The sequence below is a fragment of the Girardinichthys multiradiatus genome, chromosome 5, assembly GCF_021462225.1.
Source record: "Girardinichthys multiradiatus isolate DD_20200921_A chromosome 5, DD_fGirMul_XY1, whole genome shotgun sequence".
NCBI lineage: Eukaryota > Metazoa > Chordata > Actinopteri > Cyprinodontiformes > Goodeidae > Girardinichthys > Girardinichthys multiradiatus.
Window position 1 is genome coordinate 1,037,597 of NC_061798.1, and position 131,502 is coordinate 1,169,098.

A 131,502-nucleotide genomic window follows, 5' to 3' on the forward strand; every position below is an offset into this window, starting at 1 on the left:
TTTGAGAGTAATTGGTTTTGTTAAACACATTTTCCTTGGTAAAACAAACCTTTAAAATGAAAATGGGAAAAATTTGGTTATTTTTGAAGGTAAGAAAGATTCTGATTGGACAGTGGTACCACACAAAAATTAAACTAATCTTATGTTCCATAAAAGACTCTGCATAGAAAAGGCCTTCAGAACCGTGGAGTTATTTCCCACCACAGTACCAAGTCTTTTAAAGCATGCTTTTTCTTTATTTTAAAACAGATCTGTTTTTTTGTTTTGTTTTTGGCTTTTTAGCATAATGTTTGTCTGAAGCTGCTTATGAACTGGGTTAGGAGCAAATATGATCTGAGGTAAATTAGGAGCTGTGAACTAATAATTTTAAATCTGATTATTGTCCAAGCAGAAATAATACACTAACAGGTCTGGGATATTTAGCCAATCCTCTCTTCAATCTGCAGAGAGCCAACATCATTGTTCAATGCAGGAGTACTCAACCTGTGGTTTCTGGACTCCTGAAGCCCATGAGCCATAGATTTGGGGTCCATAAAATTATAATACTTAATTAAAGGTAGACTGATTACCTATTAAAATAGATCTAAGCCAATGATGAGTTCCAGTCATTTGGTGGCTTTGAAATGCAATAATACTCAAAATTTCTACTCTGGGTGACACAGATTGGGGTTGAAGAGTTTTGTTTTGGAACCAAGGTTAGGATTTTTATAACGAAATAAAAATAAAGAAAATCCTTCATTTTAGGAAAAGAAAGGAAATAAAGGTTCCTTGTTTGATTTCTTAGGGTTTAAAGATTAAAACAATACATAGGAGTAGAAAGGTACACAAGGTAATTTCAGATTATTAAAATAAAATATTGGAACATTTATCAGCATTTGGATTATTAAAGAGGGGTTCTAGTAATGATTTTCTCCCCAACTCTCAAAATTTAAATAGCTAAATTAAGGAAAATTATGTATGTCTTCCCTTTGAAACACTATGTGGAAAAAGTCCAGTTTGGAGTCAAGTTTCTTATCTTAATTTCTGATTAAGTCAAACACTGCAGTTTTTGTTTTGTTTGGGTATACCATAAAAATGTCAACGCCAGCTTAAAATACTTCTTTGCATTTAACCTGAGCAGAGAAATTCTTGAATACAGCTGCGATCAAAATTGAGCAAAACAAAAAGAGAATTATAACAATAACTCTCAGGATTGTAGTTATTATTACAGAGTTACAGTACAAAGAATTGGCAGGTTTCGGCATCAGTGAATTTGGATTAATTTAAGAGAAAACTGTTGCTGTGCTTCTAAATAGTTTGTGCACTCATCTTAAAAAAGGATCCTGAAGATTGTCATAACAAAATTGATCAATTACAGCATTAAAAGATATGGCTGAGAAAACATATTCTGAAAAAATTGTTAAAAATTTCTTTGAATTCTTGAAGCTTCAAATTTGGCCATTTGTTTGTTTTTGATGTTTTGTCTTTGTTTTGATGGACTGAATGTTTGTTTATATGTTGCATGAAACAATAATCCATGTTTAGAATAATGTTTCTAAATCCCAGATTGATTAAAACTTTGAGTTTTCAGGAGAGTTAAGAAGCAGCTGGTTTCTGAGGTAGGTGCATGTTGACAGTTTTGCAGTTTAAGGTTCACTAATATGGGTTTGAATGAAGAAACTGTGTGTCCGCCCATAGGCTGTCCATCAGAGGTTAGTTCTGCCTGACTCCGCCCACCTATCAGGTTGGTTCATGCCTTTGTTGTCATGGTGACGCTCAGCACCTCCCTTCCTGAGTTTTAACACTGTTTAAGAGACAATAGAATCAAAATGCTTGTAGTGATTGTTGCCTTAAAAATATGTTTTTTTGTATAATAATTAAGGATGTAGCATGACATTTGGATTTATGTGTTTTACTATAAAAAGGTTAATGAAATAGTTTACACTAGTTTGAAGAATTAGTTTTGCATGCAGAATCATTGGTGATTTATTAGATTGAAAGTTTTCCCTGGTGCCATTATGCTAACTGACAGTTCAAGATATGCCAAAAGTAAGGAATATATTTTTGATAAAGAATCAGAGTTATGATTTTATATTTGACAGGCATTATTTATTAGATTAAATTTGTAGAGTGTATGTGTCAAAATTACATTGGATTTACATTAATCTAAAACTTATCTTCATGCTAGACAAATCAGGATGATATGTGACTTATTTCTAAGTGAAATATTGATGAACTGTACAACGACTGAAGTTTGTGTATTGTTGTTAATGGAACTGAGTTATAGTTAAAAACATCTGGATTTTATTTATGTTGTTTTCATTAAATTCATAGAGACACAGTTATGTCAGAATTCATTTATTTGGTTCTAAACATTCCTGAATGTTTAAAGTTTTTGCTGGATTGTCGCAGGGGTTGGACCCTGCGCCAAAAGGGGGGGAGTGTCAGAATAAAGTAACATGGAGTTATTGCCAAAATCATTTTCTTCCACATCTTTGTGGGAAGATAGGATGTTGTTTTACTGTCAAAACCTGTCCACTGTGTTTTCTCAAGTTTCACAGACGGTGAAGGCTGCATTACCAGAAACAGCTACTTCCACCCTCCAGTCCTTTATTCCTGGCGACTGGATTCTGATCAGAGAATCTAGGAGAAAACACTGGAAGCCACAGGCGCTGGAAAGGCCCATATCAGATCCTACTAGACACCCAGGAAAGCTGCAGGAAAGCTCCCCAGCTTCATCTGGCTTCCACGACACAAGTCATCTTCCAACTGGATCATCCACGGCCTGAAAGGTGTGAGGACAGCGGACCACCACAAGACAAAGAACTGTAAGCTGATCACTGGCGAGTGATTGAAGAGGTGGTTGAAGAACACTGTTCTTACAAGGGCACAATAATCCCTTGGGCAGTGCAACGTTATTTCAGAATTTATGAAAGGGCAAAATGGAGAAAAACACAAAAATGCCTGAACATGCTCTTGAACAACATCTAATACCTCGGAAACTATAAGGGCTATCAATTTGATTCATGCACTGTATTAATCAGCTGGCCCTGGAGAAGAATCACGGAGCTTCTCAATTTCCTACAAAAATCTGTCTGGGAGGTGTGACCCTGTGAATAAGTGGATAATTTTGACCATTTTTAACCTGAGTGAAGGTGAATTTTTCACTGTCAAACAAACCTACTTCACGAGGAAATGATAAAAAGTATCCAAATAATGTTTGGACCGTAGGTATCAGCAGGGATCGGTGAACAGTCCTGGAGATTTTGGTGTGTCTACATAAATCCGTGTAGGAGACGTGACAGTGTAGAAAAGTGGATAATTTTGAAATTTGTTAATTTCAAGCGATTTTGGGAAGGACGGATTTGGTACTCCTAAACAAACCTTTTTTATGACAAAACGATAAAAGGTATCAAACAAATTCCTTCACTGTGAGCGCCAGCAAGGTCTGAAAATTAATTGGTGCAAAGCTCATGTCTCTAACTTGAATGGTTTACAAGAGGTGGCGATTCGAAAACAAGTGAGTTTAAGGATTTTTTGATCTGATTTTTTCTGAAATTCCCATAGGTTTTCCATTGAGGGTGTGTTGACTTTGCATTGCTCCCGGGCGTGTTTCGTGAAGTCCGTTAGTCCCACATCAATGAGGGTGACATTTTCTGAATTGCGAAAGAGCATGCTACGTTTTGATACATACATTGTGCCAGTAGAGTGAAAATTGAGCGAGTGAGGAGAGTTTGTTCGTTCTTTCTCAGGTTATTCAAAAACCTAGAGCATACACTCTACCAACTGACGAATTCCGCCATAGGATTACATTATAAAATGAAAAACGTCAAAAATCTTGCCTAAAATTTGAATCGCAATTGTAGAAGAACCGTAATAGATATCAAAAAGCTGAATCATTTGAAGATAGCTTAATGTCTTGTGAACATTTTAAAAGTTGAATGGTGTTTCTAGCTGAAAGTATGCAGAAGTAGTAAGCTGTGAAAGAGCACAAAGTTTTTGCGGAATTTTGCGGAATTTTTATGATTTTTCATTCATTTCAATGGGCCAAAAATCGGCACAAAAAGCTGAATATTTTAAAAAATATAAAAAGTATTAATACCAAAAGTCATAGCCGTAATGTCCTAAATGAGCTGAACATTTTAAAAGTTGAATGGCTGAAATAGCACAAAGTATGAAGGAGGAGATAGGTGCCAAAAAACGTGTTAGATATAGATAATAATAAAGAGAAAGAGGATCTCTATACTGTGAATGCCTTCAGCATTCACACAATAAAAATAAAGAAAAACAGAAAAACATTAAGTGAGAATGCATTCACACAATAAAAATTTTAAATACTCATACACTTTGCCTCAATAATACAAAATACATGGCTGTAAATGACTACTTAACACACAAATACCTCCAAGACTAGTTATAAATATAACAGGGTTTGTGGCAATACTGTATGCATTCAACAAAAAAACAGGACAAATTTTGTAGCTCTACCATTATGGTCCCCCAGCTTTAATTTATTTTTTTATATGTGATGAAGAAAAATTATAAGTTGATTCCACATCTCCCTGTTGGTTCTGACCTGAAAGAAAATTCCAAAATCAGTAAAAATGTGTGTAGGAATTGTTGTAGTTCTATAACAAGTGTCATTTCAACCTTAAATCTTGGTTTTGTTTATTTTGTTGGGTGTTTATCTTGAGGAATAAGGTTTTTCCTCAGAAATAAATAGGTCATGTTTAAAATAACAATACCATTAATAACAGTAACTGACCATGTTACTATAACCAGTCTAATTAAACAATATGCCCATTAGGTATGTTTCCATATTCTGAAGGCTCATCAACTTGGTTCTGAGAAGGTCCACAGTCTGACCGGATTAGATCGTCATGCTCCTTCTCTGACTGGTGGGCAGCAATCATATCTAGATGCGCCTTTTCCCTGATAAGGCTTCTTCGGTGATAGCAGAGATAACATGGCAACAGGAATCCAGCCAGGGAGAAGATCAGAAGACCTATGTTGATCTGCAGTAAGAAAGTTAATGTGAGTTCACCCTACAAGCCCATTCTACAGCATGGAATGTTTTTGACAAAAACTGATATATCATTGGTTGCCATCTACTTCAGACCATTATTTGATCAGGATTCAAAGGTATAATCATAAAACAGTTGTTTCTCATATTATAAAAGAGTTTGAAATGGAGTTGCTTAGAAATCATCCTCACATGTAAAGCATGAGTTTATGTTTGCTTTTACACATTACTGCAAAGTTGCAGGCTATTTGAATTTTATAAGTACAGACAATCCTTTTCCATCTACATTCCTGAATTTAGCCACAATCAGAAATATTCTGACATCATCTCCATTGTCTGACGCAGATATTTGAATTTGAAGTATTTTTTTATTCTGGTGACATTCTGAGGAGTTTATGCACCACTAGCATACAACTTCTCATCTATGTGGCAGGTGTGCTTATGTAAGAGCTCCCTACCCAGTAAGGGTCTCCCCTGAGGTACCCCACCATCAGTATGAAGAGTGGCTGTTGGAGTAAGGCAAAAGTAGCACTTATTGTTGATTGGAAACCCGTCAAAGTCCCAAAGTGGTTAGCTGGATACCTAGGGTAATCAGATTTAAGTTAATTGGTGGTGGTAAAGAAGAATAAGGTTTACAATTTAATATGATTTGAGCAAACAATTCTAGACCAGAGAAAAACACAACTCTTTATTTGCATTAAATTTATTGGATGTGTGTAGTTATAGTACTGTAAAGCAGGTTTACTCCTGTTGATAAGAGTAGGAAAGGAATCCTTTAGGAATAATTAACTGCAACAAGCTAATATGCTCTGTGGTGTTGATAACTGCTGAGTCCCTTTACAGCTGCATTTGGGATTGTGTCAGGGAGTTGTATCTTTCTCTCATCACCTCACCATTTTGATTTAATGTGAGATAGGTCTAAAGGATTTGAAAATCTTAGCTCATGGTGTCACTCACACTGCAGCATAGAGGCCTCCACAGCAGGAGTGGATAAATCCTCTCACAACGGTGTGAAGGACAAAGGACACCACCTGTTAAAGAACAAGTGAGAGAGCAGAGAGCAGGACCAATTTTATAGGACTGTCAGTATTTGTGTTTTCTTTGTAGCAACAAATATATTGTGGATTATATATTGTGGCGATGTAACAAAAAAGTTATATGAAAACATGACATCTGAAACCAGAGATCTCAAACTCCAGTCATCAAGGACCAATGTCCTTGTTGGTAGGACTCCATAGGACACAACTGCATGATGCGGAGGCAGTTCAGCTATTTGATTAATCTAATAGTTGCAGGACACCGGCCTTCAAGTATAGGTCTTTGAGAGCGCTTTGTCATTATTTATGAAATTAAGCTTAGACCAAATGACCAAAACTGTGTGAGAAACTGAAAAGGCATTTTTTTTTGTCTTAGAATGTCAAATAAGAGAACTGAACAATGATTGAAGGACTTACACTTTATAAAAACTCTTATCTTTGTATTCTTGTGCAAAATATTTCCTAACCTGTATAGGCAAGTTGTCAATCAAGGAAATAACTCCAAACATGACCAAAAGGAGATTGGTGAAGATGAAGGCTCTGATGGCATTGCTCAGTTTCTGGATCTTTCTGTCTCGCTTTGGGGGCTCTGAGTGGCTGAGGGAACAATTATCACAAGTATAATGAATTTGTGCTGATGTTACATGGTTCCCATGAGGTGTAATATGGTCTTCATGAAGACAGAACACAGAAGTCCATGTAGAAGCCTGTAGACTATAGAGTAATTACCCCACTTGCTGTTTTGAATCACATCAGTACACATCCACACTAATGGCTAAAACATTTCCCTACCTCTTGCTTGTTGATATGTTTAGATCTTCCTCCTCACACTCTTTCATCCTCCAGTCCATTATGTAGCCAATTAAAGGACACGTTATCAGACACAGAAGTTGTGTTGTACCAAAGATAGATGAGAAGAAAGCAACTGGAGAAGATATGCAGAGTGAAATTAATTTAAAAATGTGAAAACAATCAGTGGGGTCAGGACACATTCTTGACTGAGTCAAGTCTCAGTTGATGCTACACGTTAACAGAGCCTACACTAAGAATCCTGACAGTTACCTTGCTCCTCTGCCTCCCTCTGTAGCTCCTCTGAGGCTGAAAGACACAAAAGCAGCATCTGTACAAGTTAAGCTTTATCAATAAGTGAAAAAATTTATTACACATCATTTGGCAATATTTCTCAGGATTTGTAATAAATGATTTTGTGTATGTTGTACACTAACGGTTTGGGTCACCATGAGTGACCAGGAACTCCAGTATCTTATTCATGGCTCCCATGAAGAAAATCAGCCTCAGTTGGGTGATTGCCATGGCGAGGACACTCCAAAGAAAGATGGGAGAGCACACAGAACGGCAAATTGGCACTGCAGCTGGGTGACAGCAGGAAAAAAAAACAAATCAGTTCAGATCTGAATCAGTCCATTTACAGGAACTTAAGATATCTGTTTTTCACCCTTACTGCAATCTTTCTTTTAAAAATGTCACTTGAGATTCCTCTTCATCCACTTCTCCATTCCAATGCCCCATTCTTCACCTATCTTGTTTTCTATTTGCTGATTTGGATGATTGACCCTAGGTATCTAAACTCATCCACCTTAACTTCTACTTGCACTTTTATTTTTCCAGTTGTCTTCCTCTAATTTGTTCTTTCTTGCTTCTTCTGGCTTTATTTATCCTCTCTTGAGCGCAGCCCTCCACATCTCCAGGCTCTTTTCCACCTACTTCATAGTCTCATTACAGATCCTGCTGTCTGTGAACATTATGGTCCACGAAGAGTCCTGCCTGACCTTGTCTGTCAACCAGTGCTTCACCACTTAAAACAAGTGGCCTTCAGAGCCGATCCCTAATATAACATCTCCACCACCTGGAACCCAACTTCCATTCCAAGCACACACCTCTCCAATGTTTCATTGCCAGTGGTGAGGTATGTTGTTTATTTAGTCATTTAGAGGACCATCTATATCCTCTTGTACTTCTCTGTGAGACCAGATTTCTTTATATTGTTCTATAGCTTCACTCAAGGCACTTTCTCACAAGTTTTATTTTGATTTTAAGGGATTATGATTATTGGCTATAAATATTTATCAAAAATTATAATTAAAAATCATAACTTTGAAAAAATAAACAAACGATAAGGAGGCCATGGTTCTCGACCGGAAATGGGTGGTTTGTCCTCTTCAGGTTGGTAAGGGAGTTCCTGCCTCAAGTGGGGGAGTTTGAGTGTCTCGGGGTCTTGTTCACGAGTGAGGAAAGAATGGAGCAGGAGCTCGACAGACGGATCGGTTCGGCTGCCGCAGTAATGGGGGCACTGTGCAGGTCCGTTGTGGTGAAGAGAGAGCTGAGCCGAAAAGTGAAGCTCTCGATTTACCAGTCGGTCTACATTCCTACCCCCACCTATGGCCATGAAAGAACGAGATCCCAGATACAAGCGGCTGAAATGAGCTTCCTCTGTAGGGTTGCCGGGCACTCCCTTAGAGATAGGGTGAGGAGCTCGGCCATCTGGGAGGGGCACGGAGTAGAGCTGCTGCTCCTTCACATCGAGAGGAGCCAGTTGAGGTGGCTCAGGCATCTATATCAGATGCCTCCTGGACGCCTTCCTCGGGAGGTGTTCTAGGCATGTCCCACTGGGAGGAGGCCCAGGGGATGGCCCAAGACATGCTGGAGGGACTACGTCTCTCGGCTGGCTTGGGAACGCCTTGGGCTCCCCCCGGAGGAGCTGGAGGAAGTGTCTGGGGAGAGGGACGTCTGGGCATCTCTGCTGAGTCTGCTGCCCCTGCGACCTGGTCCTGGATAAAGCGGAAGACGACGACGAGTACGAGTAGGAGTACAAGTACGAAATAAACGAAAGTCATTTCTTACTAATAAAGATCATAGATACACTCTGGTGGTGTGATTATTGGGCTTACAGCGCTTATTAACTACAATTACTTAATTATCATTATTAATAGATAATTATTAACCAAAACCATGCCAAATGTCACTGTGTTATCAACCTTTTCACCGCATGGTGTGGAACAGGAACCTTTTTTTGACAGATAATCACTCTTACACAAAATAAACATAAACTCTGTCTCCCTACCTATGTGAAAATGTTTTATACCAATTGTCCCTCTTACAAAAGACTATTTTGGTCAACAACTTCCTCCTTGAGCATGAGCATACACTATTATACAAAAGGGGTACACTACTAACTAAAAATAATAATAAAAAAAACAATATATGCGTGTGTCTATCAAGATCAAACCAGTACTTTATGGACAAATGAGAATAACCCAACAATTTGGATTAATTTGGAAAGTGGAACAGAACCACTACACTGTCCTCCGTGGGTGCGTCTCAGTGCGGCTATCAGCCGATAGAACGGTAGGGCCCAGACGCAGAGCATCAGGCAGCCGGCCTGTTAGCCACTAACAACTGATAGCCCTAAATCTTGAACAAAGGGTTGTAAAACTCTGAGATGGGAGTTCAGTGGTAAAACCAGTCTAGTCCATGGGCTGCAGTCTGCTTCGAATGGAGAACTTCAAAAAGTTTATCTTTAACTCCTGGCTGACTGGCAATCAGCAGGACAAACAACGCACCCAAACTTTTTGGAGCGCGACCGCTCTTCGCAGTTCAACAGTATTCAGACAGCAAATCAAAACAGTTCAGCATAAAATACTTCAACCAATATTTCATGCAACAAGTTAATTGGATTAACTAATGGTGATCCTAATTAGAGACTAAATGGACATCCTTCAATCAAACGAGGTGTGAAAATGTTGACAGGTGGGGGTGGGACTTCCTAGGGCGGGATTTCCGGTAGCGTAACTGTATGTCGTCAATAACCGGATGTTGTCATCACAAGGCAACAAATCCTAAAATGGATTTTACAGTTAAAAGTCTTTGTTTGGAATCATGAGAGACTCCATTTGGTAAAATGGATAATAATTTTAGTTACCTTAAGCTTTTCTTTTTTCATCTTAGAGCAATAGTTATTGAGGATTTAGAGAAAACAGTCTAATTGTATTATTTTACTGTATTTTGTAATTGTATGTTTTTTGATGTTTTTACATCTAAAAAAAACATGCAGTTTCTCCACTTTAAAGGTACGCTCACTTAATGCAGGCATGTCACACAAAATTCTGATAAGGAGAGAGGTGTCTCGGGAGCTGTGTGTATAGTCTTTAATGCAAAAAACAAAAACCAGAGAGCAAAGTGTACCAGAGTCAAATTCCTTGTTTGTATGTACAATAAAACTGATTCTGATTCTGATTAAGGGAATAGGAGAGAGGATTTGTCAGCTTAACTGTCAAATAAAAATTATTTGAAACAAATGCATTTTCTTCCTGCCTTTGTCTGAGCGTCTTACGAAGGTGTGGGAGGATTTAAACTGACTTACAGTAAATGAAGAACATCATCACCATCTGACCCTTATAAAAGTGCAGAAAAAACAACGATTAACACTGACATGCACATGGAAATTTTAAACAATCAATGGTCAAATTTACATATCCGAAAAAATACTGTCACAAAAAAATAAAATAAAAGAAAGTAAGTCATATGCACTTTTATAAGGGTCAGATGGTGATGATGTTCTTCATTCACTGTAAATCAGTTTAAATGCTCCCACACCTTCGTATACCCGCATAGCAGCAGTTTGAAGCCTCTAGAATCCTTCAGTGTTACTTCTTTTTTTTCTAATTTCAAGAATGAACTCTGACAGCAAATCAAGCACGTTTAAATCTTTGTAAACAGATAACAATACCGTTGTGAAAATGAGAGGAATAGGCATGTAAATGCCAAGTGTTACGAAGTATTAGAACCTAAATACTCATATATAATTGTACCTGGAGTTGTAACAGTTGTAAAGCTGTGTACTTTTGTTTGTTTTGTTTTTTTCTAGTTTTGCCTTCTATTTTTGGTCATTAGATGTAATAAGCAAAAGAAGAGTGTGGAACTCTCTTATACAACTTTAAAACCTAAATGCATGAAGCAAAACCAAAGATAATGAATAATACATACAAACCAGAACTTGAGGACCTCCCACAATCATTAGTCTGCTGTTTGAGAACATGATTGTTTTTCAGTCATACACAACATTGTAGAAAGAAAGGTGGTTGAATTAAAGTTGAGACCGTCAATGTTGAACAAAGATAAGGTGTGTAGCTGGCTCTATGTTGAACTTAATTTCCCCCTTGAACTGGTATAACTCGACTAAATGTAACTGGTATAAAAAAACAAAAAAAAACTTAAGTACAAATTCAGCTGCTTGTGGCGTTCAAGTTCTTTGCTAACAATTCAGACCATACCATACCAAACCAAACCATACCAAAGCCATAACAAATGCTTTAGGAATCTTTATAGCTGTAGATGTGGAACGTAACATTGTCAAAGCATCACATTAGCACATATAGAAAGGTATTAGAATTACATTGTGTTTTTTTTTCATGCTGCTCCTCAATAGATATATTTTGCAGATTATTGAAAAAGCTGTGTTTCAGCAGCTAATCAACTTCCTAACAATGACCAGCCTCTTTGATGTCTTCCAGTCAGGCTTCCTTGCTCACCACAGTACGAAGACTGCCCTTGTCAAGGTTTTCAATGACATCCGTATAAATGCAGACTGTGGAAGAACCACAGTGCTGGTATTATTGGACCTTAGTGCAGCGTTCGACACAGTTGATCACTCCATTTTATAAGAGTTCCTGGAAAACTGGGTCGACCTTTCTGGAACAGCGCTCAATTGGTTTAAATTCTACTTGAAGGACAGGGACTTTTTTGTGTCAGTAGGTAACTTTAAATCAGAGACTACAAAAATCACAAGTGGGACCTCCCAAGGGTCCATCTTAGGGTCCCTCCTATTTAATATCTGGAAACCACCAAGCAGGCTCGAAATCTGGGTGTAGTTATGGACTAGTTAAGAACATCTCCAGGAATAAAGGACTGGTGTCTTAGCAGGACCTTGAAAAACGAATTCATGCGTTCATCTTTAGTAGAATTGATTACTCTACTTCACAGGTCTGCTGAAAAAGTCAATCAGACAGATGCAGATGATCCAGAATGCTGCTGCCCGCGTCCTCACTAGAGGCTGACATTTGTTCGGGTACCCCACCCCCACGTGTCACGGGATTCCCAAAGCGGGATGAGAGACAGCATTAGTAAAGATCACGTGATTGGGACGGTACAGGATAAAAAATGAACGGGAGCAGACAGCAGCGGGAGCTAACCAATAGGAGAGAAAAAAAAAGTAACACTGAAGGATACTAGAGGCTTCAAACTGCTGCTATGTGGGCCTACGAAGGTGTGGGAGCATTTAAACTGATTTACAGTGAATGAAGAACATCATCACCATCTGACCCTTATAAAAGTGCATATGACTTACTTTCTTTTATTTTATTTTATATATATGATATGTAAATTTGACCATTGATTGTTTAAAATTTCCATGTTCCCTTAATCAGAATCAGCTTTATTGCCAAGTTCGTACATACAAACAAGGAATTTGACTCTGATACACTTTGCTTTCTGGTTTTTGTCTTTTGAATTAAAGACTATACACACTGTTTTCTCTAAATCCGCAATAACTATTGCTCTAAGATGAAAAAAGAAAAGCTTAAGGTAACGGGCATTGAAACTTGAGTGCGTCTGGCAAGGAAGAGTTCCTTGGGCATTTTGCATCCCTGGTGTTGTAGTCTGTGATGCACACTTCTTGGTTTGAGCAAAGCCCTAACCTCAGCATTCAACCAGGGTTTCTGGTTTGGATAGCAGGTTACTGTCCTGCTGGAGGTGACATCATCAGCACCACTGGAGATGAAGGCTAGGATGGAGGAGGTTTATTCCTCCAGGTCCACCTCTGTAAGGTGTGTCCCTTTGAGACCCGATGCTGAGATGTATCTGCATTTTGAACTGAGAGACTGGATTTTTAGAGAACCTAGCCTATTTGAGACCCTTTTTATTGCAGCCAACAGCCTCTGGGAATAAAGCCTCCAAAAGACTTTTGAATGATACACATGCGATACAATGTTCTTTTACACACACAATGCCAACACATTATTATTTATGATGAAATGTGCATTAAAAAGGCTACATAAATAAAGTTTTACCTTCGGCAGTGTTTCCGGAGTCTCTATGCTCAGATTCTGGTGGTCTGGCTCCCACTGTGTCCTCCATGATGGTCACATTGGTGATGTACCTGTCCCCAGTCATCCTGTCCTCTGTTACAACTCCATTCATTTTAATCTTTTTACTGCCGAGAGAAGATAAAAAAAGATTTCAACTATTATCTTATACACTATATGGTGGCAAAATAAGGAGGGACTCAACTACTATACATATTCTAATCACAAAAAGTTAGGGATATTGCGCTTTCAGGTGAAATTTCAGGATGAACCTGAAATGCACTATAACCTTTACAGGTGAACTTATGCCTCTTTTCCATTGGCTTGATTTAGCCTGGCTCCACTCCACACAGCCCGCTTTGCAAGCATTACTGTTTTTTCCGTACCGGTACCATGTTTATTTGGACCCTGCTCCTGAGCAGGTATGACATGCAGTCATACCTGCTCAGGAGCAGGGTAGGGACTACATGTGATGTAGCTGAGTAGGGACTACATGTGATGTGAACAGTCTGCTGTTCACTGATTGGTCATGGGAGGAGGAGAAATGAAAAGGTTATCCAAGAAGTAGTGCAGGGAAAAGTAAAAAAAAGCTCAAGTGCGACTTCAATAATATTAAAGATCACAATGGCTGGAGAGGGTCAAACCGAAATATAAATTTAGTGTTTACAAATTATAAACCATGCCCAAAGGCTGAAAGAAATGACACATCATCTTTCTGAATTACACACTAGTAGGGGGCGCTGTATTTAATAACCTCTGAAATCAGCTGATCACACATAAAATCAGCAGTTCAGATGCACAAACATTTCCCCCAAAATACACAAAACAATACCATTATGAAACAGCCTGTTTGGTTATGACATTTATTGACAGTCATTAAGTGAACCATCGTGTGCAGGAGGAGGGAGCAGGCAGAGAGCAGCTGTCCGTAATCAGACTGCTTGTATCAGCTCAAACGGGAGGAAGACCCGCTGAATCCACAGAGCACGAATACCAAATACTTGTACTCGTCGTCTTCTGCTTATCCGGGACCGGGTCGCGGGGGCAGCAGACTCAGCAGAGACGCCCAGACGTCCCTCTCTCCAGACACCTCCTCCAGGGGGAGCCCAAAGCGTTCCCAGGCCAGCCGAGAGACATAGTCCCTCCAGCGTGTCCTGGGCCGTCCCCTGAGCCTCCTCCCGGTGGGACGTGCCTGGAACACCTCCCGAGGAAGGCGTCCAGGAGGCATCCGGTATAGATGCCCGAGCCACCTCAACTGGCTCCTCTCGATGTGGAGGAGCAGCGGCTCTACTCCGAGCCCCTCCCGGATGGCCGAGCTCCTCACCCTATCTCTAAGGGAGTGCCCGGCCACCCTACGGAGGAAGCTCATTTCAGCCGCTTGTATCCGGGATCTTGTTCTTTTGGTCATGACCCAAACTTCATGACCATAGGTGAGGGTAGGAACGTAGACCGACCGGTAAATTGAGAGCTTTGCTTTTCGGCTCAGCTCTTTCTTCACCACAACGGACCGGCACAGTGCCCCCATTACTGCAGCAGCCGCACCGATCCGTCTGTCGATCTCCCACTCCATTTTTCCCCCACTCGTGAACAAGACTCCGAGATACTTAAACTCCTCCACTTGAGGCAGGAACTCCCCTCCAACCTGAAGAGGACAAGCCACCATTTTCCGGTCGAGAACCATGGCCTCGGACTTGGAGGAGCTGATCTTCATCCCCGCCGCTTCACAATTGGCTGCGAACCGCTAGGTCTTGGCTAGAGGGGGCCAGCAGTACCGCGTCATCTGCAAAAAAGAAGAGACGAAATCCACTGGTCCCCAAACCAGACCCCCTCCGGCCCTTGGCTGCGTCTAGAAATCCTGTCCATAAAAGTTATGAACAGGACCAAATATTCACCTAAAAATAGCTTAACCACGGTCTGCAGTTTTAACACGTGTTTTTTTTAAGTGACTGTCCTCGTCCACGTTATTGCCTTGGCTGAGACAAATACATCCTTATAAAGCCCAAAATTGTAGCTTCTTCAGGCAAACTTTGGAGACAGCTGCGTCTCTCCCTGTTTCTCCTGGTAACCCCACATTCAATTCAATTCAGTTTTATTTATATTGCACCAATTCACAACACATGTCGTCTCAAGGCACTTCATAAAGTGAACATACATTCCAATTAATCCTAACCAACAGTGCAGTCAGATTCAGTTATTTATTCAAATTGGATAAAAAGTTTTTCTATCTAAGGAAACCCAGCAGATTGCATCGTCAGTGACTTGCAGCAGTCACTCCTCCTGGATGAGCATGTAGCTACAGTGGACAGTCACTGGCATTGACTTTGCAGCAGTCCCTCATACTGAGCATGCATGTAGCAATAGTGGAGAGGAAGAACTCCCTTTTAACAGGAAGAAACCTCCAGCAGAACCAGGCTCAGTATGAGTGGCCATCCACGACCGACTGGGGGTTTGAGAGAACAGAGCAGAGACACAAAAAGAACACAGAAGCACTGATCCAGGAGTACTTTCTATAGGAAAGAAAAGTGAAACATTAATGGTTATAGCTCCTTTAGGCATTTCATCTAGAAAGAAAGAACAGATAAACTCTGAGCCGGTTTTCAAGGTTAGCCTATGAAAGAGAGCACATATAATTAGTCACAGTAAAAGCTCAGTCAATAGCTATGTCTAGGAGAAAAAAAGGGTTAAACACTGAAAGACAGGGCCAAGTATATCATCGGTAGAGAGTGAGCATTAAGTTGTTGCCAGCAGAAGCTTGGATGATGTCCCCCTCCAGGAAGGTGTTACAGGTAGACACAGAGTCAGGCCAGGTGTAGCTTCTAGGAAGAGAAAAGAGAGAGAACATAAAGTTAAAAGCTGAAATAACACAAATAATACAAAATTGGAGAGTAGTATGAGAATGTAGCGAAGAGAGTGAAAGTGGTCATTATGTCCTCCAGTAGCCTAAGCCTATAGCAGCATAACTACACAGATAGCTCAGGATAACCTAAGCCACTCTAACTATAAGCTTTATCAAAAAGGAAAGTTTTGTGACTAGCCTTAAAAGTAGACATGGTGTCTGCCTCACGGACCAAAACTAGGAGCTGGTTCCACAGGAGGGGAGCCTGATAACTAAACGATCTGCCTCCCATTCTGCTTCTGGAGAATCTAGAAATCACCAGTAAACCTGCAGTCTGAAAACGAAGTGCTCTGTTAGGAATATATGGAACAATCAGATCTCTGATGTATGATGGAGCTAGATCATTAAGGGCTTTATATGTGAGAAGGAGAATTTTAAATTTTGCTGTTCACTTTTGAGTTTAATTTAACCGAGTACTCCACACCTGAAATAAAATTTCATTATAGTAGATCATTATCAGACAATGTTGTAACAACCTTTAAAGAATCTATTCCACTTTTGATTTCCTCATTATCACAGAAAAGCACAGTGGAGGGCAATAATTTAGTTACTTCCCCTTCACAAATTGATTCTCTTGTTCATAGTGTTACTTCATCATTGCATGGTGCATTAGACAATGCAGCCCCCTCGAAAAAGAATGTAATTATTCATATGAGGCTAGCTCCCTGGTTTAATTTAGATCTGCGTACTTTAAAGCACAATGTTAGAAAATTGGAGAGAAAATGGAGCTCTACACACCTAGAGGATTCCTACTTAATCTGGAAAAATAGCATACTGTTGTATAAAAAGACACTTCACCAAGCTAGAACAGCTTATTTCTCATCATTAATAGAAGAGAACAAGAATAATCCTAGGTTTCTCTTACACAGAGTCATAGCTCTGTTGAGTCATCCATTCCATTAGCTCTCAGCAGTCATGACACTATGGTATTCTTCTTAAATAAAATTGATACTATTAAAAATAAAATCATTGACATACTCCCGAAGATGATTACTTCATCCTCAGCAAGTGAGACAACATTGGAAGTAGCTGTAGAACCTGATCTGTGTTTGGACTGTTTTGATCCTGTGGAGCTTCCTGAGTTATCAGAAATATTAGCTTCATCTAAACCTTCAACTTGTATGTTAGACCCAATCCCAACCAAATTATTTAAGGAAGTGTTCCCTCTGATTACCAGCCCCATTTTAGATATGATTAATGTATCCTTAGTAAATGGATATGTACCACAAGCTTTTAAAGTAGCTGTAATTTAACCTTTGCTTAAGAAACCTTCGCTTGATCGAGATGACTTAATAAATTACAGACCTATATCCAATCTTCCATTCTTGTCTAAAATTTTTGAGAAAATAGTTGTTAATCAAATGTGTGAGCATTTACACAGCAATGACCTGTTTGAAGAGTTTCAGTCAGGCTTCTGAGCTCATCATAGCACTGAAACAGCTCTGCTGAAAGTCACTAATAATATTCTTATGGCCTCAGATAATGGACTTGTGTCTGTACTTGTCCTGTCAGTGCTGCATTTGATACAGTCGATCACAATATTCTCTTAGAAAGGCTGGAAAATGCTGTAGGGATCAGGGGAACAGCGATAGGCTGTTTTAAATCTTATTTGTCTGACAGACTCCAGTTTGTTCATGTAAATGATAAATCATCTTTAAACTCCAGGGTTAATTGTGGAGTACAACAGGGTTCAGTACTTGGGCCAATTCTCTTTATATATGCTTTCAATAGGTAAAATTATCAGGCAGCATAGGATACATTTTCACAGTTACGCTGATGATATACAGCTTTTCTTATCCATAAATCCTGATGGGCCCAACCAGTTAGATAGACTACCAGTGTGTCTTGAAGACATAAAAACTTGGATGACTTTAAATTTTCTGCTTCTAAATTCAGACAAGACAGAAGTTGTTGTCTTTGGACCGGAGTCTTTAAAAAAGAAACTGTTTAGTCAATCACTTAAACTGGATGGCATTAAATTGACCTCTGATAATAAAGTACAAAACCTTGGTGTTATTTTTGACCAGGACATGTCATTTAAATCCCATATTAAACAGGTTTATAGGATTTCCTTCTTTCATCTCCGGAACATTGCCAAAATTAGAAATATCCTGTCCAGGAGTGACGCTGAAAAACTAGTCCATGCATTTGTTACTTCAAGGCTGGATTATTGTAATTTGTTACTATCAGGATGTCCACAAAATGCAGTTAAAAGCCTTCAGCTGATTCAAAATGCTGCAGCAAGAGTTCTGATGAAAATTAAAAAGAGCGATCATATTTCTCCTACTTTAGCTTCCCTTAATAGGCCCCCTGTTAAATCCAGAATAGAATTTAAAATTCTCCTCCTCACATACAAAGCCCTTAATGATCTAGCTCCATCATACATCAGAGATCTGATTGTTCCATACGTTCTTAACAGAGCACTTCGTTCTGAGACTGCAGGTTTACTGGTGGTTCCTAGAGTCTCTAGAAGTAGAATGGGAGGCAGATCCTTTAGTTATCAGGCTCCTCTCTTGTGGAACCAGCTCCCAGTTTTAGTCCGTGAGGCAGACACTTCTATCTTGAGCTATCTTCCTTATTTTTACCTCCGTCTTCTTCCCTCCCTGTTGGATGGAGTAAGGGGGAGTCAGGTTTAGCCTAAACCGGCTCAGTTATGTTTGAGGTGCAAGCACACCCTCCATTTCTGCTACCTGTATGACCCCTTCTCTTTTCCAATGGTTATGGTCAATCTGAGAGAGAGAGGTATCCCAATTGTTGTGGTTTTTAGTATAAAAAACCTGATGGCTATCAGTGGGCTCTAGATGGACAAACTGTCTACTTTTAAGGCTAAGCTCAAAACTTTCCTTTTTGATAAAGCTTTTAGTTAGAATGGCTTAGGTTATCCTGAGCTATCTCTGTAGTTATTCTGCTATAGGCTTAGGCTGCTGGAGGACATAATGACCACTTTCACTCTCTTCCCTACATTCTTACACTACTCTCCAATTTTGCATTATTTGCTGTTATTTCAGCTTCTAACTTTGTTCTTTCTCTTTTCTCTTTCTAGAAGCTACACCTGGTCTGACTCTGTGTCTACTTGTGACACCTTTCTGGAGAGGGGCATCGTCCAAGCTTCTGCTGGCAACAACTTAATGCTCACTCTCTACCGATGATCCACATGGCAATGTCTTTCAGTGTTTAACCCTTTTTCTCTCCTAGACATGGCGATTGACTGAGCTTTTACTGTTTACTGCTACATGCATGCTCAGTATGAGGGATTGCTGCAAAGTCAATGCCAGATACTGAACTGTACCACCTAAATAGAGCCAGTGGGAAAAGGGCATTAATTTGACCTTCTCTAAATGATTGAATGCAGATGTCCAACTGTCGAAGTTTCAGTACTTTTTGCAAAACTAGCTGTTCACTAACAAGGAGCTTAACGGCAAAATTTACAACAGGTGTCTAATCTGTGAATTGACCAATACATGTCCTGGTTCAATCAGAATTGGTATTTAGATAGCCTCCTCATCATGCTGTTGACATATTGACATCATGAGACCAAGATGACATTTAACAATTGATCAACAGTACCTTGCTGTTGCAAAGCTTAAAACTGGATGCTCTCAGATGGAAGTGGCCACTGAGCTTAGAGGGTCAGAGATTTGCAGCAGAGAGACTGGAAGAGTCACAGAAAGGCAAACAAGTGGACGTCCTTTGGCCAAATCTTACACTGATAAGCGCTTTATTGTGAACAGTACCCTGCAGACCCAGATGATTAATGGCACTTAACTCCAGGCACGTTTAAGGGAGGTCAGAGGCCCCCAAATGTCACGTCAACAAGTCTATACTACCTTAATAATGTTATTAATCCAATCATTGTGCCCTGCATAAACAACATAGGCCTAAGGCCTACTTTCATCTTCATGGAAACAATGCTCCAGCTCATCAAGGTTGCATCATAAGGGAATGGCTGCTGGAGCCCGGGGTACCTTGAATGGAATGGCCTGCTCTTTATCCAGACCTGAACCCCATAGAAAAGCTACGGAATCATCTGAGTAGCCATCTAGAGGCTCATAACTCTTGTACCCCAGAACCTCAATGACCTGAGGGCCGCCCTTCACAAAGAGTGGGACGCCATACCTCTGCAGGCAATAAGTTGACTTGTGAACATCATAAGACATTGTTGTCAAGCTGTAATTGATACTCAAGGGCACTTGGCGTTATTGAGACATTGACATATGCTGTGGTATACTCCCACGGTTACACATATATGTATGTATATATATACATATATATATATATATATATATATATATATATATATATATATATATATATATATATATATATATATATATATATATATATATACATATATATATGTGAATATATACAGTACTGTGCAACAGTTTTAGGCAGTTGTGAAAGAATGCTGTAAACAAAGAATGCTTTCAGAAATAGAAATGCTGATTATTTATTTTTTGTCAATTTACAAAATGCTAAGTGAGCAAACCCAAACAATACAGCCAAAGTCATTTAGAACTATCTTCAGCATAAAGAAAAACAAGAGATACTGGAAGTGATGGTATGGCACCCACAGAGCCATGATCTCAACATTATCAAGTGTGTGAGAGACAGAAGGATGGGAGAAAGCCTACAACCATAGAAGATCTGTGGTTAGTTCTCCAAAATCTTTGGAACAACCAACCAGCAAAGTTTCTTCAAAAACTGAGTGCAAGTGTACCTAGAAGAATTGATGCTGTTTTGATGGCAAAAGGTGGTCCCACCAAATATTGATTTGATTTAGATTTCTCTTTTGTTCATTCACTGCATTTTGTTGATTGATGAAAATAAATGATTAACACTTCCATTTTTTAAAGCATTCTTTGTTTACAGCATTTTTTCAAACCTGCCTAAAAAAGGTTTTAGGCATATATATATGTCATCCTACTAAATGCCCATACCAAGTGCACATGTTAAAAGTTAAAACACTTTCAATAAGATTTTTAAAAACTGTATCCAAAATGTATACGCTTACATACTCAATTTCCTAATTAAATACATAAGCTGCATAGCTTTTTTTAAACTGTAATTCACAATTGCTGAGAAGCATAAAGTGGACCTTCTTGGAGAGGGATTATCAGCTGAGCTACTGTTTAACTTAATGTACTCCTTCCATAGATGATACAGTTTTAGTTTTTAACCATGCCTCTCCCCAAACATAGCAATTGGGTAAACTTTTTTTCTGTGAATAATGTGCTCTCTTTCATCCTACAGAATTAAAAATTGGCTCAGAGCTTATCTATTTACCTGTGTTTCTGTCCACTTTTGCTAGAAGTGTCAGACTTTTCTGCAACCTTTTTAATGTGTGTTAATTGCAAGAAACGGCATCATGGTTAGTTTATGTGCACCTCGGTCCTATGTCTGCCAACCAACTGGTTGCACAGACTGTATGTCATTTCTACGTCGCACCCTCCAGCCATGAAAGCAGCTAATCATTACATAATTTGTCCATTACCTGACTGTAACTACCTCACTTGGTGGGTCAGAGAGGTAAGACCAGCCGGTTGACTCCCCTCATAAATTCCCTCATTTAATGAGCGCCGGACAGCTCCCATTCTTGTACTCGTACTCGTCGTCTTCCGCTTATCCGGGACCGGGTCGCGGGGGCAGCAGACTCAGCAGAGACGCCCAGACGTCCCTCTCTCCAGACACCTCCTCCAGTTCCTCCAGGGGGAGCCCAAAGCGTTCCCAGGCCAGCCGAGAGACATAGTCCCTCCAGCGTGTCCTGGGCCGTCCCCTGGGCCTCCTCCCGGTGGGACGTGCCTGGAACACCTCCCGAGGAAGGCGTACAGGAGGCATCCGGTATAGATGCCCGAGCCACCTCAACTGGCTCCTCTCGATGTGGAGGAGCAGCGGCTCTACTCGGCTCAGCTCTCTCTTCACCACAACGGACCGGCACAGCGCCCCCATTACTGTGGCAGCCGCACCGATCCGTTTGTCGATCTCCCGCTCCATTCTTCCCTCACTCGTGAACAAGACCCCGAGATACTTAAACTCCTCCACTTGAGGCAGGAACTCCCCTCCAACCTGAAGAGCTCCCATTCTAAAGGGTAAAATATATCAGTGTTGTTCCATTTTCAGGTGTCACATCTACAGAAAGAACTACCCATGGCTTAAGTCTAGTAATCTGTTTTGTAAGTTAATGCACTGCAGGCTGGTTGCATAGACTGGCTGTCATTGCTACATGAAACTCGAGTCAAAAAACTGGCTAGCCTTTACATTTGTCAGTGGTTACAAGAATGTGACTTGCATGTGTCTTGCATGGTGTCAAAGCCATAATAGTTCAGGTTTACTTTAACTGCCAATGCCTTCTAAGTCTTTTGAGAAATTACAGAGACTGACAAAGGCTGTCTAAGTCATGGCTTGATGTGTTTTGTGAAAGAGGCTAAGTGAAAACACATAGAAATGGCAGAAAGGAGTCTAAATAGGTGAGGTATATCGGAGATGGACAAGAAGCTTAGTACAGGGAGCTGGTGGACCACTTTGTGGCATGGTGTAGAAAACAATCATCTCATCTTGAACGTAAAAAAAAAAAAAAGGAGATGATTGTAGATTTTAAGAGAAACATGAATAGGTCAAACACTATTTCCATCATGGGAGAAGAAGCGGAGATGCGGCAGAGGAGTATAAATACCAAGGTGTTCACCTGGACAACATACTGGAGTGGAGATGCAACTGTGAAGCTGTCTACAAGAAGGGACAAAGCAGACTGTACTTCTTGAGGAAGCTTAGGTCTTTCGGTGTTTGCAGCAAGATGCATATCTTCTATAAGTGGAGAGTGTGATCTCTTCTGCCATCATCTGCTGGGGCAGGATCAGAGCCAGGGACTTAAAAAAGCTCAACGAGCTGGTTCTGTTCTGGGGACTCCTCTGGAACCTCTGGAGATCATTGCTCAAAGAAGGATTCTTCATAAAATGAAGAACATTATGGAGAACCCTGAGCCTCCTCTTCATGAGATTGTCGTACAATAACAGAGTGTCTTCAGTCAGTCTTCTTCAAATCTGCGGTAAGACAGATTGCTACAGGAGATCTTTCCTGCCCACAGCCATCAGCATCTACAACAGCTCTCTGAAGAAACCTGTATAAAATGAGCTAAAACAACATTTGATTTCCCTTTGGGATTAATAAAGTATTTTGGAATTTAATTAAATTGAATATTAGAGTTAGTTTAAATGGATTTACTCAAGTAAAACCTTGATATGTTAAGCGTGCTTTGTAGTATGTGGCTAGATCAACAATAGCACAACAATGAGAACATCCTGCCTAGAAATGTTACAAAGATAAACTGTGTGACAATTATTATGCTGTGAGTTCCAACTGAGGTAAACTAAATGCAGCAATATCTAAGATATAGTTATTGTCATCTGTGCTCTCTTTTCCAGGGATATACATACATATTTTCACCAAGATGATGAAATGATTCATATTTAGCACAGTTCAAAAGGCATGTCTAAGGAAGAAGCCACAGCTACTGGACTTGCCTTCCTGCTGTTCTACCAGTTTCTAAAAGAGAATTTGGACATCAAAAATATGGTAACAATGTTAGACACCTTTAGGTGTGCTTGCAGAAATAATGGGACACAATAAGTCCTAAAACTCTTTTTTTTAATCTTCACTTTTTGAACATTATTTAAATGGTAGACAGAAGAAGATTTATTAAAAAGTGTTAAATGCTTGATTGCAATGTTTTTCTAAACCAGGAACTAATGTAGTCATATAGAGAATATGAGAACTGACGTGTATCTGGTGTCTTCTGGTGCTGGAAAGGATTCACCTGGCCAGTTCAGGAAACAGTTGAAGAAGACTGTGCAGGCCATACCCGTCCACACCCACATGATGAGTCGGAATGACACACCAAGGTCATAAATCAACTGATTAGGATCAGGAGGAAGGTGTGGATGGAAAAGACAAACAGAATGGAAGGAGAGGAGTGATGATGGAAAAGAATATGAAGAGATGGAGAAAAGAACAAAATGTTTCACCAAATAGTAAAGCTGACATCAAGACACCAGTTTACATCTGAACTTTTCTAATCTTTTTGGGGTTGCCCTCCTACTTCAATTTTTTTTCTCTTACAAATCTGTTCGGTTTGTTAATTAGATATTTTATTAATTTTCACTTCCTTCCTCTTCAGTGTTCACGATCCGAAAAATATTCCTCCTGACTGATAACAAAAAATTGAATCTGATCAGGGCTGGTGGCAAAAAATGTCATGAGGTTTTTTGACAATGTAGTGCTGACACATTCCTTACTAATTCTTTAGTTCTTTCAATTCAGATGTATAGGTACATGTGAGTAAGCACCTTGATTCCTGGGAAGGTGACTGCTGAAGAAGCATAGGAGCCAATCATCAGGGAAAGGATGGTTGACCGTATATTTCCAAACATGTTAGGAAGCTGCAAGAAAGAGAGAAATTAAAGCAATAAAAAAGGAAAACTTCTCGTGGTTAATATCTGCCTATAGAAACTCTTGTTGTGAATGCTCTAGTCAGTTAAGATTTGACATGAAAATGAAATGTTAAAACTAAATAAAATAAATAGCTGTAATTTATAGTAATTGTTTCCATTTATCAGCTGCAATGTAGGGGTACAGTCAGCAGGAGGAGCTACAGCTTTTAAATGGAGCTAGCCCATTTCCCCTTGAATTGAGTGTGTATGCCCATGTGTGTGTGTGTGCGCACGCATGTGTGCGGGTGTGGGTGTGTGTGGCTGTATGTGGGTCCATGGTAGTTTTGGAAGCAACAGATCTTGTTCCACTTGGTCTAAATTTTTGTGCCGCCTCTCACCCAATCAGAAACCTGGTGAGTCAACCCACCCCCTACCCCTATCCTGCTCCCTTGCCTGCCACCACCTGACCTGGCCTGTGTCCTAAACCTTGGCCTGTCATTTGTCCTTCTGTCCTGTTTGTGAGAATTTGTGTACTTTCTGGGTGTGTGTGAGCACCCTTGGCTAAGTAAAGTTTTTTGGCCAGCAGTCATGACCATATCTATATATACAGAATACTGAACCAATTTAGCAATCTGAATTTAAATAGAGTAATACCTGTGCTGGTGACTGAGGAGTCTGCCGATGGCCTTGGAGGAAGAATATAGAAGTCACCATAAAAGCCAACTGCTAAATTAACTGTAATCAATTATGCAATTGTTGAGATAATTCAGGCTGCTCTACCTGTCACTGTGTATCGTTTAACATTCGTGTTCAAAATAGATGATTCACACCCCATGCATACGGTTGCTTCTCCACATCAGGGTGGAAAGTTTCTTTAGTGTGAAGTGAACCACATGCAGTGACCAGTGGTACTGGCAGCATTACAGCTATGTCTATGGATGGAGTGAAAGTTTGCTGAGGTGCTAACACACACAAACACACCCATATTATCTTTACAAGCACTTTGCATTGACTTCCATTCATTTTTATGGCCTATCGAAACATAGACACAACCATTACATACTTAACCCTAAACCTAACCTATATTTAATTCACACCTTAGTACTAAACCTAACCCCTAACCAAAAAATAGCACATCTTGTTATGAGCCCTAAGCTTTGGGCCCCATATTTTAGGTGAGCTAAAAACAGAATATACTGCAATAATCTTGGTAGAATTTTTCTATTTAGCCAAAAGTACGCTGTCAAGTCCAACATTTTTCATATAGCTGGCAGATTACAATTTACAGTAATCTTTTTAATTTACCAACATGTTTCTTCTGACTCAGCATAATGTTAATACTTTGGAGCAGCCCAGCCATTGTCCTGATTTGAATCTGATAGAGAATCTGTGGAGGGAGCTAAAGAATATGGAGATGGCAAGGAGACCTCTCCAACCCCAAAGACTTAGAGCTCATCACCAAAGATAAACAATCAAAAGACCAGTGGACACATGCAGAAAACTGCTCAGCATTCGTAGGAAGGGTTTGATAGATGTAATGCCAAAAAACGTCTTCACTGATTATTGAGAAGGGCATAAATAATTGACAAGCCTTTTTAAAAGTAAAATGTAATAAAAAGTGATCAGGTTTTTTTTTAATCAAAACTTTTTCTACATTCTTTCTACATTCTTTACCTCGGTACTCTGGCTTTCTCATAAATTCAACTCGTTGGCTGAAGGAAAAACTATTTTACATGTATTTCTGCCATAGATAGATGTAAAATTGACAGTAGTAGCTCTTTTAAATGAAGCCACTAAAGGAGCTACTACTGCCATTAAAGTTTCTTTAACATAGAAAGTACTCCTTGAACAGGGCTTCTGTGTTATTTTGTATACTCAGTCTTCTCAAACCCCCAGTCAGTCGTGGCAGATGGCCGCTCACACTAAGCCTGGTTCTACGGGAGGTTTCCTCCTGTTAAAGGGGAGTTCTCCTTTCCACTGTCACTACATGAATGCTCTGTATGAGGGATTGCTGCAAAATCAACGACACAATGCCCACTGTCCCTACACGTTCATCCAGGAGGAGTGAATGCTGCAATTCTCTGACTCGATGCAATCTGCTGGGTTCCCTTAGATAGAAAGGTATTTGACCAATGTGAATAATAAATCATTTGACTATAATTTGAGAGTATTATTTGTTAACTATGATTGACTGGAATGTATGTACTTGATTTGGAATTTGTATGATTTGACTGAACTGATTTTTTTTGTAAAGTGCCTTGATACAAGCTATTTTGTCAATTGGCGCTATGCAAATAAAGTGAACTGAACTAAATTAAAAACTGGATTGAATCAATGGAAGTTTGGAAAGCGCTAAAAATTGAAAACTTGCTTCAGTTGGTTTATTTAATGAACGAGCTAAGCATCCTCTTCTCCTGCTCACTAACAGACCTCCCATCCTCCCTTGATCTGCAGCTTTCCTGTCACAACTCAAATATCCTCTCCATCTTTCTTTAACCAAATCAGAAGATACTGGTGCTCCAGCCCCTCCATGCTGCCTGTGACTTAATGAGCCGGAACAAGGCTGCAGAGCAAGATGGTGTCAGCCCCAGATTCATTAATGTCAGTACGGAATATCAGTGTGGAAATTTTACAGCACTTTTTCATCCATTGTATGACCAAGGAAAAGGTTCCAGTGCTCTTAAAGAGCGCCTTGAACAGGCCTCATTTCAGAGCAACCGTGGAGCCAACCGGAGAGTGGGAACCTGGTGCGTGTGTGTGTACAGGAACAGGTGGAAGCAGAGCGGTATAAACCAGGCGAAGATAGTGGTAAAACCTGAATGCTGACTTAGAATGGACTCATTGTAAGTTAAAGCTAATCACTTATTCACCCAGCAAGATGCGGAGGTTGACTCTAATGAGCATTATCAGAGTCATGATGAACAGAGTAGAGGGACTTTCATCTGAGCTACAGGTGAAGTTAAATTATCTGGCTGTGATAGAAAACATTTGGAACCCTCTCTGTGAACTTCTAGCTGTATTTGCATCATGATGTGAAAATATCTGGTCCTTTACTTCAGTCAAAATAAAAGCATTTAATCCAAACGTAGCTAAACACAAGAAAAGGTATTCAGATCAACACATTGCATTTCCTTGCTGCAGCCGGTTCTACATATAGACAGAAAAAAGTGTTGCTCAATAAACCAGGAAAATATCTCCTCGTGCCAGTAAGATATAGTAGAAAGTGCAAAAGTAAGCCTTCCTCTTCTCGTTCATATCTTCTTGCTGATTCTAAACATACAGCTCTGGCTTTAAAGATGCATTATAATTAATACATAAATCATAGCAATTAATCACAGGTGGACCATTAATTAGTCAGTCAGTCATTTTCTACACCGCTTCTTCCACAGTGGGCCGTGGGGAAGCAGGTGCCTATCTCCAGCAGTCTATGGACGGGAGGCGGGGTACACCCTGGACAGGTCGCCAATCCATCGCAGGGTAACCATTGATTAGTTAACTATTATATTTTTATGAATTACACATGTAATATTATATAAACTAAAGTAATTAAAAAAGGATACAGTTTTACTGAAGGTAAGACATACATTTATATGTATATATTTAATAATAACGGTTATATTAGTACTCATAAGGTCCAGCATGAGGCTCTATGCTGTGTTTTAAACACCACAGCTTAACACCCTTTCCTCTCCAAGTGTTTAATAGTAAGAACTACACTAATATCTCACATGCTCAGTGCAGAACAAAAGACTGTGTTGTAATTTTTTTCATTTATTATTTTTGGCAGGCCAAATTTCTTTAAAGTGGAATGAGGGGCTGAAAAGATGGCAATAAAACAGAACAGGTTCATGAAAGAAGGAATAATTTTAATAAAATGTTTCAAAAGCTCTTGGCAAAATTAAAATAAATGTATTTTAGGATTTTACCATTTGACTAAGATTTAAGAAAATAAATTTTATACCACGTTCCTTTTTTGAAATGCAAGAATAAAGACAATGGAGCCTTAGGAGTGGAACACTTTGATGAGAATGTCACGTTTAAAAAGGTAATTTATGTACAGACGAAAGAAGCACATTTATAGTATCTGTCCCATAGTAAACAATTCTGGGTTTAAGAAATTCAATTCAATTCAGTTTTATTTATATAGCGCCAATTCACAACACATGTTGTCTCAAGTGTGTGTGTGTGTGTGTGTGTATGAGAAGAAATCTCACAGTGAGTGATGTGAAGGTCAGGCAGATTCCTCCAAAACCGTTGAAGGAAACAGCGAAGAAAATGAGGATAGACAGCACTGATGGAACAATGAAAAACATTGTAGCCACAATTTGGTTTTGATTTGGAATTTTTAAAATCTAAATATAACTTAAACTTCATGCACATGCTGACCAATAATTGTGTAAAAAGTGAGTAAGTTAAGCTGGCAGCTATTGTAAATCTCCATCTATAAATGTAAGTGTATTGTCTCACCTTCAGGGTCATATGCAGCAGTTGCTATCATTGCACAGGACGCTGCAAAACAGGAACTGAAACACACACATTGGGGGTCTGGGCTCACAATTTTATTTCAATCATAAACAAGCCAAATTCCATCTGAATTATTAGAAACACATTTCTCTATTGTATTCTTAATGCTCCTTTGCAGTGACTGGTTGGGTTTGTTGCACAATTTACTGAGATGAGAACAGTTCAGTCAAAAGATAACGATCATATTATCATTAATACTTTGGATAAGGTTAATGAACTATCAACATATCACAGGAGATCATAAAGAGCTGTGTCTGAAAAAGAATGATGGGTTCTATGAAGAAAAGGAAATTCAAGTGAAAAGTTTACTACTAATATTTTAGCAAAATTGAGTGGAATGTTTCTCAGTTTAATGAACCAGATCTGTCTCACTGATAAATTTCAGACTCATAACAATAAGGTTTTAGTCTGTCATATACATGTCCGTCCATTTATATTCTCAGTTCTTTCAGTTCAGCAACGATTTCTTCTATGTTCCACCAGTCAGCAGGGCTGTCAACTAGCAAGTTTTTCTTAGTGCTTCTCTTGACTGAAGATACATGCAGAAAATTCATTTTTTATTGTAGAATCACCTTTCTGTTATCCATACAGGTCCTTCTCAAAATATTAGCATATTGTGATAAAGTTCATTATTTTCCATAATGTACTGATGAAAATTTAACATTCATATATTTTAGATTCATTGCACACTAACTGAAATATTTCAGGTCTTTTATTGTCTTAATACGGATGATTTTGGCATACAGCTCATGAAAACCCAAAATTCCTATCTCACAAAATTAGCATATTTCATCCGACCAATAAAAGAAAAGTGTTTTTAATACAAAAAACGTCAACCTTCAAATAATCATGTACAGTTATGCACTCAATACTTGGTCAGGAATCCTTTGGCAGAAATGACTGCTTCAATGTGGCGTGGCATGGAGGCAATCAGCCTGTGGCACTGCTGAGGTCTTATGGAGGCTCAGGATGCTTCGATAGCGGCCTTTAGCTCATCCAGAGTGTTGGGTCTTGAGTCTCTCAACGTTCTCTTCACAATATCCCACAGATTCTCTATGGGGTTCAGGTCAGGAGAGTTGGCAGGCCAATTGAGCACAGTGATACCATGGTCAGTAAACCATTTACCAGTGGTTTTGGCACTGTGAGCAGGTGCCAGGTTGTGCTGAAAAATGAAATCTTCATCTCCATAAAGCTTTTCAGCAGATGGAAACATGAAGTGCTCCAAAATCTCCTGATAGTTAGCTGCATTGACCCTGCCCTTGATAAAACACAGTGGACCAACACCAGCAGCTGACACGGCACCCCAGACCATCACTGACTGTGGGTACTTGACACTGGACTTCTGGCATTTTGGCATTTCCTTCTCCCCAGTCTTCCTCCAGACTGTGGCACCTTGATTTCCGAATGACATGCAGAATTTGCTTTCATCCGAAAAAAGTACTTTGGACCACTGAGCAACAGTCCAGTGCTGCTTCTCTGTAGCCCAGGTCAGGCGCTTCTGCCGCTGTTTCTGGTTCAAAAGTGGCTGGACCTGGGGAATGCGGCACCTGTAGCCCATTTCCTGCACACGCCTGTGCACGGTGGCTCTGGATGTTTCTAATCCAGACTCAGTCCACTGCTTCCGCAGGTCCCCCAAGGTCTGGAATCGGCCCTTCGCCACAATCTTCCTCAGGGTCCGGTCACCTCTTCTCGTTGTGCAGTGTTTTCTGCCACACGTTTTCCTTCCCACAGACTTCCCACTGAGGTGCCTTGATACAGCACTCTGGGAACAGCCTATTCGTTCAGAAATTTCTTTCTGTGTCTTACCCTCTTGCTTGAGGGTGTCAATAGTGGCCTTCTGGACAGCAGTCAGGTCGGCAGTCTTACCCATGATTGGGGTTTTGAGTGATGAACCAGGCTGGGAGTTTTAAAGGCCTCAGGAATCTTTTGCAGGTGTTTAGAGTTAACTCGTTGATTCAGATGATTAGGTTCATAGCTCGTTTAGAGACCCTTTTAATGATATGCTAATTTTGTGAGATAGGAATTTTGGGTTTTCATGAGCTGTATGCCAAAATCATCCGTATTAAGACAATAAAAGACCTGAAATATTTCAGTTAGTGTGCAATGAATCTAAAATATATGAATGTTAAATTTTCATCATGACATTATGGAAAATAATGAACTTTATCACAATATGCTAATATTTTGAGAAGGACCTGTATACATGCCTCTGGTCTGTATTTTTGTAGACTATCAGTAGTGCTGCAGCCGGATAATATGTTGAAACATGTCTTAATTGTTTAAAATACTACTAAGGGGTAAAGAAGATCTCATTGCACTGAAAAACGTGTTCCAACAATGAGTAAAATTTTCTTGGAGTATTGTCAGACAAGTCTGCTAATTAGGACACTTTTTAAACTTATAAAGTCCTTCACCCCCACCAGTTCTGTGTTTGTCATTATTTAATGACATTCTGTCATAATCACAGATAAGTTTGTCAGAAATTAATGTGTCAAACCTGCCAATGAGCCTGATTGGCCGTGGTCCGAATCTATCCATCAGAATTCCTAGAGGAAGTGTGGTCGCACTCAGCAAGAACGAGCCAATGGTGAAGCCGAGATTCAGCATCTCATCCTGCTCCACACAACTGTGCCATCTGCTTCCCTGCACTATAGTTGTGTTCATGCCAGTGGTCTCATTTGCTGGACGAAAAAAAAAGATCCACAGTTATGACCTTAGAAATAAGAACAGCAGCACGTCATCATACAGGACTGACTATAAATGTGTTTAAACATAGTTTCTAATTTAGGTGGTGTAAGAAGAGAGCATGTCTTTTATGTCAGCATCTTTGAAATCTTCCCATGCATTTAATGCTTGGGGCGCCTAACTGAGCGCCAAGAGAGCATCAGAACATTTACCAACACAGAGGTGAGAATAAAAGCCCTCATTCTTCAGCATGATCAGCAGCGATGCCCAACCCAGCAGAACAGCAGAGAAGAGCAGATTCTCCATGATAGCTGTGATAGCTATCCACCACCTCCTCCTGTAGGCATGGGCCAAGCTGGGAGCCATGATGGCTGGGGATGATGAGGAATACATTAGTCCACCAAACAGTATGACTTTTACCCATCACCAACAGAAACCTTTCATTCATGATCATTATACAACTCAGTTCATATTGTGTACATATAGTTTAAATTTTTCTGCCAAAATGATAGTTAAAGAGCCTCTTTCCACAAAACTACTTGTTCTACTTGAAACTGTGTTGAGTTTGGATAAGCTTTGTCTGACCAAACTAAATAATGCCAGTTTACATTTAAAGCTCAGGGTGATTTTAGAGTCTTATTTCAGGTCCATTAATTTAACTAACAGTTAAACAGACCCAAAATATTTTAATCGTCAAAGACAGCAGCCAAAGTGCAGTTCTGGTGGTGTAGGGGTCAAGCGTGCAACCATGTCGAGGACTATAGCCACTGCGGCTATAGTCCTCGATGTCGCAGTCCTGGGTTCAAGTCCTGGACCCAGCAACCTTTGCCAAATGTCTCCCCTTCTCTTTGCCCTCTTTCCCAACTACCTACTGTTGAAAAATAAAGGCCTCTAGTGCTGCAATATATATATATATATATATATATATATATAAAAAAGACAGCAGGCAAGTTTATTAGTAATTGAAAGCTAAAATAACATAGGGTATGTTGCACCAGTTCTCTGTCTTGGCTGTTTTTTGATTCAATGTAGAGGTTTTTTTTAGATGCTCAGTGAAGGATAAGGAGAAACCATAGATTAGGACTGATGAAAAAACATTTTGCGGAAGCAGATAATGACACATTTTGTGGTATTTAGAAAAAGAAAAAAGTATCCGAATTTTTGGTGACAAAATTTGTTCTTAAACTCATAGATGTTCACTATGGGCCAAGTAATGCTATTAAGTGCTACTATTCTCATCCACATAAAAGACCCTTTTAAATGCCTCATCAAAGGTTCTGCGGTCTTAATTTCTTACATTTCAAAAAAATGAAACAGATTTAAAGCTAATTTTCGTGATGATCTGAAGGACCTTTTCATGTGTTTATTAACTTTAGGAATAAATGATTATTTTTTGACTGAAGTAAAGGACCAGACGTTTTTCACATAATGATGCAAATCCAGCTTAAAGCCCACAGATCTGATTGCTACCGTTTTCTATCACAGCCAGACCATTTAGTTTGTAGCTCAGTTCAATGTCCTTCTGCTCTCTATTGTTTATCATGACCCAGATGATGCTCATTAGAGTAAACCTTCACCTCATGTCTTGCTAGGTGAATTCATTGGCTTGATTAGCTCTAAGTTACAATTTGGCCGTACTGAGTCAGCATTCAGGGTTACCGCTAACTTCCTCCTGTGTTATGCCATTCTGCTTCCCGCTGTTCCAGTGTGCAAACATGCACCAGTTTGGCAAACTGCAGTGGGTCCTGACAGGTGCTTGTTTGCTTCCTCAGGTCAGTGAAAGTGTTCAGGTCTTTTCTGATGTGTGTCAGGATGTTTGGTAATTATGTACTAGTGGTTAAGATTTCCTACATACTGGAACAATACGGTATTATTTCCACACCACTGGAACCTTTACCTGAGTCATGTTTGAAGAGTTGCTTGTCTAACTTGTTGTGTTTTGTGTGTTTGTCTATGGGTTGTTGCTAAGTTTATGTTCCTCTCACACTCTTGTGTTTCAGATTTTCTTTTCAAAGCCATTGGAGGACATAATACCGAAGTAAAATAATGCTCCCCATTGCCTTCCTACACAGTTAAAATTATCCAACCTCCTGCAGGTGATTAAAGGGCCAACATAAAATAGTGTGAGATTTAGTGATGTTGCATTTTATCACCCAACAGATTTGCTTGAGCCCGTTAATTCCCATCTTTCTTTTTTACATTCCTTGGTTGCTACCAAGGAATGTAAAAAAGAAAGATGGGAATTAACGGGCTCAAGCAAATCTGTATTATATACATATGTCTCAATATGGTGATTATTATTTGCCATATTTACCAGGCTTTATTTCTGAAAAATGTATAGCTGACTATTTTCAAGAAGTATCATTAGAAATGTTTAAAGATGCACATTTAACATGGAAGTTCTTGAAATATTTTTCCCCTGGTTAAATTGGAAATACATGTTGCCATCAAGGCATGCTTTTTATGTTTGTAAACATGAACCACTCTTAGTACTCTGGCAAACCGAAGGATTCTCTCATTCAATATGATACAGTAACTATCTTGACCAATGGTGCCATCTACAACCAAATCCACAACGGTCCTTTTTTTTTAGCAACAGTGCTGTATTGAAAGAGTTATGACATTCTTTCAACTAACCGACACTAGGTCGTGTGGTTTATGTAGCCCTCAGGAGTTCCAAACATCTCAGCACTGTCAATCATTTTAAGTGGCTTCTTGTGGAATAGAATGGTAATTATTGACCAATAATGTGCACTGATTTCATCTCTGACCATGCATTTTATTAGGAGCAGCAGGGACATTTATCACTGCTCTAAATTTTAGAGGGAACAAGACTGCACACACATTGTTGAACACATTTAGGCTACAAATCATATTTATTGATAAAAAAAAAATTTTCTTTATGCAATACACTGATCAATATAAGCACATCTACAGAGTTTTAGAATAATGTTGTAGTAGTGATATTGCTCATTTTAAAACGCTTTCTGATGTTCTCTGCATGCTAGCATGGGAATTCTAAACAATGGAGTCTCGCCATCTTCTCTCCACTAGAAGGGAAATTCCCCATTATGGACCGCTACCCACTAGACACAGCGCTAGATGTCTTTGAAGCTAGGCCAAAATCAGATGATGGCGGCACCCATGCTCCCCTTCTCCGGACAAAGGAACCAGAGATAATTGCACCATCAACCCATGCTCAGAGCCTCCCAATGTCAGCAACTATCCCACATCATAGCAAAGTAGCTAGCACCAAGATGTCCCCGTCCCTGTGACCCAGGACATTACTCCAGCAGAGCCAGCAGAGGTGATCCACTGCCACTATTGTGGCTCCCCGAACTTCTCCACCACAGCGTTTTCCACCCAACTACAGCCGCTACAGCGTCGTAGAGATCGGATAGTGATTGTGGAAACCGTTCTACAGAGCAGAACTCTGCTCTCCAGTCAGAACTGCTATAATTCCTGGAAAAAAATGTTGTTTCCAGGGTTCATCAATAAGTTTTAAAACATGGGGTTTAATTGCCTTTATTTGCTGTTTCCTAGAGAACGAGAGGAAAGAGATCCATTTTCAATCTGTCCCTGTTCAACAAATCAATCATGAAGAGACAATGCCACATGCTGACAATGCAGCAGGTGATGGAAAATGTTCACCAGAGATACTGGTTCCCCTCCATAGATCTAAAAGATGCATATTTTTACATCCTCATCATTCCAAAAAAAACTGCAAATATCTACCTTTTGCCTTTCGAGGCCATTTCAGTACAACCGCCTGCCGTTTGGTTACTCACGCTCACAGGAGGGATGAGGCTCCTCTTTTATCTGGACAACCTACATCTACTAGCTCAATCCAGAGAGGAAGCAGGTGTGCAGACGAAGATACTGGTAACACATTTACCAAACTTGGGTTTCATCAGATTATTGTTATTTGGGTATGGCGTCAAATTCAGCCACACTGAAAGCCCGACTCTCACAGCTGAGAGCAGACACACTGTCAGTGCTTCTCCACAGTCAGGCCTCACAGCGTGGTGATGTCAGTTATGTGGTTACTGGGAATGATGTCAGCAGCTCATGTGGTTGGTCCACTGGGTCTGCTTCCTATGAGACGCCTTCAAAGATGGTTGTCTTTATTGGGAGATGATCTGACCCACTGGGGAAAACCCAGTCAGAGGGAGTTCCCCTCAGCAGGCCTGCATCAGTGTGACAGTGTGTCAGGATGAGGAGGCACGTGTCAGTCCCAGCGAATAGAAGGAAAGTGGCCAGATCACACTTCTCTCCAGGAGCTCTTTACTGTGTGGAAAATGACAAAGCACTTTGCCACTCTGCTGTGGGATAAGCATATTCTGATCCACACAGACAGCGGTAAAAGAATTGCAGCAGCCTACATAAACCGACAAGGAGGCTTACATTCAGCTCAGCAGCATATGAAAACAGAGAAGCAGACATCGTGTCCAGGGGGTTCCCCAAAATAGAGACTGGAACCTCATTCCTGACCATATCTCCTAAATCTGGAGCAGATTCGCCCAAGCAGCCGGGAATCTGTTTGTGACACGGGAGAAGGCACAGTGGAGACTCCTAAAGAGTCTCCACTGGAGACTCTTTAGGAGAACGCCTTTGCTCACAGTCCCTGGCTACAGATGTTCCTTTATGCTTTCCTCCCGGTCCTGCTGATCTCGTGGCTCCTGCAGGTTTGGGAGGAACAGGTTTCAGTAATTCTTATAGCCCACAGGTGTTCTGTGGTTCACAAATCTGGCAGCCCATGGCAGCTCCCGCGGAGAAATTTAGGAGCTATACAGAGATAGGCCAGCGTCTCTGGATCTGGCTGCTGAATGGGAGTGCTCAGAGAACCTTGGCCTCCTGCGGGAAGTCGAGTGCAAAATTCAAGGCACACGAGCTGTTTCTACTGCAGCTCCAATTAAATTTCTGTAATTTAAAACAGCTCTGCTGTTAGCTCTGGCACCTCCAACGAGAGGAGAAAATAATTCCGAAGCACAAAGAATGAACTGTGTTCAATACTTGAACTGCTGGTGGTTGGAACTATCGTCAGCTGCATGACCCATGTGACTTCATGACATTCTTTCAATTTAATTCAATTCAAAAATATTTTATTAATCCCAAAGGGAAATTAATTACCCCTCCTTGAACCGCCACCTTAATGTGGTGGAGGGGTTTGAGTGCTCAAATGATCCTAGAGCAGGGATGTGCACGGGTAGACGCTAGCTGGTGCTAGAGCACCTGCCCTTTTATCCTTTGGAGAAAAAAGTGCCCTCCTGAAATCTTTTTTTTTTTTTTACAGTGTATAGTGTGGGGCCCAAGGGAAAATTTCTGAATTTAAAGGCCTATAATACCAGTGCCCCATGTTTTGAAATTCCCCCCCCCCGCCTTAGCCAACACACATACGTGTCTCTCAACAGAGACGGGCTGCGTGCAGAGCGGAGAGTTGGACCTGCGCTGGTCCAGCTTATCTCTTCTCTCGTCCCCTCCGCCTTCAGATAGAGCCCTGCCCTGCCGACAGACCGGCTAACCTTCCAGGAAACAAACAAAACGAATATACTTGCTTCCTAAACTTCAGATGAAAAAGTTCAAACTTCACCTGCCACCATTTTATCTAAACAGAACAGGCCAATCAATGGCATACCTTTACCCGCTATGTCTTCTATGGCCACCACCATGCGCCAAGAGAATGTCTACGATTTAACTCTTAGATTAAATTAGAAGAAAAAAATAAATTCAAATCTATCTCATAGATGTCGGTATTACATTTGCTATTATGGTCCATGATGACTTCTGTTTGACTCATGTTTTTTTTTTTTTTATTGCAAATACGGCCAAATGAGCTGGTTAACATTACAATTCATACACTACTAAAATACCTTTAAGAAAGTTGAGTATGTAGGCTAAGTTGTATTTTCTACTTCACTGTGTAAAAATGATGATGTGATCAGAATATTTTATTTTCTAAATAGCAGACAACTTATCAGTTCTCAGGACTTGTCATCTCATAAATTTTTATTCTCTAAGAATAATTTCTGTCATATATCACACTGGCTACATGCAGAAGTATAGATGATTCTTCTTATGATCATATTCTCTGATGTTGGTTTCAGTTTGACTATAAAGATTTTATAACTCATTTTCTGGGTATAGTTGATTTACACTGCACAAACAAAAGGTTATTTGGTGCAGAAGACATTTTGTGATAAAAGTACAGAATGATATAGTCAAGACAAACATGTTGTGCTCACTGTGTAAAAAGAAAAAAAGTGAAGGATAATGTAAGTTTCAAACTTGACTCAGGAAGTTCAGGTTGTGAATCAGTAATCTAACTTTAAATCAGTCTATGATAATTTTGTTGCCTTATTAATCTTAAGAATTTTGTCAAATGCATTCATGTTTTGAGTTTTTCTTCCTGGGTGATCATTTCCCTTCAACCCACAGGACAGTTTGTTTTGGGGGTGCTTAGTAATACATATAAATTATGTTCATGTTGTGCCTGTAATAAATCTCACACTACAAAGGCAACCGACAGCTCCATGTGCCGCACAAGGTGCCCTTTTTTTCCACTTGAGCACCTGCCCCCCAAAATGTCTGTGCACGCCACTGTCCTAGAGGCTATGTTGTCTAGGGCTTAAATGCCCCTGGTAGGGTCTCCCATGGAAACAGGCTCTAGGCGACAGGTCAGACAAAGAGCGGTTCAAGACACCTTCATAAGGACCATAAAATCGAGGTATGTGACGCCACCTGGTAGGGCGGAGCTGGAGTCTCACCCTGGAGCCAGGCCTGGAGTCGGGACTTGTCGGAGAGCGCCTGGTGGCTGGGTTGCTCCTCGCGGGACCCAGTCGGGCCAAGCCCAAACAAGACACGCGAGGCCACCCACCAGTGGGCCCACCACCTGCAGGGGGAACCATGAGGGACCGGTGAAAAGAGAATTGGACGGCAGACGAAGGTGGAGACCTTGGCAGCCCGATCTCCATATGCTTAGGATGGCTCTAGGGACGTGGAATGTCGCCTCGATGACGGGGATGGAGCCTGGGAAAGCCAGACAGACTTGGCAGGCCCAAGTGCGTATTGAGGGTCTGCTGGGTACGTCTGGCGGAGCCCTCGGCCAGGGATGTATTCAACTCCCACCTTCGGGAGAACTTTGACCAGATTCCAGGGGATGTTGGAGACATAGAGTCCGAGTGGACCATGTTCTCCGCATCTATTGTCAATGCTGCTGCCCGTAGCTGTGGCTGTAAGGTCTGCGGTGCCTGTTGTGGTGACAATACCCGAACCCAGTGGTGGACACTGGCAGTAAGGGAGGCTGTCAAGCTGAAGAAGGAGTCCTATCGGCTGTGGTTTGCTTGTGGGACTCCTGAGGCGGCTGACGGGTACCGTCAGGCCAAGCGTGCCGCGGCCCGGGCTGTGGCAGAGGCAAAAACCCGGGCCTGGGAGGAGTTCGGTGAGGCCATGGAGAAGGACTACCAGTTAGCCTCAAAGCAATTCTGGCAAACCGTCCGGCGCCTCAGGAGTGGGAAGCAGTGCTTTGCCAACACTGTTTACAATGGGGGTGGGAAGCTGCTGATCTCGACTGGGGGGAGTACTTCGAGGATCTCCTTCCATTACCCATTTCCTGGTGGAAGCAGAGGCTGGCAACTTGGGATTATACTCTTTCATCACCCAGGCTGAAGTCACAGAGGTGGTTAAAAAGCTCCGCAGTGGTGGGGCTTTGGTGGAATGACGGATGAGATCCGCCCTGAGTACCTCAAGTCTCTGGATGTTGTTAGGCTGTTATGGTTGACACGCCTTTTCAACATTGCGTGGCGGTCAGGGACAGTCCCTCTGGACTAGCAGACTGGGGTGGTGGTCCCCCTTCATAAGAGGGGTGACCAGAGGGTGTGTTAGAACTACAGGGGGAATCACACTCCTCAGCCTCCCTGGTAAAGGCCTATGCCAGGGTATTGGAGAGGAGAGTCCGGCCGATAGTCGAACCTCAGCTTCAGGAAGAGCGGTGTGATTTTTGTCTAGGTCGTTGAACACTGGACCAGCTCTATACCGTCTGCAGGGTACTCGAGGGTTCATGGGAGTTTGCCTAACTGGTCCAAATGTGTTTTGTGGACCTGGAGAAGGCATTTGACTGTGTCCCTTGTGGTGCCCTGTGGGGGGTGCTCCAGGAGTATGGAACCGGGGGCCCTTTATTAGGGGCCATCCGGTCTCTGTACAAGCAGAGCAGGAGTTTGGTCCGCATTGCTGGCACTAAGTCGGACCTGTTCCCGGTGCATGTTGGACTCCGGCAGGACTGCCCTTTGTCACCGGTCCTGTTCATAACTTTTATGGACAGGATTTCTAGGCGCAGCCAAGGGCCGGAGGGGGTCTGGTTTGGGGACCAGTGGATTTCGTCTCTTCTTTTTGCAGATGATGTGGTCCTGCTGGCCCCCTCTAGCCAATACCTACAGCATGCACTGGGGCGGTTCACAGCCGAGTGCAAAGCGGCTGGGATGAAGATCAGCTCCTCCAAGCCATGGTTCTCAACTGGAAAAGAGTGGCTTGTCCTGTTTAAGTTGGAGGGGAGTTCTTGCCTCAAGTGGCTGCCTCCTGGCTCAGAGAAATCCATTGGTAAGAAAATACAACAGACATATATTAGAGGAGAAAATATATCAGCACTTAAGTAAAAAAAAAAGGACAGTAAAATCATTTGGAAAAATAATATATTTGGGTGGTAATAAATATAAAATAAATAAAAGGGTTAGAAAAAATAAAACTGCAAAAAATACACTTTTATTAAATGAAGTAAAAATATAGAGTTCAAGAAAAAACTATGAAAATTTGTGGTTTAAATAAAAAGTAAGCATAACAACAAAGAGATAAATTACAATAGTTAAAGATTAACATTGAGATACATATTTATATCTGATCAATTGATCAATAATTGTTCCATTTAATGACACTAATTTATATGTCTAGCAACCTTTTGGCCAAGTAATTATTTCATTAAGTTATTTATTTATTTATGCATGTATTTATATGGCAGAATCTGTCCTCCATACTGTGCTGGTACAGGGTTAGATTGGTGCTATGTTCCTTTCTACGTTTGGGAAGGAGCACCAATGCAGCTTAGATTTTCTTTAAATATATTTTCCAAGGACAATCATGCATTTTTCAACAGAAAATAAAATTTTAAAACACATGGCACAGGTAGAGGAGGTCTTCTGGACTGGCCTGCCTGCAGTTCTGAACTGCCCTCAGTGAAGAATGTTGGAAAGTTTAGAAACACTGTATTGTTAAACACCTTCTACTTGTTAAAGACTTTCAAAAGCTACTGGAATGCCTGGAAGAATGCTTATTGCAGGCTCTTACACTCTTAAAGAATAAGAGCCTGGAATAAAACTTAATCCTTTATTTTTTTCAGGTGGGCTGAAAAAAGATTAAGGTTAAAGAAAATGATACCTTACCAAGGAATGTCATTGCAAGTGAACAACATGATTTATATTAAAACACTGCCATATGGTTTGTTGAAAGAACAGAAAGTAAAACAAATGAATAGTCAGTCAGTCATTTTCTACCGCTTATTCCATAGTGGGTCGCGGGGGAGCCGGTGCCAATCTCCAGCAGTCTATGGGCGAGAGGCGGGGTACACCCTGGACAGGTCGCCAGTCCATCGCAGGGCAACACAATTCAATTCAATTTTGTTTTGTTTATATAGCGCCAATTCAAAACAAACGTCGTCTCAAAACACTTTACAAAGATGAATCATAGAGATTTCAAGTCGGGTGCATACATTCTAATTAATCCTAACTATCGAACAGTGCAGTCAGATTCAGAGCTGGACAAGTGAAAGCAGACCTCAAGCAAGAAAAGTATGTTGACTTTATTTATTCCGTAGAGACAGTTATTGATATGTACAGTAAGCCAGACCATTGCAAAGCCATGAGGAAGGAAGATGACACCAAACATTTGGAGGTTTGAACCAGAGAGACTAACAGTAGCTGTGACTATCAGGTGTCATGATTTGACCCCCACACGTAGCTCGTGTTTGGATCATTGCACACAGCAAAATACCAGTCTGTATTCATCTCTTAATGCAGACTTGAGTTTCATCGTGCCAGCCCATCATTTCCTTGGTGCCCTAACATGATTGGGCAGCAGCTGGATTTTTAATACATTTCAGCACACTCAGTCAGTTTTAGTATTACTCAATTACAGTAACTCACAACCAACTACCAAGCTCCACACAGCACCTGTTTTCCTTTACGGAAACTATACAAATATATAAAATACTTATTTGACATAAACTTTTGACCTGCCAAACAAACGTTCCCAAATGTCTACCCAAAACCAGAACGTTTTGAGAATTCTTACTGTAAAATGTTTGTTAATGTTTCCTTAGAGACTCAGGGTTATAAGCATTGGTCTTGCCTATTTATTGCAGAGGTTTAATTAAATAAGTTCTCAAGCACCAAGTACCAAAGATACACAGTAATAGTTTTTTTTCTTTTGTTGGTTATTTGCATTATAAGTTGTGATTTGTGAGCATGTATGAACACAGAGAGACTATGATATGAGGACTTAGATCCACACAATGAGTAGAGCAAGTGAAGACATCATAATGTACTCATCTGCCTTTGCTCTGTACACTGTTTGACTCATAAGCTTTGGCTTTTTAATGAACAGACACTTAGGTAGAAGTGGCTGTGGCTGAATTAGGGTGAAAAGTTTAAATCTTAAAAATGACTTACTTTCCCCTTAGTTCTCCACCAACAATGTGGATGTTGCTCCCAATCTGAAGAAAGACTTGCACTCTCTCTTGCAGTGTTTAAGCACAGATATCCTTCCTTGCGAGTGGCAGCTGTATACACTGGCACATTAACACTTACATTGACCCTTTCCAGGTCTATAAATGGAGCTGAAGTCTAACCTGCCCACCCCCTGCTGTCCTTATCACATAAACAAACATGGCACACATATTGCTCAGGAACATTTGGGTACACAAACACAGTGACATTTGTATCTGGGGTATTTTCCCCAGAATTTAGTCACTGAATTAAGAAAGACTTAAAGGTTTTCACTTGTGTGACTTAGCTCTAACAGCAGTCTGAGTTTGAGGCTGTTTTTGCTAAGTGGCCACCATGTTTTAACAGTGTGGGCCTTTAGGAACATTTACGCTCTAAAGTTTCAGCCTCCATAGAAGTAACCTATGTAATTATCAACATGAATATGTTTAATATCTTTTTATTCATGCTTCAGTATTAATAAAACTGAAGAATGAACAGGGAGTGCCATCCAGCACAACAGTTTAATTCTTCTATAAACTCCTGAAAAATATTTTTGTTGCTGTTTTACTTTGGCAGACACAAATACCACCATAATTTTTCCGTTCAGACTGAGATCTGAAATGTTTGTTGGCCATGTGTTTCATCCATGTTTGTTGAAGAAAGGTCTGAATGTACAAATGAACCCACCTACTTGTCATTAGAATGAGAAAATCTCCAGCTGTGTATTTCCTGTTGAGGTAATGGCTGCCACCTGCCCCACATCAACTATCCACTGTCTCCATATGTTTGTTTAGAACGAGGAATTGTTGCAAAGTCATTAGGTCTATGCAATCAGCTGGGTTTCCTTAAACAGGTTAGTATTTACCAATTTGTACATCGAACTGAGCCTGACTGCCATGGTGTCATCACATTGGAATGTAGTCTAATTTTAATCTGTCTAAATTGTATGATCTAATTCTATTTGTCTGTAAATAAATTGGATCTGTTTGTCTCGTGAAGATTGCATTTGTTAATTGCCCCTGTATAAACAAATTTAATTCAATGGAATCATAAGTGAATATACAAAACCCCAGCTTTTCTTCAGAATCTCATCAGTTTCATTAAACCATACCAAATAATTGTTCCAGCCTCAGTCAGTGCAGAAACACTTTGATCCAATCATCCACAGTCCATGATGTCTGTCTTTAACCAACTGAATCCTTGTTTTATACAGTTATCTTGATAAAGGTAGCTTTTATAATTTTTTGTCTGGATCTTACTTCCTTTCAGTGTTTCTTAGAAATCAGCCAGAAATACTGACTCCTGATACCGCATATTTGTTAGCTCTCTGCAGTCTATTTCAATAAGGTCTGTGTCATGATCCATTTCTTTTGTGTATTCTTTATGTCCTTTTTCTTTATTATGTTTCAGTCTCCATCTTGCAGCTTCCGTGATATCATCCTTCCACAGATGTTCCACATGTCCTCTGACTACTGCTTTTGGTCCCTTTGTCATTTTCCACCCCTGTCTTAGTATTTAGACTCCTGGTTTTTTATTTTTCCATGCGTGATTCTTCCTTTACACTGCCAATTACTCAGTGCTCCGTGTCCTGTTTGTCCTGTTCTACATCTGAAAGTTTTCTGTGGCTCAGGTCGTAGCGGTTCGTCCTGTAACCGGTGGGTTGCCGGTTCAAACTCCCTCTCCATCCGCCTCAGTTGTTGTGTCCTTGTCCTTAGGCAAGACACCCACCTTGCCTGCTCATGGTGGTCAGAGGGCTCACAAGTGCCAATTGTATGGCAGCCCCACTTCTGTCACTCTACCTATGTGGCTACAATGTAGCTTACCACTGTCAGTGTGTGAATGTGTGTGTGATTGGGCGGGTTGTAGTTTGTTGATGAAAGGTGTAGTGCTTTGCTTAAATTCCTTGGTTTATGACCTGCTAAAATTATTTGAACCCCTTCTTTGTTCCTATGTGTTAGACTTGATGTTTGGCAGGGGTTAGGACAGATGGTTCTGTTGAGTTTTAGAGAGCTCCTCAGCCTTCTCCAGAGCACATATCAGATAAGATCAATTTCCATTGTCTAGGACAACCGGTTTCATCTTGGCATCTTGTGCGTCTGGCTCTCAAGGAGATTACCTTAAGAGCTGTTAGTGCAAGTTAGCACTTAGTACCTATCCAATGCTTTAAAATTATTCACCCTTTCAAGATCATAATAAAGTTGATTTTTAGTGACAATTGTCAGTCTCTGTCTTGGTAAAAACTAAATTTTCCACAATAGTTGAAAGGCCACCAAAATCCACAGCAAACTTTTTCAATGATTTCAATAACCTATATCTGTGATACGTGGTGATTACGACTGTTTAATCATTGTGGGAGACTTCAACATCCGTGTTGACAACCCTCAAGACAAAGGGGCAAAAGAACAATGTGATACACTTAAAACTTCTGGTTAGGCTCAACATGTTAAACAGCCAACACACAAAAGGGGACATACGTTGGACTTAATCATCCGTAAAGGTCTGAACATTCCCAAGGTCTTTGTAACTGATGTTGCCCTATCTGACCACTTTTCTGTTATCTTTGAAAGCATTATTTCCATTGACTCTATTAGGCAAAGAAATATTATAAGAAAACGATTTTCAAGGACAGTGCAACTGAAACCCTTAACCAAGTTGACCCTTTCTTTTCTACTTTGTCCTGTAACTCAGTAAATGACCTGGTAGAATACTTACATTCTAAAATGTCATACATCATTGAGTCCATTGCTCCCATTAAGGTGAAGTGGTCTCTGGTAAGAAGAAATCTCCATGGAGAAATGCTCCACTGGAGGAGTGAAAAAAGTGAATCTTGAGTCCAGAAGACTGGACTTTCACTTTAAAGAGAGACTTCAAACTTTCAACTGATGAATGCAAAGGAATCTTTCTTTTCTGAAATCATCAACATAAACATTAATAATGCTTGTTTGCTACAGTTGACAGGTTAACAAACCCTCCTGTGTCTGTTGCATCTGAACTCGACTCTAAGGCCTACAATGAATTTGCTAACTTCTTTACTGAGAAAATTCAGAAGAGTAGAAGAGTAGTCTATACATCAATATCAAGTCCAGCACCAATGCAGTATCCAACTAAAACACATTTCGACAAAATGTCAAAATGCTACCAAATCAATTACAGAAACTAAGAGATTATAGATCAACCAAGCTTCTCCTCCTACTGTCTTTATATTTTACCCACAGATTTCCTGTTTTGCTTGAGTATTGCTAAAGTTTTGCCTGTCGTAGCGTCTGATTTGATTCAAATAATAAACTCATCCATGTTGTCAGATGTTTTACTCCAGGCCTTAAAAGCAGCAACTATCAAATCAAAGCTAGAAACCACTGATCAGGCATTAAATCTGGGTGTAGTGATGGCCTCAAACCTAAACCAACAGAGACTCATACTGGTCCTTCTCAAAATATTAGCATATTGTGATAAAGTTCATTATTTTCCATAATGTCATGATGAAAATTTAACATTCATATATTTTAGATTCATTGCACACTAACTGAAATATTTCAGGTCTTTTATTGTCTTAATACGGATGATTTTGGCATACAGCTCATGAAAACCCAAAATTCCTATCTCACAAAATTAGCATATTTCATCCGACCAATAAAAGAAAAGTGTTTTTAATACAAAAAACGTCAACCTTCAAATAATCATGTACAGTTATACACTCAATACTTGGTCGGGAATCCTTTGGCAGAAATGACGGCTTCAATGCGGCGTGGCATGGAGGCAATCAGCCTGTGGCACTGCTGAGGTCTTATGGAGGCCCAGGATGCTTCGATAGCGGCCTTTAGCTCATCCAGAGTGTTGGGTCTTGTGTCTCTCAACGTTCTCTTCACAATATCCCACAGATTCTCTATTGGGTTCAGGTCAGGAGAGTTGGCAGGCCAATTGAGCACAGTGATACCATGGTCAGTAAACCATTTACCAGTGGTTTTGGCACTGTGAGCAGGTGCCAGGTCGTGCTGAAAAATGAAATCTTCATCTCCATAAAGCTTTTCAGCAGATGGAAGCATGAAGTGCTCTAAAATCTCCTGATAGCTAGCTGCAATGACCCTGCCCTTGATATAAAACACAGTGGACCAACACCAGCAGCTGACACGGTACCCCAGACCATCATTGACTGTGGGTACTTGACACTGGACTTCTGGCATTCTGGCATTTCCTTCTCCCCAGTCTTCCTCCAGACTCTGGCACCTTGATTTCTGAATGACATGCAGAATTTGCTTTCATCTGAAAAAAGTACTTTGGATCACTGAGCAACAGTCCAGTGCTGCTTCTCTGTAGCCCAGGTCAGGTGCTTCTGCCGCTGTTTCTGGTTCAAAAGTGGCTTGACCTGGGGAATGCGGCACCTGTAGCCCATTTCCTGCACACGCCTGTGCACGGTGGCTCTGGATGTTTCTACTCCAGACTCAGTCCACTGCTTCCGCAGGTCCCCCAAGGTCTGGAATTAGCCCTTCTCCACAATCTTCCTCAGGGTCCGGTCACCTCTTCTCGTTGTGCAGCGTTTTCTGCCACACTTTTTCCTTCCCACAGACTTCCCACTGAGGTGCCTTGATACAGCACTCTGGGAACAGCCTATTCGTTTAGAAATTTCTTTCTGTGTCTTACCGTCTTGCTTGAGGGTGTCAATAGTTGCCTTCTGGACAGCAGTCAGGTCGGCAGTCTTACCCATGATTGGGGTTTTGAGTGATGAACCAGGCTGGGAGTTTTAAAGGCCTCAGGAATCTTTTACAGGTGTTTAGAGTTAACTCGTTGATTCAGATGATTAGGTTCATAGCTCGTTTAGAGACCCTTTTAATGATATGCTAATTTTGTGAGATAGGAATTTTGGGTTTTCATGAGCTGTATGCCAAAATCATCCGTATTAAGACAATAAAAGACCTGAAATATTTCAGTTAGTGTGCAATGAATCTAAAATATATGAATGTTAAATTTTCATCATGACATTATGGAAAATAATGAACTTTATCACAATATGCTAATATTTTGAGAAGGACCTGTAAAGACAATCACTAAGTCTGCCTTCTATCAAATGAAGAACATTTCCAGGATTGAAGGACTAAGGTCCCAGTAGGATCTTGAAAAACTCATTCATGTGTTTATGTTTAGTTGAATTAATTACTGCAACAGTGGTCTGCACAGGTCTGTCTAAAAGGTCAATCAGACAGCTGCAGCTGATACAGAATGCTGCTGCCCACGTCCTCACTAAAACTAAGAAAGTAGAGCACATCACTTCAGTTCCATAGTCCCTACACTGGCTCCCTGTATCTCAGAGAATAGACCCCAGCTCCCCAGGCTCTGTTGGGCCTCTGGGAATGGTGCGGTGGTCCTGGAGTTTCCTCGCTCTGGTGGGCCTTTGGATGTTTGTGGCTTGGATCTCTGTGTCCGTCTTGGGTCCTAGGGGGCAGGTCTGTGGCCCCTCACCCCTCTACTGAGTATTCTTGTAAAGAAACCTTACATACACAAGCGTGTTCCTTTTTTTTTTCTTGCATTCATTAGTACCGTGAACTTTTCTATCTATCTCCTTTTTACCTTTTTATTTGTCCCACCTCTCTCTCTTTCTTGCTTCTTATTTTTCCTTTCGTTTTCGTCTCTGTGTCCATTGCATTTGGAATAATGCCAAAACAGTTTCTCATACAGTTCTTTTATGTCAGAGCGGAGCATTATTTAGATAGCCATAATGCTCTGCTTGTGAAAGTAAATCTGTTGGGCTTCTTCTTAGCACTCAGGCAACAATTTTGAGTGCTAATCTCCCAGACAGGACACAAAAATCCTAAGTAGAAACCTACTTTATCCCCAGCAGGTTTTTACTGGGGATTTGACACCTTGGAACAGACAGTGAGAAGGACCTAGCTGTCCACAGTAAGAAGCAGTTCACTTTAAAAGACCCCTCCCCAACAGACAGTGGCTGATATGGGCTCTCCTAGAAGAAGTTAGGACCAGAAAGTCTCTGACTCTTGGTGCAGTCGTGGATTATCGAGACGCAAAATGGGTCAGAAGAGTTCCAAGTAGTTGTCTCATCCTCAGGGAGAAACATTTAATTTAATGTTGAGAAAATATGGGCCTAAAAACATTCAATGGCTTATTTGCTTAATAGCTTAAAAACATTTAAAAAAAAAATATATAACCAAAGCCCTAAAAAAGAAATTATAAAAGATTTAAAATGATAAAAGTTTAAAAGATCCCGTCAATCAGATTAAAACATCCACCATTATTGAGCTGACTCGTATCGAGCTGACTCGTTTCAACCAAGCATTTATATTATTTATAATTAATTAATTAATAATTATTGTTTTTTCTTTCTTTTGAGAAAATTACTTTGTCTTCTTCTCTCTCTTGGTAGGTATTCTTTGCCAACAGCAGCTGAGTTTGTTTCTCTTTCCTGCGTTCTGTAGTTTTCTGACCTAGCTAGTCAAGACAGATGGTTGCTCATCCGGAGCATGGACAGGCTGGAAACCTCATCCTGTTAGGAGTTGGTTTACTCTAAAGTTGCCACAGTCTTGCTCAGGTCTTAAGGGATTACTAGGAAGATACACTATATTGCTAAAGTCTGTCTATTTCTACATGATGGAGCCACCATTGCCAACAATAGCAACTTTAACTATTCTTTAAACATCTTCCACAAAAAATAGAATTGCGGCATCTGCTCTAATTCATCCTAAAGTATTCAAGAAGGTTGAGGTCAGGACTCTGTGCAGGCCAGCCAAGTTTCTCCACACCAACCTTCATACACCTGCAGCCATGGAAGTGATTGGAACACCAGAATTAATTGATTTGGTGATGTGACCCAATACATTTGGCAATATAGTGTATAATTCAATGGACAGGTTTCCTTTGATGACATTTTTGCATTTGGCTTAAATTTGAGTGTTTGGAATAACTGTTTAATTTAACTGGTCCGTTGTAATTAAAATTAAATAGTTTTATGCATTTGAATGTGAACTGTTAGTTTTAATGTAAACTAAACTGATGATAATGTAATTTGGCACTTTATAGATACTTGTACTCGTATGCGTTGTCTTTATCTGGAACTGGGTTGCGGGACCAGCAGACTTAGTAGAGACACCCAGACTTGCCTCTTTCCAGACACCTGGCGTTCCCGGGCCAGCAGAGACATAGTCCCTCCAGTATTCTGGCCATCCCCTGGGCCTCCTCATGGTGGGATGTGCCTGGAACACCTCCCGGGGGAGCCGTCCAGGAGAACACCTACCAAGCCCGAGTTTTTGTCTGATGCCACTTGGCCCTTACAGTACCCATCGGCCGTCTCAGGAGTCCCACAAGTCAACCACAGCCGATAGGACTTGTTTTTCAACTTTATGGCAATCCCCGAACACCACCGTGTCACGGTGGAGGAGGATGCTTTTCTCCTGTTTCCCGTACCCTTCCTGGTCTCCCCTGCTTCTGCTCTGTGTCTTGTCTTCTTTCGGAGCCTCTCTTTGCATATCTCCCAAATTGTGAATTATGGATCTGGTCAGCTGGTCTCTCAACGCAATTGATCAAAATCTTTTGATGGGAAGACAAGGTAAGGGAGAGCCCTCTTGTCCAGACGGGACATACTTCTCCGTATACACACTCCGTATACAATCCTCCACTGGCAGAAGTGGAGGATTGTGTGTCTGACAATGATGTCAGTCGAGGATGTGGAAGATGTGTACATAATTGGATTTCTGATAACAGGATTTCTGCTTTTCGGAGTTTCCGGTTACCTGGCATATTGTGAAATTGGGAAAACGTGAGCAGCAGTTCTGGCCATTGCCAGGCTGCCCAGCTTATGTGAAGGGATCTGCAGAGCTATCAACACTCAGATTGAAATGTTAAGGGAGCAGAATTGCAAACTGGATGTGATCCTTCAAGATCGCAGGCTGGCTGCGGTTCCTGGACTCAGAGGTGAAATGGGATAAATCTTGGAGAAGTTGTATGCTCGGATCTGGCGAAAGACCAGGAATTTGGCTGTTTGGATTCGACATTGAGAAGCACCGGCAAGATTCTCAAGGCTGATGGAAAATTCAGAGTCAGCTTGACCGAAATAATTGTTGTTTTCTGAATCTGGCTCCCCTGCACGGCCTTGATGGGCGGCTATCTTCAACTTCTCCTGGAAGTTATGTAAACATGACGCTCTGCTCCCTCTGCCCCCTCCCTTCCCTGAGGACATCTGTGGACCTGCTCAGAACTGTGTGGCTGGTTGAAGAACATTCCATCGTACCATCAAGGACAATGGCCTCTGTGACAGTGCTTCATGGACTTACTTTGCACACACTCACTTGCACAGACATACATGCTCATATAAACATAAGCACCCCTGACAGCCTTCAGTGTATCTATGCAATATTTTGTCTTGTATATGTGTTGCTTATTTGTGCTGAGGATTCTTTTGATATCTCAAACTGTATCCTGCTAAGGATAAAGTGTGAAATGTGTTTTTTTCCCTTCCTCTTACCTAATGTGGTCTTTCTTCTTATCCTATGTTTACCTAAATGTGGCTTCATAGATTTTTAGATAATTTAGAAGGATTGTCTTACAACTATATCATACCAGTGAAAGCCAAACATTATTAATATTTGAAAGTTTGGACTACAACTGTTTTATACCAGTGACCCAGATTCTCTACTTAGACTTCAGTGAGTGCCCATGACTGTTAATATTTGAATGATGGGACCACATCTGCCACATCGACCTCAAGGATTAATATTATCATTTTTCTTCTAGCACAGGATGAATTCCTAACAACAGAGGACTTAATGAGCTAATTAACTCTATTAGAAAGATTGGATTAGAACCAGCTCTTAAAATTAAACCCCTAAGGATTACTAATGTCATTTGAATATGTTTTTCTGTGTTTGATTTTCTATATCATTGTAATGTTTTTCCTCATGTACAGTGCTTTGAGTGCCTTTTTGCTGAAAAGCGCTATATAAATAAACTTGACTTGATTTGACTTAAATCCCTGGCTGAGGGCTCTGTCAGATTTCCCCAGAAGTATGCTTGGGCCTGCCTGATCTGTCTGACTTCCTCCTCTTCCAGCGGATCTAACTTACCACCAGGTGGTGATCAGTGGACATCTCAGTCCCTCTCTCCACCCAAGTGTCCAAGACATGCGGCCAAAGGTCCGAAGACACAACTACAAAGTCGACCATTGGCCTCCTGCATTGGGTGTCCTGGTGCCAAGTGCACTGATGAACACCCTAATGCTTGAACAAGGTGTTTCTTCTTTTTTGTTATTTTTAACCGTGTGCTGTCCAGCAGAGTAGCGCTCAGAATTGTTGTCTGAGTGCTAAAAAAACCTCCAACAGATTTACTTTCACAAGTGGAGCATTACAGCTAACGCTTTAATATATTTATAAAAGAAACTTTATTAGAAACTGCTTTATGATCATTTTAATTGTTACGGAGACAGAGACAGAAATGAAAAGGAAAAAAATAAGAAGCACAAAAGAGAGAGGTGGGGTAAAAAGGAAAAGGGGAGAGAAGGAGAAAAGAATGGAGGAAAGAAGGAAGGATGAAGAGAATACAAGATAACACCCTGCTTGCTTTTACACCTACAGAAACATTCATATTAACAGCTTTTTTACCAAAAAGTGCACAGTACCTATGAATGCAAGATGTATTTAGTGGTAAATGCGGCTCAATATAGAACATTTGTGCATCTGTTAACACCTGAATCTAAACACCTGTGGGTCTGAGTGTGAGAGCACTTGTGTATGCAAGGTTTCTCCATACAAATATGCAATAGCGAGTGTGAGGACCCACAGACCTGCCCCCCTGGCCCTGGGACAGATATGGAGGAAATCAGACATCCAAAGGCGCCCCAGAGCACAGGAAACCCAGGAGAACCACTGCCGGGACCATTGCAACCCCCCTAGAGAAGAGCAGGGGAGAGTCCCAGCGGAACCACCCAGCAGCCACAGTGCAGAAGCCCCAGGGAGCTGCAGTGACGAACCCACAGGCCCCGCTGGCAGCCGTCTACGACCGAGCAGATCCAGCCAAGGACCCAGAGACCCAAGACTCCGGGACATATCACTCCCCAAGCAGAGGACCGACAGAGCCTAGGGGTTCAGGCGCTGGCAAGCAGCCACCAGGAGTGAGCCAGCACCCACAGAAGCACCCAGCCCCGCACACCGAGAACCACAAGTCCACCAGCGGGCAGAGACACCAACCACCGGCAGGTAGTGTGGCGGGGAGGAAATAGGTCCCACATTTAATGAGGGGCCTAAACTGATCTAGGAGAGGGAGCAGTCCGAGACCCAACCTGACACAAAAAACAGGCACACACAGTCACAATCACAAATTCCCACCCTCATAAGTACACAGAAAAACCCTCCCAATGCACCCAACGTAAAGACAAACAGCAATGGACGTCGTACATTTACTCACACTCCCCATACATACTCTATACTCTATACAACCCCAGCCCCCGCCCACAGGCGCAACAGGGCAGACACCATCAAGCACCAAGCCCACAACGGAACCCCCAACCCCACACCACGATGGGACAAACTCACTTGTCAAAACGTCCCCGGCCAGCGGCAAGCACTCGGAGCTGGCATCCCCCACCACGCCCCTGCAAAAACGTTATCCAGCTCAGCTCTACAACCGCCGCTCAGCCGATCCAAATGCAGGTGACCCCAGATCCAAGGAAAGGACAAACCCCCCCCAACCCACACGCTGCAGCCCCTCCACGCCACTCTCCAGCCCCCCTGCCCCGATCCCCCCCGGACACAACAGCTAGCAGAGCAGAACACCACCGACGCGCCCCCAACCGACTGACTGGGCACCGAAGCCAGGGGCCGAGATCCAAGGAAATCCATGCCATCCCAAGAGCCGAAAATCTAGCCCAATCACCAGGCAACCCCCCAGATTCTTAACACAGCAAACTCTGCACACATAAAGAATAAATTCGCAACAACTCTCCAAAACATAAGAATTTATTAACAAGAGCAATTCAACTCCAAGTTCAACATACTCCAGTCAATAACAATCTAAATAGGCTAGTAAGCATTAGCTAAAACCACTAAGCAAACATGAAAGAATAAAGGAAACTAATGAACTATATACAAATGAAGGAAAACGGATTAAATCAAATTGTTGAAATCCATAACCAATAAAATAATGCAATGATATGACAGTTAAGAATGCCTAATTAGAAATCAAAAACCCTGTTGGACAATTGATACTTAATGTAGTTTTAATTAGTCACCATTATTTTTGTCAAATAATAGGAAATATTATTTGCTGAATTAGAAATCAGTAAACCACTTGGACAATTGATTCTTAATGTCATTTAATTCACTATCATATGGATTAATGGTGTAGTAAAATGGCGTTGACTGTCACAAAATGGCGACGAGTTAGATGCAAAGACTTAATATTCTTTGGTGGCATCATTAGCAGTTAGCAGTTTTAGCTAACAAAGGACATTATCTTATTTAGCAACCCTATACAGGTCCTTCTCAAAATATTAGCATATTGTGATAAAGTTCATTATTTTCCATAATGTCATGATGAAAATTTAACATTCATATATTTTAGATTCATTGCACACTAACTAAAATATTTCAGGTCTTTTATTGTCTTAATACGGATGATTTTGGCATACAGCTCATGAAAACCCAAAATTCCTATCTCACAAAATTAGCATATTTCATCCGACCAATAAAAGAAAAGTGTTTTTAATACAAAAAACGTCAACCTTCAAATAATCATGTACAGTTATGTGCTCAATACTTGGTCGGGAATCCTTTGGCAGAAATGACTGCTTCAATGCGGCGTGGCATGGAGGCAATCAGCCTGTGGCACTGCTGAGGTCTTATGGAGGCCCAGGATGCTTCAATAGCGGCCTTTAGCTCATCCAGAGTGTTGGGTCTTGAGTCTTCACAATATCCCACAGATTCTCTATGGGGTTCAGGTCAGGAGAGTTGGCAGGCCAATTGAGCACAGTGATACCATGGTCAGTAAACCATTTACCAGTGGTTTTGGCACTGTGAGCAGGTGCCAGGTCGTGCTGAAAAATGAAATCTTCATCTCCATAAAGCTTTTCAGCAAATGGAAACATGAAGTGCTCTAAAATCTCCTGATAGCTAGCTGCAATGACCCTGCCCTTGATATAAAACACAGTGGACCAACACCAGCAGCTGACACGGTACCCCAGACCATCACTGACTGTGGGTACTTGACACTGGACTTCTGGCATTTTGGCATTTCCTTCTCCCCAGTCTTCCTCCAGACTCTGGCACCTTGATTTCCGAATGACATGCAGAATTTGCTTTCATCCGACAAAAGTACTTTGGACCACTGAGCAACAGTCCAGTGCTGCTTCTCTGTAGCCCAGGTCAGAAGCTTCTGCCGCTGTTTCTGTTTCAAAAGTGGCTTGACCTGGGGAATGCGGCACCTGTAGCCCATTTCCTGCACACGCCTGTGCACGGTGGCTCTGGATGTTTCTACTCCAGACTCAGTCCACTGCTTCCGCAGGTCCCCCAAGGTCTGGAATCGGCCCTTCTCCACAATCTTCCTCAGGGTCCGGTCACCTCTTCTCGTTGTGCAGTGTTTTCTGCCACACTTTTTCCTTTCCACAGACTTCCCACTGAGGTGCCTTGATACAGCACTCTGGGAACAGCCTATTCGTTCAGAAATGTCTTTCTGTGTCTTACCCTCTTGCTTGAGGGTGTCAATAGTGGCCTTCTGGACTGTTTGAAGATTGTATCATCCTAAACTAATTTCTCTGCCCAGACAGAACCTCTTGTGTGAGCCGTTCTGATGAACAGGAATAGAGAAGTTCCGAAGGGCATTCAGTTGCATGATGGATAAAGAAAACTGCTCTCAGTAGCAGCTAGGAGGTAGCTTTTGGTCCCCTGGACCACCACGCAGAAATGTGTACGATGTAGCTCCTATGCCATCTTCTCTCAGGGCAGTGGAAGAAGGAAGCTGCTTCACGTGACATGATTAGAGACACTATCTCCTCTGGGGGAATCTCTGGCTCAGATTCCTTTTCTGAAGAAGCTCAGACAAGTTAAGATAGCTTGTCTTAATTACCCCAGTGATTTGCTGGATACACGAACAGCAGATCATACCTTAACATTTGGTTGTTCTTCAATCAACAGATATACTAACATCAGATCGTGGTCAACTTTGGATCCAAGGATTCTTCCTAGTAGTCTGTCAAAATAAGGTGAGATCTTTCTGTGTAATCCATGCAATGAATATTAAAATACACAGTTGAAGCAATAGAGAGTGAAACAAGCATATTCTCATATTCTATTCTATGTTTGTTAAAACAGCGCCTTGGGGCTCGTGCCGAGCCACTAAATTTAACCTAGCCCATATACCAAGAGCCAGTTGTAATATTAGCGAAAGTGAAGCCGTGAACAGAAGTGACTGTCGAAGTGTGAATGAGCTGTGGGCTACTCAGTCGTCCAGACCTCCAGTTAAAGGATGGGTGAGACTTTTGTATGAAGGCTGTCAGAGGCTAGGCGAGTCATTTACCGACACCAGCTTAAACAGAACTTTCAGTAGACCTGCTTAGTAAGATCTTTCAGGTTTAGGGAAGTCCAGACCCGTTGGATGGAGAGCTGGATTGAGCAATCCCCTTAGAAATAGGGAAGTAGGAGGGAGGGGTTAGCTCATCGGACAACGAAAGGTGGCGCCCGAACCGGGACCCTGATAGAGATACAGGGGCCCCAGAAGAAGGATGCTCAGCAGAAGGACGTCTCTGCCTGAGCACCCCGGACCGACAGCCTGAAAGGGAGTAAGGTTGTCTGTGACTGATAGGGCCATCAGTCACAACCCTCGCAGTAACTGCATAGCGTGCAGGTGAGGATAGGGCTTTATTGAGGGTGGACTGACCAGACCCAGACAGTAAAGCTAGTAGCCAAATAGTCTGAATCCATCCCTACTTGAAGGTACCTCGAGAGGCTATGGAGATGGACAACTCGAGACGACAAAGACATAGCGATGGACGAAGAGATTGAAACACAGGAACTGACGGAGCAACAGAACTGTCGGTCAACAGAACAACCGACATCAACACAGTTAGAGCTACACCGCTTCCCTACTGAGGTGCTGCTAGATGGGGATAGATATTCAACATGGGATTCATCAGTAAAGAAAATGTTCCTCAGTTTCAACCAAGAGCAACCAGAAGAAACACTGGTGAGTCAGCTAACTAACCACCTCCAAAGGCGTGACACATACTACTGTTCAGAGATAAAGCATGGATTCAGGCTGGTCGTGATGCCATGCCCCAAGGCAGTCCAGAAGAAGGAAGACATCGGTCGATGGTTACGCTGGTGGATAGGGTTCCTTGAACAGTGGGGACCGGGTAAGCTGATCTCACTGTACAGTCCATCCGAAAAATATGACCCGATTGTAAAGATGGTTGCCAATGAGACTGGATTGAATGGGTAACTTAACAAACCCCACAATACCAAATTTAGAAAAAGTTAAGACCCCAGGCAAGGGAAGATTACAAAAAAGAAGTTCGAGACCTGAGAAGACAAGCGAGCCAGAACAAAGCAAACAAAGTGCATCTGACTAGTGAGGCCGACCTCTCTTATTATGCTGTCATCCACTCTCCCATTGCCGCTTACAAAAAGGGAGAAGACTTGAAAGATTACAGAGAGACAATGTGGATAGCCCTGGAAGAAGGACTGAATGCTGCCATCAACCACGGCCTGAGAAGGGTAACAATATCCCTAGACGGACTGAGATCACATGACCTGCCATTGGAGTCGGCAGAAAAAGTAGCCGTTGCAACAGCACACCATGTAGTCAAGAATCTGCTGACAGATGCCTCACTGACCAAAATAGTAATCACTTCCCTGAGCCAGCATGAGCGTTAGTAGAAAGGATGGATGAGAAGAAGCCGAAAGATCCCCCTCACTTAGAGATACCAAGAATCCAACAAGGGAACGAAATAAAACCACATCCTGATGAAAAACGTGTGAGACCAAGAGTGAGACCAACCAGGCGTCCCGCCTGGAGAAAGGCCCAAAATCAGCAAAGAAAGACGGAGCTGCCCCTTCAACCTCCGTGCAGGCTGTTGAACGTAGCCTAGCTAATTGCAGCTTGGTAGATCTAGAGAAAACAGAGCTGGTACAAAAGATTTAAAAGCAAAGAAGAAGATAAAACAAAGTCCAGCCAAAGAGGAGCTGCTGAGTCCATTCAAAATGGAGCCCTTGAACCCAGAAAGAGAAAACAGTGAAATCAGTGGCTCGGAAGAAGAACCATCAGAACATGAGATCTCTGGGGCAGAGTGTGACGACAGTGAAAGCCTGTTTTCTATCCCAGTGCAGCCGGCAACCCCTCACAAGCCACTCAAAGTAGGACAGAGAAAAGGAGAAAAGAAAGCAGTGGAAGTGTTTGACATCTACCAGGTCTCAGAAAGAATGTCCAGAGACCTGACATGGGGGCCGGTTCAAGCGAATGATGGGCGTCGAGCGTACCTACCAGAAGCGGGACGGAGAGACTACCACATCCCGGCTGTATGGGCTGACCGCCTGGAAGACAAAGTCGAACTCAGGGTAAAAGCAACAGTTGGGGAATGGGCCAACATTCTAATGATGCCAAGTACAGATCTGCTTATGTTGGAGTTGTGCATGATGTGATGTTAAGAAGATGAAAGAAAGCAGCATACAAGTATGCACAAGAGATCGAACGACATGTCGATGAGCTGTCGGCTGAGGAAGAACCTCCACTGCTGTCAGCACCGCGCTCCACAAGCAAGTCCATAGGGAAAATGTCTGAGCAATCCACAGCATCCAGCCCTGAAGCTGATGTTTTTCGTGAGTACAAAAAGATCAAGACCTTAGAGAGAAAAGATCAGAAGAAAGTAGTGAAGATTACATCAAAAATGTGTGGCGGATGATTACCAATGCTACTGAAAGTGACGAAGCTAAAAAATTGTGGCTGAGCCATGTAACAGCACATCCCTTAGACAAACAAAGAACAGCTCAGAGTCATCATGAGAGGTTGGTGTTGGAAGACATGGATGATGAAGACTCCCAGATCAGACGAACAAGACTGCGCATGGATGGAGGTCAGCGCCTTGCACCGATGTGGCATGTGCTTAAGCAAACAATCTCACCAGTTCGATATGTGAAGGCCCTCCAAGAAGTAACCAAAGGGAGGAGAGGATAGATCGCTTTAGCCAAAATGCCGATGCAGGGTACGACAGTTCCACAGATGGACCAAGCAGTGATTTATGATCTGGAGCAACAGTTTTATGAAGGAAGAAAGAGACAGGACAAGGGGCCAAACCACCAACTAAGGCCAGTGTGAAAGCTCCAGCCAACCCCCCTAACAGACCGCCACCTCAGAGAAGAGAAGAACCTCAAAGAAGATTTTATGGACCACCAGCATCTCAAGGCCCACAAAAGAAAAGCACCTTTTTCCCTACGGAAGAGTACGACAAACTGTCCTCTGAAGAAAAGATGACACGGCCGCGAGTCACCCTGGAAATGCCTACTGGAGGGGGGACGAAATCTACACAAAGGTGGAAGGAGAACCCTATCTAGTGGACAGTGGGGCTGAGATATCCATGACTCGCAGAGGCCTAAAGACGACAGGATACCTTATGGTCCAATTTGCCAACGGGACCGTAGAAGAGATGCCGTATGGAACTTGGCAAGGAATCATTTGGGTGAAGGGTCCATACAACCTCATCACCGTCACAGACTTGAAAGAACTCAACAAACCATGGGGAGAGTGTCGCTCTCTATCTCAAAGGCTAAACCAGCTACAGTCAAGGTTAGTAAAAGTAGGATCAACTCAGAGTGGAATCAGGGCTCAAGAATGGTACAAAGCAGTAAATGTGCCAGAAGTAACTGAACAGAAGCTGAAAGAAAGAGACTTCTCCCTGGCTGGGAAAGTGCATCCACCTGAACCCGGGTGCCGTTGAAGAAATTGATAAAATAGTAAAAATAGTAAAAGAATAAAGTGCTCTAGGAATCATCAGAGAAGAGCTAAATCCTATCACTAACCGTCCCATTCAAGCGGTAAAGAAACCAGAGTCAGCAGGAGGAGGTTGGAGGCCAGTAATCAACTTCAAGACCCTCAATCGGAGAACCATAGCACACCGAGCCAGCCTAATCAACCTCCAGGGAGCACTGAAGACATTAAGAGTCAAGAAATATAAATCCTGCATTGACTTAGCAAATTGATTTTTCTCCCTCAGACTCGCAAAGCAATCACAAGGCAAGACAGCATTTACACACAAAGGTAAGAGTTACGTGTTACTGAGCAGTGTGTTTCAAAGGCACTCGGGTTCTAGTGCGCTGCCTGCCTGATGCGATCAGCTAGGCTGCCAGGGGTAATGAGAACAAGGCATGGCTGGGAGAAGTTCTTTGTTAGTGGCTAGATGGAAAAATACGGTATATAAGTTATCATTGTTTAGTTTAAATCATGTTTATGTCTGAAGTTCTACTATAGTGAAGATGATTTCTATAATTGCTTTTTTAGTGTGAAAAAGTGTTTGTGGAAGGTTAAGGAATGCGGTGTGGAGTGGATTACTCCCTGGACATGACAAGCTTATACCATAAATGGGAATGACTACACTTTTAGGTTGAAATCTCTGTAACAATTGGCTGAACCAATTCTCGCTTTTTGCTTGTAGGAATGTGAGTTGTAAATAAAAGGCTGATGCAGGATTCTCCCTTTGTGAGAAGGAAGTCGCTGTTCTGGCAGAGGACTGTCTCAATCTTGCAAGTCAAACTTACTTGGTTCACTTGTGTCTTATTTTACACTTGTCTGTGCTTTCTAACTCTAACAGGCTCCCCAGCTGGAATCCCCATGACATCACAGGGATTCCACAGCTGGAATCCCCGTGATGTCATGGAGCCGCTAAAGGAACCGTTCCTAGGGTGCATTTAGGGATTCAGAGTTTTTACCAGTCTCGTTGTTCATGTACAGTTCAAGTCCATGTTTCATCCAATGGCTAGGGCAGAACAGGTGGAAGATCTCAACAAGGAAATGTTTAAGTTCTTCCGTTTCATCATTATTTAAAATAGACAAGTCAGTAGAGGGGTCTGAAACATTTAGCTTTTCCCCTTTCCAGCCAAAAGAACATCCATCAGCTAATAAACTGTTGAAACAAACAATAGCAACTTTTTCTTGTCATACAGTTTAATATAAATAAATAATGAAAAGTAATAAATATTTCTTGCTAAAAACAACTAGATGTTTTTTCTGCTTTGCTTCAAATACAATCTAAAAATATTTATCAGTTTTCTGTAAATTAAAATGAAAATATTGAAAAGAACACCCATAGCAATTATGTTTAGAGCAATAATTAAAAGGGGCTAAGCTAAAATCTTGGAAAGAGTGCAAAACAAACAAAGACATTGCATTACAATAGCAAAATTAATCTCTCTGGAGAATGAAGCCTGAGCCAAAGACATTTATGGTTCAACACCCTGCTTCATTCAGAGAGCTTCCATCCAACATAGCTGTTAGTTACAGATGTTTTCACATGCTCACAACCTCTCAAGACACTTACTCTTCTTATCATTGTTTGCTCCTTTTACAGCAAGCTTTACACTTATTTCATGGTGCAACTTGTGATACACACAAACAAGAACCAATAACGACAAAGGGAACATAAACGACACGTATGATGTCACGATGTGTCAGTGGACAATGGCAGAAAGTTTATAAATAAGCCCAAAAGAATGCATTTAAATATTAAACAAATTCATAATCGGTTGCATTTGTCATTCAACTGAGAGATTATGTGACACATTGGCAGCATCAGCTGCGGGCCAAGAACTTGAGAACTTCATCCATCAAGATGACAGGCAGTGACATCTTTAAAACCACCACCCACTGAGTCCACAACAGAGGGCAGATCTGGAAAATCACCTGTCGATGCAAACATACATGAAGGATGTTAGTACTGTGGGCGTTGTGCTCTCAATACCAGAAGTCTAAATAAGAACCAAACGTCAGGGGACAACCTTTCTCACACAGTCAGTGCCTTTATGTATTCTTACCGGCAGGGGGTCAACATACAGAATGAGGAAGTGTAGAGCCATGGAAAGACAGATGGCCCCCACCAGCCAGGGGTTTGACGACGGAGGCATTTTCAACAGAGACTGGTTCTCTGAAAGACTGCATAACCAAAAAAAAAAGATGTGACCGTTTAATGAACTGTGCAACTTACAAGTTTTTGGGTGTGTGCAGTGTGAACTGAATTTAACAAAGCAATCTCAGAAACACCTAAAACACCGGTTAAAGATAGCAGTTATCACAATACTGATTATTTGTGTTCTGTTAGATCCAATATCAATAACATGAACATGCAGCAGCGCACAGAAGCACAGATGTTATCGGTTCCAGTCCATGTCATTTTTAATAGATTAAGATCTAGTCGTGACAGTGTCTCGCCCACGGCCAAAATTGAATACATTAAAAAATAATCTAAAAGGAGGAACTCATAAAAATAAACAGAACTCAGACTAAAAAGAAAAATAAAACAATTATATGTGGCTTATTGAACATAAGATCTCTGTCTGATTTGTGACCTTCAAGGCTGGACTATTGTAATTTGTTACTATCAGGATGTCCACAAAATGCAGTTAAAAGCCTTCAGCTGATTCAAAATGCTGCAGCAAGAGTTCTGATGGAAATTAAAAAGAGAGATCATATTTCTCCTATTTTAGCTTCTCTTCATTGGCTCCCTGTTAAATTTAGAATAGAATTTAAAATTCTCCTCCTCACATATAAAGCCCTTAATGATCTAGCTCCATCATACATCAGAGATCTGATGGTTCCTAACAGGGCACTTTGTTCTCAGACTGCAGGTTTACTGGTGGTTCCTAGAGTCTCTAGAAGCAGAATGGGAGGCAGATCCTTTAGTTATCAAGCTCCTCTCCTGTGGAGCCAGCTCCCAGTTTTAGTCCGTGAAGCAGACACCCTGTCTACTTTTAAGGCTAGGCTTAAAACTTTCCTTTTTGATAAAGCTTATAGTTAGAGTGGCTTGGTTTATCAGGGAGGGAGCCTTCCTTCCTCCCTGTTGGTTGGAGTAAGGGGGAGTCAGGTTTAGCCTAAACCGGCTCAGTTATGGTTGAGGTGCAAACACACCCTCCATTTCTGCTACCTGTGTGACCCCTTCTCTTTTCCGATGGTTGTGATCAGTCTGACAGAGGGATGTATCCCAATCCTTGTGGTTTTTAGTATAACAATGACCATCAGTGGGACCCTTTGTGGGGTTCCTTGAGACGACATTGTTGTAAATAAGCGCAGTTTAACTAAATAATCTGAACTGAAACTATCTGTGTTGTTATGCTGCTATAGGCTTAGGCTGCTGGAGGACATAATGACCACTTTCACCCTCTTCGCTACATTCTCACACTACTTTCCAATTTTGCATTATTTGCTGTTATTTCAGCTTTTAACTTTATTCTCTCTATTCTCTTCCTAGAAGCTACACCTGGCCTGGCTCTGTGTCTACCTGTGACACCTTTCTGGAGAGGGGAATTGTCCGAGCTTCTGCTGGCAACAACTTAATGATAACCTTCTACAGATGATCCACATAGCCCTGTCTTTTAGTGTTTAACCCTTTCTCTCTCCTAGACATGGCGAATGACTGAGCTTAACTGTAACTAACTGTATGTGCTCTCTTTCAGACTAACCTTGAAAACTGGCTCAGAGTTTATCTGTTCTTTCTTCCTAGGTGAAACGACTAAAGGAGCTACATCCATTAACATTTACTTTTCCTTCCCATAGAAAGTACTCCAGGATCACTGCTTCTGTGTTCTTTTTGTGTCTCTGCTATGTTCTCTCAAACCCCCAGTCGGTCGTGGCAGATGGCCGCTCACACTGAGCCTGGTTCTGCTGGAGGTTTCTTCCTGTTAAAAGGGAGTTTTTCCTCTCCGCGGTCGCTACATGCATGTTCAGTATGAGGGATTGCTGCAAAGTCAACGCCAGTAACTGTGCACTGTCTCTACATGCTCATCCGGGAGGAGGGAATACTGCAAGTCACTGACTGGATGCAATCTGCTGGGTTTCCTTAGATAGAAAAACTTTTTATCCAATTTGAATAAAAAGCTAACTCCGACTGCACTGTTCAATTGTTAGGATTAATTGGAATGTATGTACCTGACTGTTGTGAAGTGCCTTGAGACAACATGTGTTGTGAATTGGCGCTATATAAATAAAACTGAATTGAATTGAATAAGGTTATTATAGTGGGGGATTTTAACATTCATGTTGACACTGAAAGTGATAGCCTAAATATAGCCTATTATTGATTAGTCCCAGACCAATCAATAGCTACAACTCTTTTGAATATTTAATCCTTAGTTTTCCTCATCCAAATTGCAAAGCACTAAAACCTCTTCTGTTTGTTGTTTTGTACCATACACTTACTCTTAATTTTTAGATCAGTTTTCAGACCTTTTATCTGATTTAGTGTTAAATACAAATAAAGTTATTATAGTGGGGGATTTAACATTCATGTTGACACTGAAATTGATAGCCTAAATATAGCGTTTAATGCTATCTTAGACTCAATTGGCTTTGCTTAAAACATTAACAACCCTACCCACCTTTGTCTTCATTCTCTGGACCTTGTACTGACATATGGCATTGAGTGTAAAGAAATAACTATATTTTCTCATAGCCCTGTCCTGTCTGACCATATTTTAATAACGCTTGAGTTTAATTTAACCGAGTACTCCACACCTGAAAGAAAATTTCATTATAGTAGATCATTATCAGACAATCCTGTAACAACCTGTTCCACTTTTAATTTCCTCATTATCACAGAAAAACACAGTGGAGGCCAATAATTTTGTGTCTTCCCCTTCACAAATGTATTCTCTTGTTCATAGTGTTACTTCATCATTGTGTGGTGCATTAGACAATGCAGCCCTCTTGAAAAAGAGGGTAATTATTCATAGGAGACTGGTTCCCTGGTTTAAGCTGCGTACTTTAAAGCACAATGTTAGAAATTTGGAGAGAAAATGGCGCTCTACACACCAAGAGGATTCCTACTTAATCTGGAAAAATAGCCTTCTGTTGTCTTAAGAGACACTTCGCCAAGCTAGAACCACATATTTCTCATCATTAATAGAAGAGAACAAGAATAATCCTAGGGTTCTCTTTGGTACTGTTGCTAAACTTACACAGAGTCATAGCTCTGTTGAGTCATCCATTCCATTAGCTCTCAGCAGTCATGACACTATGGGATTCTTCTTAAATAAAATTGATTCTATTAAAAATAAAATCATTGACATACTCCCGAAGATGATTACTTCATACCCAACAAGTGAGACAACATTGGAAGTAACTGTAGAACCTGATCTGTGTTTGGACTGTTTTGATCCTGTGGAGCTTCCTAAGTTATCAAAAATACATGTCCTTCTCCAAAAATTAGCATATTGTGATAAAGTTCATTATTTTCTATAATGTAATGATGAAAATTTAACATTCATATATTTTAGATTCATTGCACACTAACTGAAATATTTCAGGTCTTTCATTGTCTTAATACGGATGATTTTGGCATACAGCTCATGAAAACCCAAAATTCCTATCTCACAGAATTAGCATATTTCATCCGACCAATAAAAGAAAAGTGTTTTTAATACAGACAACGTAAACTTCAAATAATCATGTACAGTTATGCACTCAATACTTGGTCGGGAATCCTTTTGCAGAAATGACTGCTTCAATGCGGCATGGCATGGAGGCAATCAACCTGTGGCACTGCTGAGGTCTTATGGAGGCCCAGGATGCTTCGATAGCGGCCTTTAGCTCATCCAGAGTGTTGGGTCTTGAGTCTCTCAACGTTCTCTTCACAATATCCCACAGATTCTCTATGGGGTTCAGGTCAGGAGAGTTGGCAGGCCAATTGAGCACAGTGATACCATGGTCAGTAAACCATTTACCAGTGGTTTTGGCACTGTGAGCAGGTGCCAGGTCGTGCTGAAAAACGAAATCTTCATCTCCATAAAGCTTTTCAGCAGATGGAAGCATGAAGTGCTCTAAAATCTCCTGATAGCTAGCTGCATTGACCCTGCCCTTGATAAAACACAGTGGACACTAGCAGCTGACACGGCACCCCAGACCATCACTGACTGTGGGTACTTGACACTGGACTTCTGGCATTTTGGCATTTCCTTCTCCCCAGTCTTCCTCCAGACTCTGGCACCTTGATTTCCGAATGACATGCAGAATTTGCTTTCATCCGAAAAAAGTACTTTGGACCACTGAGCAACAGTCCAGTGCTGCTTCTCTGTAGCCCGGGTCTGGGGAATGCGGCACCTGTAGCCCATTTCTTGCACACGCCTGTGCACGGTGGCTCTGGATGTTTCTACTCCAGACTCAGTCCACTGCTTCCGCAGGTCCCCCAAGGTCTGGAATCGGCCCTTCTCCACAATCTTCCTCAGGGTCCGGTCACCTCTTCTCGTTGTGCAGCGTTTTCTGCCACACTTTTTCCTTCCCACAGACTTCCCACTGAGGTGCCTTGATACAGCACTCTGGGAACAGCCTATTTGTTCAGAAATTTCTTTCTGTGTCTTACCCTCTTGCTTGAGGGTGTCAATAGTGGCCTTCTGGACAGCAGTCAGGTTGGCAGTCTTACCCATGATTGGGGTTTTGAGTGATAAACCAGGCTGGGAGTTTTAAAGGCCTCAGGAATCTTTTGCAGGTGTTTAGAGTTAACTCGTTGATTCAGATGATTAGGTTCATAGCTCGTTTAGAGACCCTTTTAATAATATGCTTATTTTGTGAGATAGGAATTTTGGGTTTTCATGAGCTGTGTGCCAAAATCATCTGTATTAAGACAGTAAAAGACCTGAAATATTTCAGTTAGTGTGCAATGAATCTAAAATATATGAATGTTAAATTTTCATCATGACATTATGGAAAATAATGAACTTTATCACAATATGCTAATTTTTTTAGAAGGACCTGTACTAGCTTCATCTAAACCTTCAACATGTGTGTTAGACTTAATCCCAACCAAATTATTTAAGGAAGTGTTCCCTATGATTGTCAGCCCCATTTTAGATATGATTAATGTATCCTTAGTAAATGGATATGTACCACAAGCTTTTAAGGTAGCTGTCATTAAACCTTTGCTTAAGAAACCTTTGCTCAATCGAGACAACTCGAAAAATTACAGACCTATATCCAATCTTCCGTTCTTATCTAAAATTCTTGAGAAAATAGTTGCTAATCAAATGTGTGAGCATTTACACAGCAATGATCTGTTTGAATAGTTTCAGTCAGGTTTCAGAGCTCATCATAGCACTGAAACAGCTCTGGGTTGTGTATTTAAATGACATGCTATGGGAATATGCTGCCTATTTTAAACTCACTTTACAATAAAAAAGGTTTAAAGATAAAAATGATTCATTGCAATTAAAAAAGGGAACATGATTATCAGAAAATGAAAGACACAAACTGAGGAACCAGGACCTGTACAGGTATCTGCAAAAGAGGGACTACTACAACAAACAAATTAAGCTAGAGGGGGAGGAAATTAACCCAATTATTACTGCATTTGTACAATCCTATGGTAATTCCACAACTAAGATTTTGTCAACTCTGTATTAAAGTTTGATAGTCACTGAGCCATTCTACTCTATACACACATGGACAAAATTGTTGGTACCCCTCGGTTAATGAAAGAAAAACCCACAATGGTCACAGAAATAACTTGAATCTGACAAAGGTAATAATAAATGAAAATTCTATGAAAAAGAACAAATGAAACTCAGATATTGCTTTTCAAACATACTTCAACAGAATATACTCATGAAACAGGCCTGGACAAAAATGATGGTACCCTTAACTTAACATTTTGTTGCACAACGTTTTGAGGCAATCACTGCAATCAAACGATTCCTATAATTGTCAATGAGGCTTCTGCACCTATCAGAAGGTATTTTGGCCAACTCCTCATGAGCAAACTGCTTCAGTTGTCTCAGGTTTGAAGGTTGCCTTTTCCAGACGGCCTGTTTCAGCTCCTTCCAAAGATGCTCAATAAGATTTAGGTCGGGGCTCATAGAAGGCCACTTCAGAATAGTCCAATGTGTTCCTCTTAGCCATTCTTGGGTGTTTTTAGCTGTGTGTTTTGGGTCATTATCCTGTTGCAAGACCCCATGACCTGTGACTGAGACCAAACTTTCTGACACTGGGCAGCACATTTCTCTCTGGATTCCCTTGATAGTCTTGAGATTTCATTATACCCTGCACAGATTCAAGACACCCTGTGCCAGATGCAGCAAAGCAGCCTTGGAACATAACAGAGCCTCGTCCATGTTTCACAGTAGAGACAGTGTTCTTTCTCCATATGCTTAATTTCTCTGTCTGTGAACATAGAGCCTATGTGCCTTGCCAAAAAGTTCAATTTTTGTCTCATCTGTCCATAGGACATTCTCCCAGAAGCTTTGTGGCTTGTCAACATGTAGTTCGGCAAATTCCAGTCTGGCTTTTTTATGATTTGTTTTCAACAATGGTGTCCTAGGTCGTCTCCCATTAAGTCCACTTTGCCTCAAACAACGTCGGATGGTGCGATCTGACACTGATGTTCCTTGAGCTTGAAGTTCACCTTTAATCTCTTTAGAAGTTTTTTTGGGCTCTTTTGTTACCGTTCGTATTATCCGTCTCTTTGTTTTGTCATCAATTTTTCTCCTGCGGCCACGTCTAGGGAAGTTGGCTACAGTCCCATGGATCTTAAATTTCTGAATAATATCTGCAACTGTAGTCACAGGAACATGAAGCTGCTTGAAGATGGTCTTTACCTTTAACATGCTTGTCTATAATTTTCTTTCTAATCTCCTGAGACAACTCTTTCATTCGCTTCCTCTGGTCCATGCTGAGTGTGGTACACACCATGTCACTAAACAGCACAGTGACTACCTGTACCACCATAGGCTCACTGACTGATTACAAGAATGTAGACACATGTGATCCTAATTAATGGACACACCTTGATTTAATATTTTCCTTTGGTCACATTATTTTCAGGGGTACCATCATTTTTGTCCAGGCCTGTTTCATGAGTTTATTTTTAAAAATAATTCTGTTGAAGCATGTTTGAAAAGCAATGTCTGACTTTCATTTGTTCATTTTCATAGAATTTTTATTCATTATTACTTTTGTCAAATTCAAGTTATTTCTGTTACCTTTGTGGGTTTTTCTTTCATCAACCGAGGGGTACCAACAATTCTGTCCAAGTATGTATGTGAGGGACCGGTGCAAAGAGGATTGGGCAGCGAATGAAGGTGGAGACCTTGGCGGCCCAATCTCCGGATGCTTAGGCTGGTTCTAGGGACGTGGAATGTCACCTTGCTGGGGGGGAAGGAGCCTGAGCTTGTGCGTGAGGTCGAGAGATATCGACTACAAATAGTCGGGCTCACCTCCACCCACAGTGCGGGCTCTGGAACCCATCTCCTCAAGAGGGGCGGGACTCTCTTCTACTCTGGAGTGGCCTGCAGGGAGAGGCGGAGAGCCGGGGTGGGTTTGCTTGTTTCCCCCCAGCTCAGCCGTCTTGTGTTGGGGTTTACCCCAGTGGATGAGAGGTTCGCAACCCTGCGCCCTCAGGTTGGGGACAGGTCTCTGACTGTTGTTTCAGCCTAAGGGCTGAGCGGTAGTGCGGAGTACCCTGCCTTCTTGGCGTACCTGTTGGGGGTGCTGCATAGTGACCTCCAACAATATTCAGAAGACGAGTGAAATCCTCCTTCAGTCTTTCTGATTTTTTCTTAGCCACGTCATCCATGGCTCCACAGTGTATAATATGGTTTTCTAGGGATGGGCGCTTTTCTGTGATTGCAAGAATATTCTCTGAGATATCAGAGACCACGTTACTGGTACCAATCATAACTTCTGTGTTTTTCTTGTTGCATTAGTTTTTAATCCCATCCACAGCTGTGTTGCCCACTATTAGGGTTCTTGGTCCGGTGGGGCGCTTTTTCTCTGGCAATTTAGGAGAAGACTGTTTAGAATGAAGGTTGTTCTCAAACCTTTTATTGTTCTCAGAAGATGGATAATTTTCCTGGTTTTCATTCTGTAGTGGTGCAAATCTGTTTTGGAGTGGAATTCCATTATTTCCAGTTGTCTCACTCCTATCAGTTGTTGTGACAGCAGCTCGCTGTCGAAGTCTCTTTTTCCCAAGGGGACATTTCTCTGTAATTCTGGCCATTCTAATTTATTTAATTGCTGAGATCTTCCAGTGAGTCGTCCACCTTGATTTTTTTGGGCATGCCCCTAAAACATGCCAGGGGGGTCTGCCGGTAGGTTTATTCTCAGTGTTCTGATTGCCGGCTGAGTTGTTGAGCTGGCTGTCCCTGTTTGGGATCACAGGCAGAGTTGAATCATCGTTGTACCCCATATTCACCCCACATTCACTTCTTGTTGGTGGATTTTCATCTCCAAAACAGCCAATTTCTGTAAAAGTTTGTCGAAGTCCGCTGTGGTGAAGGGAGGCATTTTGTGCTGATTAGCTGGCGTCAACTTGTCCTTCTTTCGAGTTCGATTATAAAAACATCAAAATCCTTTAAAAAAAAAGAAGAATAATAATCCTCAGGAGTCGCTGGTAAGAAGTTGTTTTAGTCCAATATTTCCGTAATTTTGACTAAGAGATAAAAAGTTAGGAGTAAAAGAATGCAAGCAAGCAAGGAGCTTAGGAGAAAAGCGTCTGAGGCAGGCAGAGAGGCGGAAGCAGAGTACGTTGCAACAAAGTGATTCAAAGTGAAATCTATAATTCCCCATGTCATTTGCAGTAAAGGAAAATATTTCGTGGGCTGCACGGTGGCACAGTTGGTAGCACTGTCACAGCAATAAGGTCCTGGGTTCGACTCCAGGCCAGGGATCATTCTGCATGGAGTTTGCAAGTTCTTCTTGTGCATGCGTGGGTTCTCTCAGGGTACTCCCTCAGTTGAAAAAATTACTGTTAGGTTAATTGGTCTCTCTAAATTGCCCTTAGGTATGAATGGGTGTGTGCATGGTTAGTTGTCTTGTGTGTCTCTGCATTGCCCTGTGATGGAATGGTGACCAGTCCAGGGTGTACTCTCGCCCATAGAACGCTGGAGATAGGTACCAGCTCCCCCATAACCCTGTACGTTAGAAGCAGGTATTGAAAATGGATGGATGGAAAATATTTCTATATTGCTTTCAGGTTTGAGTTGGAATTGAGCATGTGCTGAAATTAAGCCATTTAAAAGTTACCATGTCCTGTATAACTATTCCCTGACATTTAATGACATGTTACTTACACTAGGGCTGCTGCTTATAAACCTGTTCAGATAGCAAACACATATGACAATGAACTCTTCAGGAAAAACTGGAAGGTTTACCAACTAATAGAAGGAAAGTTTTGGCCCATCATGGGCTGCCATGAACCACCAGGCAGCAGCTCCTACAGTGGCTGCTCCCACATAACCTGCAAGAAACAGTTGTTCAGTGTCTCAGGTGACATGTTTCAACCAAGAATTAACAACACATTCATTTATTTGCTAATTTTTCTAATCATGACTGAGTTGGCGATGGTGTCACCATGTTCCAGGGATATGACTCACATCCGATGATGAGGTAGCGGCAGAACAACCAGCTGGAGATCAGTGGCTCTTTGGGAGAGCGGGGAGGACGAGACACGATGTCTAAGTCTGGAGGATTGAAGCCCAGAGCGGTTGCTGGGAAACCATCCGTGACCAGGTTGACCCACAGCAGCTGAACTGGGATCAGAGCTTCTGGCATGCCCAGTGCAGCTGTCAGGAAAATGCTGAGGAGAAAAATGAGATAGGAAAAAGGAAAGAAATTTAGTCCAGATAAAAAAAGCTTTTACCTTTGATTTATCAGCAGAGTGATTTGTTCGACTAACCAGACCACCTCTCCTATATTGGACGATATGAGATATCTGATTAACTGTTTCATGTTGTTGTAAATGGCTCTGCCTTCCTCAACAGCAGCCATGATCGTGGAGAAGTTATCATCAGCTAGGATCATCTCCGAGGCTGACTTGGCTACGGCCGTGCCACTGCCCATAGCGATGCCAATCTCTGCCTTCTTCAGTGCTGGAGCATCATTGACACCATCACCTGTCTGAGCCATTGAAAGGGAACAAACAGCCAGGAAAATGAGAAGACCATCCAAAAAACATGCTCCTATTGTGACTAATGGAGTGGTGTCTCATTTTCATTTAAGTTACAACAGAAAAACATAATCTAATACATTTCATCAATAGTAATGGTGGTAGAGGAGACAGTATTATCATGATTATCCTTCTAGATAATAGGGGAAACATTAAATAGACATTATTTATAGCCCTATTTTAACTTTATTTTCATTCAAACAAGAAGTTTGTATTGCATTAGTGCAATCAAACCATTCTTAAAATTGCTGACCAGCTTTTTGTATGTTTCCACTGGTATGTTTCTAAGCTTCAGTATGCATTTTAATAACATATATCTAATTTTTTTCTATTTGTGTTATTGAGTTACCAATTGTATGCATACTGAGTGTTATGTGTAAATATTGATTTTATATGTTCAAGTATTAGAAAACACTCTTGCCATGGCAGTGATGTCACTCAGGCTTTGCAGATACTCCACAATGCGACTTTTGTGGGCCGGCTCCACACGGGCAAAGCACCGTGCTGTCTGGCATGCCTGCCGTTGTAGATGAGGGGGCAACTCATCAAACTCTCTACCTGTCAGCCCCCCAATGCCTCCCGCAACCTCTTGCTCCTCCTCCTGCTCTGTGATGATACCCACTCTCCTGCAAATGGACAGTGCTGTCCCCTTGTTGTCCCCTGGATAAGCACAAAGAATTGGAAGATAATAGATGCTTTTGATGATTTATTCAAAAGACCAGAGAAGTAAAGGCTTTTTGAGACAAACAGACAGACTAAACAGGTAAAGTAATTTCCTTAGTGGATGAAATCCAGCATTGCAATGCTCTCCAAAACAAATGAATCTGTGGTTAGTGATAAAACTGCTATGTACTTTCTGATTTCTGCCAGCTCGTGATATCTGCTTCTGTTCTTGAACTTGATTATTAATAACGTGTCAAAAAAGGTTGAATTCTAAATAAACTGCTCTTTTCAATAATTCTCTTTTGGTTCAAACAGGATATACACAGGAATTGCACAGAGAGAAAGTAATATAACATTTAACATAAGCAGCAGTCCATAGGAATTAAAATAATTGCCTTTAGTACTTTCTAATCTTTTAATCCAGATTCCAGTGCCACCAAGTACACTAAATCCATTCCATTATTGTTTATTAACTTTAGGGAGAAATGAACTGATACAATCTCCATGACGTGACAAGTGTTTTTATAGGGGCTGAGTTTAAATAAGCACAGAGAAAATTATGATCTTCGAGCCAGGTATTTCTGCTAACAGTACTGTCAAAACATTTGCACTGAGATCCATCAGGCTCAGAAGATATAAGATAAGATATATGGCAAACAGTGGGGCAGATGTAAGTAATTAAAAGCTATTGGAGAGTGGATTCAAAAAGTGTTCACGACCCTGTTAAAATGTCAGTTTGTTATGGAAAGAATGAGAACAGAATAAATCACTTCAGAACTTTTTCCCTCCTTAATGTGGCATACAACCTGTATAATATAACTAACAAACTCATTTGCTAGGGGGAAATGTTGGGGGGAAAGTGTCCAAACTTTGTTAGGGAAACTTCTGACTTGATGCCAGCATCCAGTCTTCCTTCATAGGAGTTCCCCAGGTATAGATCAGCTTGTAAGAACATTTCAGGAGAGCCCACAGATTTTCTTGTTCCGTCAGATTTAGTTGTGGAGTCACTTGAATTTCTCCTGGTGAAGCCAGTCGTTTGTTGTTTTAAGTGTATGCTTTGGTAAAAAGCTGGAAATCAAGAGAGGTTTTATTTTTCAAACACCTTAAGGTTTTAGGGTCTGAACTGACTAGTATTTGTAATGGTACTAATTTCCCCAACCTTGACAAAACCCACCTAATGAAATGTAACCCCACAGGATGATGCTGCTAATACGTGTTTCACTATGGGAACGATATCCCTTTTGGGATGTGTAATGTTGTTTTTAGGAGTGACTGTGGCTCAGTGGGGAGAGCAATGGGAAGGCTGTGGGTTTGATTTTTGCTTCCTCCTGTCACCTGTCGATGTGCATTGAAGGCCTTCGGATCTGTGCATCGGTGTGTGTATTTGTGAAGGCGACTGGCTGAATGTGGCTATAGTGTAAACAGCTTTGAGTGATTGCTATATGACTAGTAAAGTGCTATATAAATTCAGTCCATTCACCATTTTTGTGTCAAACACAAATTTCGGTGTTGTTGCCTAAAAGTCCTTGGTCGGGTTTCTCAGAACATTAGACGTTCTCCTACAAGGCTTAAGGACACTTTAACCAGGCCAAGATGTTTTCTTTGAGAGAAGGGGCCTCTGTCTTCCAACCTTAATATAGTCGGGAAATATGGAGCAGACGTTTAAGAGAAATATCCAGTTTTTGTGTCATGTCATGGTCTGATATTTTCACTAGTAACTGATGACTGTCTTCACTGTGCCTTATGTTTAAACAATACTGTGGAATTTGTCTTATACCCTTTAGCTGACCAATACCTCTTAACAAAAGGCTTCAGCTTAAAGTTTGCCAGTTAGCAAATATTTGGAGATTAGTCTACTACTGTGCCCACTTGTACAACCACTTTAATGCATCTTTCTAATTTTTGAAATTTTTCTCCCAAACAGATATGTTCTGTTGAATTGTACCGGACAAACATTACATTAAAACTGGAAATAATGAAGTGATTTTTTTTTATATTACCAAAACCAGGAATATTAACGGAATTGTGTATTTATTGTATCCAGTAAGACTAACAATTTTTTTAAATCTATCATCTAGATGTGGCTGCGGATGGTTGCCTTGTTACTTTGATCGCTAGTGTTTAGTGTGTTTTTGTGTTGTATCCTATACTGCAGCCACTTTTACAAGAGAGCAACTCCTAAGCATCAGGGAGTCCTCTCTGAGCAGTTTTTCCCGATCTTCATCAAATCTGATCCTGGCTGGAAGCGCACCAGCTCTCAGTGGGATCTACCAAAGATGCAGGCGAGGTAAATGGGCAGGAAAGCTCATCAAACTCCTCCAAAGAGGACTGCATGCTTTGCTCCGCTCCCATCTATCCATCCACCATTGTCCGCTCTCTGGTGAACAAAAGAGACAAACTACTCCTTCTCTGCACAAAGAACTCAGACTTCTGCTTATCTGCCACACTACGCTTCACCAAAACCTGACTGTGAATATGCAGTGTCCGGGTGAACACACCCCAGACACTGTGCTTTTGTAGCTGGGCTTCCAGATGCTTCATGCGGGCCACAGCGCAGAACTCTCGCAGTGGGATCTCTTTTTATATAAATGAAAACCGGTGCACTGATGTCACACTGTTACAGAAGACATGGTATCCTCGCCTAGTCATTTTCTATAAACTGCACACTCTTTTATTCACAGAGGGAGGTCTTCTCGTTCATTCTGGTTGGTATTTACATCCCTACATCCTGCACTTCACAGCAGAAAGAGAGCTCGCTGACCTGTGGACTTCAGCTCAGCTTTCAACACCGATTTATCTGCATCACTTTGCTCCTGGATGAGCGAGTTCTGCACCAACGGTCCCCGGGTGGTGAGGAAAGGGATACTCACATCTGCCCCACTGATCGTCAGCACCGGTACACCGCAGGGTTGTGTTTTCACCTCTGCCCTCTTCACCAACTGCTCTGCTATTTGCAAAACAAACATAGTTGTGAAGTTTGCAGACGACACCACTGTGGTGGATCTCATATCTAACAATGACGAGACCCACTACAGACAGAAGATCCGCAATCTGACTCAGTGGGGCTCCAGAAACAACCTCATCCTGAACACCAGCAAGACCAAAGAAGTGATAGTGGATTTCAGAAAGTCCTGGAAGATTGAACACGCTCGTATCGCACACCTGGAGGAGGCGTCGGAGCAACTGCTGAACGACAAGGAGAGTACAGATAAACAGACAGAGGAACTGTGGAGCCGAGGACAAGTAACTGAAAATCAAAGCAGGTGAAATAATGTGAGGTTGGGCGGCCTAAAGGAGACCTTTGGTACTATTGGGACACTGCTTGACTGTGTTCGAAAGATTCTCGCAGAGGGACTCGGTGTTGAAACTGGTGGGAAGTTTGAGAGATAAAGGGTGCACAGGCAGCTGGCTCCGATGCCGAGCACACACTAGCCTCCAAGGCCAGTGCTGATCTTTTTTCTGAGGCAATCTGTGAAGGATAAGGCGATCAATGCTGCCAAGGAAAAGCTAGGATTTGTCTGGGAAAAATATCACCTATCTCTGTTCCCGGACATGTCTAAAGAGCTGGTGCAGAAGAGGAAAGCGTTGACACCGGTGAAGTGCAAGTTACACGAGCTAGATATTAGATACACACTGGCCTTCCCCGCAATGCTAAACTTTGGAGTGGACAAAATGTGAGTTGCAAGACTGTTGAAGCTGCAGAGAAAGTGATTAATGAGCAATGATTGGTAGAAACTGTGGGTTCAGATGGATGGAAGGTGAGCTAGTTTGGACCCAATGTAAGTATATGCATTTAGTACTGAACTGAATGGACTCCTGTACAGGCCAACGAGAGGCTTCCCTTGACACAGGATGTTACCATGGGACCTTATGTGTTATCCCTTTTCTTTTCCTTCTTTTTTTTCAACAGCGAGGAGCATTCAGCACTCAGACACTGGCTGCGTATCAATAGCTGGACATGTTTGGTTTTCTTTTTATGTTCAAGTTTAGTTTACATTGTTAGATTGTGGTTTTGTTATATGTGTTCAAAAACAGGCAGGTAAATTATAGCAAGTGTTTATTATAAGGATTCCAAAAACCATTATGTACTCCATTACAAATGGATGCAAATAGACATTTAAAGCACAGAGTTTTCCACTCTCCCCCTTCATAATTATTATTACGAGGCCCGCTAATGTTCGTTCAAAAACATGACTAGTAGACCAATTAAATGTATTTCATGGAATATAAATGGACACAGTACCCCAATTAAAAGGAAGATAATATAATTTCTGAAAACTAATCAGGCAGATATCGTTTTTTACAAGGAACCCACATGCAAGGATTGGAGGCAGACAAATTTAAAGGGGGATGTGTGGTATTCTATAGCTCATTCTCAAGTAAACGTAATAGTGTTGTGATTTTGGTTCACAAGAACATAAGTTTTATTTTGCTAAAACAAACTAAAGATGAAGAGGGAAGGATTATTTGTGTGGAGGCAGTGATCGAAGCAGTGTCATTTTTTCCATGAGGTAAATAAAATACTAGGAGACACGGAGGGTGAAATTGTTTTAGCTGGGGACTTAACTAAAGTTATGGATCCAGTATTGGCCAGGAGTTGATTCAGATCGCCTCTCATGTCCAAGGACTGAGAGGCCTTACATATGCTGAACAGAGATGCAGGACTAATAGATATATGGGGGCTGACAGACCCAAATGTTACTTTCTTCTACCACTGCCATAAAATTTTTTCAAGAATAGATTTTTTTCTAATAAGTACTTCCTTGGTTGACTGTGATATAAACGTCATTGCCATTACAGACCATGCACCAGTCGAGCTATCTATTAAGGCCATTCTAAAAACTGAAAGGAGAGGTAGATGGAGACTAAACACTGGGTTAATATCTGATCCAACCTTTAGAAGGACAGTAGAAGATTTAAAAACCTTTTTTGAAATAAATATTGTTAGCACTGAAGAAATAACTTCTGTCTGGAAAACCTCAAAAGCATATATAAGAGCAAAATTCATTGCGCAGGCCATTAAAAAGAAAAGAGAGAATCTTATCAGGATTAAAGAGAAGGAGATTAAAAATAAGGAATTAGATCTGTCGAAACATTTTTCTGATGGGAAATTACAATAACTCTTTAAGCTAAAATACTCATTACATGAGATTTACAATAAAAAAGCAGAACAGACACTTTATAGACTGAAAACAAGCTTTTATGAAGGTGGAGAAAAAATGGGGAAGAGTAGTCGTCTTACAATTAGAAGGTTGTGGGTTCGATTCCAGCTTCCTCCTGCCATATGTCAATGTGCCCCTGGGCAAGGCACTTAACCTCAAGTTGCCTACCGATCTGCGTATCGGTGTATGAATGTGAGCGTTAGTGAGTGCGATTGGGTGAATGTGGCTCTAGTGTAAAGCGCTTTGAGCGGTCTGTATGACTGGAAAAGCGCTATATAAGTTCAGTCCATTTACCATTTATTAGCAAGCAACTTAAAAGGGAAAAATCTTTGCTAATACAATACCAGTCATAAAACAGGGGGATGCACAAATTTTCACTGCTAAAGATATAAATAGTATATTCCAACAACATTATGAGAAGCTATATACATCTTCCATAACCCATAATGCCTCACAAGAAGATATAGAACAGTTTCTCCTCAATATAGTCGTACCCAAGCTCCCACCTTTTCATTTTAACAAAAAACATATCTGACACATTTTTTTAAATAAATATTTAAACATTTTATGTATACCATAAAAATACTGACTCACAATATTTCATTTGAAAATTGATTTCTTTGTGAAAAAACCAATTGCGTTTTCTGATTTAGACAAATCTTCAACCTTTAAACTTGTTTACTTTGCATCGTTTCTTATCTTTTGTAGTTTCTGTTAGACAGATTGAGGATTACTCAGTACAGGACTCGTTTGTGCTTGACTGAGTTTATATAGGATTTCTCTTATCTTCATGATCCAAGGTACTGAAGTTTTCAGTTTTCTCCAATCTGAGAAATGACTAATACGTTTATTAGTTGGATTGTTTTCCATAAAGGTTGAAAAACTGAAGACCTCGAGTTTGATTTCTGGGTCATTAATTTCCACCTCTTCAAAGTTGACTTTGTTCTTTTGCCAAGTCTCTTTTACACTCCACAAGAAGTCTGGTCCAGCTAACCATGTCCTTGTGTTTAAGAGCTTACGTAACGAAATACCTCGAGAAGTGATGTCCGCAGGGTTCTCTTTTGTTGAAATGTAATTGAGGATTGGATGCCTTTCAAATGGTTGCAATTATATTTGTTACAAATGTTCGAAAACGTTTGTTTTCATTGTTTATATACTTAAGCACTGTACAACTGTCAGACCAAAAATATGACTTTTCCAACAGGAGTTGTAACTCTGTTTTGACAAGTTTGTCCATTTGTGTGGCAAGGACAGCTGCAGTTAGCTCCAAACATGGGATGGTAAGTGGTTTAAGTGGTGCCACTGAGCAGAAAAGACACATGAACTTGTCTGGAACCATTTTCTAATCGTAGATATCTTACAGTGCCATAGCCATTGTTGCTGGCAACTGCAAAATGGGGAAGTTCTACACTAACAGTTATTTCAAAATCTGGAGGTTTTAAGCATCTGTTTGCTTGAAATGCAGATGTCTTACTCTGCTAACCAATTCATCCATTGTTGTTTCAACCTTGAGGGAATTTCGTTATCCCAACCATAATTCCTTCTACAAAGTTCTTGTAGCAAAAGTTTTGCAGGAAGTGTAGCAGGAGCAAGATAACCAAGAGGATCATATATTGAAGCAATCACTGACAGAATTCCATACCAAGTAAGTAATTTCATTTTGACATATATTGTTAAGATGAATAATGTGAATGATGATTATCATTTTCCAAACACCATTGTAGCCTTAAGGCTCTTTCTGTTGGAAGTTGATCTTTGTCTAGATTGAGTACACTGACATTTTTGGAATGTTTCTTTTCAGGAATAGCTCGAAGAACTGCTTGGTTGTTACTGACCCATTCAGTAAGATGGAAGCCTTCTTTATGGCACAAATCACTCAAGCCATTAGCAACCTGTATTGCTTCTTCAACAGAAGGTGAACTTCTCAAACAATCATCAACATAGAAATTATTATTAACAGTTTCAACAATGTTGCTTGAAAACTCTTGGCAAGGATCTTCAGCTGTTTTTTTTAAAGCATAACATGCACAGCTAGGAGAAGAAACCGCTCCAAATAGATGTACTGTCATTCTGTACTCAGTTACTTCTTTAGCTAAGTCTACGCCTGGCCACCACAGAAATAAGAGAAAGTCTTTGTGCTCTTCAGCAACTTTAACTTGGTAGAACATTGATTTTCTCATCAGATTTTCAGTACAAAATGTAGATGTTGATCCATTGTCCAAAAAAGCATATGTTTGTATAAGTTTGTTTTCCTTCTTGGACTTGACAGTTACTGGTAGTATAGGAAGCTTTCTACAAACACCAGCCCAGTATGGCTGACACAGGATTGAGAGGACCAACGAATTGTTGTGGACTGTTGTGCATGGTTGTTCAGCATTTGTGCTGACTGATTTGTCAACCTTTGTGACAGTATGTAACACAGTTGGATGGTTAAGCTTACATTTGAAACAGGTCAATGGTTTACTGCACTGTTTTAAAAAAATGACCCATTGTTGTTTTTCCGTGAATCGTTGGCAACTGTTAACTGAATGAGTTTGAGAGCAGAACAAGCAATTGAATGTATTATCTCTAATGTATTATCTATTTTTGTCCTTATCAGAGATGTTGGTTTGACACAAGTTTACAGCAAAATTGTCATGTCTTAGTTTTGGTTTAAATATTTCAGTCTTTACAGGTTTGACACGTTCAACATTTTGAAGGTAACCAAATACTGGATCAGATATTATTTTCAGCTGTCTTTCAACAAAGCTAACAATATCATTGAAGTTTGGTCTGCGATTTTGTGTTTCTTGAATATCACATACCACGTTTCTGACTTGTTCTCTCATTTTGTATGGCAATTTGGAGATTACGCTGACATATTGAGTTCATTGAGATTAGTGAGATCTGCCATTGCATTACTGCAATCATGTAGAAATAAAGCATAGTCTTGCAGGAGAGTTGCACTTTCCATATTCATGATTGGCCACGTAAGAACTTTCTGCATATAAGCATTAGTTAGTCTTATGTCATTTCCAAAATGTTCATGTAACAGTAATTTTGCCTTGTGATAGGCCAATCTCAGGTGACATGTGGAGACAGCTTGCTATAAGCTCTCTAGGAAGCCCTCTGGTGTACCTTTCAAGAAAATACAGGCAGTTCATTTTGATAAACATTTGTCCTAAATACAGTGTTTGAATGCTTGTGTAAAAACCTTCTATTTCACTGGATCTCCATCAAAAATTGGAATGTCTCATGGTGGTTGTTGCATAGCATGCTGTTGTTGAATAAGACAATCAGAAATGTCATTTTGCTTTTGAAGAAACTGGATGAATAAATTATTTTGCTCAGGCACTGTAGCAGGCAAGTCGAGAGTCCTTTGTTCCCACTCTTGTCTTTCCTCTAGAGCCATTTTTTCCAGTTCATGTTTTTCTTTCAGTGCTGCTTCCTTTTTTGCTTCTGCTTGGGCTCGTAAAGTTGGCAACTCGGTTGAGTAGTTAGATTTTGTGTTTTTGCATTATACATTTGACTGTCAATGGGTTTTATATTATTCTCATTTTCACACAGCCTTTGAAATTCATCACCATTATTATTACCTTTCAAATAGTTAGTCACAGACTGATGACACTCTTGAACACTCAACTTTTTTGCTTTGAACCACACTTCCTTTTTTTTCTATTTCAGCATCAGGCAACAAATCCAGGAAGCAGTTATGAGCATGTTTGGCATCATTAATCAACCCTTTATATTGTGAAAATGTACCTTTGACCTCGTGACTATACTCATTTGACAGTAACTGGTAGTCATACAGCTTTTCCAGTCTGTATGACTGGAAAAGCGCTATATAAGTTCAGTCCATTTACCATTTACCATTTCATTTGTGGAGCAGCTTTTTTGGAGAGATTTTCTTGTTTTTTCCAATTCATCTATTTTTGCTTGTAGAACTTTTTCTGTTAATTTACACAACCTTTTACTTTTAATAGCAAACTCTTCAGAAAGTATCTTTTCATCTTGCAAAATAGACAACTCAGTACCTTCAGTATCACCCATTTTCATTTCGGAAATAAAACTAAAAATATGCAGTTCAACAAATGAAATGCAGGTAACTTAACCTCAAACTTTCAAACACTATATTCTTAATTTACTGTCTTAATTAACCAGCACAAAAAGTCTTTGAAGTCTTCTTTAGAGTTCAGTTCTGTTCACCAATGCGTCATATATGGCCCTTTTATTTACTTCCGGTAGTGCTCATACCTCAAAGCTCATTTTTATAAATAGGCCTCACAAGCCTGCTGGTTTCGTAGTCGCTCCAGGCTCGAACCGCTTTGTGCCGTCTGCTTCTTGGCCACCCCAGGCACGACCCTGCAGACTTGGTACGGCACCTTCCTCCAGCCTCGTTCACCTCTCAGCGACTGCTCCGTCCCTGCGACGCCCGTGGCTCCTCTTCACCTTCCGTCACCACCTGCTGCAACCTTGGCTCTGGGAAGACCCAGTCGTTCCCAGCGATGTTTAGACGCGGGTCCACCTCTGTCAGTCCTCCCATCAGTAGCTCTGGTGAGACCCAGTCCCGCAGCAGATTCCATCTGCTTGAGCCACAGCACCCACTACTCACAAACTTTGTCACTTGCAGAAAGGTAAGCGTGTGAGTAGCAGACCACAGAAGTTACTGAGCAGGTTTTGACATGATGTAGTGCCACTTTTTCTGGTCTTACGCATGCACCTGTGGTAGGTTACTGTTACAAAATGGAGAGCGGTGCTTGTTGAAGTCCAGTCGGATATGCTAATCCATTTATTGTTTGGTGAGTGGCTATGAAGTGACACATACAGAAATGTCCTCAGCTCCCACAAACACGGTCAAAACCGTGTGCTCATTTGCACCACACCTGTGCTTAATTGACACTCCTTATCAATACATTTGAGAAGATCCCTGAGCGCCCCCTAATGGCTCCACCATTTGTGGGATAATCCTGAAGTCAGTATTGGTTAAAAACCTGTGTATTGGAAACAGTGGTACACGAGAGGGTTAAGCACAGTTAAAGACCTTTTTGAAGACGGGTTGTTTTTGTTTATGATAAACTGAGGCAGAAATTTAATTTGGTGGGACAAGATACTCGTACTCGTCGTCTTCCGCTTATCCGGGACCGGGTCGCGGGGGCAGCAGACTCAATAGAGACACCCAGACGTCCCTCTCCCCAGACACCTCCTCCAGGTCCTCCGGGGGGACCCCAAGGCGTTCCCAGGCCAGCCGAGAGACATAGTCCCTCCAGCGTGTCCTGGGCCGTCCCCTGGGCCTCCTCCCGGTGGGACGTGCCTGGAACACCTCCCGAGGAAGGCGTACAGGAGGCATCCAGTATAGATGCCCGAGCCACCTCAACTGGCTCCTCTCGATGTGGAGGAGCAGCGGCTCAACTCCGAGCCCCTCCCGGATGGCCGAGCTCCTCACCCTATCTCTAAGGGAGTGCCCGGCCACCCAACGGAGGAAGCTTATTTCAGCCGCTTGTATCCGGGATCTCGTTCTTTCGGTCATGACCCAAAGTTCATGGCCATAGGTGAGGGTAGGAACGTAGACCGACCGGTAAATTGAGAGCTTCGCTTTTCGGCTCAGCTCTCTCTTCACCACAACGGACCAACACAGTGCCCCCATTACTGTGGCAGCCGCACCGATCCATCTGTCGATCTCCTGTTCCATTCTTCCCTCACTCGTGAACAAGACCCCGAGATACTTGAACTCCTCCACTTGAGGCAGGAACTGCCCTCCAACCTGAAGAGGACAAGCCACCCTTTTCCGGTCGAGAACCATAGCCTCTGACTTGGAGGAGCTGATCTTCATCTCAGCCGCTTCACACTTGGCTGCGAACTGCCACAGCGCATTCTGTAGGTCTTGGCTAGAGGGTGCCAGCAGGACCACGTCATCTGCAAAAAGAAGAGACGAAATCCACTGGTCCCCAAACCAGACCCCCTCCGGCCCTTGGCTGCGCCTAGAAATCCTGTCCAAAAAAGTTATGAACAGGACCGGTGACAAAGGGCAGCCTTGCCGGAGTCCAACATGCACCGGGAACAGGTCCTACTTAGTGCCGGCAATGCGGACCAAACTCCTGCTCCGCTCGTACAGGGACCGGATGGCCCCTAATAAAGGGCCCCCGATTCCATACTCCTGGAGCACCCCCCACAGGGCATCACAAAGGACACAGTCGAATGCTTTCTGTAGGTCCACAAAACACATGTGAACTGGTTGGGCAAACTCCAATGAACCTTCGAGTACCCTGTAGAGGGTATAGAGCTGGTCCAGTGTACCACGGCCGGGACGAAAACCACAAGATAATTTTAGAAGATTTTTGTAAATGAGGAGCTGCGTTATCTCAAAGCTAGACAACATTACTAATAACATGGTGGTAGACTTCACGATACTCCCAATTGGAGCACGTAAAGCCTCACAATTCTACAAAATAGTTAACTCGTCTTTCAGCGACGACTCTAACCAGTTAAAGATGATTTGGCAGAGGGACTTGGTGGAGAAATTGAAAGTGATAGATGGGGAACAAATATGTCAGAGAGGCGAGGGGTAAACTTACACAATATAACATATTACATAGGTACTACTATACACCATCTAGATTTTATAGGATGAAGCTCCTGGATGATGATTTGTGCTGGAAATGCAAAGAGAAAATTGGTACTTTCCTCCACTGTATGTGGGTATGTGTGTTTTAATCAGACCGTATTGGACTCAGATTCTAGATATTTTAAGTAACTGGTTTGGAGCAGAAATCCCCTCAAATTCAGTGCTCTGCTTACATACATCTCAGATACCCAATATAACCAAAAGCAATTTTCTGTAATTTCAGTGGGTACAACAACAGCTTGCTGAGCAATTTTAAGACATTGGAAGGCATCAGTAAGCCCACAGTTGAAAGAATGGGTTAGTGCCATGACTGAAACTGCATCCTATGAATTGGTGAACGAAAAGCCTCACAATTCTACAAAATAGTTAACTCGTCTTTCAGCGACTTTCAGCCAACAAGAGGGAAGGGATGACCCCTTGGGACAGGGTTTGGGAACACAAAAAGGTAGATAATGACCCCCATTAGGTTACAAGGTTACGGATACTGTGTATGTACTTTTTAGTAGATATCATTAGGTATTAATTGTCTTTTACATTTAATGCCTATTTTTGAGATAAAACGTGCCTGGTCTATTGCCGGAGTTATTGCTATTGCTGTTCATATATACAGGGGTTGGACAATGAAACTGAAACACCTGTCATATATATATATATAAATAAATATGAGTAGATCTAAGAAGATCTAAGCAATCCATCCTGCCATACTGATCCCTCCCATACAGTGCAGTGCCTTCGCTCAGACTTTGTCAGCAAATTAAAACTTGAAGCTTAATCATTATAAAGCACATCTAAACACTGATTAAGCTAATTAAACTGAAATTAAAAAGTAACACACACATACTCTATCACTGTTATTAACCAGCTAACAAGCACACAGTGTCATCAGACGAGCTACCGGAGAGACTAACATTATATTTCCTCACTTCGAAAAGGGAGAAATGTAGGATATTGTAGTGGCTTACCATGCTGTTGAGCTTCCTTCACCCTCATCCACTCCAACATGTTTCCGTTTCAGGTGCTGTATAATCACCGTGGAGCTCCGTGGCCATGTCAAATCACTTTTGCCAAGCTTGCATGTTAACCATGTTAACCTGCTGATGATGCAGTTGGTTTGGGACTCCACTTCATACTGCTCCACCTTGACCACCCAGAAACGTTTGCCAAGATCCTGTTTGTACACTTCAGCTCGGGCCTTCAACACCATAAATCTAGACATCCTTCACCAGAAACTTACCCAGTTCACAGTGCTGGCCTCCACCAGTTGGTGGATCACTGGTGCAGTCAGAGCCAACAGGAACTAAACCTGCTAAAGACAGTGTAGATGACTGTGGACTATTGGAGAACACCCCCTACACTGCTTCCCTTCACCATCCTCAACAACACTGTGTCTACAGTGGATTACTTCCGGTTCCTAGGAACAAGCCTTTCTTGAGACCCGAGATTGTCCTCACACACAGACACTGTTCGGAAGAAGACCCAGCAGAGACTGTACTTCCTACAGCAACTTAAGAAATCCAACCTTGCAGAGGAGCTACTGGTCATCTTCTACATTAACACCTTTCAGTCAGTTTTGTGCTCATCCATCTCTTTGTGGTTTGACTCATCTGCAAAACAAGACAGTTCCATACTTCTACAAATAATTAGGTCTGCAGAGAGGATAACTAGTACTTACCTTCACTCCACTCAGAATTTGTACAGGTCTAGGGTCAGGACAAGGGCAGCTAACATCTCTGCCTGGTCACAGGTTGTTTAGACTTTTACCTTCAGTGCGGTGCTATCTGCAAAAAACAGCCTCCACAGAGACAGTTTCTTCCACCAGACTGTCTCTCTGTTCAACACAAGGAACACCTTACACCCAGAGTAGTCAGCTACTCTGCTGGAGACATATAAGCTTATAATTTTGCACGATCACTACCTGGCTTCCATCTTATATATCAGGGGTCCTCAAATTAAGGTACCTGTTGTCTTTCCACTGACCCACTGACGGCTGGAGCTATGGAGGCTGAAGCCTGCCTTCAGCCGTCAGTGAAGTATGGTGTGGCGCAATTAACATTACTGTTACAAGCTGTTAAGACGCTTGCTTGCTCACAGTACAATGACTTGGTAAGTAAAAAAAGGCTTTGTCAAAAATACATAATGTGGACTATGAAAATCGCACATTTAAAGACGAATGGACAGAAGCATATGCTTTCCTTTTAACCTCCGTAGGGAGTAAGGCCAGTCTGCCTTAAATGTTATGAATCAGTTGGATTTATAAAGAGTGGAAATCTAGTCATAAAACCAAGCATAAAAACTTCAACTAAAGCTATCAGATTGGGTCTGACGGTAGGACAAAGAAAATTAATGAACTGAGTGGATATGAGCGAACATGAGTGAGCTACACGGCTGATAACACAGTCTCTTACAGCACAACATCGAGCATACGAGTGTTCACTGTGAGTATAGTGGATTTTAGGAAAAAACAAAAAGCCATTCACTGACTAGGAAATTATCAAAAAGTGCATAGAAGCTGTGGCAGAAACACTTTAAGATGGAAAAGAAATACAACAACTTAAGAAAAGGTTAAGCAAACTGCCATGCCTGCCACAAGCACAACAAGGAGAGCAGAATTGTTATACCAAGATGTACAGACCCAGCTCGACTGTGCCATTCAAAGTGAGTTTAACATTGGTACTTAAATTGGATAGCACGTTTATGTTAAGCAGATGATTTCATGGTAATAATTGATTCATAATTGATCAGTAGTTAAAAACAAAACCTCAAGTGTTAATTAAATGTTAAATACAAATGAAAGAAAATGTTTTTGTCAGTTGATTTTAAATGTTTGGACCCCTAAGCGGATGATAGAGGTAGTGGACCTCCTGTTACTTTAGTTGGGGACCCCTGTTATGCATACATCAAAAAGAAAAGGAAAAAAAATAAAATAAAATAATAAAGCACACTTGTACATACTGTTGTATGTTACATAACATGCTGTTCTTACACATTGTGGTTGTTGTTTAAAATGATGTTGATATACAATACCATGTGAGTGATGAAAACCGAAGTGAAATTATTTGTTTGTGCACACAATAAAGTTGATTCTGAGAACTGTTCATGTTGAAAAACAATTTTGAGCAGTCGGTGTATGGAGAGACATGCACGGGGCAGCAATGTATTGGATTGGAGCTGTGGTCTCTGCTGACTGACATCCCTAATCCATTGTTGGTTGTCCACTGCTGTTCTGCTGATGGGAAATAACTAATTTGCTGTGTTTGGGTTCTTGCTGTTTTTGCATTTACTGAGTAATTGTTGCAGCTGTGAAAATCTGCAGAGCTGTGTACACTTACCTGTGATCATAATGACCCGTATGCCAGCCCGCCGACACATCTGAACTGCTCCAAGAACCTCTTTCCTTGGAGGGTCCAACATCCCCACACATCCCACAAAGGTCAGGTCTGACTGAGAGTGTGAAACAGAAGCAGAGTTTATGGTGGAGAACTGGGCTATTCTCTGCTTTCTTTAAGTTATGTCACAGACAGAAGGATTTTATAATGTCATGTCTTATGTAGAATCATAAACAACTGTTAAAAACAAATAAGTTATGCTTGGTCATTATGAGATCCAGAGTTCAATCTAGACAATTATCAGCACCTCATAGTTTACAAAGGTTGCTGGGTTCTCCAGGTTAAGAGACTCAATATCAGGTGGTTTGTTCCGGGTTGCCTTGGCGAGGCAGCGCAGTGTCTCTCGTCCTGAGCCCCACTCCCGTATGGTGGACAGGAGCTGTTCTCGAACAGATGGGCTCAGAGGTACACGACCAGAGTCGCTGACACGGATGTAATTGCAGCGTTCTAATAGGCCCTCTGGGGGCTCCCTGATGTGATGAAACACAGTGAGACAAATAAAGACATATTTGTGTCTTTATAGGCAGCAAATGAAAAAGCATGTCCTAAGACATGAGGTGAAACTGACCTTTACAAACATCTTGGCTCCAGAGGCAAACTGGGTAAGTTTATTGGAGAAACAGAAAACAGACATGGACTTTCTGTCTCTGGAAAACTCTAGTGTCAAATCCTTCTTCATCAGCTGTTTAATCACCTGAAAGCAAATCATTAAAAGAAAACAATGTCAGTAATGAGTTCTGCTCTCATAGAACATGACATGGACCAAAACTCAGATATCAGACCTTATAATCCTGTGGTACAAAATCTTAGAGTGTTTATGAATGATTTCAATGATTTTTCTATAGCGGACAACAGAACATTAGCCCTTTCAGTTTTCAGGTGAATAAGAATAAAAAGTCCCCCAGGGTGTAGAGCATTTGTGTTGTCACTGTAAGGTGTTTGTGTTTAGATTGTGTGGTGATAACCCAGGAAAGAACAGAAATGTCATGTTTAATTTTCTATAGAAAAATCTGAATCAAAAGTTTATATTAAATATATTAGAATTTGTACTTCTGTGAGATTTGTTAAATTAAAAGTACTATTTGAATATAACCTTTAAGCAGATATTAAACATTATCGAGTCATCATAATTAACAGAAAAAAAGGCTTGGAGGCACCAGTCTGTGTGGAATTAATCTAGATGTATTTCACTTAGTAAATTTAGTTACAGAAAGAAATTAACTATTCATAAATATTCAAATTTATAGACTAGGTCTGTAAGTTATTGGACTTTCAACCTATTGCTGAAGGTTTTTTGCATGTTACACATTAACCAGCAGTGCCTCCTTTCATTATGGTTTAATTGTCTGAAAAATCCATCAATGAAAACTGGTGGTACCTTTCTTCAGTACAGAGTAGTTTCATTAATAATTTTTATTTTATTTATAATTTATTTTATACATTTTTGAAACAGACACCAGCTTCCTCACGACCCACTATGGAAGAAGCAGTATAGAAAATGACCGACTGAGAATTTTCGAAACAACCAATTTGATATTTCTTAGAGGTGAGTTTAACATCAGGTACAAGAGCTGACGGGTCTGAAATAACCACAGAGAAGGATTCAGATGCACATAAAGGAACTGGATGGCTTATTAGTTTGTTCATTAGACAGGCCTCGCCCTATCTGTTCCTTTGTTTTTCTGATCACATGAAAATACTGATCTATCGAAGCTTCACACACACTTACAGAACAACAGGCTGTGGCCCTCTCTGCATGGCTCAGTCTCTTCAGATCCACATCAAACACGTTCATTTTCTCCACCAGACAGCAGAGGGAAGTCTCTGTTGCCTTCCCAGCCTTCATAAACACCCTTTGCCTGGATCACAACACAAGTAGAAAAAGATTAATGCATCTGACCTGTTCAGAACTGACTTTGTCATAAAAGTGTTGGTCAGAGCTGTTGCCATAGCCATGTTAGCATTTGTTACCTCATTGTAGTCTAGTGATGAGTCATTGCACAGAGCACAGATAGAAGCCATCTCCACCAGGCCATCATACTGATTGCATTTCACCACTGAGCCATCTTTGTAACTGCAGAGATGAGGACATTGAAAAACAGTTTAAAGGTAAAACAATGCTGGAACAGAGGGAAAAAAAGGACGTGTTATTTCATTAAACAGCAACTCAACATGCACAGACTGTCCCAAGTTAATTTAGGAGTTAAAGGTTAAAACACTCACACTTCCCCCTCAGGGACATAAGTAGATCCAGTCACAGTGAACTCGTTCAGGCAGCAATGCTCTCCTGACGCACTTTCTACTATAAACATCTAAACACATGCACAGAATCACAGACATTGGAGTAGTTGATTAGTTCAGTCATGGTAGAAGAACGCTTCTTAATTTCCGTGCATATTAGGGGTATGTGTTATGGCAAAAATATCCCATCACATTTGTTATATTGTTTTACAGTGAAAGCATGATCACTTAGTGAAAAAGTCCAAAATACAGCTGCATTAAATACTTGGTGCTCTTTGGTGGTTGTACTTTTACAACTGTGATGATGCGTTTGATAGTTTTTGTTGAAGCAGTGAGGGAATACAGTGTAATTTTACTTTGAAACTGTAATACTAAATATAAATGATAAATCTATGCATGGTTATGAACTGTACAGAAGCAGAGAGCGGCCGTTTTCTGCATATTCTTTTTCCTGATGGTTTTCTTGAAATAACAAGTTAATTTTCTCGTTATCTAAAGATAACGAAGACCGTTTTCTCGTGATAACGGGATGATTTATCTCGGGAAAACAAACTTTGCTTTCTCGAGATCACGAGATAATTTGTGTGTTTGTTAAACCTGATTCCATCCTTCAAAGGCATGCCACAACAGCGGGAGAGGACTTATAAGTGCAAGTCATGGCATGTTTGTGTAATTATGTGAATAATTCTTAGAATATGTGATAAGTATATCATAATGAGACGTCCATGGTTTGATGATTTGCTTTGTGCTTGGTGTGTTTTTGCGAGCAGAATTGGTAAACAAAAATTCCGAATTCCACTTTTAATTCATCATTGTCTACACAAAATGGATTCAGTTTTTCCCTCCTGTGTTGTTAACGTTTGACAGCAATTAACATGTATTGTGTTGTTCCATTTATCCTGCCAAATCACTATGGACCAGTTTCTCTCAGCTTTAAGGGAAAGAGGTGTGCCTGAGAAGAACCTATCAAAAATGGCAGAGGACAAGGTCAGGCTAACCTACATGATCCAAACCAGTACTCAAAGGCAAAACCTCTAAATGCAAAAAAATCTATCACCAGAAAGAGAAGCTACAGCTTTGCATTCTGCACCAACTTAGTGGCTGGCTGGCTGTACATACGTACGTACGTACATATTAAATAGGATACACATTTCTTGGAGTATATTTACCAATTGGCTAATACTGACATCTCATGCATTTGTTTTTTAGGTAGATAAAGATATTGTAAAGTTCCTTGGTGAAGAGCAACTCTCAGTTTATATTCCTCGATATGGTGACCGCATTTTTGCCACAAATTGGAGGAATTTATCCTCAGCTGAAGCAGAGGAGACAGAGCAGAGGAAAAGAAAGTTGATAAACTGCCTGAAAGAGAAAATGAAACTTCCATCTGCAGCCTCACTCGCAGGAATCAGCAATAGCCAGTCAAGACCTGGACTTGGAAATAAGAATGCTAAGAAACAGACAAGAAAAATTTAACTTGGCTGGCTGAACTACCAAGACTATGTGTACAAGCAAGTAAGAAGGCCTACTGGAGGTGGAACTAGAGAGATGATTGTCAAGAAACATTACATGGTATCCAGCCTTCTTGAGGAGGGAAAAACACTATTTTTCCCCAATGAGAACTCAAAGAAAGCCAAACTAGAGGACTTTGAGTTCATGCTTTGTCTCATGGGTTCTGAGGAGCCCCTTGAGTGCAATGTGACAATTGGAAGTTTGTATGAGCAAACGAACCATAAGCTCTATAGGATTTACCTTTGTACAAAGGCTAAAGACTGTAGTGATTCTGGGCCAAGCAATGTTACAGATGAGCCCCTTTTGCCTCACACATCCAGCCACACTGAGCCATCCTCATCCAGCTCATTAGTGTGTGCATCCAGTCCCATGAAAGAGCCTTGCAGCAATTCACAAAATGCATCAACACCGCAAACTAATTCATCTCAGGCACCAGTCCTGCCACTCACCCCTACAAGTCAGTAATGATCAACCAGCAACTGTGGTGACCACTGAAGGTTCAGATTCACCTGAGCCAACAGTGGCAGCAGTGATAGCTAAAAGTGAAGATGATATTGATCCAATGATGGATTTTGGACAGGTGTTCTCCACCCAAGCAAAAAGGGATTTCTTTGGAAATCCAGATAATATTGCTGAAAAGCAATCTATTGTGATCCGGCAAGTACACTGTGTTATGGATATGGTTGAAGCATTTGATGATGAGAACAGATTGGATAATAATATTTAATTCAGACGTGTGCTTGAGCATGGCGAGGTTGAGGCTGGAGTGGGAAGTGGGATCATTAGAGATATTCTCACTGATTTCTGGAATTTATTTTATGCAACAAAGACATGTGGAACAACCTACAAGATCCCTACTCTGCACCACAGTTTTCAAGAAAGAGAGTGGGCTGCTGTAGCTCGGGTCTTGGCTTTTGGATGGCACCAATTTTAGTACCTCCCCGTCCAGCTTGCCCCTCCATTTCTAACAGAGGCTCTGTCACTCAGCACTTCAGGAAAAATTCTAATGGAGGCTTTCTTTAATTTCATCAGCCCTACTGAAAAAGATGTGTTAACTGAAGCTCTTGACAACTTCACAATGGCTGATGAAGAACTTCTCAGCATACTCAGCAGTCACAACTGCACTTTGCTCCCAACTGACAGGAATCTGCCAAAACTAGTGGAAGAAATAGATCACAAAGAGATGGTGCAAGAATCAGCTTTCATCATCAAGTGTTGGCAGCAAATTCTTAGATCTGTTGGGGAATCAATGAGTTATGATGGATTGAACAATATTTTGCATGATCTGAAACCCAGAGCAAGAAATATTATCAAGTGTATTCAGTTCCCTGGATGCATGTTAGATGCGGAAACAATCACTTCCAATCAACTCTTGAGATTTATAAGAGAAAGAGATGAGAAGGAGCTTGGCCTTTTCCTCAGATACTGCACAGGGTCTGACTGTTCCTGGCTAAAACCATTAAGGTCACATTTTCAGACATGTCTGAGTTTACAAGGCGCCCTGTGGCGCACACCTGTAGTTGCTTATTGGAATTACCATGTAACTACAGCAACTATGCAGAATTCAAATCAGAATTTCGCTCAGTATTAAAGAGTGGAGTGTGGGTGATGGACATGTCCTAAATTAATAGTTTTGTTAAGCCTCATTGGAAGAAAAGATTCCAATGTTATTCTGTTATGTTCAAATCAGCCAATAGATAATACTGTATAGTACTGGACACGTTCACCATAGAGGGAGAAAAAACACTTGTTATATTTCTGTTTAAATCAAAACTTTTGTTATACTGAAGGTTTTGTGTTTAAAATCTTTTTTACATCGAGCTGTGTTTTTCCAAGAAAGCCAATTTATTCAGCATTCTCAAAAAAAAAAACAAAAAAAAACAATGGACTGTGTGATGGAAATTCTTTTAAAAACATTCCACAGTGTATGACCTTTGGGTTACCTCACTCCCCTGAACCTCTGTGTTATTGGAGAAAGCTGTAAAAGTCATTATCAGACGTTTAATGGTTAAGGCCATTTTTCAGGGTGATGCCTTTGGGAGAGTAGATGGTTGTTTCTAGGTAACCTTGTCACCTTTGAACCCGAGAAGGGTCTAGGGTCGTAAAACACAGACTCTTTGCAGTTGAGATAACACTGTCTTGTTCTGGTATAAATACTGTGTGTAAATAGCGTTCGGGGCTCTATTCAACTGACTTGCTCGGTGACAAAGTCATTCAAACGCTGAATGCCTTTGAATAAAACTTATTAAGACAAAGTCCGGATTTTTTCTTCTTGTGAGTCAACTTCTCTCCACTTAGATAAGAAAATTCCACAACAATTTTGGCGTCACGAACAGGATCTAACGTGCCAGAGGAGACCGCAGGAGGGGGACACGGACGCCTGGCCAGCCTGAGACGTAGTCTTCAGTCCACTTCCATATTACGGTGGTGGAGTCTGGGTGCCCGCCTGCGGCTTCTGGCCGATTGGATCCGAACTAATTGTCTACAAATATATCTGGGTGAGAAGTTGCTCTGTATGATATAATGTATATTATTTTGTTTTTTTTTATTACACATTAACCATCATCTCCTAATTAATTAATTAGGTTCTGGAGTTGCGAGAGGGAGGACATCAGCTGTATGCCAGGTCACCCTGTAAGGATACAGGGAGGTTGTTATTGGTAATGATAACATAAAGCAGAACACAGGGTTTTGCGGGTGGTTTTTTGCAATTTTCTACACCTCATAAAGGAGAAAAGCCAGTCGGCAGACGTGCCGCTGAACGGGTAAAAAGGAAAAATGGGTTCCAGAACCTCAAAGGCATCAGGGGTATCTCCTTCTCCAGACTCTGCGATTTATAAAATAATGAAAGAAAAAGGTGGAGATGATTGTGTTACATGTGCTTTAATTTGGGAGGACAAGTTTGGTTTTCCACAAGGTGGAAGTTTGAGTGTAAATCAGTTGAATAAAATAAAACAGTTGATGGATGGTGATTGGGAGACAATAAAAAATAAAAAAAGGATTAAAAAACAAGATTTAGATCAGAGAGAAAAATGGGTAAAATGTTGGAATGAATGGATTACGGAGGCTATGCGTAGGGAAAGAAAATCCGAATTGAAACAGATGGCAGGGGGAAAAGATTTGTCCGGGGACGTGGGAAACAGGTATGACAATGCTGGTCGTGCTGTTGAAGACCCCACGTTTCCACCTCCATATAGAGCTAGTGATGCTTCACCCTCCTGTCTATATCCATCTTTACAGACGGAGTTGCGGGCCCTCCAGATGGCAGACCTCGATCTAGACTCCCGTCCTCCTCCAGCAGCGGGCCAACCAGCAGCGGGCCAACCAGCAGCGGGCCAACCAGCAAATCTGCCCGCAAGTCAGCCAGGACAACTCGCCAGTCCGCTTCAGTATCAGCCCGTGAATCAACTCACACATCCACCTGCAGTGCAGGCTGACCTCATCGAGCACAGCGGCCCCAGCGGAGCGGAAGGTATGATTATGCACCAGCCTACAGATGAGCAGCGACCGGGTTCATCAAAGGACCAGCAAATACCTCTCCTCTCCTGTTAGCTTCCATGAGTTTACATGGTTACGGAGTGGAAGACAACGAGAAGAAGATAAAAAAGAAGAAGGAGAGTATCAATGCCCTATGTTGGAAGTAGCCGGAACAAATGAGCCTCAGTTGGTGTTTCGACCGTGGACTGCAGCAGACATCCAAGCCAGCGCCGCGTTACTTACGGATCCCGTAGGAGACGGAAGAAAGTTTGCTACGGAATTTAAAGCTTTATGCCATGAAATGAGACCTACTGGCACAGAAATTCGCCGGCTCCTCGCAGCAAAAATCAAACCTGGAGAGTTAGTTGGTCTGAGATTGCCAGGTCCTGCAGTGCGCCTTGTCATGACAACTGGAGGTGAAAATGGTGATTTAAATCATCGTAAAGGACCATGGTATAATGCCATAGAACATTTGTGCACTGACTTGATCACAAAATTTCCACAGAGGAGTGATTGTGCCGTGCTACAACAAGTCAAACAACGTCCTGATGAGACTGTCGCTGATTTTCTTTACCGGATGGAAGAAGCGTTCAATAAACATTCAGGTATGGAGCGCCCCGCTAACCTTACTGTTTTGGGCCCCTGGGAAAAGATGCTGTGTGGATATACTGGTCCTTCTCAAAATATTAGCATATTGTGATAAAGTTCATTATTTTCCATAATGTCATGATGAAAATTTAACATTCATATATTTTAGATTCATTGCACACTAACTGAAATATTTCAGGTCTTTTATTGTCTTAATACGGATGATTTTGGCATACAGCTCATGAAAACCCAAAATTCCTATCTCACAAAATTAGCATATCATTAAAAGGGTCTCTAAACGAGCTATGAACCTAATCATCTGAATCAACTAGTTAACTCTAAACACCTGCAAAAGATTCCTGAGGCCTTTAAAACTCCCAGCCTGGTTCATCACTCAAAACCCCAATCATGGGTAAGACTGCCGACCTGACTGCTGTCCAGAAGGCCACTATTGACACCCTCAAGCAAGAGGGTAAGACACAGAAAGAAATTTCTGAACGAATAGGCTGTTCCCAGAGTGCTGTATCAAGGCACCTCAGTGGGAAGTCTGTGGGAAGAAAAAGTGTGGCAGAAAACGCTGCACAACGAGAAGAGGTGACCGGACCCTGAGGAAGATTGTGGAGAAGGGCCGATTCCAGACCTTGGGGGACCTGCGGAAGCAGTGGACTGAGTCTGGAGTAGAAACATCCAGAGCCACCGTGCACAGGCGTGTGCAGGAAATGGGCTACAGGTGCCGCATTCCCCAGGTCAAGCCACTTTTGAACCAGAAACAGCGGCAGAAGCGCCTGACCTTGGCTACAGAGAAGCAGCACTTGACTGTTGCTCAGTGGTCTAAAGTACTTTTTTCGGATGAAAGCAAATTCTGCATGTCATTCGGAAATCAAGGTGCCAGAGTCTGGAGGAAGACTGGGGAGAAGGAAATGCCAAAATGCCAGAAGTCCAGTGTCAAGTACCCACAGTCAGTGATGGTCTGGGGTGCCGTGTCAGCTGCTGGTGTTGGTCCACTGTGTTTTATCAAGGGCAGGGTCAATGCAGCTAGCTATCAGGAGATTTTGGAGCACTTCATGCTTCCATCTGCTGAAAAGCTTTATGGAGATGAAGATTTAATTTTCAGCACGACTTAGCACCTGCTCACAGTGCCAAAACCACTGGTAAATGGTTTACTGACCATGGTATCACTGTGCTCAATTGGCCTACCAACTCTCCTGACCTGAACCCGATAGAGAATCTGTGGGATATTGTGAAGAGAACGTTGAGAGACTCAAGACCCAACACTCTGGATGAGCTAAAGGCCGCTATCGAAGCATCCTGGGCCTCCATAAGACCTCAGCAGTGCCACAGGCTGATTGCCTCCATGCCACTCCGCATTGAAGCCGTCATTTCTGCCAAAGGATTCCCCACCAAGTATTGAGTGTATAACTGTACATGATTATTTGAAGGTTGACGTTTTTTGTATTAAAAACACTCTTCTTTTATTGGTCGGATGAAATATGCTAATTTTGTGAGACAGGAATTTTGGGTTTTCATGAGCTGTATGCCAAAATCAACCGTATTAAGACAATAAAAGACCTGAAATATTTCAGTTAGTGTGCAATGAATCTAAAATATATGAATGTTAAATTTTCATCATTACATTATGGAAAATAATTAACTTTATCACAATATGCTAATATTTTGAGAAGGACCTGTATTATGGAAGGACTTCTCCCTGATATCGCAGCACAAACTAAGACTCATTATGTTGGTTGGAGACATGGGGTGCGTTTTGAGGAGCTGAAAAGACATGCTTTACACAGCGATGATGTTATCAACGACAGGAAGAAGAAAAAAGCGGACAAAAGAGAGACTGATTTGCATAACGCTGCCCTGACCCTGTATTACAGCACAAATCAACGTGGTTCTTTTCCTCGAGGACGAGGCCGGGGACGCCGGAGCAGAGGTTGGGGAAGGGGACAGTGGTCCCGCTCCGATGCTTGCCATAAATGTGGAAAGTTGGGACACTGGAGGAATGAATGTCCAGAGAAACTGCAGCAGCCGGACACCGGTAACTGACGGGGGGAAGACGGGACCCTGGATCTGGCTGCCACTTGCATTGAGGAGGGGTCTCTTAAGGAGCGTGAGGTTTCACAAACACACACACAGTTTCATGAAAATACTGATTCACATAGGTTGCTTGCAGACGCCATATTACACTTAGAAGGTGCCTCCGTAGTTTTACCAGGCACGTATCTCCATACACAGAACCCTGCTTTTAAAAGAATGCCTATGTTTTCTATGATGGTGATGGATGAAGAAATTTCTTTTGTTGTAGATTCAAGAGCGACACACTCTGTTTTATCAGCTAAATGTATCAAAGAGCAGCCAAAACTGAGTGGTCGATATGTTCATTCTGTCTCTGCTTCAGGTGAAACAGTTAGGGAAAGTTTTCCTGTTCCTCTAAAGTGTTCCACTCCACAGGGAGTGCAGTTAAAACACTCTTTTTTGGTGTCTCCTTTGTGTCCTTTAAATTTGATGGGTAGAGATTTGATGTACAGATTAAATATTGCTATTATTTCAAACCCTGATGGACTGACAGTTCACACTCAGAAGGACTTTGACTATGACTACACTGCAGTACATTGGGCCCCAGATCAACCCTTATATGCATATGAGTGGAAGCTTCCAGTTGGTCCTGTTCCTCAACATTTTGTCACATTGGCAGTAAATGCTGTGGCACCTGGTTGTGATTTAATGAGTGCAGATGATCTGCATTGTACTTCACATGTATCTGAAGGACCTGATTTTGATTATGAGGACAGTTGGTACAAAATTACAAATGAGAGATTGTACCTCTCTGGCATGTACTGGAATGATCACACAGCAGCTTTATCTGTGACTTTGACCTCTGAACAGCTGCATTTTTTTCAAGTTTCTGGTTCGGTGCCGCATGTATCATTGGCCAAGTCTGAAAATATGGAATGGAAGGATGTGGGGTTTTTTGTTAGACATTGTCTCCTTGCCACGGATTGGAGGGAGACAGATGTCCCATATGTGTTTGCGTCTCCTTCTCAAAATGCTTTTAAAAGACATTGTCCCACTGTTGTTTCCTGTAATCGTACAGTGCAACTGATTTCACATTCACATCTGTTTTTAGCTACTGCTTCTTCTGCGGATGCAGATCTTGAAGAGCTGCCTGATTCATTGTGGGCTACTCACAAATATGATGTTGGTCTTATTACAGATTGTGAGCCAGTTGTTGTTACTCCTAAATCAAACTACAGGCCATGTCAGAAACAATACTTATTGAAAAAGGAAGCTTTGGAGGGAATTCGTCCTGTTTTTGATTCCCTCCTTAAAGCTGGGGTAATTGTACCCTGTCCAAATTCACCTGTGAGAACACCGTTGTTCCCTGTGAAAAAAATTAGGCCACCTGGAGAGCCTGACGAATGGAGATTTGTCATGGACCTTCAGGCTGTCAACCAGTCTGTTGTGGCCCGTGCACCATCAGTTCCGAACCCTTCTACGATTCTGTCACAAATTCCACCAGAAGCTAAATATTTTTCAGTGATAGACCTGGCAAATGCGTTTTTTTCTGTCCCTGTACACAAGGACAGTCAGTATTGGTTTGTTTTTGAGTTTGATGGGAAGCCATATTGTTTTACTCGTCTTTGTCAGGGCTACACAGAGAGTCCAACTATTTTTAACACAGCTCTGAAGGACTCTTTGGCTGATTTGACTCTGTCTCCTGGAACTGTCCTTACACAGTATGTTGATGATTTATTATTATCAGCAGGATCAGCGGATCAGTGTAGGAAAGACACCTTAAAACTGCTTCAACATCTTCATAAAAAGGGTCACAAAGTTTCACGATCTAAAATGCAGTTTGTACAGGAAGAAGTGACATTTCTTGGTCATGTTCTCTCACATAAAAGCAGAAAAATGTCCCCTCAGCGCATTGAAGCAGTTCTGAAAATCCCAAAACCTGTCACCAAGAAACAAATGATGTCATTTTTGGGTATGACAGGTTATTGCAGAACTCACATTCTGAATTACTCTGAGCTGGAAGCGCCTTTGGCCAGTTTAATATATGGGAGGAGCTTGGCAGCTGCAGACAAAATTGAATGGACAGATGAGGCAGAACTGGCTTTCATTGATTTAAAAACAGCCTTGTCTTCTGCGCCTGCATTGGCTTTACCAAACTCTGACAAGCCATTTATTCAAATGGTGGATGAAAAATCTGGTTTCATGTCATCTGTGTTGTTGCAATTCCATGGTGATAAATTGCGACCTGTGGCTTATTATTCCAGTAAGCTTGATCCAGTTGCAGCTGGGCTGCCTGGTTGTTTGCGAGCTATTGCTGCAGCTGAGAAAGCTGTGTTAGCATCACGTGACATTGTTGGATATAATCCTTTGACAGTTTTTGTTCCACATTCTGTTTCCATCATCCTCCTGGAACAAAAGACGTCTCATCTATCAGCAGCAAGGTGGTTGAGGTATTCTTCAATATTATTGGACATGCTCAACATTACAATTAAACGTTGTAACACTTTAAATCCAGCCACACTACTGCCTACTGAGGAGGATGGTGAAAGTCATGACTGCGCAGCTGTCTTAACTGTTGTTTGTACCCCTCGTCCTGACTTGCAAGACACCCCTTTGACTAACCCTGATCTTATCTTGTATGTAGATGGGTCTTCCTCCCGTTCTGCGGTGGGTCTGAACCAAGTAGGGTTTGCAGTGTGCTCTGACTCAGCTGTTTTGCGCTCAGGTCCTTTGCCAGCGCATTACTCAGTTCAAACAGCTGAATTAATTGCTTTGACTGAAGCTTGCAAGTTGGATAAAGGAAAGACTGTGACTATTTACACAGACTCAAGATATTGTTTCGGAGTGGTGCATGATTTCGGGGCCTTGTGGAAACATCGCTCCTTTTTGAAATCGGATGGAAAACCTAGCTTGAATGCTAGACAAGTGTCTGATCTTATGGATGCTATTATGTTACCCGCACGTTTGGCTGTGGTTAAGTGTGCTGTGCACACAGGACTGTCTGATTTTGTTTCTAGGGGTAATGCAGCCGCGGACTCGGCAGCAAAAACCGCAACTTTGAGGCCTTTCTCCTCAGATGAAACTTTTCTTTCTCTGACTGATCCGCAAGCTGTCACTGTTCCTGAAATGCAATCTTTTGCTACTTCACAGGAAAAAGAAAAATGGCGAAGAGCTGGGTGTATCTTTAACAGCAGTTCTGGCTGGCATGTTTCTGATGGTAGACCATGCCTGCCTAAACATTTTTTTCCCTGGTTTGCTAAATGGACGGATGGATTGGATCATGTGTCCAAAGGGGGAATGCTGGATATGGTTAAAAAATATTGGTATACAAATGGGTTTTCAGTGGTAGCTGAAAATTATTGTAAAAGATGTTTGATCTGTGCTTCTCACAACCCCTCAAGGGTTCCTGCACAATCACAGGCGGCACATCCACCTCCACGGTTCCCATTTCAGCATTTGATGATGGATTTCATTGAGTTGACACCTGCTGAAGGGAAGAAATATTGTTTAGTGGTTGTGGACAGGTTTTCTAAATATGTTGAAGCGTTTCCAACAAAACACGCAGACAGCAGTGCTGTAGCGAAGTCTTTGTTGACAGAGATTCTTCCCCGCTGGGGAATCCCAGAGGTGATTTCCAGTGATAACGGGACACAATTTGTTAACAAAGCTTTGCAAGAAATTAGTAAGCTTCTTGGTTTCCAGTTGAAGACACATTGTGCTTACCACCCACAATCAGGTGGATCAGTAGAACGAGAAAATGGAACAATAAAAAATAAGTTGGCTAAATGCTGTGAAGAAACAGGTTTGTCCTGGCCAAAAGCTCTCCCTCTGGTTCTTATGTAGATGCGGATGAGAAATAGATCCAGAGCTAATTTGAGTCCTTTTGAAATCCTTTTTGGGAGACCTGCAAATACAGGGGGAAGACCGAGTACTAACCTAAGCACACTAACAACTGCTCATTTTGAACATTCCATGTTGGAATATTGTAAGGTTCTGTCACGTTCTCTCTCTCTCTCTCTCAACAGACGGTGAAAGCTGCCTTACCCCCAGTAGCTGACAGACCCCTGCACCAGTTCCAGCCAGGACAGTGGGTGCTGATTAGAGATACCAGGACACGTCACTGGAGAGACAAGCGGTGGAGAGGTCCGTTTCAAATTCTGCTGGTGACTCACACTGCCGTAAAGGTCCAGGAACGTGACACCTGGGTCCATTTTACGCACTGCAAGGTGTTCACTGGAACACCACCCGAGCAGCATCCTGGTTCTGAACCTCCTACCTAGAGGAGCTTCCAACGACCGCCCACCTGTACCAGACTGGTAACAGGGCAGCTTGAAGTGCAGAAGCCACTCAGGAGAGGCAGCAGGATTTTTGTTTTTTTTAAGTTGTTTATAATTAGTTTTCTTTGAGAAAAAACTGTTTGATTTTCTGTACCAGAAGAATGGACATTCCACTTCAAGGTCACGATGCAGTTAAATGGAAGATGGTCTGTTCTGATGCTAATGATTGGTATTGCAAGTATTTTTATAACTCTTGTGTTCATTTGGGAAAAGGTACAGCAAAGACAATGTAAGGCTAATTTGAGGAATTATGCTAATAATACTCATCAGCGGATTCGACAAGAGATTCATCACTTTTCTGACTACTATGATCATGCTGATAATGTCTGGTGGCAACTAATGCATCAAACCGTTAGGAAGATGAGGAATGATAGTTGCTATGTTTGTTGTTTGATTCCACATGCTATTAATGATCAACCATTTTTGGTACCAGTTCCTATTGATACTGCTTATACTCTAGCTACTTTCTTTCCAGATAACCGGTTGGTGGAGGTAATTTTTCCTTGGGTGAGGAATTATACTGTACGGGAAAGCAGAAATGTTAGTAAATTTTCTAGTGAGACTAATTTAACGTGTGCGTCTACAGGAACTCTTTATAGAATTCGGGGTAATAGAAATCCGATTAAAGATCCAGATATTTGTATTGCTCAGGAGGAAAGCACACCTTATTTCCTTGGAAAGACGGAGGGTTGTAAAACTATTATACCAGTTTCATGTGCCTTAACCCACATTAATACATCTAGACCTTGTCCTGTCAGAACTGATCCTTATACTATTTCAGAATCTTTGGCTCCAGATCCTTTTGTGTTAACTCTTAATCTTACAGCCTTACCGAATGGAAGTCAATTGTATGGCATGGCAGGTAAATTAACCAGGGTTCTTGTTACTTTTCCTAGTAGAGATGGGTACTCGTGTCCTAAGAATATGGTTTGGATGTGTGGAAACAGATCCTATCTGTATCTGCCTGCTAATTGGTCTGGAGTATGTTATCTAGCTCACTTACTACCTACGGTCACGACTTATGATTCAATCAGCCCATTATTAGAGAGGAAGACAATGCTCAAACGGCAAAAGAGAGCTAGGCTCCCACATTGGAAAGGGATTTTGGGTACAATTTTTCCTAGTTATGGTGCTGCTAACGCCGCCCATAGGATTAATGAGTTGTCAGTTGAGTTAGAAAATCTTACTGCTTTATCTGAGGAAGGTTTCACTGTTCTAACTACGGAGCACCAGGCTATAAGAACTATGAGTTTGAAAAATAGAATGGCTTTGGATTATCTGTTAGCTGAGAGGGGTGGTGTTTGTCATTTAATTGGGGAACAATGTTGCACTTTTATTCCTGATGTGTCTAATAACATGACAAGTATTCATGATAAGTTTGAGGACTTGCTGACAACCCAACGGAAGGAAAATATGAGTTCCTCTTGGAATCCTTGGTCTTGGTTCTTTGCTGGTGGATGGACATCTTGGTTAGTAAAGATTGGAGTGATTCTTTTAAGTTTCTTTTTGATTTTGATGTTTCTTTCGTGTTATATTATTCCAATGGTTAGGGGAATGGTAATGAGACTGATACATTTTTCCATGTTACCTGTTGATAAGGATGTGAACTTAATTTCTGTTTGTCATGATTGTGATGATTCTGCATTTGAGGTGACAGATGGTATAGATACCGATGGATTTTATGTTGCTTTAATGATGTGCTAACTCTAATGTGTTTGGGGAGTTATTACTGATGTTCAGCATTTTAGTGGTATACATGGAGTTTTGGGGTTTTCTTTTTTTTGCGGTGTTATTGTTTTTTCAGTTTTGTTTTCCTGGTGATTTGCGAACCTTAGCTCTTCGTGAGGGCCATGACTATACGGTGTTTGATTTATATATCTTTTTCTTTTTCTTCTTTGTTTTTTTTCTTTTATTTTGATTCTTTTTCTGGGTGTTGGTTTGCTAGAATTTTTTGTATGATTGTTTTATGATCATAAGGGGGGAGTGTGATGGAAATTCTTTTAAAAACATTCCACAGTGTATGACCTTTGGGTTACCTCACTCCCCTGAACCTCTGTGTTATTGGAGAAAGCTGTAAAAGTCATTATCAGAAGTTTAATGGTTAAGGCCATTTTTCAGGGTGATGCCTTTGGGAGAGTAGATGGTTGTTCCTAGGTAACCTTGTCACCTTTGAACCCGAGAAGGGTCTAGGGTCGTAAAACACAGACTCTTTGCAGTTGAGATAACATTGTCTTGTTCTGGTATAAATACTGTGTGTAAATAGCGTTCAGGGCTCTGTTCAACTGACTTGCTCGGTGACAGAGTCATTCAAACGCTGAATGCCTTTGAATAAAACTTATTAAGACAAAGTCCGGATTTTTTCTTCTTGTGAGTCAACTTCTCTCCTCTTAGATAAGAACATTCCACAACAACTGTCTCCTTAAAGTAGTTGTGCAACAAGACTTTCCATCTGTTGATCATTATGTTTTTTATGTTTTCTTTTGTTTAGGTTTTATTAATTATTGTTGTTACGTTAACACAAACTAGTATTTACAATGCTATTCAAGAAAGTAAGAATTAACAATGCAGTATAAACTTTCTTCTGTTTAGCTAAAACGTTTCAGATTTCTTCGACAGCCACATAAGCTACTTAAAATGTGGATTTCATTTCTATGCCAATTTCAGTAACTGCACTTGTTTGTCAGATGTATGGCATCATGTTCTACACAATGAGTTCCAAGGCTTTCTCATTGTATCAAAAATGATACCAAGTTTAATCAATAAAACTCTAACTGTTACTTGAGTTTTTCCTTTAGCAAATGACAATTAAAAATCTCAGTAGTACTTTGGGAAATTCATTTAAATATGACACTGGAGTCATAACTAACTGCTACATATATTACAACATGGCTTCTACTGATGTGAAGGTTTTTACCTGAAAACATAGTGTTCTTTAGTCCTCGTTGCTGAAGATGTCATTATGATCATGAGGACCATGGACAGTGTCTTAGTAAGCTAACAATGTTTAAGACAGTTTCTGGCTGCGTCCGAAATCTCTAATTGGTAGGGATTCTTTAGCCAAAGCATGCGTTTCTGTCGCGTGATGATGTATGAGTTAAAGGCTGTCCGGAATCGGCACAGCAGTCAGGAGCGCCTTTCCTACCCAGGAAAGAATTCTTAATGTTGACCTCATGAAAGGTGTAGGAACAGGAGCTATAATTAGACCATTTCGGATGCAGCCTCTCTCCCCAACAGGTCACAAATCAGGCAGCAACAGGTGTTCCCTTATCAAAGGTCTTAGGTCTCTGTAAAGTTTTATTGTCCCTGCAGCATCATGAGCAAGTACCATGTTGTTTTCCTCCATCAACAACAAACAAAGCTTATGTAGGTCTACATCACAGGAAATGTCTGATTTCCACAAACAAACATTCACAAACAAAAAATGGTTTTCCATAAAACAAATCTTGTCCATTTCCACCTGGTCAAATCCGGTGATTGTCCCAAATTCTCACAACTGTGTCCAGTTCCTTCTGTAACACACACATACACAATTATTTCCTTAACATTTCAATGGCGTACTATTAAACTTGCTTAGAATTCACTGGATATTTGATTAATTGTAGTTAGTCATCAAGAAGGCTATTAAGTAGTAATAATATTTTTATTATGTGAAGTAATTACATTACTTATAAATACATATTCCCTAATATCTGTGAATTTGTTTTTTTATCTCAAATACAAAGGACACAAATTAAGCTCTTGATGATAATTTATTGTAACAGATTGCCAGCATAAAGACGGAAAACAATAATACCGTACAAAACAACATGCATATTTCAGTTAGACCCATCTGTTACTGTTGTTTTTTTCTCCAATAGCTTAATTATGAAGCACTAAGTGAGATGGTGTGTTCCAATGAGGTGTACTGACTACAAAGAATTGCAGTTGTACTACATATAAACTTTTTTTCATCCATTCTGCACTCCTAGTCACCATGGACATAGTGCTTGCAAGCGCAGAAACCTTACAGGATAGAGAAAACTGACTGGAATTTATGTTAATCTATTTTTTCTCAAAGGTCAGCTTATTTCACAAATTGTCACTGAAGCCATGTGAATATCAAAACGATCTTCATTGTAAAGTTTTACTAGGATTTTTCATTACAAAAAACACAAATAAAAAAGTACTGTCTTATTCCTGTTCCAAAATATCATGAATAATTATCAAGCACACCTAAAAGAATCATAAAGTTTATTGTATTGACCCTGCACACGTTTAAATATGAGGGCTTGTTTTCCCAAAGAGCAGCACGTCTCTTTCTTTCTTGTCGCTATCCAAGATTTTGTGGTGCTGAAAGATGCACAATAGCAACTTAAAATTGAATAGAAATGAATATGTTGATTATTATCAGGCAGACAAGAGCAATCTATGTCCCTGTACAAGTATCAAAGACAGCACAAATAGCTATTTCTTCAAAACAAAAATTGGTGTAAAGAAAAAGGAAAACAAAACATCAAAGGGTAGACTTACCTGGATTATTTTAAGGAAACAGAACTGAATGAGAGCTTTATCTATTAAATCTCCATCAAATTCGCCCAATGCTTGAAACTCCTGTAACACATCTCGCCAGTAGTTTGCATTCTGTCTTCTATAGATTCCCCACCAGCTTTCAATCCTTTGGTTAGATTAACTACATCCTTGTAACACACACAGTCCGTGAAGGGCCCCACTGTCATCTTCTCGCAGGAACTGTTGCAGCCTGTTTACATGAACATTTTCAGTCCCAAAATCAGATCTGATATTCTTTGGATAACCCCCTAGTTCTATGACAGTGCTTAAAAAGTAGGATGGGATTATTCTGGGATTACTGTTTGATGAGTTCGCTTGCATTGAAGGTGAGACATACATACCATATGTATATAGTTATTAATAACTGTTATATTAGTACTCATAAGGCCCAGCATGAGGCTGTATGCTATATTTTAAACACCACAACTTAACACCCTTTCCTCTCAAAGTGTTTAATATTAAGAACTACACTAATGTCTCACATGCTCAGTGCAGAACAAAAGACTGTATTGTAAAATGTTTCATTTATTATATTTGGCAGGCCAAATTTCTTCAGAAGTGGAATGAAGGGCTGAAAAGATGGCAATAAAAGAGAACAGGTTCATAAAAGAAGGAACAATTTTAATAAAATGTTTCAAAAGCTCTTGGCATAATTAAAATAAATACATGTATTTTAGGATTTTACAGTTTGACTAAGATTTAAGAAAATGGTAATTGGACTGAACTTATATAGCACTTTTCCAGTCATACAGACCGCTCAAAGCACTTTACACTAGCGCCACATTCACCCAATTGCACTCACTAACACATTCATACACCGATACGCAGATCGGTAGGCAACTTGAGGTTAAGTGCCTTGCCCAGGGGCACATTGACATATGGCAGGAGGAAGCTGGAATCAAACCCACAACCTTCTGATTGCAAGACGACTACTCTTCCTACTGAGCCACAGTCGCCTCTAAAATCAACTTTATACCACTTATACCACATAATAAAGACAATTGAGCCTGAGGAGTGGGACACTTTGATGAGAATGTCACGTTTAAAAAGGTACTTTATGTAGATGACAAAATAAGCACATTTATCTGGCCCATAGTAAACAACTCTGGGTTTAAGAAAACGTTTTGTCAGTAAAAGTTCAGATTTTTTCTAAATATCTCAAAAATGTGTCATTTTCTGCTTCAGCAAAATGGTTTTTCCATCAGTCCTAAACTATGTTTCTCCATATCCTACATTCAGCTTCTAACAAAAGTTAAAACCAAGTAAAATTATTGCAAACCTTTTTTGTTTTATTCACAATAATTTACATTCAGTCTAAAACCAGCCAAGACAGAGAACTGGTACAATATGTCCTATGTTATTGGGGCCTGCCATAGCATTGCATGGAGGCACCTATTACTATTCACCTCTAAACTGGACTCTTTATTATTTTTCTTCCGTCCAGATTAATGCGGCCCGAACCGCAGCGTGCACACCCTCCGGGACCGAGCCGGACGTTTTGATATATATATTGTATATATATCAAAACGTCCGGCTCGGTCCCGGAGGGTGTGCTATTACTTTTATTGGCGTTTCGAGTTACCATGGCAACGTAATTAACGAAAAACCGCCCCCCAAAATCCCCATAGGAATGAATGGAGTCAGGGGCGGAGGAATCCTCAAAATTCACTGTTTTTGAGGCTCTACTGTATTGCCATACTTTCACCTAGAAACACAGTTTGACTTTCAGTTTGTAGAAAAATCCGCCGACTCTTCTGAAATGAAAAAGGTTTGTTGATAACTGCTACGGTTTCTCTAAAATTAGACTTCAAGCGACACAAAGTTTGCAACAAAATCACACTCTAACAGTGGAGATGGCAGTTACTAGAGTGTAGAAAGAGGTGATTTTTTCAGGAAAAATTATTTTTAACTGGCACTCACGGCCACAAATTTCGCTCTAAAGTCACAATTTTCGGTCAGTTTGTAGGGCCGGGCCTCTGCTTTCACACAATAACTTTAAAATTGTTCTAGGTTTCATAGATTTCTGTCAAAGACTCACAGGAATTCTGTAGGCCTCCCATGTATTTTCAATGAGAGTTTGACCAGTAATCCATGAGTGACACCATTTATTTCCTCCTATTTTATACTGTGAATGACATAGAGCTATGAAAATCTCCATGATTGGGGACGAGGGATAGCTGTCGCCCACAGTTTGAAAAAATTTCAAATACCATGTACGGTTTCCGAGATATTAGACTTTGGTCGGGAGCATGTTCAGGCATTTTTGTCTTTATCTCCATTTTCCCTCTCTTTTCATCCAGTGTTGTGCCTTTATTATTATATTTTCAAAACTAAAGGATGAATATTAATGTTCCCCTGTCCGTTCTGATAAAAACGGTCCAAGAATGACATTGATCGCCCCTACGGTTTCCGAGTTATGGCCAGTCGTTCGGGAGCATGCGCCTCTATGTTATAAAGCCAGGCCAGGGGCAGACACAGAGTGAGGTGCTGCGTGAGTGAGAAACAGCAGGTGTCAAGTTATACTGACGCTCTTTGCTGATTGGCTGATTCATTCCTCACTGTTCTATTTATAGCTCTATGTATCTCCTACTGTATATGTCTGGATGTGATTCTGTCTTTCTTTCTGCCTCTCTGTGTCTCACACACAGACACACACACACACACCCACACACAGACACACACCCACACACGCATGCATGGATTACTATCTTTGCATTGACTTTCATTGATTTTCATTCATTTCTATGGCTTAAACCTGACCCGACCCCTAACCCTTTGACCATCTTCATAGGAGGCAACTACATGGCGGCCATGTTCTGTGGGATACTTAAACAGCATGTACTGCTGTTCCAACACCCAGACAACAGTGATTAACCCTAAAGGGCAATTTCTTTCATCAACCCTCCATGCTTACTAATGATTATTTAAAGCTTATAATAACATACACAATGGTTTTAGAATAGCAAGCATGTTCTATATAACTAATAGAAATAACCCAGACCTGAAAGGACAACCATGCTTGATTTTCAAAATAAGACAAAACATGCTCTACAAAATAAAAGCCCTTACATTTTAAACTATAGATTCATTGAAGGACTGGCCTTTACACTATTTTTGAAGCTCATCAAGTGTTGGAAATGGGATTATGTTGGCCCTTTTAAAATAAGGCTTACTGAAACTTTCAAAATAAAAGCCTCAGTCTTCCAGAGTTACTATGGATTTTGTGAACTGACAAGAGCATAGAAAATGATTTTTAAACAGCAAACGAGTTCTATTTAACTAATGGAACTAACCCAGACCTGAAGGGACAACCATGCTGGACTTTCAAAATAAGACAAAACATGCTCTACAAAATAAAAGCCTTGGCATTTTAAACCATAGATCATTTCAGGACTGGGCTTCACACTAATGTTGAAACTCACCCAGTGTTGGCTTTTTAAAATAAGGCTTACTGAAAATTTCAAAATAAAAGCCTCAGTCTTCCAGAGTTACTAGTAATTTTTTTAAACTGATAATAGCATAGACAATGAATTTTAAATAGCAAGCTGCGGTCTGAGAAGCACGCATCAAGAGGCAGGCCCCGTCTAAATTTCTTCCGAAATTTTCTAGTTTTAACTTCAAATTACAGGGGTTGTACAATGAAACTGAAACATCTGGTTTTAGACCACAATAATTTATTAGTATGGTGTAGGGCCTCCTTTTGCAGCCAATACAGTGTCAATTCATCTTGGGAATGACATATACAAGTCCTGCACAGTGGTCAAAGGGATTTTAAGCCATTCTTCTTGCAGGATGGTGGCCAGGTCACTACGTGATACTGGTGGAGGAAAACGTTTCCTGACTCGCTCCTCCAAAACACCCCAAAGTGGCTCAATAATATTTAGATCTGGTGACTGTGCAGGCCATGGAAGATGTTCAACTTCACTTTCATGTTCATCAAACCAATTTTTCACCAGTCTTGCTGTGTGTATTGGTGCATTGTCATCCTGATACACGGCACCGCCTTCAGGATACAATGCTTGAACCATTGGATGCACATGCTCCTCAAGAATGGTTCGGTAGTCCTTGGCAGCCCAATACTTGTGCCCATCTAGCACAAGTATTGGGCCAAGGGAATGCCATGATATGGCAGCCCAAACCATCACTGATCCACCCCCATGCTTCACTCTGGGCATGCAACAGTCTGGGTGGTACGCTTCTTTGGGGCTTCTCCACACCGTAACTCTCAGGGATGTGGGGAAAACAGTAAAGGTGGACTCATCAGAGAACAATACATGTTTCATATTGTCCACAGCCCAAGATTTGCGCTCCTTGCACCATTGAAACCGACGTTTGGCATTGGCATGAGTGACCAAAGGTTTGGCTATAGCAGCCCAGCCGTGTATATTGACCCTGTGGAGCTCCCGACGGACAGTTCTGGTGGAAACAGGAGAGTTGAGGTGCACGTTTAATTCTGCCGTGATTTGGGCAGCCATGGTTTTATGTTTTTAGGATACAATCCGGGTTAGCACCCGAACATCCCTTTCAGACAGCTTCCTCTTGCGTCCACAGTTAATCCTGTTGGATGTGGTTTGTCCTTCTTGGTGGTATGCTGACATTACCCTGGATACCATGGCTCTTGATACATCACAAAGACTTGCTGTCTTGGTCACAGATGCGCCAGCAAGATGTGTACCAACAATTTGTCCTCTTTTGAACTCTGGTATGTCACCCATAATGTTGTGTGCATTTCAATATTTTGAGCAAAACTGTGCTCTTACCCTGCTAATTGAACCTTCACACTCTGCACTTATTGGTGCAATGTGCAATCAATGAAGACTGGTTACCAGGCTGGTCCAATTTAGCCATGAAACCTCCCACACTAAAATGACAGGTGTTTCAGTTTCATTGTCCAACCCCTTTACTTATAAACTGTCTCATGGAAATTTAAACATTTTCGGTTTGGGCTAATGCCCCCAATGTTTTGAGACCCTAAAAACACCCCTGTCAATGACATTAACTGTTAAAACATACATATTACTACATGCCGTGATCCTCTTGGGGAGGCAGGTGGTCTAGTTGGCGGGGTGGGGCGCCCCCCTTGAATAGTCATAGAGGAAACGCTGCAGGTGCTTCCTCAAATTAGAAGTATTCCCACCACTGGCCTTGCACATTGCATTGCAAATATTGTAGCGAGCGTAATCTGCACTGCGTTTTGAAAAGTGGAGCCATACTTTCAAGCGCTTTCTATCACCCATGCTTTGTTGACGGTAGCAGTGGCTACTGACATTACTCTCTTGTGCGCGCAATGCTGTTTTCATGTCCGGCATGGAAAATCACCCACTTTTCCAATCCCTCAGTATGACAATGATGCGTTTAGGTACCGAAACATGGTACCGTTTGATTTTACGTGAATCAATATTCTGTAGTACTGACAGGACTCGGTCGGTACCTATAAAAGTATCGAATTCGGTACCCATCCCTAATTGCTTGCATATTATTTTTGTTCAAAAATTTACAATTAACGTGAAACATTTACCTGCCAGACACCAACAATAGCATTAGCAATCAGGATGAGAAGGATGACGAAGGGTTCAACGAATGCAGTGATGGTCCCCTCTCCTTCTTCAAACCATGCAAGGGTCTACAGAACAGAGAGGAGCCAGAGAGAAAGGAGAGAGTTTATGTGCATTATGGTACTAATCTCATTTGAAATCAATTGCTATCCTTGGAATACAGGGATGTTCAGACCCAGGCAGGTACCCACTCAGGGTCCAGTGAAGACATTTTGGAATTATTTATATCAGAATCCCTCATGAAACTCAGCACAGGATACCTGTAATTGTTATTCTGTGTGATTATATCAGTCACCGATGAGCCTTTGAGAAACTGCTGCCGTCTATCCGTCATGTGGCCTGATATCAACAGACAGATATCCCCAGACAGCTCAGTCTAGACAAAAGCTACACAGAGTGCAAACTGCCCAGGTAAGCCTTCAAACTAAAGCCCTAAGTTTAAGAGAACAACTTTTTGGTAATATTTGACTGCACACTATTAACTGGAACCACATAAAAAATTATATGAGCTGAATATTTAACAAATCCTATCAGAACATCTAGTAAACATGCTAGCACTTCAGCTAACTGCTCAGGATAAAACCTTTGGCAGCAGTAAGAACAAATGAGCTCATTGAATACTGTAGGTGAGTCAAGTTAGACATAGGTTAAGAAACAAATAATAAACCTATATCTTATTTTGTGATGTACTCCCAGAACATTTTAGTAGTTTTTCTAAGCTTTTTGACCCTTTGATGGAGCATCTAGGAGGAGGATATGTAAATCTAATTCCTTTCCACCCACAATGCAATTTATCAAACCTGAAACAGATTGCAGTGCTGTTTTCGGATCTATATTTAGCACTTTTGAAAGGCATATGAAAACTGGCATGCAAAAATGTTGTGTTAATATTATAAACAACACTGAACATTAACAGCCACCAGAGACCAGAAAACCATCGTGGAGCCGAAGGGACATTGAAGGAAAAATAAATAATAAAAAACTGTACGCTCCTTGTTTGCAAGACAGGGGGCAGGAGCACTGAGGGGTTGGGGTGAATTTGTGTGGTGGTTGTTATTATTATTAATATCAATAATAATAATAATAAATGTAATTTTATAATTATTAGTAGTAGTATTACCATTATTATTAGCTCCAACTCCATTACTTCAAACTTCATTTTTCCATTATGGGTTCCTCCTTTTCGACACTCCATGATGTCAGCCAGTAGCACACACAATTTCCTCATTTAAATAGGGCATTAAACATGTGCATCTCTTTTGCACATGTTATCCATTGCACATGCAATCACTGTAGATCACACACAAAACGCCCCTTTTATTGTACATGCAATAATTTTTTGCCCAAGCAATTTAGCGCTCCTTATTTTGAATCTTTGAAGATCAGGCCCAAAGTTTTTTAAACAAAAATACAAAGTATACACAGTTGCTCTTTTTAAATGTTATTGATTAGTTCTGTTTGAAAGTAGACATTGTTGTGGTTGTATTTCCTTACAAAAGAAATGCATGCAGCCAGCAGCAATATTCGAACCAACAGATCTTCAAACTGTTCCAGGACCAGCTCCCAAAGTGATTTTCCTGCAGAGTGAGAGTAAAACAATTACAGCACAGTAAGGATTACAGGAAAACACACAGGGGCAGATGAAGCAGTAGTACTGCTAAGCTGGTATGATAAGATACAAAACAAGATAGTAGTGAAAACATATACAATGTACAATGTATATTGTATGTACACTCTATACTGTCAAAAGTAGTAGGTCACAGGACCAAATCAATGAACTCCAGTATTCCAATCACTTCCATGGTTGCAGGCGTATAAAGTTTGGTGTGGAAAAACTTGACTGGACTGCACAGAGGTCCAAAATAAAGCTTCTTGAACACCTTTGGGATAAATTAGAGTGGAGGCTGCAGTTCTGGTTTTCTTATCAATGAACACACTCCTAAACCTTGTGGAAGATGTTTACAGAAGAGTTAAAGTTGCTATTGCTTGCAATGGTGGGTCCACCAAAAAAAGACCTTATAGATTAAGAAAAGGATGTCATCAAAGTTAATGTACATATAGAATATGTGTGGATGCATAATAGTGTATGTTAGATTACCTTCTTCTGCAGGCAATTCTATAAGTTAAAGAGAAACAAGGGTAAAGAAAAAGTCAACAAAGCACTATGGCAAGAGGTATTAAAACACCATTTATAAAGAATGCTTTGCAGGGACATTTTGTGTAGTTTTCTATAAAGTTAGAAACATGATCAGTTATGTAACAGGGTGGCAATTAAAAATGTTCAGTCAACATATTTGCATAAAGGCTTTGAAGACTTCTGGTAATGTTTCTTTGCAAACAAATAAATAAATAAAACATATCTATACCATTGGGTCCCCATCTCTCCCTGTTCTTCTTCTGCTGCTCACAGCTCAGCCCCGTAGATTCATTCACACTGAAGAAGCCCAAAACCTCCTCCACTGTTTTAGTATGTGCATTCTCCATCACTGCTGTTAAAAGGGAAATACATGAGGAAATAAGTTATTTGACTGTTACAGTATTTACCATTTCTACATCAGGTGAACAATGCAGCTGCCCTACATTTAATAAAAATCACAACAGTATAGATATCTGTAGTCTCTCTCTCTCTATATATATATATCTATATATACGTCTCTGTGTGTGTATATAAATATGTGTCGTTATATTTACATCTATCTGTCTATCTATCTATCTATCTATCTATCTATCTATCTATCTATCTATCTATCTATCTATCTATCTATCTATCTATCTATCTATCTATCTATCTATCTATCTATCTATCTATCTATCTATCTATCTATAAAATGATGATATATTAGTTTATCTAATAACAACACACTAGCTAAACAAATGTAGATCGACTTCTCCGAAACATGACATTTGAGCTTTCAGGGTTACCGTAATTCCCCTGTGGTGCGAGCACAGCGCGACGGTTCCGAGCCTGCAACAAGCACGCGCCTTTTTTGCCGCGTGAGCGGCAAGGAGACAGCTGCGTGGAGCTGACACCCCACCCACTTGAAAAATTCCAGCAAATAGACAGAATGGTTAGTGCTTCGTTTGTGCAGGTTTGTGCCGTTAAAATTTTTGTTTGTGCTGTTTTGGTTTCTGAGATATTAAAGATAATTTTTTAGGTCATCCAGAGGTCACCATCCCCCCATTTTACTCCGAATTGAACCGGAGTGGGCTCATTTTGTAGTGCTTCGTTTGTGCAGGTTTGTGCCGTTAAAATTTTTGTTTGTGCTGTTTTAATATCTGAGATATTATAAGGTTTAATTTCGGCCGATGACGTCACCATCCCCCCATTTTACTCCGAATTCAACCGGAGTGGGCTCATTTTTTAGTGCTTCGTTTGTGCAGGTTTGTGCCGTTAAAATTTTCGTTTGTGCTGTTTAAATTTCTGAGTTATTATAAGGTTTAATTTCGGCCGATGACGTCACCATCCCCCCATTTTACTCCGAATTGAACCGGAGTGGGCTCATTTTTTAGTGCTTCGTTTGTGCAGGTTTGTGCCGTTAAAATTTTTGTTTGTGCTGTTTTGGTTTCTGAGATATTAAAGATTATTTTTTAGGTCATCCAGAGGTCACCATCCCCCCATTTTACTCCGAATTGAACCGTAGTGGGCTCATTTTTTAGTGCTTCGTTTGTGCAGGTTTGTGCCGTTAAAATTTTCGTTTGTGCTGTTTTGGTTTATGAGATATTATAAGGTTTAATTTCGGCCGATGACGTCACCATCCCCCCATTTTACTTCGAATTCAACCGGAGTGGGCTCATTTTTTAGTGCTTCGTTTGTGCAGGTTTGTGCCGTTAAAATTTTTGTTTGTGCTGTTTTGGTTTATGAGATATTATAAGGTTTAATTTCGGCCGATGACGTCACCATCCTCCCATTTTACTCCGAATTGAACCGGAGTGGGCTCATTTTTTAGTACTTCGTTTGTGCAGGTTTGTGCCGTTAAAATTTTCGTTTGTGCTGTTTTAATTTCTGAGATATTATAAGGTTTAATTTCGGCCGATGACGTCACCATCCCCCAATTTTACTCCGAATTGAACCGGAGTGGGCTCATTTTTTAGTGCTTCGTTTGTGCAGGTTTGTGCCGTTAAAATTTTTGTTTGTGCTGTTTTGGTTTATGAGATATTATAAGGTTTAATTTCGGCCGATGACGTCACCATCCCCCCATTTTACTCCGAATTCAACCGGAGTGGGCTCATTTTTAGTGCTTCGTTTGTGCAGGTTTGTGCCGTTAAAATTTTCGTTTGTGCTGCTTTAATATCTGAGATATTATAAGGTTTAATTTCGGCCGATGATGTCACCATCCCCCCATTTTACTCCGAATTGAACCGGAGTGGGTTCATTTTTTAGTGCTTCGTTTGTGCAGGTTTGTGCCGTTAAAATTTTTGTTTGTGCTGTTTTGGTTTATGAGATATTATAAGGTTTAATTTCGGCCGATGACGTCACCATCCCCCCATTTTACTCCGAATTGAACCGGAGTGGGCTCATTTTTTAGTGCTTCGTTTGTGCAGGTTTGTGCCGTTAAAATTTTTGTTTGTGCTGTTTTGGTTTATGAGATATTATAAGGTTTAATTTCGGCCGATGACGTCACCATCCCCCCATTTTACTCCGAATTCAACCGGAGTGGGCTCATTTTTTAGTGCTTCGTTTGTGCAGGTTTGTGCCGTTAAAATTTTCGTTTGTGCTGTTTTGGTTTATGAGATATTATAAGGTTTAATTTCGGCCGATGACGTCACCATCCCCCCATTTTACTTCGAATTCAACCGGAGTGGGCTCATTTTTTAGTGCTTCGTTTGTGCAGGTTTGTGCCGTTAAAATTTTTGTTTGTGCTGTTTTGGTTTATGAGATATTATAAGGTTTAATTTCGGCCGATGACGTCACCATCCCCCCATTTTACTTCGAATTCAACCGGAGTGGGCTCATTTTTTAGTGCTTCGTTTGTGCAGGTTTGTGCCGTTAAAATTTTTGTTTGTGCTGTTTTGGTTTATGAGATATTATAAGGTTTAATTTCGGCCGATGACGTCACCATCCTCCCATTTTACTCCAAATTGAACCGGAGTGGGCTCATTTTTTAGTGCTTCGTTTGTGCAGGTTTGTGCCGTTAAAATTTTCGTTTGTGCTGCTTTAATATCTGAGATATTATAAGGTTTAATTTCGGCCGATGACGTCACCATCCCCCCATTTTACTCCGAATTGAACCGGAGTGGGCTCATTTTTTAGTGCTTCGTTTGTGCAGGTTTGTGCCGTTAAAATTTTCATTTGTGCTGTTTTAATTTCTGAGATATTATAAGGTTTAATTTCGGCCGATGACGTCACCATCCCCCCATTTTACTCCGAATTGAACCGGAGTGGGCTCATTTTTTAGTGCTTCGTTTGTGCAGGTTTGTGCCGTTAAAATTTTTGTTTGTGCTGTTTTGGTTTATGAGATATTATAAGGTTTAATTTCGGCCGATGACGTCACCATCCCCCCATTTTATTCCGAATTGAACCGGAGTGGGCTCATTTTTTAGTGCTTTGTTTGTGCAGGTTTGTGCCGTTAAAATTTTTGTTTGTGCTGTTTTGGTTTATGAGATATTATAAGGTTTAATTTCGGCCGATGACGTCACCATCCCCCCATTTTACTCCGTATTGAACCGGAGTGGGCTCATTTTTTAGTGCTTCGTTTGTGCAGGTTTGTGCCGTTAAAATTTTCGATTGTGCTGTTTTAATTTCTGAGATATTATAAGGTTTAATTTCGGCCGATGACGTCACCATCCCCCCATTTTACTCCGAATTGAACCGGAGTGGGCTCATTTTTTAGTGCTTCGTTTGTGCAGGTTTGTGCCGTTAAAATTTTTGTTTGTGCTGTTTTGGTTTCTGAGATATTAAAGATTATTTTTTAGGTCATCCAGAGGTCACCATCCCCCCATTTTGCTCCGAATTGAACCGGAGTGGGCTCATTTTTTAGTGCTTCGTTTGTGCAGGTTTGTGCCGTTAAAATTTTTGTTTGTGCTGTTTTGGTTTCTGAGATATTAAAGATTATTTTTTAGGACATCCAGAGGTCACCATCCCCCCATTTTACTCCGAATTGAACCGGAGTGGGCTCATTTTGTAGTGCTTCGTTTGTGCAGGTTTGTGCCGTTAAAATTTTTGTTTGTGCTGTTTTAATATCTGAGATATTATAAGGTTTAATTTCGGCCGATGACGTCACCATCCCCCCATTTTACTCCGAATTCAACCGGAGTGGGCTCATTTTTTAGTGCTTCGTTTGTGCAGGTTTGTGCCGTTAAAATTTTCGTTTGTGCTGTTTAAATTTCTGAGATATTATAAGGTTTAATTTCGGCCGATGACGTCACCATCCCCCCATTTTACTCCGAATTGAACCGGAGTGGGCTCATTTTTTAGTGCTTCGTTTGTGCAGGTTTGTGCCGTTAAAATTTTCGTTTGTGCTGTTTTAATTTCTGAGATATTATAAGGTTTAATTTCGGCCGATGACGTCACCATCCCCCCATTTTACTCCGAATTGAACCGGAGTGGGCTCATTTTTTAGTGCTTCGTTTGTGCAGGTTTGTGCCGTTAAAATTTTCGTTTGTGCTGTTTTGGTTTATGAGATATTATAAGGTTTAATTTCGGCCGATGACGTCACCATCCCCCCATTTTACTTCGAATTCAACCGGAGTGGGCTCATTTTTTAGTGCTTCGTTTGTGCAGGTTTGTGCCGTTAAAATTTTTGTTTGTGCTGTTTTGGTTTATGAGATATTATAAGGTTTAATTTCGGCCGATGACGTCACCATCCTCCCATTTTACTCCGAATTGAACCGGAGTGGGCTAATTTTTTAGTACTTCGTTTGTGCAGGTTTGTGCCGTTAAAATTTTCGTTTGTGCTGTTTTAATTTCTGAGATATTATAAGGTTTAATTTCGGCCGATGACGTCACCATCCCCCCATTTTACTCCGAATTGAACCGGAGTGGGCTCATTTTTTAGTGCTTCGTTTGTGCAGGTTTGTGCCGTTAAAATTTTTGTTTGTGCTGTTTTGGTTTATGAGATATTATAAGGTTTAATTTCGGCCGATGACGTCACCATCCCCCCATTTTACTCCGAATTCAACCGGAGTGGGCTCATTTTTTAGTGCTTCGTTTGTGCAGGTTTGTGCCGTTAAAATTTTTGTTTGTGCTGCTTTAATATCTGAGATATTATAAGGTTTAATTTCGGCCGATGATGTCACCATCCCCCCATTTTACTCCGAATTGAACCGGAGTGGGTTCATTTTTTAGTGCTTCGTTTGTGCAGGTTTGTGCCGTTAAAATTTTCGTTTGTGCTGTTTTGGTTTATGAGATATTATAAGGTTTAATTTCGGCCGATGACGTCACCATCCCCCCATTTTACACCGAATTCAACCGGAGTGGGCTCATTTTTTAGTGCTTCGTTTGTGCAGGTTTGTGCCGTTAAAATTTTCGTTTGTGCTGCTTTAATATCTGAGATATTATAAGGTTTAATTTCGGCCGATGACGTCACCATCCCCCCATTTTACTCCGAATTGAACCGGAGTGGGCTCATTTTTTAGTGCTTCGTTTGTGCAGGTTTGTGCCGTTAAAATTTTTGTTTGTGCTGTTTTGGTTTATGAGATATTATAAGGTTTAATTTCGGCCGATGATGTCACCATCCCCCCATTTTACTCCGAATTGAACCGGAGTGGGTTCATTTTTTAGTGGTTCGTTTGTGCAGGTTTGTGCCGTTAAAATTTTTGTTTGTGCTGTTTTGGTTTATGAGATATTATAAGGTTTAATTTCGGCCGATGACGTCACCATCCCCCCATTTTACTCCGAATTCAACCGGAGTGGGCTCATTTTTTAGTGCTTCGTTTGTGCAGGTTTGTGCCGTTAAAATTTTCGTTTGTGCTGTTTTGGTTTATGAGATATTATAAGGTTTAATTTCGGCCGATGACGTCACCATCCCCCCATTTTACTTCGAATTCAACCGGAGTGGGCTCATTTTTTAGTGCTTCGTTTGTGCAGGTTTGTGCCGTTAAAATTTTTGTTTGTGCTGTTTTGGTTTATGAGATATTATAAGGTTTAATTTCGGCCGATGACGTCACCATCCCCCCATTTTACTTCGAATTCAACCGGAGTGGGCTCATTTTTTAGTGCTTCGTTTGTGCAGGTTTGTGCCGTTAAAATTTTTGTTTGTGCTGTTTTGGTTTATGAGATATTATAAGGTTTAATTTCGGCCGATGACGTCACCATCCCCCCATTTTACTCCGAATTCAACCGGAGTGGGCTCATTTTTTAGTGCTTCGTTTGTGCAGGTTTGTGCCGTTAAAATTTTTGTTTGTGCTGTTTTGGTTTATGAGATATTATAAGGTTTAATTTCGGCCGATGACGTCACCATCCTCCCATTTTACTCCAAATTGAACCGGAGTGGGCTCATTTTTTAGTGCTTCGTTTGTGCAGGTTTGTGCCGTTAAAATTTTCGTTTGTGCTGCTTTAATATCTGAGATATTATAAGGTTTAATTTCGGCCGATGACGTCACCATCCCCCCATTTTACTCCGAATTCAACCGGAGTGGGCTCATTTTTTAGTGCTTCGTTTGTGCAGGTTTGTGCCGTTAAAATTTTCGTTTGTGCTGTTTTAATTTCTGAGATATTATAAGGTTTAATTTCGGCCGATGACGTCACCATCCCCCCATTTTACTCCGAATTGAACCGGAGTGGGCTCATTTTTTAGTGCTTCGTTTGTGCAGGTTTGTGCCGTTAAAATTTTTGTTTGTGCTGTTTTGGTTTATGAGATATTATAAGGTTTAATTTCGGCCGATGACGTCACCATCCTCCCATTTTACTCCGAATTGAACCGGAGTGGGCTCATTTTTTAGTGCTTCGTTTGTGCAGGTTTGTGCCGTTAAAATTTTCGTTTGTGCTGTTTTAATTTCTGAGATATTATAAGGTTTAATTTCGGCCGATGACGTCACCATCCCCCCATTTTGCTCCGAATTGAACCGGAGTGGGCTCATTTTTTAGTGCTTCGTTTGTGCAGGTTTGTGCCGTTAAAATTTTTGTTTGTGCTGTTTTGGTTTCTGAGATATTAAAGATTATTTTTTAGGTCATCCAGAGGTCACCATCCCCCCATTTTGCTCCGAATTGAACCGGAGTGGGCTCATTTTTTAGTGCTTCGTTTGTGCAGGTTTGTGCCGTTAAAATTTTTGTTTGTGCTGTTTTGGTTTCTGAGATATTAAAGATTATTTTTTAGGTCATCCAGAGGTCACCATCCCCCCATTTTACTCCGAATTGAACCGGAGTGGGCTCATTTTTTAGTGCTTCGTTTGTGCAGGTTTGTGCCGTTAAAATTTTTGTTTGTGCTGTTTTGGTTTATGAGATATTATAAGGTTTAATTTCAGCCGATGACGTCACCATCCCCCCATTTTACTCCGAATTCAACCGGAGTGGGCTCATTTTTTAGTGCTTCGTTTGTGCAGGTTTGTGCCGTTAAAATTTTTGTTTGTGCTGTTTTGGTTTATGAGATATTATAAGGTTTAATTTCGGCCGATGACGTCACCATCCCCCCATTTTACTCCGAATTCAACCGGAGTGGGCTCATTTTTTAGTGCTTCGTTTGTGCAGGTTTGTGCCGTTAAAATTTTCGTTTGTGCTGTTTTAATTTCTGAGATATTATAAGGTTTAATTTCGGCCGATGACGTCACCATCCCCCCATTTTACTCCGAATTGAACCAGAGTGGGCTCATTTTTTAGTGCTTCGTTTGTGCAGGTTTGTGCCGTTAAAATTTTTGTTTGTGCTGTTTTGGTTTATGAGATATTATAAGGTTTAATTTCGGCCGATGACGTCACCATCCCCCCATTTTACTCCGAATTGAACCGGAGTGGGCTCATTTTTTAGTGCTTCGTTTGTGCAGGTTTGTGCCGTTAAAATTTTTGTTTGTGCTGTTTTGGTTTATGAGATATTATAAGGTTTAATTTCGGCCGATGACGTCACCATCCGCCCATTTTACTCCGAATTGAACCGGAGTGGGCTCATTTTTTAGTGCTTCGTTTGTGCAGGTTTGTGCCGTTAAAATTTTTGTTTGTGCTGTTTTGGTTTATGAGATATTATAAGGTTTAATTTCGGCCGATGACGTCACCATCCTCCCATTTTACTCCGAATTGAACCGGAGTGGGCTCATTTTTTAGTGCTTCGTTTGTGCAGGTTTGTGCCGTTAAAATTTTCGTTTGTGCTGTTTTAATTTCTGAGATATTATAAGGTTTAATTTCGGCCGATGACGTCACCATCCCCCCATTTTGCTCCGAATTGAACCGGAGTGGGCTCATTTTTTTGTGCTTCGTTTGTGCAGGTTTGTGCCGTTAAAATTTTTGTTTGTGCTGTTTTGGTTTCTGAGATATTAAAGATTATTTTTTAGGTCATCCAGAGGTCACCATCCCCCCATTTTTCTCCGAATTGAACCGGAGTGGGCTCATTTTTTAGTGCTTCGTTTGTGCAGGTTTGTGCCGTTAAAATTTTTGTTTGTGCTGTTTTGGTTTCTGAGATATTAAAGATTATTTTTTAGGTCATCCAGAGGTCACCATCCCCCCATTTTACTCCGAATTGAACCGGAGTGGGCTCATTGTTTAGTGCTTCGTTTGTGCAGGTTTGTGCCGTTAAAATTTTTGTTTGTGCTGTTTTGGTTTATGAGATATTATAAGGTTTAATTTCGGCCGATGACGTCACCATCCCCCCATTTTACTCCGAATTCAACCGGAGTGGGCTCATTTTTTAGTGCTTCGTTTGTGCAGGTTTGTGCCGTTAAAATTTTCGTTTGTGCTGTTTTAATTTCTGAGATATTATAAGGTTTAATTTCGGCCGATGACGTCACCATCCCCCCATTTTACTCCGAATTGAACCGGAGTGGGCTCATTTTTTAGTGCTTCGTTTGTGCAGGTTTGTGCCGTTAAAATTTTTGTTTGTGCTGTTTTGGTTTATGAGATATTATAAGGTTTAATTTCGGCCGATGACGTCACCATCCCCCCATTTTACTCCGAATTGAACCGGAGTGGGCTCATTTTTTAGTGCTTCGTTTGTGCAGGTTTGTGCCGTTAAAATTTTTGTTTGTGCTGTTTTGGTTTATGAGATATTATAAGGTTTAATTTCGGCCGATGACGTCACCATCCCCCCATTTTACTCCGTATTGAACCGGAGTGGGCTCATTTTTTAGTGCTTCGTTTGTGCAGGTTTGTGCCGTTAAAATTTTCGATTGTGCTGTTTTAATTTCTGAGATATTATAAGGTTTAATTTCGGCCGATGACGTCACCATCCCCCCATTTTGCTCCGAATTGAACCGGAGTGGGCTCATTTTTTAGTGCTTCGTTTGTGCAGGTTTGTGCCGTTAAAATTTTTGTTTGTGCTGTTTTGGTTTCTGAGATATTAAAGATTATTTTTTAGGTCATCCAGAGGTCACCATCCCCCCATTTTGCTCCGAATTGAACCGGAGTGGGCTCATTTTTTAGTGCTTCGTTTGTGCAAGTTTGTGCCGTTAAAATTTTTGTTTGTGCTGTTTTGGTTTCTGAGATATTAAAGATTATTTTTTAGGTCATCCAGAGGTCACCATCCCCCCATTTTACTCCGAATTGAACCGGAGTGGGCTCATTTTTTAGTGCTTCGTTTGTGCAGGTTTGTGCCGTTAAAATTTTTGTTTGTGCTGTTTTGGTTTATGAGATATTATAAGGTTTAATTTCGGCCGATGACGTCACCATCCCCCCATTTTACTCCGAATTCAACCGGAGTGGGCTCATTTTTTAGTGCTTCGTTTGTGCAGGTTTGTGCCGTTAAAATTTTCGTTTGTGCTGTTTTAATTTCTGAGATATTATAAGGTTTAATTTCGGCCGATGACGTCACCATCCCCCCATTTTACTCCGAATTGAACCAGAGTGGGCTCATTTTTTAGTGCTTCGTTTGTGCAGGTTTGTGCCGTTAAAATTTTTGTTTGTGCTGTTTTGGTTTATGAGATATTATAAGGTTTAATTTCGGCCGATGACGTCACCATCCTCCCATTTTACTCCGAATTGAACCGGAGTGGGCTCATTTTTTAGTGCTTCGTTTGTGCAGGTTTGTGCCGTTAAAATTTTCGTTTGTGCTGTTTTAATTTCTGAGATATTATAAGGTTTAATTTCGGCCGATGACGTCACCATCCCCCCATTTTGCTCCGAATTGAACCGGAGTGGGCTCATTTTTTAGTGCTTCGTTTGTGCAGGTTTGTGCCGTTAAAATTTTTGTTTGTGCTGTTTTGGTTTCTGAGATATTAAAGATTATTTTTTAGGTCATCCAGTTGTCACCATCCCCCCATTTTTCTCCGAATTGAACCGGAGTGGGCTCATTTTTTAGTGCTTCGTTTGTGCAGGTTTGTGCCGTTAAAATTTTTGTTTGTGCTGTTTTGGTTTCTGAGATATTAAAGATTATTTTTTAGGTCATCCAGAGGTCACCATCCCCCCATTTTACTCCGAATTGAACCGGAGTGGGCTCATTTTTTAGTGCTTCGTTTGTGCAGGTTTGTGCCGTTAAAATTTTTGTTTGTGCTGTTTTGGTTTATGAGATATTATAAGGTTTAATTTCGGCCGATGACGTCACCATCCCCCCATTTTACTCCGAATTCAACCGGAGTGGGCTCATTTTTTAGTGCTTCGTTTGTGCAGGTTTGTGCAGTTAAAATTTTCGTTTGTGCTGTTTTAATTTCTGAGATATTATAAGGTTTAATTTCGGCCGATGACGTCACCATCCCCCCATTTTACTCCGAATTGAACCAGAGTGGGCTCATTTTTTAGTGCTTCGTTTGTGCAGGTTTGTGCCGTTAAAATTTTTGTTTGTGCTGTTTTGGTTTATGAGATATTATAAGGTTTAATTTCGGCCGATGACGTCACCATCCCCCCATTTTACTCCGAATTGAACCGGAGTGGGCTCATTTTTTAGTGCTTCGTTTGTGCAGGTTTGTGCCGTTAAAATTTTTGTTTGTGCTGTTTTGGTTTATGAGATATTATAAGGTTTAATTTCGGCCGATGACGTCACCATCCCCCCATTTTACTCCGAATTCAACCGGAGTGGGCTCATTTTTTAGTGCTTCGTTTGTGCAGGTTTGTGCCGTTAAAATTTTCGTTTGTGCTGTTTTAATTTCTGAGATATTATAAGGTTTAATTTCGGCCGATGACGTCACCATCCCCCCATTTTACTCCGAATTGAACCGGAGTGGGCTCATTTTTTAGTGCTTCGTTTGTGCAGGTTTGTGCCGTTAAAATTTTTGTTTGTGCTGTTTTGGTTTATGAGATATTATAAGGTTTAATTTCGGCCGATGACGTCACCATCCTCCCATTTTACTCCGAATTGAACCGGAGTGGGCTCATTTTTTAGTGCTTCGTTTGTGCAGGTTTGTGCCGTTAAAATTTTTGTTTGTGCTGTTTTGGTTTCTGAGATATTAAAGATTATTTTTTAGGTCATCCAGAGGTCACCATCCCCCCATTTTGCTCCGAATTGAACCGGAGTGGGCTCATTTTTTAGTGCTTCGTTTGTGCAGGTTTGTGCCGTTAAAATTTTTGTTTGTGCTGTTTTGGTTTCTGAGATATTAAAGATTATTTTTTAGGTCATCCAGAGGTCACCATCCCCCCATTTTACTCCGAATTGAACCGGAGTGGGCTCATTTTTTAGTGCTTCGTTTGTGCAGGTTTGTGCCGTTAAAATTTTTGTTTGTGCTGTTTTGGTTTATGAGATATTATAAGGTTTAATTTCGGCCGATGACGTCACCATCCCCCCATTTTACTCCGAATTCAACCGGAGTGGGCTCATTTTTTAGTGCTTCGTTTGTGCAGGTTTGTGCCGTTAAAATTTTTGTTTGTGCTGTTTTGGTTTATGAGATATTATAAGGTTTAATTTCTGCCGATGACGTCACCATCCCCCCATTTTACTCCGAATTCAACCGGAGTGGGCTCATTTTTTAGTGCTTCGTTTGTGCAGGTTTGTGCCGTTAAAATTTTTGTTTGTGCTGTTTTGGTTTATGAGATATTATAAGGTTTAATTTCGGCCGATGACGTCACCATCCTCCCATTTTACTCCGAATTGAACCGGAGTGGGCTCATTTTTTAGTGCTTCGTTTGTGCAGGTTTGTGCCGTTAAAATTTTCGTTTGTGCTGTTTTAATTTCTGAGATATTATAAGGTTTAATTTCGGCCGATGACGTCACCATCCCCCCATTTTGCTCCGAATTGAACCGGAGTGGGCTCATTTTTTAGTGCTTCGTTTGTGCAGGTTTGTGCCGTTAAAATTTTTGTTTGTGCTGTTTTGGTTTCTGAGATATTAAAGATTATTTTTTAGGTCATCCAGAGGTCACCATCCCCCCATTTTGCTCCGAATTGAACCGGAGTGGGCTCATTTTTTAGTGCTTCGTTTGTGCAGGTTTGTGCCGTTAAAATTTTTGTTTGTGCTGTTTTGGTTTCTGAGATATTAAAGATTATTTTTTAGGTCATCCAGAGGTCACCATCCCCCCATTTTACTCCGAATTGAACCGGAGTGGGCTCATTTTTTAGTGCTTCGTTTGTGCAGGTTTGTGCCGTTAAAATTTTTGTTTGTGCTGTTTTGGTTTATGAGATTTTATAAGGTTTAATTTCGGCCGATGACGTCACCATCCCCCCATTTTACTCCGAATTCAACCGGAGTGGGCTCATTTTTTAGTGCTTCGTTTGTGCAGGTTTGTGCCGTTAAAATTTTCGTTTGTGCTGTTTTAATTTCTGAGATATTATAAGGTTTAATTTCGGCCGATGACGTCACCATCCCCCCATTTTACTCCGAATTGAACCAGAGTGGGCTCATTTTTTAGTGCTTCGTTTGTGCAGGTTTGTGCCGTTAAAATTTTTGTTTGTGCTGTTTTGGTTTATGAGATATTATAAGGTTTAATTTCGGCCGATGACGTCACCATCCCCCCATTTTACTCCGAATTGAACCGGAGTGGGCTCATTTTTTAGTGCTTCGTTTGTGCAGGTTTGTGCCGTTAAAATTTTTGTTTGTGCTGTTTTGGTTTATGAGATATTATAAGGTTTAATTTCGGCCGATGACGTCACCATCCCCCCATTTTACTCCGAATTCAACCGGAGTGGGCTCATTTTTTAGTGCTTCGTTTGTGCAGGTTTGTGCCGTTAAAATTTTCGTTTGTGCTGTTTTAATTTCTGAGATATTATAAGGTTTAATTTCGGCCGATGACGTCACCATCCCCCCATTTTACTCCGAATTGAACCGGAGTGGGCTCATTTTTTAGTGCTTCGTTTGTGCAGGTTTGTGCCGTTAAAATTTTTGTTTGTGCTGTTTTGGTTTATGAGATATTATAAGGTTTAATTTCGGCCGATGACGTCACCATCCTCCCATTTTACTCCGAATTGAACCGGAGTGGGCTCATTTTTTAGTGCTTCGTTTGTGCAGGTTTGTGCCGTTAAAATTTTCGTTTGTGCTGTTTTAATTTCTGAGATATTATAAGGTTTAATTTCGGCCGATGACGTCACCATCCCCCCATTTTGCTCCGAATTGAACCGGAGTGGGCTCATTTTTTAGTGCTTCGTTTGTGCAGGTTTGTGCCGTTAAAATTTTTGTTTGTGCTGTTTTGGTTTCTGAGATATTAAAGATTATTTTTTAGGTCATCCAGAGGTCACCATCCCCCCATTTTGCTCCGAATTGAACCGGAGTGGGCTCATTTTTTAGTGCTTCGTTTGTGCAGGTTTGTGCCGTTAAAATTTTTGTTTGTGCTGTTTTGGTTTCTGAGATATTAAAGATTATTTTTTAGGTCATCCAGAGGTCACCATCCCCCCATTTTACTCCGAATTGAACCGGAGTGGGCTCATTTTTTAGTGCTTCGTTTGTGCAGGTTTGTGCCGTTAAAATTTTTGTTTGTGCTGTTTTGGTTTATGAGATATTATAAGGTTTAATTTCGGCCGATGACGTCACCATCCCCCCATTTTACTCCGAATTCAACCGGAGTGGGCTCATTTTTTAGTGCTTCGTTTGTGCAGGTTTGTGCCGTTAAAATTTTCGTTTGTGCTGCTTTAATATCTGAGATATTATAAGGTTTAATTTCGGCCGATGACGTCACCATCCCCCCATTTTACTCCGAATTGAACCAGAGTGGGCTCATTTTTTAGTGCTTCGTTTGTGCAGGTTTGTGCCGTTAAAATTTTTGTTTGTGCTGTTTTGGTTTATGAGATATTATAAGGTTTAATTTCGGCCGATGACGTCACCATCCCCCCATTTTACTCCGAATTGAACCGGAGTGGGCTCATTTTTTAGTGCTTCGTTTGTGCAGGTTTGTGCCGTTAAAATTTTTGTTTGTGCTGTTTTGGTTTATGAGATATTATAAGGTTTAATTTCGGCCGATGACGTCACCATCCCCCCATTTTACTCCGAATTCAACCGGAGTGGGCTCATTTTTTAGTGCTTCGTTTGTGCAGGTTTGTGCCGTTAAAATTTTCGTTTGTGCTGTTTTAATTTCTGAGATATTATAAGGTTTAATTTCGGCCGATGACGTCACCATCCTCCCATTTTACTCCGAATTGAACCGGAGTGGGCTCATTTTTTAGTGCTTCGTTTGTGCAGGTTTGTGCCGTTAAAATTTTCGTTTGTGCTGTTTTAATTTCTGAGATATTATAAGGTTTAATTTCGGCCGATGACGTCACCATACCCCCATTTTACTCCGAATTGAACCGGAGTGGGCTCATTTTTTAGTGCTTCGTTTGTGCAGGTTTGTGCCGTTAAAATTTTTGTTTGTGCTGTTTTGGTTTATGAGATATTATAAGGTTTAATTTCGGCCGATGACGTCACCATCCCCCCATTTTACTCCGAATTGAACCGGAGTGGGCTCATTTTTTAGTGCTTCGTTTGTGCAGGTTTGTGCCGTTAAAATTTTTGTTTGTGCTGTTTTGGTTTATGAGATATTATAAGGTTTAATTTTGGCCGATGACGTCACCATCCCCCCATTTTACTCCGAATTGAACCGGAGTGGGCTCATTTTTTAGTGCTTCGTTTGTGCAGGTTTGTGCCGTTAAAATTTTTGTTTGTGCTGTTTTGGTTTATGAGATATTATAAGGTTTAATTTCGGCCGATGACGTCACCATCCCCCCATTTTACTCCGAATTCAACCGGAGTGGGCTCATTTTTTAGTGCTTCGTTTGTGCAGGTTTGTGCCGTTAAAATTTTCGTTTGTGCTGTTTTAATTTCTGAGATATTATAAGGTTTAATTTCGGCCGATGACGTCACCATCCCCCCATTTTACTCCGAATTGAACCGGTGTGGGCTCATTTTTTAGTGCTTCGTTTGTGCAGGTTTGTGCCGTTAAAATTTTTGTTTGTGCTGTTTTGGTTTCTGAGATATTAAAGATTATTTTTTAGGTCATCCAGAGGTCACCATCCCCCCATTTTGCTCCAAATTGAACCGGAGTGGGCTCATTTTTTAGTGCTTCGTTTGTGCAGGTTTGTGCCGTTAAAATTTTTGTTTGTGCTGTTTTGGTTTCTGAGATATTAAAGATTATTTTTTAGGTCATCCAGAGGTCACCATCCCCCCATTTTGCTCCGAATTGAACCGGAGTGGGCTCATTTTTTAGTGCTTCGTTTGTGCAGGTTTGTGCCGTTAAAATTTTTGTTTGTGCTGTTTTGGTTTCTGAGATATTAAAGATGATTTTTTAGGTCATCCAGAGGTCACCATCCCCCCATTTTACTCCGAATTGAACCGGAGTGGGCTCATTTTTTAGTGCTTTGTTTGTGCAGGTTTGTGCCGTTAAAATTTTTGTTTGTGCTGTTTTGGTTTCTGAGATATTAAAGATTATTTTTTAGGTCATCCAGAGGTCACCATCCCCCCATTTTGCTCCGAATTGAACCGGAGTGGGCTCATTTTTTAGTGCTTCGTTTGTGCAGGTTTGTGCCGTTAAAATTTTTGTTTGTGCTGTTTTGGTTTCTGAGATATTAAAGATGATTTTTTAGGTCATCCAGAGGTCACCATCCCCCCATTTTACTCCGAATTGAACCGGAGTGGGCTCATTTTTTAGTGCTTTGTTTGTGCAGGTTTGTGCCGTTAAAATTTTTGTTTGTGCTGTTTTGGTTTATGAGATATTATAAGGTTTAATTTCGGCCGATGACGTCACCATCCTCCCATTTTACTCCGAATTGAACCGGAGTGGGCTCATTTTTTAGTGCTTCGTTTGTGCAGGTTTGTGCCGTTAAAATTTTCGTTTGTGCTGTTTTAATTTCTGAGATATTATAAGGTTTAATTTCGGCCGATGACGTCACCATCCCCCCATTTTACTCCGAATTGAACCGGAGTGGGCTCATTTTTTAGTGCTTCGTTTGTGCAGGTTTGTGCCGTTAAAATTTTTGTTTGTGCTGTTTTGGTTTATGAGATATTATAAGGTTTAATTTCGGCCGATGACGTCACCATCCTCCCATTTTACTCCGAATTGAACCGGAGTGGGCTCATTTTTAGTGCTTCGTTTGTGCGGGTTTGTGCCGTTAAAATTTTCGTTTGTGCTGTTTTAATTTCTGAGATATTATAAGGTTTAATTTTGGCCGATGACGTCACCATACCCCCATTTTACTCCGAATTGAACCGGAGTGGGCTCATTTTTTAGTGCTTCGTTTGTGCAGGTTTGTGCCGTTAAAATTTTTGTTTGTGCTGTTTTGGTTTATGAGATATTATAAGGTTTAATTTCGGCCGATGACGTCACCATCCCCCCATTTTACTCCGAATTGAACCGGAGTGGGCTCATTTTTTAGTGCTTCGTTTGTGCAGGTTTGTGCCGTTAAAATTTTTGTTTGTGCTGTTTTGGTTTATGAGATATTATAAGGTTTAATTTTGGCCGATGACGTCACCATCCCCCCATTTTACTCCGAATTGAACCGGAGTGGGCTCATTTTTTAGTGCTTCGTTTGTGCAGGTTTGTGCCGTTAAAATTTTCGTTTGTGCTGTTTTGGTTTCTGAGATATTAAAGATTATTTTTTAGGTCATCCAGAGGTCACCATCCCCCCATTTTGCTCCGAATTGAACCGGAGTGGGCTCATTTTTTAGTGCTTCGTTTGTGCAGGTTTGTGCCGTTAAAATTTTTGTTTGTGCTGTTTTGGTTTCTGAGATATTAAAGATTATTTTTTAGGTCATCCAGAGGTCACCATCCCCCCATTTTACTCCGAATTGAACCGGAGTGGGCTCATTTTTTAGTGCTTCGTTTGTGCAGGTTTGTGCCGTTAAAATTTTCGTTTGTGCTGTTTTGGTTTATGAGATATTATAAGGTTTAATTTCGGCCGATGACGTCACCATCCCCCCATTTTACTCCGAATTGAACCGGAGTGGGCTCATTTTTTAGTGCTTCGTTTGTGCAGGTTTGTGCCGTTAAAATTTTCGTTTGTGCTGTTTTAATTTCTGAGATATTATAAGGTTTAATTTCGGCCGATGACGTCACCATCCCCCCATTTTACTCCGAATTGAACCAGAGTGGGCTCATTTTTTAGTGCTTCGTTTGTGCAGGTTTGTGCCGTTAAAATTTTTGTTTGTGCTGTTTTGGTTTATGAGATATTATAAGGTTTAATTTCGGCCGATGACGTCACCATCCCCCCATTTTACTCCGAATTGAACCGGAGTGGGCTCATTTTTTAGTGCTTCGTTTGTGCAGGTTTGTGCCGTTAAAATTTTTGTTTGTGCTGTTTTGGTTTATGAGATATTATAAGGTTTAATTTCGGCCGATGACGTCACCATCCCCCCATTTTACTCCGAATTCAACCGGAGTGGGCTCATTTTTTAGTGCTTCGTTTGTGCAGGTTTGTGCCGTTAAAATTTTTGTTTGTGCTGTTTTGGTTTATGAGATATTATAAGGTTTAATTT

General features: G+C 41.0%; 1 protein-coding gene and 1 pseudogene across 2 annotated transcripts; both read right to left on the reverse strand.

Annotated features, from left to right (window-relative positions):
* Positions 1 to 4,453: 4,453 nt before the first annotated feature.
* Positions 4,454 to 42,503, reverse strand: slc43a1b (solute carrier family 43 member 1b). Of its 2 annotated transcripts, XM_047364287.1 has the most exons (16): positions 42,383 to 42,503; positions 31,883 to 32,041; positions 31,483 to 31,666; positions 28,929 to 28,984; positions 28,676 to 28,752; positions 24,378 to 24,470; positions 23,812 to 23,945; positions 13,125 to 13,267; positions 7,266 to 7,412; positions 7,102 to 7,137; positions 6,832 to 6,964; positions 6,507 to 6,636; positions 5,960 to 6,033; positions 5,461 to 5,584; positions 4,846 to 4,994; positions 4,454 to 4,555 (listed from the first exon to the last, which is right to left on the reverse strand). In XM_047364287.1, exons 2-16 carry the CDS (start codon positions 32,034 to 32,036, stop codon positions 4,519 to 4,521), a joined length of 1,671 nt encoding a protein of 556 aa, XP_047220243.1. In that variant the 5' UTR covers positions 32,037 to 32,041; positions 42,383 to 42,503; the 3' UTR covers positions 4,454 to 4,518. The 2 variants fall into 2 exon arrangements, with proteins under 2 accessions (XP_047220243.1, XP_047220242.1); XM_047364286.1 differs by having other exon boundaries at positions 4,454 to 4,994.
* Positions 42,504 to 60,631: 18,128 nt separating this feature from the next.
* On the reverse strand, positions 60,632 to 114,143 carry LOC124868021 (annotated as a pseudogene).
* Between the last annotated feature and the right edge of the window lie 17,359 nt (positions 114,144 to 131,502).

What these genes read in the sequence shown, in the direction of transcription:
- slc43a1b (XM_047364286.1), bottom strand. Translation starts at nt 32,036, where the DNA reads ATGGCTCCCAGCTTGGCCCATGCCTACAGGAGGAGGTGGTGGATAGCT. An exon ending in TGACCTTCACATCACTCACT is followed by an intron (nt 24,471 to 28,675) that starts GTGAGATTTCTT and finishes TCTTTCTTGCAG; the next exon opens with CTTCCTAACATGTTTGGAAA. An exon ending in TCACCTTCCCAGGAATCAAG is followed by an intron (nt 23,946 to 24,377) that starts GTGCTTACTCAC and finishes GATCCTAATCAG; the next exon opens with TTGATTTATGACCTTGGTGT.